Source organism: Bicyclus anynana, chromosome 1, assembly GCF_947172395.1.
Source record: "Bicyclus anynana chromosome 1, ilBicAnyn1.1, whole genome shotgun sequence".
Taxonomy (NCBI): Eukaryota; Metazoa; Arthropoda; class Insecta; order Lepidoptera; family Nymphalidae; genus Bicyclus; species Bicyclus anynana.
The window spans coordinates 10,629,973-10,774,151 of NC_069083.1; the positions used below are offsets into that span (position 1 = coordinate 10,629,973).

The 144,179-nt window shown below is 35.4% G+C and overlaps 6 protein-coding genes, 1 long non-coding RNA gene and 1 other non-coding gene across 10 annotated transcripts; 5 read left to right on the forward strand and 3 right to left on the reverse strand.

Moving 5' to 3' along the window:
• Window positions 1–288: 288 nt before the first annotated feature.
• Window positions 289–46,128, reverse strand: LOC112050915 (RING-box protein 2). The gene is made up of 2 exons (XM_052891411.1): window positions 45,880–46,128; window positions 289–589 (listed from the first exon to the last, which is right to left on the reverse strand). The coding sequence occupies exons 1-2, from the start codon at window positions 46,031–46,033 to the stop codon at window positions 408–410; spliced, it is 336 nt and encodes a 111-aa protein (XP_052747371.1). The 5' UTR covers window positions 46,034–46,128; the 3' UTR covers window positions 289–407.
• On the forward strand, window positions 6,859–7,492 carry LOC128199915 (uncharacterized). The gene is made up of 2 exons (XR_008252434.1): window positions 6,859–7,061; window positions 7,276–7,492. It is a non-coding gene; the product is annotated as an uncharacterized LOC128199915 (long non-coding RNA).
• Window positions 23,550–32,666, forward strand: LOC112056421 (facilitated trehalose transporter Tret1). Of its 3 annotated transcripts, none has more exons than XM_024096855.2 (4): window positions 23,550–24,052; window positions 29,186–29,656; window positions 30,396–30,509; window positions 30,757–32,666. In XM_024096855.2, exons 1-4 carry the CDS (start codon window positions 23,978–23,980, stop codon window positions 32,014–32,016), a joined length of 1,920 nt encoding a protein of 639 aa, XP_023952623.1. In that variant the 5' UTR covers window positions 23,550–23,977; the 3' UTR covers window positions 32,017–32,666. The 3 variants fall into 3 exon arrangements, with proteins under 3 accessions (XP_023952623.1, XP_052747359.1, XP_023952624.1); XM_052891399.1 differs by lacking the exon at window positions 23,550–24,052 and adding an exon at window positions 28,322–28,466; XM_024096856.2 differs by lacking the exon at window positions 23,550–24,052 and adding an exon at window positions 29,093–29,114.
• Window positions 36,899–43,187, forward strand: LOC112056423 (facilitated trehalose transporter Tret1-like). Its single transcript, XM_024096859.2, has 3 exons — window positions 36,899–37,105; window positions 40,724–40,843; window positions 41,445–43,187. Exons 1-3 carry the CDS (start codon window positions 37,019–37,021, stop codon window positions 42,708–42,710), a joined length of 1,473 nt encoding a protein of 490 aa, XP_023952627.1. The 5' UTR covers window positions 36,899–37,018; the 3' UTR covers window positions 42,711–43,187.
• A 636-nt stretch (window positions 46,129–46,764) lies between the features above and the next one.
• On the reverse strand, window positions 46,765–58,670 carry LOC112056422 (uncharacterized). The gene is made up of 13 exons (XM_024096858.2): window positions 58,427–58,670; window positions 55,520–55,772; window positions 54,998–55,175; window positions 54,283–54,443; window positions 53,516–53,817; window positions 53,136–53,404; window positions 52,323–52,518; window positions 51,742–52,011; window positions 50,954–51,148; window positions 50,509–50,664; window positions 49,700–49,928; window positions 48,862–49,058; window positions 46,765–48,247 (listed from the first exon to the last, which is right to left on the reverse strand). The coding sequence occupies exons 2-13, from the start codon at window positions 55,759–55,761 to the stop codon at window positions 48,114–48,116; spliced, it is 2,529 nt and encodes an 842-aa protein (XP_023952626.2). The 5' UTR covers window positions 55,762–55,772; window positions 58,427–58,670; the 3' UTR covers window positions 46,765–48,113.
• A 1,196-nt stretch (window positions 58,671–59,866) lies between these two features.
• On the reverse strand, window positions 59,867–59,948 carry Trnas-gcu (transfer RNA serine (anticodon GCU)). The gene has a single exon. It is a non-coding gene; the product is annotated as a tRNA-Ser (tRNA).
• Window positions 59,949–102,670: 42,722 nt separating this feature from the next.
• On the forward strand, window positions 102,671–107,159 carry LOC112056543 (GILT-like protein 2). The gene is made up of 5 exons (XM_024096982.2): window positions 102,671–102,808; window positions 102,881–102,966; window positions 104,007–104,159; window positions 105,440–105,619; window positions 106,904–107,159. The coding sequence occupies exons 1-5, from the start codon at window positions 102,733–102,735 to the stop codon at window positions 107,138–107,140; spliced, it is 732 nt and encodes a 243-aa protein (XP_023952750.1). The 5' UTR covers window positions 102,671–102,732; the 3' UTR covers window positions 107,141–107,159.
• A 2,028-nt stretch (window positions 107,160–109,187) lies between these two features.
• Window positions 109,188–113,731, forward strand: LOC112056542 (GILT-like protein 1). Its single transcript, XM_052881435.1, has 5 exons — window positions 109,188–109,627; window positions 109,715–109,761; window positions 110,387–110,536; window positions 111,191–111,385; window positions 113,131–113,731. The coding sequence occupies exons 1-5, from the start codon at window positions 109,546–109,548 to the stop codon at window positions 113,392–113,394; spliced, it is 738 nt and encodes a 245-aa protein (XP_052737395.1). The 5' UTR covers window positions 109,188–109,545; the 3' UTR covers window positions 113,395–113,731.
• Window positions 113,732–144,179: the final 30,448 nt, after the last annotated feature.

Genomic DNA, 144,179 nt, shown 5'->3' on the forward strand with positions numbered 1-144,179 from the left:
AAATTTTAATAAAATTCTAGTATTTTTTTAATTTTAATGATACGGGGTGCAAGAGTGGACCTAAAATGGACTCCTTCTCTCTCTCTCTTCTTCTATCTCCTTTAGAAAGTTTTCAGCGCATAAAAAAAATAAAACTAAGAATAAAAAAATATTTTGCAATGGCAATGGAGTGCTTTATCGCAAAAAATCAAGTCGCAGAGCAATTTTATGTATTACAAATTCGCATAGATTCGCAGTTTTATGTTGACACATTTATTTTTTCAGGTCAAGCTATTCCAAATAAACACCTACAAATACATACATCCTTTATTTATCAATACTTACACACGAGTACAATAACATACACAGCACGACAGATCAACGATTCTTCTAGAAGTATGTACGACCGGCAAGTGGCATTTACTTGCCTACTTGCCCATCCGTTGTATCGACCACTCTTGTTGGCACAGCGGACAACGGTTGTTCTGTTTCACCCAGAGGGACATGCAGCAGAAATGGAAGCTGTGGTTGCATTCGCCCCATACCACCACGCAGTCCTGCTTGCCGTATGAGTCCTTCTTGCTTTCACCCTGGCATCTCAGACAGGCATCTGTGAACAATGTTTTAGGTCATTATTTTTTAATACTGCGATAGGCTCTGCGATCACACATAGAGTAACAGAGTAACTGAGGGTCATCGATTATTGGATTTCTGAAAATAAGAAACCTATTTGACCATAAGCCACCAAGCTGCTCCAATGCGGGCTGTAGGCCGATAATGTCCATCTATGTTATGTCCACTATCAAAATATGATCATCAGCTGGTCTATTCACTAACTTTGATTTATTAGCCACCTTATATAATTAACATCAAGTCAATAAGTACTCGTACAACCGAAATATTTGTATTCCGTAAATTAACGTCAATTGCAATGTCACACACACACGGTTAGTAATTTTGATCTGTCAGCAATAAACAAGGTAATAGTGAATACGAAATAACGTCATCTAAGGATCACTTGCAATAGCTTGTTGGTAATTTAAAACTAGATTAGGTAGTGCGTCGTCTTATGTTTTATAACGAAAAATTATGATTTAATGAGTCGCTGATTATAGGCCTTATTAGAAGGCTCAAAGTCACTCAGCGGGCGATGGAGCGAGCTATGCTTGGAGTTTCTCTGCGTCATCGAATCAGGAATGAGGAGATCCGCAGACGAACCAAAGTCACTGACATAGCTCAGCGAGTCGCGAAGCTGAAGTGGCAATGGGCAAGCCACATAGTTCGAAGAGCCGATGGTCGTTGGGATCCCAAGGTCTGCTGGACTTGCTGGATTGAACCCACAGGATATCAAGTGGGTTGCAGGGAGCCACTGGATGCTGGCGGCTGGAGACCGTTGTGCTTGGAGGTTCATGCAAGCGGCCTATGTCCAGCAGTGGACGTCTATCGGCTGATAAGGTAAGGTAGGTAACTAGGTAAGGTAAGGAAACGAAAGATTGCCTGCCTGAAATTGTGAAGTTTCGCGTTACGTTTCACCCTTAGACCATTAAAAAGAAAGGACCTGCATCGTAATCGTAAAAAACGGCCAAAAACTTGTAGTTTAGTAAAAGATGGAGTAGCGTTTCATTTGTAAATATTTCTACCATAATTTTATCAAATTTGTCATAAAAACGATTTCTAAAAAGAATCGATACCTTTGACGGAACAGCAATAAATCGATTACGTAATCGAACATTCTATATATATATATATATATTCTGTGGATAGTCTAAGCGCTGCGTTGGTAAGTCTGTGTAAAAATTAAGCGTGTGTGTATTGCGAGTCAATTATATAGTTGTGTGTAGTGTATGGACACAGAATATACTTAATGGTGTTAAATGTTTTCGATGTGTGAGTTTACCTCGTCCCCCTCAAAAAACGACAGACTTTTTTGTTGGTGAATTTGGGTGCGAAACAGGTCCATTCTTTTTAGTGGTCTAAGCGTTTCACCATTATTATAAGTACAAAGATTTATCTAATTAATGTATTTTTTTAAGTAACGATTGCTGTTCTATAAATAGATAGCTTGCAGTGAAACACGATTGCGCTAATCAATACTCAAGTGCAATGATGTCCATAACGAAACAGATAAGTGTGGTCGATTAAAAAAATACCGTTTCCGCTGGTAGTTTCCACTTCCATAGTGAAATATTTACGTAGGTATTACGTAACTTGTAAATGTACACGTCTGATCGCATGAAAGGCATTGATATTTCTTGTTAAAGAAATGAGAATTCCATTTACTTAATAGATATGCGCATCTATTGAGGTTTACACGAGTTCTTTAGAATAAGGTGCATTTTATTAACTACAGATGTGAAATGTTTTCAGAGCAAGGAAACAAAATATTTCAATATCACTACATGGTATAAAACAAAGTCGCTTTCAGTTTCCCTATTATCCCTATATCTCTTTTTTTTTTTTGTTTCTTTACAAGTTAGCCCTTGATTACAATCTCACCTGATGGTAAGTGAAGATGCAGTCTAAGTTGGAAGCGGGCTAACTTGTTAGGAGGAGGATGAAAATCCACACCCCTTTCGGTTTCTACACGGCATCGTACCGGAACGCTAAATCGCTTGGCGGTACGTCTTTGCCGGTAGGGTGGTAACTAGCCACGGCCGAAGCCTCCCACCAGCCAGACCTGGACAAATTAAAAAAATCTCAATCTGCCCAGCCGGGGATCGAACCCAGGACCTCCGTTTTGTAAATCCACCGCGCATACCACAGCGCCACGGAGGCCGTCAAAAATTTTCTTTGTATGCTTAAATCTCTAAACTTACGCAACGGATTTTCGGTTTCTTTATTAGATAGAATGGTTGAAGAGGAAGGTTAATATGTATACTAGCGACCTACCCCGGCTTCGCACGGGTGCAATGCTGATACTAAATACACTACAGAAATACTGGTTGGATATAAAAACATAGCATCCGACTCCGGCTTCGCACGGGTATCACACTAATATTATAAAGGCGAAATTTGTGTGTGTGTGTGTATGTTTGTTCCTCCTTTACGCTGCGGCTACTGAAACGATTCGGGTGAAATTTGGAATAGAAATGGATTTTATTCTGGATTAACACATAGGCTACTTTTCATCCCGGAAAATTCATGGTTCCCGTGGGATTAGTGAAAAACAGAATTCTACGCGGGCGAAGTCGTGCGCGTCGCTAGTGAATTATATAAGAGTTTTGGTTTTTGACGACGTCATTTCTTATGCGTAGGATGTGCGTAGGTCACACAAAAGGGTGTGACAGATGTCCAATTAAAAAAATTTTGAAAATTATAATTTCACAAAATTTACTTGAAAACATACGCTGTTAAAATTTAGTGCTGCTAGCTGCTGTTCTAGTGTTAAAAAAACTTGGTTCAGTACATCCAGAGATAACCCCATACAGTATCACAAACTTTACTATAATATTAGTATGTATAAAAGTTTAGATTCACAGAGTCTAATGCTGATTGCCGAGTAGTTGTATTACCAACAAGAAAGCATTAACAAAAATTTCGACTTTCAGAGGGGGGACTTTCACCTCATTCAAAGTGATCAATAGGTACAAAATATTATCATGGTTGTATTTTTATCATGTAAGTCGGTTATATTTTTGTTTCAATAATTACAATATTAGCAAAGATAAATTCAGTCCCCGCCAAGCATTCGATTTCAATTAGTTTTCTAATACATTGTATCGTTGTATAGCGTAACTCATAGACGCAAACTGATCTGTAAACAATTGCAGATGCAAGAATGCAACAACAATTATTAAAAGACAATTAATTAGAAAATTAATACCTAGTTACTGCAAAATAATCATAAAACAATGTTCAATTATCAGTATTGAGTTTTAATTAATATTGCATAACTATTGAAACAATCTTAATTCCTAAAGCAAAATATATTAATCGTATTATGGAATCTACTAATATTTTATTCATAGATTGTACCGCGTCAAGAGGTTTGAAGACGCAGAAAGAGTCGCAAAGACGCAAATGCAAGAATGCATGTAATTATCATAACAGAATAAGAATTATAAATTACTTTAATAAATACAATATAATTAATAAACAGTAGTTACGCAAACGATAATAGAATCAATCCATTCATTTGTTTTATATAATGCTTTAAGTATGTATTTTTTTAACGTTTTCAGAAAAAAACTTTAATAGTTGAGAATTTTACTCAATAGTTGAGATTTTCTTGATGGATATAAAAACCATTACTTTAAAATGCTTATTCAGATTGTATCTAATACCGCAAGTACCTATCTAACATCAGCATGAATAATAAAAACGAAATAAACGTAATCTGGCTGGTAAATGGCTTAAAAAGTTGTTTATAAACATTATTTTTTTCATGTTTTTTTTTTTGCATTAGTGATGTGGTTTCGTAGATTACCAAAGTAACGAGAAAATTTGATAAAGATCTATCTGCAGACCTTATTTTTATACGATGTCTATAAAAATTCGACGCATTTGAAAATAATTTTTTCACCTTTCATTTGGCGCTAATGTAAGTGTTCACCTCAGATGAAGCGTAGATACAGGGTTCTTGAGTTATCATTTTTCAAAGCATATAAATGAAAAATACTTGATTGTCTACTAATAATTTTTCTTCAAAAAATTATTTTTGAAATGTGTCACAACAATGTTTATTGTAATGTCTTTTATTATGAAAGTCATCTGTAGACTCTAACGCCTTGTTTTTCTTCACTTTTAGTGAAACATAATTATTAAAAAAAAAAATACCGACTTCAGAACATTAACGTATACATATAATATTAGTATATAGAAGTATATACAGAGTCTAATGCTGATTGCTGAGCAGCGTATTACCAACAAGAAAGCATTAACACAAATTTCGCTGGTAAAACCGCGAGGCGAGGCGGCGGCTAGTCTATACTAATATTATACAGAGATAGTGAGATTGTAGGGGGTAATCTCTTGATCTACTTAACCGATTTTAAATATTCTTTTACCAATAGGAAGCCTCGTTATTTGTGAGTACAATTGCTATATTTTATCCCCATATTCCCACGGGAACGGGAACTACGCGGCTAAAACTGTGGGGCGTCTTTTAAAATATTACAAAGAGGTAAAGTTTGTGGTAGCACCGGATGACATTTGTTACATAGAATCTTAATTTCGTATATATGTCAACTAGCATACGTCAAAGATAGTGAATTAGCCTGCTACTGGCCTATTCACTGTTTTCGTGTTTATTATCAACCTATTAAAATAAACATCAAATCAATTGACAACATATACTGCGTGATATCCACCAGTAATTTCGTATAAGAACTAGCATACGTCAAAGATACTGAATAAGCCTGCTATATGCTTAACTATATTATTATTACTACCGACACTTTATACTCTTACCACGGGGTACACAATAAATACAATAGGTAATTAGAAAAAACATATCATTAGCATAGCATAATAAAATGGCAACTTATTTCACGACGTAAACAAAGACGTAATCTATATCTAAGGCACAGACATCTTGAAAAAAAGGTAGATTAGTTCTCTTGTCATAAAGAAGTTTCACGTGTATGTGACTTTCCAGGTATTTCGTCTCTGACGTTGAATAGAATGTTTGAGATGCAGAACGTTTGAGATGCTGCGTACGCGAGGCGACTGATCTAATTCAGTTATTTTTAGATTTCAGATAACTCACGTATGAAACCAATGAATGATACTGACAACAAGAATGAAGATTTTTACTTCAATCAGATAAATAAACATCAGATAGACAATAATTTTCAAAGCTGGCGTTTTCGCAAGTGTATTAGAAAGTGATAATCAACATTTAAAAAAGTAATATAAAAATGTCCTCTTACAATTAATTTATTTGTTATAATATAATGTTATTTGTCTATTTTAACTTACTCATTATCATCAACCCATATTCGGCTCACTGCTGAGCTCGACTCTCTTCTCAGAATGAGAGGGCTTAGGCCAATAGTCCACCACGCTAGCCCAATGCGGATTGGCAGACTTCACACACGCAGAGAATTAAGAAAATTTTCTGGTATGCAGGTTTCCTCACGATGTTTTTCCTTCACCGTTTGAGACACGTGATATTTAATTTCTTAAAATGCACACAACTGAAAAGTTGGAGGTGCATGCCCCGGACCGGATTCGAACCCACATCCTTCGGAATTGGAGGCAGAGGTCATATCCACTGGGCTATCAAGGCTCCCCATTAACTTACTATTAAACTAATTTTAAAATACTAAAAAAGTATTATTCTAATAAAATGGAATATTAACGCCTTAAGGTGATAATAATTAAAATCATAACATTATCGCCATATCACATTATGGTGCATTGGAGCAGCGTGGCGGGTCTATACATAACGAAGAAGGATATACAAGCTGAAAATCAGCGCTGTATGCTTATAGGGAGCGTATAGCAATATGCTGAGCTAGGACCTTTTTCTAGGGTATGCCACATATCGCAGGGATATTATTCTTAAATATTTGTGATGTGTGACAATAAAGATATGTTCTTTCTTTCTTACTTTTTGGCGTAAAAATAAAATCAGAAAGGGGGAGAAAGTTTGTATGGAAAGTGCTTCATTTTTCATGGTAAATTTGTAAATGTAAAATGATTAGTGAACTATTTATTTATTTAACTTTATATAAAGTAAGGGTTGAAAGTTTACATCGATTTTCACGGGACGAAGTCGCGGGCGTCCGCTAGTATTTTGTATAAGTATTGGAATGGCACTCACACAAACAACTTCTGTGTGTAAGTATCGAAGGCGCCTTCGCTTAATGTTTCACACCGATAAACAGAAACCTTAATGCATACACTTTTTGCCAGTGTGTGTGTTTGCATATATATATATTATAAGTAATGTAAGTGTGTGCCGGCTTCGTATTTGTGTGTGTCTGTAGGCTGACATATTCAGGTTGATCAGTGGTAGTAAACCTTACTGAAAACAAAATTTTATAATTTTAAAATGGATGGGCAAAACTGTATGGAAATATGTCGTGAAACAATATCATATGCAAGGCGAATGATTTGAATAATCAAACAAAATATAGGTAAGTACATTTCTTTTCGACAAACGATAATTTACATTAGAAAGAAAAATCGTAATTTTTTGTTAAGATTTCTATTTTATCAATCCAATTGTTTTTAAAGCATCCAATATTTTTAATAAATTACAATATGTGAATTAGTTACAAAAGTACAAATCAATTTCAACTTAAACAAAAATCATATTAAATATTACATTGTGAAAAATGTTTGTTATAGCTGGCGCACCTACGAATGGATTATACGCGCGCTTTTCTTCCAGTACTTTTCCATTAAAACCTTGGCGCATCCATAATTTGAAGCTCATAAATGTATGTTCGCTCCCTCACATTCACAAATTGATCAGTGCTTTTACGCATTTGCAACGTGATAGATGAATAAATTTGGAGCTGATGATTGAAAGAAAAATAAAAATTAAAGGGTTGGCGACCTCGTCTGTTTTGTTTATTATTTTGAAGTAAATATTTGTTGCAAAACAAACAAACAACGATAAGCGATAAGACAACCATGCCATACGTATCTTACTTTTCTGCTGTTTTTTTTTTAAATTTTCATTGTAACTTTATTTTTTTATGCAATAAAGAATTAAAATAAATAAACAACACGAACATGACGGCCGCGTGGCGCAGTGGGCAGTGACCCTGCCTTCTGCATCCACGGTCGTGGGTTCGATTCCCACAACTGGAAAATATTTGTGTGATGAGCATGGGTTTTTTCCAGTGTCTGTGTATTTATACATTATACTACATATTATAGTATTAATATGTAGTATATAAATATATATGAATATTATAATATCAACTGTCTTAGTACCCATGACACAAGCTACTCTGTTGCTTACTTTGGGGCTAGATAGTGATGTGTATTCTTTAAGTATATTTATTTATTTATAAAAAAAAAATAAAAATATATATATATATTTTCACGCATAAATGATATTTACTGAAAATACTAAGTACGTACTAAATCTTAATAATTATAATATGCTAAACGTAAGGAAAACCAGGCAAAAAATTAGATGGTTTTTGCAAGTAATACTTATTATGGAACTATTTTAAAAATAATAGTACGTCTCTACACTATACTATCGGGTGCTTCAACATTTATTTCTACTTAGTACCTAGCTATAATAAAAAATTGTAATATTAGAGACAGTTATCTGGAAAAAAATCCACGCAGAAAACATCACAATATGCGACACGCAGATATTAGTACAATGTAAGTAAATAGACCCAACCCTCACTACGTACAAATGGCACGTACGTTTAGTTAGTGTGCGCAACATAAATTCTTAATAAGCATTCTTGCCAATGGCGCCATCATGAGACCATATCGCATGATCAACGCGCTACATGATTGCACGCGAAATGTTTAAATGCTGTCAATTTACTTTTATTAATCGCCGTAAAGGCTATTCATCACGTGCATTTCGGCGAAGGTAAGCATTGCATCGCAACCAACCTTCAGGCTTCAATTATTATGTTTATTTTAAAGAGCTAAGTCATAGGTACCACAGACATTTCCATTGTATTTTCAAGTTTAGTATGTCTATTTCATCTGAATGGGTGAGAATAAGAGCCGTGATAACCCAGTGCATATGACCTCTGCCTCCGATTCCGGAGGTGTGGGTTCGAATCCGGTCCGGGGCATGCACCTCCAACTTTTCAGTTGTGTGCATTTTAAGAAATTAAATATCACGTGTCTCAATCGGTGAAGGAAAACATCGCGAGGAAACCTGCATACCAGAGAATTTTCTTAATTCTCTGCGTGTGTGAAGTCTGCCAATCCGCATTGGGCCAACGTGGTGGACTATTGGCCTAATCCCTCTCATTCTGAGAGGAGACTCGAGCTCAGCAGTGAGCGGAATATGGGTTGACGACGATGTCTATTTGTAGAAATTCCACTACGGGAACGGGTCCCGTGGGATTTGCAAAAAACTGAATTCCACGCGGACGAAGTCGCGGGCGTCCGCGTGGATTGAATAAAATGCATTCTACTTAAGCAATGAAACTCTAAAATGCGAAAAATAGCAACATACGAGTACTATCTTTTATATCATTATGTATGTTATAACTGTTGATCAGGTTGAAGGCGGTGCTAACCTAATGCTTTACGTATTCTAGGACTCTAAGGCGCTTATTGTAGAAAATCAATAACATATGACCGTAGCACAGTAATTAGTTATTGATTTTTCAACCATCTAAATTATTTACGTGGTAGAATTTTCTAGCAACCTTTGTGAGAACTTGCCACTATGGATTTTCTGCTATATGAAACAGTCAGTTATTTAGATCCCTTTCTGTAAGATCATGTTGTTGATGACAAATATAATATTATGCCCTTAACCAATATGTAAAGGCCATTTGTAGAACTTTAACCAAATAAATAATATTTACACTGATATAACCCTGAAGTTGTGTGGAAAACTTTTTAACGCATCATGTTTGGCTTAAAATTTAAGAGTCAATTCACCTTCAAACTATGTAAGATCATTGCATATAGGTTCTATGACGAGACCGTGAAGTAAATTTCAAATAGATTCAATTGACACGAACTAGCAGGCAGCGAACGGCAATAAAGCATATTATTCCTTCTGCGCTGCAAGTATCGAAAGTAAAGAAAACTTGGTTACAGTTTAACCAAGCTTTCTTCATTATCATGATTATTTTTTTACATTAGCGAGCGCTTGGCTGCAATCATGCTTAACAGTAAGCGAAATCATCATCATTAGGAGACTCTAAAAGTACACTATAATCAAAGTGATAATTATTGTAAGGTTTGTGGAACTGCCTAGATGTTATGAGCAACATAAACATTACGAGAGTTCTATAGCAAACGAAGCAGTCGCGGTTCACTAATGGGAGACGGCCATAGTGATCAACCAAAGTTTGTAGCCTTTTAGCAAGTTTTAAGCACGGTGGTAGCGAGGGATAAAAAGAGAGGGATATTAAGTGCTATCTAGACTGTCTAACACCAAAGTTGGACACATAATGCGACGAACCAGCAGTATAAAAATTCCACGTTAAAAACTGCTTGTTTTATAAATTTAAAGAACGAAAGATAAATTAAACAATGAAACTATGATTTAAATAAATATATTTTACAAAATGTGTAATTTGGCCGGTGACCTCGACCATCTTGCATGTTTGCTTTTTAGACAATTACGTTTTTGTTGGCATTATTAGGTATACCTATTAATTAGCAAGATTTTTTTGTACATAATTAAAAGGTAACAATTACTATAAGCCAACTGATCTCTGCAAGAAAGATCTATTTATTGAGGCACTTACTCATGTAAGAAATAATATTATTCAATTCTATTCAGTCGTTAGCCTATTACAGCAGAGCGAGGCAGCTAAAAATAAATAGAACTGAGAATGCACTGCAAATAGCAGCCCCTATTTGTGTCGAACAAGTACCACTGCAAGGATGCTATATTACTGGCTATGTAGGTACCATACTTATGACGACCTCTGCGGCGCAGTGGTATGCGCGGTGGATTTACAAGACAGAGGTCCTGAGTTTGATCCTCGGCTTGACCGATAGAGGTTTTCTTAATTGGTCCAGGTCTGGCTGGTTACCACCCGGCAAAGACGTACCGCCAAGCGATTTAGCGTTCCGGTACTATGTCGTGTAAAAGCCAAAACGGGTGTGGATTTTCATCCTACTCTTAACAAGTTAGCCCGCTACCATCTTAGATTACATCATCACTTACCATCAGGTGATATTTTAGCCAAGAAGTAACTTGTAGAGAATAAAAAAAAACTTTGTACACAACTGTAGACATTTTTATTTACACTATTATAAGTTAACGACCTTACCTTAGATCGGTGTTCGTTAAAACACCTCAAAAATTTCTATATGCCCTCAAATACTAGACTGGATGGCGGTCTTGGCGGTACGGACTTCCCGATACGATATAAAAATTCCATGGACCAGAACTATACAAATTTCCAGAAATAACAAAATTCGTTGCTTTATGCCTATGCCTAGTAATTAATTGAATTCACTATTATGTTGCGTAGTTACTGCAAATTGAGCTTTCAAACACGTTTGCAGCTTTTAGAATTCCAGATTTTACAGGAAATTCGGAGATCGACGAAAATAACATTATTCACCGGTTTAGCACCATGTTTATGACCAACAGCGAGCGCGTTTACGTATTCACCTCAACATTTCCTCGTCTAAATCAGCTACAAGATGTGTGAGAATTGTTCTGAGTTAGTTTAAAACTATCCTGGGTAAATCTTTACTAAATATCTTGATTTAATTTTGTTCATCAATTATGAAACAATTTGATACTAAAAAAAAAATACAACCGACTTCAAAACCTAAAAACGTACCCACTAAACTAAAAAGTGAAAAATAACATCATAATATGTTCTACCTGCTGATCAGTATGAAGGCGGTGCTAAGCCGGCGATGTATTAATTCAAGCCATGTGAGAATATCTTTTAGATTTACATTTTGCAGACGGTGTTGTTTCATGTGGTCCTGTCAGAAATGGCTTAAATTAAGACAACACCGGCTAAGCACCGCCTTCATACTGATCAGCAGGTAGAACATATTATGATGTTATTTATCACTTTTTAGTTTAGTGGGTACGTTTTTAGGTTTTGAAGTCGGTTGTATTTTTTTTATTAAAATTTTTATTATTTTTCCATTTTTAGTGTAAAATTTTATCTTAAACGAATACATCAGACCCCTAATGACAGTCACAACCCATCTTGGTACAAATATCTCAGAAATACAAATTAATCAAGCCCAAGCACAAGGTAGCTACCGTAAACCGTTAAGGGGTTCCCTTAATTGACCTTGGTCTTCATCATCAGACCCTTAATAACAGACACAACTCATCTAGGTCGAAAGTTCTCAGCAATACGAATTAATCAAGGCCAAACACAAGGTAGTTACTGTAAACTGTTAAGGAGTTCCCTTAACTGTCCTTGGTCTTCATCACCAAACCCCTAAATGACAGTCACAACCTATCTATGTGGAAAGTTCTCATTAATACAAATTAATCAAGCCCAAACACAAGGTAACTGCTGTAAATCGCCGAGGAGTTCCCTCGTCTGTTTTATGGCTCCATCATCAGATCGATTTTAAACCTTCATGAAATTATAGTGCTTAAAAGTACTAAATGGAAAAGTATACAAACACAGTATACACTCATATAATTTTCGAAAGTTCCCCTCAATTTCTCCAGGATTCCATCATCAGATCTTGACATGATGGCAATGGGACCAAATGGGGACTATACCGTTTCAAACAAAAAAATAATTTTTGAAATCGGTCTAGGCGTCTTTGAGTAATCGGTGTACATACATAAAAAAAAAAAAAATAAAAAAAAAAAAAAAAAAATACCGACCGAATTGAGAACCTCCTCCTTTTTGAAGTCGGTTAAAAATATACAATTTTTGTTGCAATTTTAGTTATCATCATCATTATCAGCCGATGGATATCTAATAATGAACATAGGCCGCCTATATCCAACTAGTTCATCCAACACAAACACCAAACTGAAATCGCTTCATCTATTTGGGAGCTATGGTGCTACAGACAGACAGACAAACACCCCTCTTCTTGCGTCGTTGGTTAAAACTGCTATGCATATACTTGCTCATTATAAATAAGAAAACACAGTTACATAGATGTTAGAAAAACAAACAAGTTAGTAGGCTCTATCATTAAAGCTCAATAAAAAGTCTAGTATATTAAAGCAAGCTTTAAGCTGTAGCTACATATAATATATCTGATTACAAGAGCAACCATCACACACATTCACAACAACAGCCTGTAGAAGCGCGGTTTTTGTTATTAACGCCGCCAACCGAGCGCCTCGCAGACAATTCCTTCTTGATTACAAAATAACGATACTCGTCGGTAACAACGTAATTATTTTTCAATTTTGCTCGGCTCTGTTACACCGTTGTCTAAGCTTTTTGCAAATGAATATAAATAATATTATCGCACAAACTTGACAATGTTAAAACCAACGCCTAGCCCCATTCGCTGAGAGCTTTTTTAACGGATGTTAAAAAAGCGTTCAAATACAACAAATGCATTCCTAAGTATATGTTCACAAGACAGCGTTTGAAATAAATATTGTTGCTGAATTGTGTTCCCAGGAAGTGTAAAAATTAGATCATCATCATCATCAACTCTTATTCAGCTCACTGCTGAGCTCGAGTCTCCTCTCAGAATGAGAGGGGTTAGGCCAATAGTCCACCACGCTGGCCCAATGCGGATTGGCAGACTTCACACACGCAGATAATTACGAAAATTCTCTAGAGTGCAGGTTTCCTCACGATGTTTTTCCTTCACCGTTTGAGACATGTGATATTTAATAACGAATAAAAATATATAATATAAGTAAACACATATTTGTGCATGCGTTCGCCCAGTGCAGTAACTGATTTTGGAGCACTTTTTTCGGTTTTATAGCTACGTAACTTAATAGTATAAAATCTTAGGGTATAGATTCTAAATATTCAGCCATTTTCGTGGAAACACGCTATGTAAAATTACAAGTCATGCTGGATTCTGTCGTCTGACCTTCGCGTTACATAATCGTGTACCTGTTGCAAGGACGGACATTGGCACTTGTATCGCTACTAACTTGCATCGGCATTGCTGTCAACTTTCTGTTAAACAATACTGAATCGCTGTTATTAAAACTAGTAGCCGCCGAATGGTCTGAATTCGGCCTTTTCGGCCACCAAAAAATCTACATTTAAATTAACGTCATTGTCAATTTTGACCATATTTTGACGATCGGACTATGGGTAATATAATCCAAAGAGAATATAATTTTTTTATTTAATAATTTAACGTTTTACTTACTGACGCATTTAAAAAAAATGCTTTATGCACTTCTTCTCTATATAAACTTTAATTGTATCTTTCACGTTCATCCCTTCGTGCCTTTTTTCGTAAATAGGGATGGAAAGCTTTCGCTTCTCATATTATGATAATTATAAAGATACAGTTTTTAGCGTACGTACTTATAAGTATTTCAATTTACATATAGGGCATATCATAATTATCAACCGATATTCGGCTCACTTCTGAACTTGAGTCTCCTCTCAGAATGGGCCAATAGTGCTGGCCCAATGCGGACTGGCAGACTTCACCCATGTAGATAATTAAGAAAACTCTTTGGTAAGCAGGTTTCACGATGTTTTTCCTTCACCGTTTGAGACACGTGATATTTAATTTCTTAAAATGCACACAACTGAAAAGGTGCATGCCCCGGTCCGGATTCGAACTCACACCCTCCGAAATCGGAGGCAGAGGTCATATCCACTGGGCTATCACGGCTCATAGGACATATGCATGCACCTAATTGCTGCCTTTATCATATATCCAAGGTATGAGCCAGCCCTTGACAGTCGTAATCACAGAGATACGAGTATTTCTTGCAATTTTTACGGCAATTAACTATAATAAAAAATAACATTGACATACTTGTGTACGTGATCATCTATCAGCGTTGTTTGAACTTTGTTTCAGTTTCACTCAGTCGTTAGTTAACTTGGTTAAACAACTTGGATGCTAGAACTAAGGCTCATAAGGCCCTTAAAGGCTTACGGCGCTGAGATGAACGACTTATTTATCATATTGTGATGTCGTACTGGAAGTATTTTAGAAATTGGCAATTCTATCAAAAGGTCAATAATATGAACATTTACCATAAGAAATATTTTGTAGTTGAACGTGATGAGTTTCCACTTGACTAATTCCATCAATGAAATGTTATTAATCAAGCAGAAACTCATCATAAACATTACTTTGAATCGTTGGAACGAAAAAAAGAGGACTTTTCGCTTCTACGAAAAGTTCTTTGCAAATAATTAAAATGTGTGCCTTCTTGGTATTACCGGTCTGCGATCTGTAAGATAAAATCTCAAATCATGCTTGGAAATGTAACAAAAAATACGAAGTCAGAAGGAAGTTTTTAATGCAGATGCAATTTAAAGTGATATTCTACATTAAATATGCGTAGCTTTATGTTATATGTCTTAAACACATACAACCGTTATGAAGGTTACAAGATTTTTGTGCTTTACGTGATTGATATAATCGTTCAATATTAATAGTAACTACCTATAGGTACATATAATAAAGTCCTCCGTCGCGTCTGTCGGTCTTGTGTGTCTGACTAAACTCAAAGAATACTGAACGGATATTCACGTGGTTTTTACCAATAGTGAAAAACCTTTTTCATCAAAAGTGTGAAAGTGGTATAGGCATGATTTGTTAAAATTTTGTGAAAAATTATTGATATGGCGATAATTGTTGGAATAATCGGAAAAATTCAAGCCGCTTGGGAGCTTTTATTTATTTTCATAGAAAAGGCTGTTTAATCCCTAAGAGGGATCCGTTTCTATGGATATACCAAAAACATGTATTGATAGAATTTTCCGCTTTTATTGATTTACAAAACGGCCTGAGAAAGTATTTAGATATATTTTATCAGGACACCTTATTATAGATACCCATTTATCTTGAAAAATGGTCACGTACAAGGAAAGATTATATTGATTTTCTATCAAACGAAGTCGCGGGCGTCCGCTAGTCATTAATAAAATAACATAACATAATACAATGCACAAATTGTCTCAGTCAAAACAATAGTAGGAAGGAAAATCATTATTCAAATGTTATTATTATACTCGTATGTATAACGGATATAACGCAATGTACCTACTTGGGTATATAATAAAAGGTTTAATGTTAAGCTCTACACTATAATGGCTCTTCAATTGTTTTTAGAAATACATATATGTACTCATCACAAGCAAATATAAAAATGTAAAAATAACAATATTTTATAGTTATAGATCCAAAACGTAGTCGAATAGAAGATAGAATAATACATATTATTATTATATTTTCTAATCGACTACTTTTTGGAGATATGTCTCCAATTTTCATAAAATTTCTTTCGATGTGAATGAATTATATAAATATGAAATATCAAATGAAAAGGGTTTGCTGTCAGGAATATGAAAAAAATAGTCACGTGTAATTTTTTCAAGTTAATTTCTAATTTTTAGTGCGTGCTAAAAGCGTGTTTTTAGTTTTTCAAACTATTAAAAATTTTTATTTAGAGTTAAATTATTATTATAAGCTTATTACAACCAAAATTTAAATTTGCACTTTTCGTTCACATACTCAATACTAGTGCAATAAATAGTTCAAGTTATTTCAATTAACAGTCAAAATAAAATAAAAACTAAAATCTGAATAAAATGCGATTTTGCAAAAGATGAACTGTGAATTTGATTCACAGTCTTAAAACTCAGGTAATCTGGTTTTGCCCTTGAACAAGTACTTTCGAACATAACCATGACTTTTCCAATAGTGCATCCGCTCAGCATAGCAGTTGTAAACTCTATGAGCGCTGTACGTAGAGTTCACAATCTTATGTCGTAACTTTTCCCTCAACCATCCAGTGGAAACTTTTAATGGAGGCAATTTATCTTTAATGTTTGATAAGATAAGACAGTGCTGTGCAAGCAAGATGCGTGAGACTTGTGCATTTGCATATTATTTATGTGATAATAAATTATCTATTACCGCCTTTTAGGAAATAAACCAAAAATGTGACAATAACGATAAAGTGAAGTTTCGAAATTTTGTATGGAAAAGAACAAAGATTTGAAACGCTGGTGGCCGGCTAGATAATGTAATAATAGATATATGATAAATAGGTATAGGTAATTATGTAGGAAAAAACCGGTTTTTGTAACCAACAAATTATACTAAGTAAAGATACGGCAGCGGTGTACTACCAAACTTACTTTCATAAATAGTTTCTGCTAGGGGTACTTTCTTATTTTTGTTTTTACAATGAACAAAACTTGAAAATGGTTACCAAAATTTTATGAATAAAAGGAATCTTTAAATTAAAGTCAAACTATTTTTATAAAGGGCCCTTTATAAAAATTAGTTGGGGGCCCAAATTGAGGGTGAATGTTTCTCACAAAAGAAAAGAAAATGCTCGCTTAAAATAAACATAACAGTGACTTAACGTATGTAGGATGTTTCTAACTTTTGGGCTCAAGCTTAATCAGGGAAAGAAAGACTGTGGTTTACCTACATTTTACTAATTTTGCATTCACACTTAAAGGGCCCCGTAACTGTGGGTCCTGTATCATTGGTACGGCTGATACTACGGTACCCACTGAAACTTAATAATTCTTCGGCGTACAAGTCGTATTGGCCTAAGAAATATTGTATAAATTTCTGATGCTGGCTTTGCAATGTGAATATTTTCCATCATTTATTTCTTATACCAAATAAGTAACAGATGAGGGTATATATTTTTTACGCCAGATCTCGTACTATCTAAAGAAAGGTCATTTGCACCTGACAGCGAACACAGGGGGCTTGTTCAATGACATAAGATGCGATCATTTATCATCTATACTAATATTATAAAGCTGAAGAGTTTGTTTGTTTGTTTGAACGCGCTAATCTCAGGAACTACTAGTCCGATTTGAAAAATTCTTTCTGTGTTAGATAGCCTATTTATCGAGGAAGGCTATAGGCTATATATTATCCCCGTATTCCTACGGGAACGGGAACCACGCGGGTAAAACCGCGCGGCGTCAGCTAGTTTATCGTACGCGGTGCAGCTTTCTTCAGCGGCGTACAGTACAGTGCATTCCACCGGCGAACGTTCGAGAACGGGGCAGTGGACACCGCTTGACAGTTGACACTAGTAATATTCCACTGGCTTTGGGACAGATGCGTGTGTGCGTTTGTGAATGTAAGTTTGTTGCTGTTGTGTCTGTGTGCTGCAGCGTGTCGACGGCAATTGTCGGTCAACCAATGACGTAAGATATCGAAATCGAACCTTTTACAGAATACAAAAGAGCCTACTGTAGTTGTATGAATGAACAAAATCATTGCAGAGAGTGAATTTAAGCTGTAATTTTAATTTTTTTTTAATGAATATATAAATATATTAGCACCACAAATTACTATCTAAGCCCAAAAGTAAACATGTGTTATGGGTAGGTACTAAATTAAAATATTTTATGATAAATTGATTAGCTAACTATTAAGCATAATAATAATAATATAATAAAGCTGGATTAAGCCATGGTTTTAGAATATAACAAGAAAACAACTAATAAATAAAAATGAATGGTTATTAAAGTCAAACGTTTATCGGATAAGATAAGCTGTTTATTTTTAATCCTCAATAGCTCAACAGTTAAAGGGTCGAATTCAAATCTGAAAGATCTTGGGAACGAGCCCAACTCCAAGGACTATTATGGTAATAATGCTAAATTTAGTAAAAATAATTACTACCTACTATCATATATGTTAATGCAAGTTACCGGGATCAACAGTTTATCATTCCAACTCCGTGTGACGAATTTTACTAAAAATTTTTTAGAAGAAAGAAATGCATAACATTGCTCTTATTACATCTCTATATTTACATGACATTTTTTTAATACAAATATATTGTCAGTAAAACATGTATGTACATTGACTACTTTTGGTGTATTAGACTATTGTAACACACACACACACACACAAAAGTGCATCATTTAATTCAGGTCAAGAATGGTGAACGTAGCGCAAGTCACGCGCTCATGTTATTTTAAGGCGCCGGGATCATCGGTGTGACGCACGAAACACGAGAGCTCGAATAGTCTGCGCCTGCACAATTGCGTTTGTCTGCGTATGCGTTAAAGGGGCGCGGCACGAGCGGTTTCGACTCGGGGGGCACGTACCGGGCACCCATCCCAAATATATGCACGTGACGATGTGCACGCAGCATTCCGACCATCGATATAGAAGTCTGCTGACGAGATTCCGACATTGTGATGCGCTTTCAACCATAGACAATTAAAACTGTTGTGATAAGAAATTCACACAAATTCTTATTATATAACCTGCGTATAAGAGTTAGAAACCTGTCTTAGGTTTTTGTACAGGTCAGCTCTAAAGAAATGGCCCGATGTTTGTTATGCAAGGTGTTCTATTACCTATAGCAAATTGTACAGTTTAGCTTAGGTTAACTTTTGTCGTAAATTATTACGAAGTACTAAGTAGGTAATGAAGAAAAACAAGTTCATATACGTTCTAATTCTAAATCAGTAAGTACAGTCAATTTAATCTATAAATTGACTTGAGAGATTTCTAGTCAATTTATAGGTTAAATTGACTGTACTTACTGATCTAGAATTCTAGAGGCGGTATTGTAGTAGAGTTCTTTCAAAGAGTCAACTACCTGCATGGTTTTTACTACCGCCAAACATCTAATTGAAGCCTTCAGTTAGCCAGTAATTGCATTTGCAATATAGGCTTAAATTGACGGATTATGATCACTGTCGATCGCTCGGCTCACTGAATTGTGTTAAATCTTGTAAAATAGTTGCTCCCCCCTTGGCATTTGGAACAACTTTTATGTGCCGTTTTATTTACTGTTTATCTGGTTGTACAAAAAATGTCCTTACAGCGGTCATTGATGTTTGAAAGTCAATATAACATGCTATTTTCGACGCGGGGGAACGTACAGCAAACATCCAATGTTATGCAGGCTAGTGACGTTTTGCACGCAGGCTTATAATTTTTGCAGTTATGATGCTCGTAATCATAAATTTTCAGAATCATCCTGTGTATGCATAAAAAAAACAGCAGATTGTGTCTATCGATCTTTGTCATTAAATATTTCTTAAGCCACCATTTCGGAAGTAAGTAGTAACTGATAAGAAGGTACTTATAATTTTATTCACGACGTTATAAGAAAAATATGATTGTTAATTTTATTATTTCCGTACTAAGCTAATATACTCCATGTATTACTCTTATCTACTCTAACGGTGTGTACTTCATAATCTTCCCTAGATTATTATTATCGGATAACTCGGATCGGAAATTACCAAAAAAAATATTCAAGTAGCTGCCACGAGTAATCTTATTTCATTTGCGTTTGTTTTTTCTATGCAGATTTCTATGAAGTTGAATTGGCCTTGAAACAAATAACACCACAATTTCCGTATTACGAGTATATTACACGTCACTTTATGATACTTGTACGTAGTTATAGTACAGCCGCATACGTCTTTGGTTTAGGAAATGCTGTTAATTACCTTGGTAGACACTGTTCTACGCTTAATTGTCTTCCTTGCAATTAGATGTCAAGTGAACTGAGATCACCTATCTGATTGTAGTGCAGACAGACAATTTTACGCCACTTATTACCCGATGAGCGGAACGAATTGCGGAGAACAATTCGTTTAATCAAGACAATGTCCATAACTCCACAATAGGGCTGCCACCGAGCCAATTTGAAATGAAGTCGAGTTTTGGAACTCACTGCATCTGGTAATATACAAGTGCTTATTACATCGAGTGAACATACACATAACATAATAACTATTTCAATGATGTAAGACGAGACGGCATGACAAGCACTTTAAAAACAATACACACCTAGATCTCATTTATAAGAGTCGCAGTGTGTGAATGTATTGACTTGCCAAATTAAAACGATCTAGAATTTTTGGCGAATAAATCACATAATAGCTCATTCTGAGCGGAGACTCGAGCACAGCAGTGAGCCGAATTGCTCGTGTCAATCAATGAGACCACTTCTGAATTATACCACTAGATAAAGAAGTAGACAACCCTAACAACAGAGGCACTCGAGGAGCGCGCGCAGATTGTGCCGGCTCACGTCACGGTGACGTGCATGACCCGCCTACATTTTTACCTACGCTATCTTTCACAATGCCTTTACACTGCGAATAGTTTGCAGAGTCTGTCTAGCATGTTGTTCATTATTATCAGCTAATTTTAATAGCCCACTAAAGTCCCAGGCTTCCTTATGTGAGAGAGGATACCTACCTATGTAGCTAGTAGACCTTTCACGCTGCTGCAATTTGACTTGGCGGGCCATTTTCTAGTGGTAATTGTTTTAGTCCACATACATTCACGACTCACTTAAAGCAGCCACAGCCACAGCCACAAAAAAAAAAAAAAGTCGGTCGGGAGCATATTATTAAAGGAGCCACAGGGCCAGACCTCCTTAAAGGACGATACCTATGTAGCTTAGACCTTCCACGCTGCTTCACTGTTAAGGGGGCTATAATTTAGTAGTATTTAGTTTTAATGAAGAATATAAGTTATATATCCTGGAGCCTTAATATGCATTATGCTTTTGTTATCTTTATATTATATATTAAATATACCTAATTCTATTTACATAGTATAATAAATACCTACATTAATTTTGTTTTATTTTAGTATGTAGGTTAACTTTTACTATTAAAATAATAATCAACCGTAGAGCCGAAACTGAAGCGATAGTGAAATTAATGATATTGTACCTAATTATTTAGTTAGCGCTGTTTTGTTAGCAATAAACGTAATTAGAACGAGGTTGCTAAATCGTGGAATCATGAGAATAAAAATAGACAGCTATAACTCCTATTTTTTATTTGAATTAAAACTTATTGTATTTTAATCCGCGATCTCATCTAATCGTAATACAATATAAGATTTTTTTTAATTCTTTATTCAATGACAAGCAAGTCCTTGACTGCAATCTCACCTGATGTTAAGTGACGATTCAGTCTAAGATGGAAGCGGGCAAACCTTGAAGAGCTACAAGTTCATTCTACCCATACCTCTGACGGTTCATACACAACATCGTACCGGAACGGTAAATCACTTGTAAGGTACGTCTTTGCCGGTAGGGTGGTGACTAGCCACGGTCGAAGCCTCCCAGCAGCCAGACTTGGATCAATTAGGAAAATCTCAATCAGCCCAGCCGGGGATAGAACCCAGGACCTCCATCTTGTAAATCCACCGCGTTCACCACTGCGCCATAGAGGTCGACGAATATATTGATTTCTACTTGGACAGTTGAGGTCTAAATACCATTGAAACCTGCTATCTTCCAAAGCTTCCATGGTTTTTATTCCATATCCATAGTTGCCTACCGAACCTACCTAAGTAGGTGAATCGCTGACTTTCAGTTTTTAGCAACTTTCAGCTTTAATGAAATAAAATTGAATATTTTGAAAAACCCCCGAAGGTCATGAAATTATTAATGGCACTCTTCAAGTCATCAATATTCTCTTTCATTGCGCTTTCATTTGAGACCCCACTCGAATATATTCTGGTGCCACTGACAGACTTTCGGACAGACAGACACGTCAAACTTGTTACACCCCTCTTTTTGCGTGGGGGGTTAATAAATTGAAGAAAGTCTGGCCATTACAGTTAATTAGGACACCGTCACAGGCATTGCCGTATTTTCACAATCATTACATCATTATGAAAATTCAGTGGGTGTGACTAAGGGTGTGTTCTAAGTATAACTAATAAGGAATAACGTTTTTCAGACATCTGTAAAATAGTTTTAAATTCTTGGGTTATTTATTTTGTTGTGTTATCATAGCGAGTCGAAAAAAAAATTATAAGTCAGTTAAAAATAACAATACTGGTTTAGTATATTGAACAATAATTACATCATTTTCAGAATCATCGATTCGAAATTTGGTGTACTGTTGCTTAAGTTATTTTGTCAAGTCATGAGAATTTCTGAGCATTTGAGCATCTAGTCTGTTCGATGCTGTAGATTCAGCATCAAACAGACGCTCAAATGCTCAGAAACTGACAGCCTAAGCATGCTAGAGCTTACGGGCATCAGAAGAGTCAAGGGGCAGGTGTTAGATATTCGTAAATGAAATAAATATATGGTCATGTGGTAACCATACTTGAACAACCAAGTAAGCACACAAAATTTAGCAGGCATGGTTATGACACCGTTCCTCGGTCCCGGACGAGTTTATTACACTCTAGAATTTTAGAGGCAGGTGTTGTTACAGTTAGTTTCATGTAGGATGGTGCGGGTGACAGTTAGTTTCACTCTTGAAAGTTTGCCGCGATTCACGATAACAGTAAAACCTCATACAGGCGACTGTCACCGTACCCATGCTATCTGAAAAACACTTTAGAGTATTTTTTGTGATATTCATATAATTTATATTTCCTAATTCTGAAACTAATACTGACGTCTGGACTGGATAATACTCCCATAATAATAAGGTAGTAATAAAAAGGTAATAATAATAGTTTAACAAAAACGAGATGTTTTCTAATTTATCTTCCTTATTTTCCAGTGCCATGTACTTAGAATTACACAGAAAAGTAATTGTATTCCAATTTTAATATACATACAATAGCGATAAAATACTTATTAAGCCGATGTACTTATTAACTTCAGTTTTAGCAAAAGCTAATAATTCAAACGGAGTCGTTCACACAAATGTAATTCAGGTAAAGACTTGGTGAAGGTTCTGTGTGCGTGTAACACACACTGAAAATCTTTCGCACACATGGAAAAGCTGTAACGCGACGAGGGGGGGGAGGTAGCGGAGTGCAAGCGAGGGGCAGGGGTGGCGGCAATCAGCGGCGAGCGCCGCAAACCTTCTATATAAAGTACTGCGCTGCCATCTGCAAGTTTCAATAGATAACTTGTGCTCTGAAGCAAACGGTACGCGTTGCCAACATTTTCGTCCGCCGAGTCGACTTAAAAAACTGAATGTTGTGCACCCCTGCTGCGGCGCGCGAAACAGAAACCTTTAGAACTGACTGCGTGAAAATTAAACATTTTCACTGTGCTGTATTGAAATATAATAAACTGTATCGTAAACTGTGAAATCGGACTTCAGTTGGCTCGTAGAGTCGCTGTCTAAGCATTCACAAATAAATGCAAAATAGACTATTTCAAGTGATGTGTGACTTTTTTAAGTGAATTTCAAATATTTGAACTTGTAGTATAAATAAAAGGAACTATAGTGGTGTTTACCAGAGACTTTTACCCTGCCCTGACTACAGAGGACAATTTTTAGTATATAAAAAGTAAACAAGTGAATTATCCAAGATGAGTTTCAACAAGAACAACCCCAACGCCGTGGGGAAGATCATGGGATATCTCAAACAGCTCTCCACAGAAATGGTAAGTTCACAAATTTAATATTTACGAATTTAAGTAAAGTTATTAGCACATTCAATAAAGTACTTGACTAGAACTAAATTTTAAATGAATAAATCTATTTATAAGATCAGAAGCTTCGGGAAATGTTTGTATCAAAATATATAGATTTGTATAAACTTTTCAAGCTTTCCAAGGAAAGCTCGGAAAGTTCTGGAAGGGAACTCTCGACGCGTCGGTGTATTCAGGGGGTTGCCTAGCAACCACACTCATAATGTATACAATCGCCACAACTTTTGAGATCGCACCAAGAGTCAATATTTATTGATTAGTATACAACGTACATAGTTACATACTACCTATTGCAACTTATCCTGTATACAATTATTGAAAATTGAAAAAACTGAAAAGATACTGTACATAGCGATTTGTCCAATTTTATTTTTGCAGTTAGAGTTAGAGCCGACAGTGCCACGCAGTTACTCTCGCGTTTAAACAATGTACATCTATAACAGGCTAAAAGAAGGTCATTATCTTTTAATAATGACCTTCCTCGTATAGTTCATGTGTCTGTATTTTACAATCAATCAAAGTTTTTATTTTACATACGAGCCAAAACAATAAGCAAGAAAAATTAACAAGGTCGCACTATCTAGTGCATAGAATCCCAAAGTGGTCCAGGTGGACCCCTAGGGGTCTAAGGAAGATTCGGCGAGGGTCTACGTTGACGTGAAATAAACATGGGGGTTCACGATACGAAAGCGGGGGTCCACGAAAATTTATCTATTTTCTAAATAAAATAATTGTGAATTGATTGTTTCCTTGTCCTGTAAGCAAGTCAAAAATTAACGTTCGCTGAAATAAGTTTTTGCCTGGACAATTTTATTAACTTTTTGTCATCCACACACAATCAATTAATTAATTACATAACTAAGTAATCAATTCTCACTATATTTTAACTGTTGTTTTGGCTGTTGATTCAGCTGCAACGAAAATTTTACATAGGTGAATTCAATCAAATTTTTTGTCGAGTTTGGAGAGAAATATAGCAGGGGGACCACTGGAACCAAAAAAGTTTGGGAACCTCTGATCTAGAGTTTGTCCGCACATGCCCGCATATTATAATAAAATCAAATCATCAAATATACCTAGTATATTTAATGTGATTTCAAAATATATTGAGAATGATTGGTGTTTGGTTTGGTGCTGACTGAAATTTGAATTTAATTAAATCAAAATCAAATAGAAATTCATTACTTCACTTCTGAAACGTCTAGTATTTTTTACTATTTGTAGATACTCTGGACTCTAACATCGGTTCGAAAGGCAGGTTCTTTTGAGAAGAGCCGATAATAAAGTGAACATCAATGTATTTGTAACCAGTGCATCTATGCATTTCAACTATAAAACAATGAGGACTATGAATATTCAAATCTTACTTGAACTTTTTGACTTGAATAAAAACTCACTTTTAAGTACCTAGACAATTAGTTAAACTGGACTATTTGAGGTAATCGGTTATACGTTAGCTTGAACAGAGGAAAAATTATAGTTTTCTCTACATTAATACTGTAATAATATGACAGTCTGTAAAAGTTATCTACTTTCGTATTAGCATTTCCTGTTTCAGTTTCATAACTTGCGATAGTAGCGCCATCGTACTGAAAACAGAAGATTTCGCTTGAAATAATGCAGTGCGTAGCTGCATACAAACAGCGCTTTCCATCAAACTGGTTAGGATCGTATTTCCCGAGTGTACCGCTAGATGGCATTGCATCATTTTCTGTCAGAATTAAATATAACCTGCGACGGCTAGATCTTCATTCTTCATGATAAATGCTGAAACTTTGTCAGAAAGTTAAAGGATTTATGTTCGGAATAGAAAAAAAACATCTATGGTGACATGTTCTTATACTATCTACACTAAAATTTTACAGAGGTAAAGTTTGTAGTATTGTAGGGGGTAGTCACTGGATCTACTGAAATGATTTTTTAAATTATATTACCACTAGAAATCCACGTTATTTGTGTGTGTCATGGGCTATATTTTTTCCCGTATTCTCACAGGAACGCGAAAGACGCGAGTGAAACCGCGGGGTTAGTTACGAATAAAATAAAAAATTAAGTTTCATATTGAGAGTCTGAACTTTGGTAGCCTGCTACTTTCCATAGCCATTATGGCCTAAACTCCATAGTTTACTAACTTGGAATTTTTTATACGTAGAAGTATGGGCATAAATTGACGAAGCCCTTGGTATCACAGCCTCATAGACGATATTATTCTGATTATGTATGTATAATAATATACTGTACAATGTAGCGGCATTTCTTCCAAGGGTTGAGATGACGAGGATGCCGCGAAATGAATGTGTTTGGTAAAAACTAACACATATATAAAGTGTAACATCAAATAATAAATAATGCTTTCATAGAGTTCCACAGTTAGAAAGCATTTAAATCTTAAACTCAAAGATTTAAAATACCTAATATCTACATCGATCTAATATGTTTGAATATAAATAAAATTTAATAATAATAAATAAATCTTTTTGAATAAAATTTAAATATTAAAAATTTCATTTATTTACCAGAATTCGACTAAAACAATTAATGTTAAACAAAACACAAAACTTACAAGATAAAATTTCTGTTTTTCATTAATTATATGTATTTATCTTATCTTTCATTAAGTTAGTTAGTATCTAAGTGGTAAAGTACCTAAGTGTCAACACACACACAATTAAGATTAGTTCCGTACAAAGAAACATTTTTTTTATTATAAAATCAACGATATTTTAAAAAAAGATGCGATATCTATTTACAATAGATTTAGTTATTATAAATGACACAAAAAATACAAAAGCAAATGCATTACTTTTCGCCCAGGTTTAATACACCAATTTTAAACCACATAAAATTCATCTACCTACACCTTTTTAATAGGAAGGATGTTAGAAAGTATATACTATAAGTAATAAAAAAAACTTTTTATGATATTTTTTCCAAATATACGATAATTCTTGATAAATAATCGAGAATACATACCTAACTGTTAGTTATTAAGGCTATAACATAGAGTGGAAGGGTTCATTATCTGACTACGGTACCCAAAAACGACTAGCAAATTAAGAACAACTAATGGGATATACGTAAATAAACGTCTTCGCTTTAAATATCAAAATCCAAAACATTATATGGTTCAATGTGGATTTGCACATCCATGATAAGCGAGTGATAGAAAGTTATCTTTGTATTGAGTTTTTAATTTTTGTTTTGGTGTCTTACAAGTTTTATCTGTAATAATTTGTCCTATGTAGTTTAATTGATATACAAAGTAGGTTTTTATTTATGTATGTACTTGTACATAAAATAAGTAAGCCGTGATAACTTATTAATATAAAGTTATATTTAAAAAAAATATATAATAGCTTTCTTTATATACTTAGGACATATAGATATCGTAGCCATCTGGTTAAATAGGCCTTTTATTCATCGTAACGTTCAACCAGATGGTTAAATTTTTGTGAAATTTACAAGGGAACATATTCGTTTAACATTCAAATATCTCAAATGAATTACAAATAACTACAATGTACAAATAATTATAAAGTACGAGTATAATTTGTGTTTTATAAAAGATGTTTAAAGTGTAAATAGTGTTATATTTTATTCAAGCCTATGTGGGTAAAGGATTTATTTATTTGTAATTTACTAATTATGCTGTTTACCTAACTCATGTATGTACTTACCTAACTACACTATTATACCGAGAAATGCACCAAGAGCCACGTGATACTATCTCGACCCATCTAAATGGTTCAATAACGTCGCAAAAACAAAGTACGTCATAATAATTTCTATTACATAAAATAAATAAATATAAATCACTAGCCTTCGTCCTGCGGTTTCGCGTAGTTCCCATTCCCATGAGAATACGAAATAAATAGCTTATGACACTCAAAAATAACGTGGCTTTTTAGTGGTAAAAGAATTTTCAAAATCGGTTCAGTAGATCTAGAGATTACCCTATCTACCCTACTGTAGCACAAACTTTACCTATTTATAACATTAGTATAGATATATAGATTAAGTTTGAGTACATACGAGCAAAGGCTTGTAAATTATGGTATTGTATAGTATTATATCGTATATAAACTATTATAAGTTTTTTAAAGGCGCCCAATCTCATCTCACACAAGGCCACAGTCCACCTTGCGCACGTATATTTTTAATCACAGATTAGTGTAGTGATATAGTATCTACATAAAATAATAATTAAAAATTATAATCATAATATATATCAATATATGACACACATCAAAACATAACAGAAAGTACTGTCAAATTTATGTCAATTACAATATAAAATTATCGTATCCCGATGAAAACTTATAATACTTTTAACGTCGATCCACAAATTCTTTGGAATGAATTCAAGGTAATTACTACAACATTATAATTATCATAGTGTGCCAATAATAATTATAAATCTTACTTAACTTTTTAAGTAGATATAATACGGAAAATAATAACGAAACAAAATGTTTTCAATAGTAAATATCAACAAGAGTTTGAAAAGGCTGTCTCATTTGTGGATGTTACGACAGTGAAAGAAGTTGTTTATGCTATATATTTTAGACAAACACCATTATGGCCACACTAAGAACTGATAACATCAACAATCGATTGGAGCAGACGTATTTCTACAATAGCAGTAGAGTCGTGAACAATGAAGAATATTATTCCAGTATCTATTGTGAAGTGTGGAATAATTTTAATACCGCCTTTGATCCCGAGTTATGTCTAAGACTAAAACGATCGTGCCAATAAGGTCAGGGTAGCTTTATCTATCACGAACATGCTATAACTTTATGCACACTTAAAGTTATACTTATAATGTTTTCTCTATATTATGTGACCCCAAGTTATCGATATAAATGTCTTACGTACATAAGATAATGAATACAATAAATGGACCTTGTTTGCGGATGTCTGCTCCAGTATCGAATGTTTAGTGAACTCCTTTGATCACTTTTTGTTGACTTGTCAATTTAATAGTGCTAATAACTTTGCTTTTTTTATTTTTGTAAGTAACATCGTAAATGAGCGTGTTAAAAACCGCGATGCAATGTTTAATGGTATCCTTTATTATTCCAGGGTGGAAACGAACAAAGCCGACGTGTCCAGCCGGACGAGGAACGGTTGTACCGTTCAACTACTCGCGGTGCCAAATACGCGAGAGTTCCTTCACGGCCATCGCTTTCAGCGTCCACGACCTGCACATCCCTAGCAACATCCTGTGGCTCCCAAGGGAACCTTGCCCCCAACTACGAAACCATCCCAGAGATTGTGTCCACCGAAAGCAGCAGTGAGGACGAACAAGACTCATTTGAGAATACCCGTCGACATTTCCAACAACTACGCCAAATCAGTCTGGGGAACGAATTCAAATACAAAATGGAGATGGAGATAAAGAGCGCCAAGGAGGAAAACATACGCAATTCTGTGCCTTTCGTCAAACAACTAAGCACGGAGAGCAGTAAAGCTAAACCTGATCCTAATTTCTCAATCAACGGAGATGCCCAACCTTACGGACCCACCACTCAGCGTCTCTTTCTGTGGACACAGGTTAGTTTGCTTATTTATTTTCATTATTAGCCAAACCACAAAGTTATATTATTATCACTTGAACGTAATTTTTATTAACAATATTAAATTTAATCCGTTTTTAACTACATATTAATACATTTTATTAAATTTACCTAATAATATTACTAATTTTGTTCGGATGAATGTTACAATATCTTTAGAATAAATATAGATACGAAAGTTCAGTTTAACTTTTGTATTTACTGCCCTTAATAAAGTTTGTGGTACACATAACTAGCCAGTAGCTTGCTCCTACAAAGTAGTTTGCTCACTACCTAATAATCTTCGTACGTTTACTTAAGGGTAAACCCACAAACATAAAAACGCTAAGCACATACAAGGTTCTAGTACATAAAAGTAAGAAATGCGCACTGCACTTCAGAATTATCTGGGTTCGGTTCGGGTAACATGGACACGTGTAGTGATTTCTTTTAATAATATTTTTATACTTTGTAGTTGTCTAAAAAGGAAAAGTTTTCGATTAAACATGTCTAAAATGTACACACATCAGGTGTATTCTTTATACATTTTGTAGTAGGTTTTTACCAAATTTGTCGATATTCGGTGATAAAAGTACCCAATAACAATAATGATCGGCATTTCGACATGTAAAATATTCCCTATTTTTTCTTAAAACAAGGAGGACTATCCCATGTTCAAATATGACAGTGGATGATAATGATTCTGAAATTAATTTTAAGTTTTATAATTGTTACAGATTTTCGCGGCCTTCGCTGTGTCAATGGGATCCATGATTGTTGGATTCACGTCAGGCTACACATCTCCTGCTCTGCTTAGCATGAATGAGACGTTATCAATTACAAAAGATGAGGTAAATTGAAATAATTTATAAAATATATTCATTATAAAATAATATAAAAATATACCATTCAGTTTGATTTCAAAAATGGTAATGTTCCTGAATCACCAAAAATGGTGTCAGACACAAGACGATTTTTCTGGTAGAATTAATTTAAAAATAATCATCGCACTTTTACATTAGATTTTATACGAGTACCTACTATTGTTTCTAAGCAAATGGAACAATGTATTTATTTGAGCCTTTTTTTCATTTACAGGGTAGCTGGATTGGAGGATTGATGCCTTTGGCCGCTTTGGTGGGCGGCATCGCTGGTGGGCCTTTAATCGAGTTCGCCGGACGAAAGCTTACCATTATGTGCATATCGATTCCATTTTTCATCGGCTGGATGCTGATTGCAAATGCAGCTAAAGTCGCAATGGTGTTCGCTGGTAGAGCTCTCTGTGGCGTTTGCGTTGGAATCGGAAGTCTCGCGTTTCCAGTATATGTTGGAGAAACAATACAACCTGAAGTACGAGGCGCCTTAGGACTTTTACCAACAGCGTTCGGTAACATTGGAATCTTGCTCGCATTCTTTGTTGGAAATTTCCTGAACTGGTCAAACTTAGCCTTTTTCGGAGCAGCGTTACCAGTTCCAGTATTTTTGTTAATGATAATCGCGCCAGAGACACCAAGATGGTATATTTCGAAAGGCCGAGCTGATGACGCCCGAAAGTCTCTGCAATGGTTACGAGGAAAGAATGTGGATACTGAGAAGGAAATGAGGGACCTGATGCGGTCGCAAGCTGAAGCGGATCTTACAAAGGGAAGCAATACATTCGCTCAGCTGTTTTCAAAGAAATATCTTCCGGCGGTACTGATCTCTCTGGGCCTTATGTTATTCCAGCAATTGAGTGGGATTAACGCCGTAATCTTTTATTCTTCTGAATTGTTTTTAATGGCTGGCAGCACGTTGGACAAAGACATGTGTAGTATCATCATTGGCGTTGTTAACTTTGTGTCGACATTCATTGCAACCGCCATCATTGACCGTTTAGGAAGAAAAATTCTACTATACGTCTCATCTGTTTCAATGATTACAACATTAACTATTCTTGGATCTTATTTATATATTAGAGATATGAAAGTCGACGTCAGCAGCTACGGATGGTTGCCATTGGCTTGTCTTATGATATATGTGTTGGGTTTCTCTATTGGATTCGGTCCCATTCCATGGCTGATGTTGGGTGAGATCTTACCGTCCAGGATTCGAGGGACAGCTGCATCACTGGCTACAGGCTTGAACTTTACATGCACTTTCATAATTACTACTTCTTTCCACAAAATTGTACAATGGATCAATATGTCTGGGGCAATGTGGTTATACTCAGCAGTTTGTATAATTGGGCTGCTATTTGTGATATTCTTCGTGCCGGAGACTAAGGGCAAGAGTTTAGAAGAAATTGAAAAGAAACTGACGGGTGGGTCACGAAGAGTACGCAGTCACAGCAGCAGTAAGCCAGTGGTTAATGGCTGTTAGTCACAATATTATCGCGTACGTTACGCGTTGTGAAATACATTCCAGAAAGCAGGGCCTGCAGGTCCTGCTTTAGAAAGGTATAAGAAATTAGCTTAAAATCATGTGAAGAAAGTATGGCATTGCAAACTTTTGCCGTACACGTTGAAGACTGATTTGGATTGTATTCATAGAATGAACCTTGTAAATATAGAAAGTCAATAGAAATAATATTTAAGTGATAAATAGTTCCTCCTTATCGTTAATACTAGCAATTATACATTTATTTTTAATATTTTTATTGTAATTAAAAATAGCGGACATTTAGATCATTGGCCCAGTACTATTGTGAGGTACATATATTAGGTGTATTAATGATGAAAATTATTATTAATAGTAATAAAATGATTTAGATAAATGGTTTATTTGTATATTATATACTTTACAATAATATACACACGTGATCTGTACAACGTAATTTTAAATTATATAATATTCATGTGTAATAAAATCTTATCATGACAAATATTTTTATAACCAAACCCTATTTTGTGATTTAGTCAATAGAATATTAGCAAAATCATTAGCATAAGAAACCACAAAAATGGCTCCGTATATTACGGACGTCATATTTATTTAATTTGTTATATTTTAATATAAAAATATCAAACTAACATGAGAATTTTTAATTTTAAAACCCTTTTTTCAGTCATTTCAAGTATGGATTGTAACATAATAAGTTTCTAAAACGTTTTAAACTATATGATTCATAACGATTATTATTATTTTTTGATAAAGATACATACTTTCCGCACTTTAGGTATGTAAATTATGTAGTTCAAAGTTTTACTAATTCAAGCTTCTCACTCTGTTGATTTGGATGAAGCTTTTTAGTTTTCATTTTTATCCAATTCAATGAAGGAAACACAAAAATGAAGAGCCTGAATTCAATTGCAACAATCTTATTAATAATTTCGTGTCTTTCTAAGTATATACAACTAGACGCCCTGTGGTATCACCCGCGTAGTTCCTGTTCCCGTGGGAATACGGGGATAAAACATAGCCTATGACAATCGCTAATAACGTGGCTTTGTTTATTGGTAAAAGAATTTTTAAAATCGGTTCAGTAGATTCAGAGATTACCCCTTACAATACCACAAACTTTATCTCTATAAACTATTAGGATAGACGTATAGAAAGATATACGAGTAGGTACATGTATACTAGCGGACCCGGTCAAGCTTCGCTTTGAATAGGGATGATGACAGTTTTTTAAATTGTATATAAATTAAGAGTATACTAATAGTAAAGCAATTTTGTAAAAGTAACAGGGTATCTGCGATCATTACTTACGGAGCTACAGGGATTTAAAGAGTCAGATTTGCGGCGCTGCCGCGGATCCCTGAAAAACGCCCCATACAAAATGGCTCGAAAAAATGACGTCATAGGCAATGTAATGATCGTTAGATTTGTATGCGCGTTCAAACAAAATTACTAATATCTTTGTTATTTGTGCGTTTATCTTTATAGTTCATATATTAAAAAATGTCACATTTAATGTAAGGAAGCTAAAACTGTATGAATTTTCATCTAATTACGATAAAAAAGTTTTAGTAGTTTTGAAATTTTATAATCTCATTTATTTTGCAAATATCCAGACAATTTTTGCTTTTTATGTATAAATTAGTTAACATTGACCCTATTTACCCGAATGTATCATAAAAATCAATATATTCAAACCTAGTCATCATCCCCATTATGTGCACTTCTTCCCTATCCCTATCCTAGGCTACTCCTACCTTACCCCTAGACTAGAATTTAGGCGATTCTCAGACCTACATTCAGTAGGTCTGAGAATAAAATTTTATAACAATCGGTCAAGCCGTTTCGGAGCAGCATGGAAACAAACATTGTGCCACAAGAATTTTATATTTAAGAAGAAGATAATAATATACGGCACTTTTCCTAAAAAAATCGAATTAAATAAATATGAAAAGTGCCTACTCTTAAATCTAAGATGAAAACATATTTAAAAACGCCATCTCTTGTATCTCTGTAGTACTTGCATTTGCCAGCATACTGTTAGCTTGGGATTGTACGAGATGGCGTTGGAATTTTCTAAGCTCTATGAAAAATGGGGTTTTATTATTATCGTTTACATTTTTAATAAAAATTTTTACGCAAAATCGACTGAACAGATTTAGGTGAAACTAGAATTAATTCACTATTAATTATCACGGCTCTAGAGGCGTGGATATGACCTCTGCCTCCGATTCCGGAGGGTGTAGGTTCGAATCCGGTCCGGGGCATGCACTTTGCAACTTTTTAGTTATATGCATTTTAAGAAATTAAAAATCATGTGTCTCAAACGGTGAAGGAAAAAAATCGTGAGGAAACCTGCATACCTGACAATTATCTTAATTCTCTGCGTGTGTGAAGTATGCCAATCCACATTGGGCCAGCGTGCTGGACTATTTGGCCCTAATTTGGCAGAATAAGTTCTGAGAGGAGACTCGAGCTCAGTAGTGACTCGAATATGGTTTGAATAATGATGATGGTGATGATGATTCATAACTGATTTAACACAATGTTCTGTTCACGCTAATTCAACCACGTTACCGATACAATTTAATGAGGTTTTATCTAATTTTCATAGAAAGACTAAATAATTTTATAGTATAGGCGCTACATGGTGTCGAGTATGCATAATACGAAAACGGCACTGTTTGTCTGCTTTCTAGTTTTATCAGACTCTTTTATTAACAACTTTATCTTTTTAATTAAAAACGGAATTAGTATGCAATTTTCAAGTTGAAATTACGTTTTTAAGCTGGTCGACTACAAATCTTTAAATAGCAAAATGCTACTTACTCGTAGCTGTTATAGTTTTCCTTGTAATTTCATTTTATATTCTACTTCTGTGAATTTTATCACGTACCCATAATTAACCATTTAACTGGAAAAGGGAAGGGGGGATTTTACAAACGGATTTCTATATATAAAATAGTGGTACAAGACTCAACATGGTATGAGATAAACGTAAATATGTAAAGTGGGGAGTTTTTTCAAGATTTACATTTTTAATGTTCATACTCAAGCTACGAATGGTCGGACGAACACACAGTCGGTCATGGCAAAACTATAAGGGTTATTTTAGGACTACGGAACCCTAAAAACCGGTTTCCGATATAATTACTTCAGTAAATAATAAATTAAATGATAGTTTGAGATTTAAAAAATGTGTACAGTAATAAAGGCTTATTACTTTTATTTCATTTCATTTCTGTAGAATGAAAGTTCACACCTTTCGCGGACATAATCACGGGCGCGCTTTTTAATTCGCATAATATAGCAATCCTTCTCTCTCCTCTATGTATCTAAACCACCAATACAAATACAACCATAATTCTACGATTAGCTCAAACCCGAACTTTGGGTTCGAACCCCACTCTTCGAATTATTGGTTGTAGGTAGCCACATAATTAAAAGTAGATAAAGCTTTAGCGCTTTCTGTATTTTGTGGTCATAATCACTCGTCGCACAACCTCTTCATCTAGGAAGGGAAATAGGGAAAATTTACCGTGTTGAAAAACTAAAAAAAAAAAGCTTCAATATTACATAACTAGCCGACGCCCGCGACTTCGTCCGCCCTTAGAACCCTTAATCTGGACCCTCGTAAAATCCGTTTAGAGCGGACGTTTACTAACTATGAGTACTACCTACTACCTACCTACATACCAATTTTGTACATCAAGCAGTATTCGAGTTATCGTGATGTTTTGTATTTAAATACTCGTATTTAGATGATAGAGTCAAGATAGAAATCTGTATTACACGATGCGAAGTCACGGGTAAAAGATGGTTATTAGTTAAAAACCAAGGTTTATTATAACACTCATTGGGGCGACAAACATACTGGCGATAAATAAATTGAATTAATTCACAATAAAATAACAATGAGCAACGCATATTCTTGTTGTTTGCAACCAGATGTGCCGGTTACTGTTTATGCTCATGGCAGAAGAATTGATTACGTCCATAAATTATGTTTATATAGAGTTCCTAGGTTCACAAACAACATGTGCATGTTATAAAGTACCTTTTAAAAAAAATTATAAAGAGATTTAAAAAGATTAATTTACTATGCATAACATAGACGAACAAAATACAAACTTGCAAATAATAAAATAGTATAAAGCAACGACTATGAATCCAAAAGTTACTGTATAATTATTACTAGCTGACGTCGCGCGGTTTCACTCGCTTGGTTACTGTTCCCGTAGGAATACGGGGATAATATAGCCTATAGCCTTCCTCGATAAATGGCCTATGTAACACTGAAAGAATTTTTCAAATTGGACCAGTAGTTCCTGAGATTAGCGCGTTCAACCGAACAAACAAACTTTTCAGCTTTATAATATTAGTAAATAGATAATAAGTCCTAAGGTTGCCTGTCTGTCTGTGTTGAGAACTTTTGTTAGACTACTGAACGGATTTACATGCGGTTTTCACAGTTTGAGTAATTCATGGGGAAGTTATAGAATTTTTAAAATTTTGTGTAAATTGGTTTAAATATGACGATAGTTGTCGGAAATGACGAAAAAGTGATGCCACCTGGGAATTTCAGAACGCTGCTCTAAAAATTTTATATATAACGCAAAAAAAAACAATTTCGTAGATAATACAAAAACTTAACAATACAATTTTCAATCAACATTATTAGAAGCTTTTGCCTGGATTTCTTGTCACCATTCCACGTATGATTTGTATACCAGGATAAATTTTTCTTAATTTTCCTATAACTTCTTGAATAATTTAAATTTGGAATAAAACAACCTCGGAGTCCAATCAGTTTTGCCAATCAATTGGTGTTCTCGTATATATCGCTAAGACTGTGGAGGGACACAATCATTTCACGAATGGTTCATGCGCGTTCCACACTGATTTCAGTTCGTGGTACTGTTTAGTGTTTTCATAGACGTTGAAATATTATTTGCTTATAAGTGCGTAGTTTTTACTAACAAAAATGAAGATTTTAATGAGAGCGGATACTCATTATAGTATAGTTGTGAGTGGTAGTGAATATGAAAAACCGAAATATACTTTTTCTCAGGTAGGTGAGAACTGAAATTCCTAAATATAAAACAGACCATTAAAATAGTTTTACGTATTATTTACCCATTATTTAGTAAAACCTTTTAATAATAAGATCTTCATTTAAATAATGATAATTAATTAATCAAGTTCTATATAAATTTATATAAATAATAGACTCATTACTTCAAAACGACTAGACGGATTTTGATGAAAAGCGTTTGAGTGGGTAAAAATATTTTCCCATTATTTAGTAAAATCTGTTAATAATTAGATTTTCATTTCAATAATGATAATTAACATCTTCTGTATAAATTTATGTAAATAATAGTAAGCTTCAAGACGGCTAGACCAATTTTGATGAAATGTGTTTGAGTGGGTATTTACATGGTTTATGGATGTATCTTAATAATTATTAGACTTGCATTGCGTATGAGATTGCATTGCGGTCGGGTTCTAAGATTATTTTTTTAATTTAGACTATTTTTCAAATTAAGTAAGACTAATTTATTTCTTAGCTCAGTGCATTTATTTAGCTTGGCTTACTACATTTATTGTCATAGTGATAGTAAACAAAACCTTATTTAAATATAAAATTAAATCCTAATCGTCAACGTCATTTTCTAATAATAATAATAATCATTTAAAATCAGACGGATTCGGGTTTGCTTTAAAAAAATAATTCGCGTGTATATCGGCGTACACTTTCAAGTTAATCGTATGAAAACATGTTTTAGCCGGCTAATAAAATTGAGTTTGATAAAACAGTAGGTAATTCTGAATGCATGAAATTAACTTTAAATCTTGAATATTCTGGAGAAATCTCGCTTCTTGTAAGAATACATGTGCGCGGCGTAAATGCTATGGATATTTTCATGCTTTATTACGTTATCAGTTAATGAAAATTGTTCAGTATACAACCGTAATTTAAGGTTGTTTTAATACATTAAATTACTACTGAAGAGCCGCTGGATGCTAGCGGCTCGAGAACGATGTACTTGGACGTCCATGCAAGAGACCTACGTCCAACAGTGGACGTCAATCGAACCGGAACCGATTTTCATGAAAATTAAATGGGACCAATCTGAAAGTATACTCTTTCAAACAAAAAAATAATTTTCAAAATTGGTTAATAAATGACGAAGTTATGAGGTAACAAACATTTAAAAAAAAACATACGCGTCGAATTGAGAAAAAAAAGGAGGTCCTTTTTTTAAAGTCGGTTAAAATAAAAAACATTTAAAGACAAAGTTATTTCTAGTCGTGCTCTTTCAGTGCTCGAAGTTAGACCAAAATAGTAGATTGTTAAAAATTGGCGGAAATCATGAAAAGCATTTTTACCAGCATTTAGTTCTACTCTTATTTACCTTCATAACATTCCATAATTATCTGAGTCATAATATGAAGCGTGAAGTATAACAAACCGAGATTACTAAATAAAATGTGCTTTAAAAGTGAAGAAAAACAAACTATTTTCCATGTACCTACTATAAACATAAACGCACAAATAACAAAGATATTTGTAATTTTGTTTGAACGCCCATACAAATCTAACGATCATTATGATCAACAACGTCATAAATTCATACCATTTTGTATGAGGCGCTTTTTCACGCCGCAAATCTGACCCTTTATATCCCTGTAGCTCCGAAAGTAATGATCGCAGATATCCTGTTACTTTTACAAAATTGCTTTACTATTAGCATACTCTTAATTTATATACAATTTTCCGAGATAAAAAGTAGCCTATGTGTTATAGTATATCTCATTACCAAATTTCAGCTAATTCGGTGCAGTAATCGAGGCGTGAAAGAGTACCAAACATTCATATCATCAAAATCATCAGTTTTCGCAAATCTCGGGAAACCATGGATTTTTTCGGGGAAAAAGTAGCCTATGTGTTAATCCAGAGTAATGTCTATTTCCATTCCAAATTTCAGCCAAATCCCTTCAGTAGTAGCGGCATTAAACAGTAACAAAGATCCAAACGTCCATACAAACTTTCGCGTTTATAATATTAGTAAGAGATTAGAGCTCGTCTAAATAATCGGTAACAATGATGAATTTCTGATAGGAGCGGTTAAAAATCGTGTTATACTAGTATTTTTGACGGCTTCCGTGGCGCAGTGGTATACGTAGTGGAATTACAAGACGGAGGTCCTGGGTTCAATCCCCGGCTGGGACGATTGAGGTTTTCTCAATTGGTCCACGTCTGGCTGGTGAGAGGATTCGGCCATGGCTAGTTACCACCCTAACTACAAAGACGTAGTTTATATTTAGCGTTCCGGTACGATGTCGTGTAGAAACCGAAATAGGTGTGGATTTTCATCCTAAGCTTCCATCTTAGATTGCATCATCGCTTACCGTCAGGTGAGATTGCAGTCAAGGGCTAACTTGTATAGAATAAAAATAAAAAGTATAAGTGAGCTTTTTATAGCATACGTACAAATGTAACAAATACGCAATGATGATATCGATTACGCGAAGTGATTTGCTGTGCACGTAAGTAAGTGGGAGCAATGATTGTCCGTGATTGCTTAAATTGTTCGTATGCTGTCCGTACTCCGTACACACCTCCCAACAATGCCGTCATATAAAGTTCATTTATAATAATTAATGTAATCAAACGGAAAGTTCATTGTACAATGCACAATTACTCTGTTAATTATCTGTATGTATAATGTGGTGCTGGCGAAGAATGCTCCGTATTCCGTGGGCAGCGCATAGAACCAATGCATCGGTGTTTTAACAACTCAACATCTCGAAAAGACTTTTTACCACCTGTCTTCAGAGGAGCCTCGAGTACTTCGGTCACATTCCCAGGAGAGAAGGAGATAATCTAGAGAAACTTGTTATCACTGGCAAAGTGGAAGGAAAGAGACCTCGGGGACGTAGCCTGATGCGTTGGTCAGATCAAATCCGCACCACTCTCGATACAAAAGTACACGAAGCTCTACAAGTCGCGAAAAGCCGAGCCGCATGGCGTGACATCGTGCGGAAAAAAATCATGAATGTGTGATAGGGGGTCACGACCCTCAGTAATGAGGAACACGACGCGGAGAGAGAGAGAGAGAGATAAACCAAAGATTTTATAATAGAGATATGTCACTAGAGCCGTGATGGCCCAGCTATTGAAGTGAAACTCTAAAAGTATATCTATTTTTATATGATTTATATTCACGAAGGTCCTAGGTTCGATCTTTCGGCTGGGTCGACTGAGGTTTTCTCAATTGGCCCAGGCCTGGCTGGTGGGAGGCTTCAGCCGTGGCTCGTTACCACCCAAACTACAACCTTTCCAAAACTGCGCTTTTTAGTGCGGGGTCGCCATTCCAGCACCTTGGGACCCCAACGTCTATCGGCTCTTCGAACTATGTGCCCCGCCCATTGCCACTTCTGCTTCGCGACTCGTTGAGCTCTATCGGTGACATTGGTTCTTCTGCGGATCTCCTCAATTCTGATTCGATACTCCGAGCATAGCTCATTCCATCGCTCGCTGTGTGACTCTGATCCATCTTATGAGGCCCATAGTTAGCGACCAATCTCGGAACCATAGGCCATCATTGGCAACACGCACTGTTCGAAGATTTTTGTCTTCACGGACTGAGATGGTATGCTTTATAAATGTTGTTCTTTACAGGTTTTAGCAGCTGTCGCCGTATCACTGGGATCGATGATTGTGGGTTATTCTTCTGCCTATACATCGCCGGCGCTGGCTACAATGCAAAATAGTACGACGATATCTGTTTCTGAAGAAGAGGTATGTTTTAATTTAGATTTATTTAATTTGATTTAGTTTGTTTGATTATCATAATGACATACCTACTTAAATTATTAAAAACGTTTTACGTTTCGTTTATTGGCCAGTAGTCATAATTTACGAGTATAGTTATAGTAAAACTGTAGGTCAAATTCTGTACATTGAAGACATTTTGCAAATTTTTGTTGGAAGGCATTATATAATCGATACCTACTGAAGCTAAAAGCTTTTTTAAATTTTTTGCCTGTTTGTCCGTATTTTTGTTGACCAGGCATCACACTGAAACTACTGAATGAATTCAAATGAACTTGGCACGATTTTAGACGATTTTAGATAATACGAAAGAAGGTTATATGAGACTTTTTGTCGCGGAAATTAAATCAGAAGGGAGTGAAACAGGTTTTCTAAGTTTGTATGGATTTTTTTTTAAAATAAATCGTTTGTTTCGAATTTTGTTAAATGATAGGTTTAATACAAGCGAAAATATAAATAGAAGGGGGTGAAATAGGTATTGAAAATTTACATCGATTTCCACGTGGCGAAGAATTTACAAATATGTACGTTTTGACGGAAAAATAACAAAATTAATTTAAATTTGCAGGCAAGCTGGGTTGGCGGTCTGATGCCATTGGCAGCGTTAGCAGGTGGGGTGCTCGGAGGGCCGTTAGTGGACTACATCGGGAGACGACGAACAATACTCTTTACAGCAGTTCCATTTTTTATTGGATGGATTTTAATAGCTACAGCCAAAATTGTCCACTTGGTACTAGCAGGGCGAGCAATATGCGGCCTCTGTGTAGGCATTGGTTCCTTGGCCTTTCCCGTATATCTAGGCGAAACAATCCAACCCGAAGTCCGTGGCACTTTAGGGTTGTTTCCTACTGCTATCGGAAATATTGGCATTCTTATTTGTTACGTGGCAGGAAAATATCTCGATTGGTCTCAACTAGCGTATCTTGGTGCCTCTCTTCCCGTCCCATTCTTACTGCTTATGTTTATGATCCCTGAAACACCGCGTTGGTATATCTCCCGGGGACGAAACGAGGAAGCTCGCAAAGCCCTGCAGTGGTTACGCGGTTCTAACACCAAAATTGACAATGAGATGCGCGAAATAGCCCTTTCAGACGCAGAAGTTGAAAATGCGTCTAGCATCAAGGAAATGTTGGATATAAAATACCTGAAATCTATTTTGATTTGCTTGGGCCTCATGGCTTTTCAACAGATGTCTGGAATCAACGCGGTCATATTTTACACTGTTAAAATATTCAAAATGTCCGGAAGTTCTGTGGATGAAAATCTATCAACAATAATTGTGGGTCTTGTTAATTTTATTTCAACATTTTTTGCTACGGCCCTCATCGACCGGGCCGGACGTAAAGTATTGCTTTACATTTCATCTGTTACAATGACTATTACACTTGTAGTTTTGGGTTCATTTTTCTACGCACGTGATGATTTAAAGTCGGATGTATCGACGTTAGGGTGGCTTCCGCTTACAAGTATTATGATTTATTTGCTCGGATTTTCCTTAGCATTTGGTCCAATACCGTGGCTTATGATGGGCGAAATATTGCCTGCTAAAATAAGAGGAGCTGCTGCATCAATATGTACTGCTTTTAACTGGCTGTGCACGTTCACAGTAACAAAAACCTTCCACAATATTTTGGTTGGTATAGGACCAGCAGGGACGTTTTGGCTATTTGGTTGCATTTGTTTTATAAGCTTATTTTTTGTAGTAATATTCGTCCCAGAAACACGAGGCAAAAGTCTTGAGCAAATTGAAAATACTATGACTGGCAGAGTAGCACCGAGAAGTCGTAGAATGAGTTCTATAGCAAATATAAAACCACTTCCTAGTGGTTGTTAGATTAAAACATATAATTGTAATCAAAGGCACATAGTTTTGTGAGTTGTCATCAAGTAGTCATATTTAAAATTCATGGTCATGTGTAATTGGAGCTGTTATAAGTACATAAGTTAAATTAGGGTATATTTGTTGTTTAATTTAACTATTTAAATCACATTGTGTATGATTTAAATAATCAAATTAAAGAATGAATCAGATACATTTATTGTTACTTAAACAGATATTTATATTCTTTTAGTATGTACCTACATGTTACAAGAATTTCTAAAGATTAATATTTTTTTGAAACACATCTGATTTTTGAAACAATTAAAATATATAAGTGTTTTTAAGTATCAAAATTATTGTACAATTTCAGAAACACAGGATTTGTTAAATTCTAATTAGTTGTAAGAATGTTTTACTTAATAAACAATTACTTATTTTTAAATATTTAACTATTTATTGTATATGTATAATTAGTATTAAAGTTATTTTAAATAAATATAATGCTTTAATATTTTTACCTATCATAATATGGAAGCAAATAGAATATCTTTTGATTTTTTTTTGTTTCATTTATTTAGCATGATGAGGCACTGCTTCCATAAGTTATAATTTAATGTCTTCAGAAATTCATTGTGGTACTAGATACTTCATAATATTTCAAAAAACATTGTTATAACAATAGATTATTTAACCATGAACCATTTTACAAAAACAAAACTTGACAAATTTATAACCCTTTATAAGCTTTTAGGGGTTGAATTACCCCACTGGTGAACCCCACTATGTAGACCGATGAAATCAAGCAGCTTACACAAAAGTCCCTAGATGCTGGCAGCTCAAGACTGTGTTTGGGAGTTCTACAAGAGGCTTATGTCCAGCAGTGGACATCTATTGATTTGCAATGATGATGATGATGTACCAATGGACACATACCAATTTTTATAACAGACTAGCAGACACGGTCAAGCTTCTGGATTACGAGTATGTGCATTTCTTCTCTATCCTTACTACCTATACTACCCTACCTTACCCTACCCCTGAATTAATTTGTTACAAAAATGTGTTAAATGAAGAACTGCTTGATCAATTTTGTGCAAACTTCACATAAACCATCTTCTAAATAGTCTGAACAAATCTAAACATTTGGTTTGGATAGGTTATAAAATTACAAAGAAAAGTGGCATTGATTTTTATATTATATAGATATAATAGATGTAAAAGATGCCAATATCATAAATGCTAAAATCTAGTATTTATAATATTGGCAAAGATTGATGGACCTAGCAGATGCCCCACCTGCGGCAAGTTTTGCTTACTAAGCAGAGCGACACTGTGCAAGGCATGCAAGGAACACATCCTATAATTTGCTGCCCAATGTCCTTCACCCTCAGGTGTAGGTATGGAACTTCATGTGCCTGTAATATACCAACAACAATGATCTCATGAATGCACACACAACACAGCAGTGCATATGTGTACTACAGTACTTGGCAGCAGAAATAATCATGGTTGCAATACTTCCTAGACAAGCTCTGTCAATGGCAATGTCAACAAAATTCTCTAATTCAAATGTAAGATGTAATAGGCTTAATTCTACTATACAGGAAGAAAATTTTTTTAGTGCGGATATTTTTATATTTTGTACATAAACAAAATTTAATGATCACGTATTTTTTCTTTTTTTTTTTAACTCAAAAATAACAAAATTATCGTTAGCTAAAGTTATTTACTTTTGAACAGAATTTTAGGGTCACCCTATTGTGCGTTTATTTTATTTTCGTTTGATACCTAAAGGACGTCACCAGATCACTTTTAAGCTGAATATATCTTGTTTAGTAATAATATGTACATTATTTTGTTATTTTAGAGACATAAATTAAAAAAAAAAATTACATAAAATGTATCGAACTGTTTGTAGATTTATATTCTATTAATGATACAGAACCACGAAAAAAAATATCCGCACTAAAGACCGAATCACCCTGTATAAAAATAAGTCGGGTTTTCCTTCCTGACGCTATAACTCCAGAATGCACAAACCGATTTCCACGGTTTTGCATTCGTTGGAAAGGTCTCAGGCTCCGTGAGGTAGGGTAGGGGTAGGGTAGGTGTAGGGTAGAGGTAGGGTAGGGGTAGGGGTAGGGTAGGGGTAGGGTAGAGGTAGGGTAGGGTAGGGTAGGGGTAGGGGTAGGGGTAGGGGTAGGGGTAGGGTAGGGTAGGGTTAGGGTAGGGTAGGTGTAGGGTAGAGTAGGGGTAGGGTGGGGGTAGGGTAGGGGTAGGGTAGGGTAGAGGTATTTGAAAGTTTACATCGAGTTTCACACGAACGAAGTCGCGGGCATCCGCTAGTAATGGAATAAAGTTTACAACAATTTTCTTGCAGAGAAAGCTGCAGTGACTGTTAGTTTTTTTATATTATACTCATTGTTCTAGTGCATAATACCAGAAGATTTTAGAAACTTTAGAAATAAGACAGGATCTTGTGATTCAAAGCCACATAATCTGACCACAGGTTCAACAAGGTAGTTTAAAATCAAAGGACAGTTTTATGGTAAGTTTGTGTTCAATGGTGCACATTAAATAATGTGTACCTTATACATACTTGTACTTGCCTAATAATGTTTCATATTATTGTTGCCAATGAAATAAGCTCTCATTATCAAAGCCTCAATAGCTCAACAGTAAAGTGGACAGACTGCCCTGTTGGACTATTGTTGTACCCAATACTAATACAATATTTCCCGACTAGTTGGAGGGGAATGGGAATATTGGTCATATTTAAATAAATATGACAAAAATTAATTAAAATATGACCAATATAAGGGAAGGAAGGAATAGGTGAGGGAGTCAGTACCTGCCTGTCTATAAAATACTGAGCGTTTATTTGCTCTTAGAAGTATTAAAGTAAAAATTCTCTGTCGAGAAGTTGGTAGTGTTACTTATAATATGTTACAGAATTGAACATTTAACCCACATTGCAGCAGCGTGGTGGGTCAAAGCTCTATGTCTTTATGGTTTATAGGGTGAATGGTCTTGCCTTATAGCTTTTAAAATAGACTGTTATTGACTGTAAGGACTGAAATTATTCAGACAGTGATATGGATATTAATCTCACAAGGAACCAGACAAGCACAAGGAGATCCACTGTATTTATTAACGCGTCCTAGTAATAAAACAAACTTACCCATGACTTGGACGCGGCAAATAGCACAAGTATCGCATTCAACATCCCAGCTCCACATCGCTACGGCGTTCCACTTTTTGAGCGTAAACATTTTGTCGGGCTTTTGCCCATCACTATCACCCTTATCAAGGGACTCGCAGTCTTCGCCAGACATTTCTTCACAATTCCAACTAACAACTTTTCTTTTTGTTTCAAAATCAAAAGTAAAATGTATACCTACTGTTTACAAATTATGGCAATTGTTTTGACTTTTGACATTAGATTAGACAATGACATTGACATACACTGTAATCTTTGACATTGACAACAGCATTTTTTTAATGTGTTCTTAACGCTGACTTCGAGTATTTTGGCGCGGGCATATCTCACAGAAAATAAATAAAGGCTAAACTGCGTAACATACTTATACCTATGATGTAACGTAGTGGTAAACTCGGTAAACGGTACTTGTACCGACCCATAAATCTATGGTAAGCTCTAACTTCTATAACTCTATTTTTTTCACATAAAGGTAATTATGTTTATTGTTTTCAATCATTTTTTGCGTTATTTTCCATGAAACACAACCTTCAAACTTCTCATCGTCGTCGTCAGTCTTCTTATTTCACTAATTCACTTATTTCTCTGTAAATAGCGGCATGCATAAAATTTATAATTAAGGTGTGCACTTTAGGTACCTATAGATTATACAAAATAGTTATCTTCTTCGCCAAAAAACTCTCACGCATAGTATGTCTCCTGAGTAGCCTGAGCAATATATTCATCTGTGAATTGCACCAATTTAAATTGATAATGAAACGATTTTAATGTGTTATCAAAAATCAATCTCTGTCTATAACTCATAAAGAAGTTAGGTACCTATATGAAAATGAAAAACTATTGTATATTTTATATTTAGAACTTTATTAAAAAAAACTATAATTTAAAAATCGTTTTCTGTGTCTATATGAAAAACAATATTTTTAGTACAGAAGCAATTGATCAATATTCTATGCTTTTAGGTAAGGTACCTACATACCGTAAAACTAATCTATACATAGGTATTAAATTAAATTAAATTAAAGTAAAGTAAACTGTCTTAATTGTCCTATAAAAGTTAACTGTTTTCGTATGCACAAAAAGGCGGAAGCTTGATAGTGCATTTACAAGTTTATCTTAAAATATAAAAAATATATTATTATCTCCTAATTTTTGCACACCGTATTGTCCTCATATTCCGTGTGCTTTCGCAATATAATAAATGTTTAGACATTTTTTAATTATAAAATACTTTGAATACTAATTTGTACTCTCCTTAAAGAGCGGCCCCGCGAGGGCATTTAGAAGTGTTTGTAAAATCGGCTGGGATAGTTGAGCGGTTAATTTTGAATCTTCAGGAATATCTTTGTATGCTTGTTGCAGGTACCTACCTAGGTAGGTACCTACTATACTTAATTTTGAAATACTCCAGACATGCGATACTAATATTTAAGGAATTTTAAGAAATTAGATTTACTTATCTACCCTGCATGATAAAGCTGTGTCCACACAACCCAAAATCATTGTACTTTGTATCATTTTTCGAACATGGTTTTACACAAGCACATATTAAACTATTAAATTAATGTGTGGACGTGCTCTACGTACTTAATTAGTATGTTATAATTAACAGCACAAGAATTAAAGAAGTATAAGGTATCTTAAAGTAATTACAAAGGGTAAAACTATTTGGTGGTTTATGGTATTGGTTACTATGACCACTGAATGTGCACTGACTGGTTTTTCATTAACCAAGTTGTTAATTTATATACGTACGATGCGTATTGTCATGATTCGTAATTTGTACTTTAGACTAGCAATACAGTACCATAATGAAATGTAAAGATGTACCGTACCGGATTTCCGCCTATGATTCACAATAATTAGTTTCGGTAAGCAAGATTGGTATTACACATTACATAATATGGTAGTTCAAGTCATTTTGCATATTTTTACTTAGTAGATTTTTTGAGTTTATTCTTGAAACTCTGAAACAGCATTCAGCGTTGGTATGAAAACCCGTGCAGCTATTTTCATGATTTTCATTGAAAATATGAATTCCAGCAGTGATTGCAACCAATATTTATTTTTATTAATAGTACCTGTATAATAATAAAGTCAGCTACTTGACTTACAAATGAAGACGGTATCTACACTAAGATAATTAAAAATACGTAAGTTTAAATAGATTAATTCGGTAGGCAGATGTGAATATTTCAAACAAAGTTGTAAATCAACGCCAGAAGTAGTAGAGTCAAGCTATACGTCACGCTACCGCTTCCACTGAAACATCCGAACTCTTCTATTTGCACTTGGTATCTAATGTTGTATGGAAATCTGCACCCGCGTTCTGTAAAATAATAGACAATAAAATAAATTCAAAGTCACTCAGCAAGCAATGGTGTGACTAAATCTTACTTGTAAATAAAGATATCCACAGAAGAACAAAAGTTATCAATATAGCTCAGAGAGGCGCAAAGTTCATGTGGCAATGGGCAGTACACATAGTTCGAAGAGCCGATGTACGTTGGGGTCCCAAGGTGCTGGAATTGCGACCCCGCACAGGAAAGCGATATGTTGGTCGATCCCCTGCCACATGGACCAAGGCCGTCAAGCAGGTAGCAAGGAGCCGTTGGATGCTCCTTGCTACTATTGTCCTGTGATGATTGGAAGTCTATACAAGAGGCCCATGTCCAGCAGCGGATGTCTATCGGTTGATATTGATGATGATGAGTCCTCATCAACTATACAGCAAGAACTAATAATACGTAAGTACGTACCTATGTAACTTGTAACTGGTAATTCTAGCGGCTCAAAACCGTGGTGTATATGTGTGAATCATCATCATAATTCACACATAGACACCACGGTTTTGAGCCGCTAGAATTACCAGTTACAAGTTACATAGGTACGTACTTACGTATTATTAGTTCTTGCAGTATCATAATAACTTCAGTATTTTACCTGTGCATGCAGAACCTAATGCAGTGTTGGTAGTGGGTATCACCGATTGCACGGATATGTGGAAGGGTTGACAATTGTTGATTGGTCTGTTCTCATCGCAGGCACCTCGCAAGTTTATCTCTACTCCTGTATTACCAACTGTCAGTGTCTGGCATTCTACGTCGCTTGTTTCTACACCAATGCTTATATTCGTTTGTCTGAAAAATTAAAGAGTCGGTAATAATAATAACAGATGTATCTATAGATATAATTAATCAGCGGTACAATTGAATTTCTTCAAAAATCTCTCTCTAGTCAGTCCCTCATGGCTTAGGATTGTATTGAGCCCATTGGCGATGTTTATTTGGATAACGCTGAAGGTTCGGACACCTTTCTCTTTAAGTCGTCCGACCATCTAGAATTGGAGATTAACTCCGTGACTGTTTGCATTTTTTACCCACCACAATCAATTTCCCTAAATTACTCGAGATGCTGTAGATAAATGGTTAAGAGTGAGAAAGAATTGATACATTTGTGAATTTAACAGTCACGTCCTTTTCTGGCGTGAATAGTGAATAGTGTCTACACCATAAGTATAGGAAGATAGAAAAATTAATGCTTGCACCAGCCTTACTTGCTTGTTTTGGTTCTATTGTGATGCTTCGGTTCTTCCAGATGTTAAACTCGTCATCGCTACTCTAGCTGTTGCTATTCTTCACTTAATTTCGGTGAACGTGCCGTCATTAGAGATCAAAGAATCCAGGTAGGTAGGTATTTACCATTCTTAATTCTCAGAGTATTGCGAGTGTTGGAAAGTTTGTGGGAGCGATCTTTAAAAGTATACTGAGATTAAACTTACCTAGGTTGAATGAAGTTTCGTGAGTGACAAACTATAATATTACCCACACCGGCGACAGATTGCGAGATACGAACTCTCCTGTTGTCATGATTTATGTGGAAATAGTTAGGGCTTACAGAGTAGTAATTGATATAGCCAGGTTCGACAAAATCAACAAAATTGCGGTTTCCGGATAATGAGTCTGGGGGGAAATTTGCTCCACAAGTGGGATTTATAATTCTTCTTCCAACTGTAAAAGATTTAAAAGCTAATTTATATACAACTCAAGCGGTGAAAGCGTGCAGATGTGCTCGACTCTATGCACTTATGCAGACTTGAAGACAGCGGTAAAGTCAATTTTATTGTAACAAATCTACATATAGTATGTCGACTGTTTGCAGATGTACATAACAAAAAAACTAAAGTTGGTTCCACAATCTATATCTATAATACTAATATATAAAGCTGAAGAGTTTGTTTGTTTGTTTAATTGAACGCGCAAATTTCGGGAACTGCGGGTCCGATTTGAAAAATTCTTTCAGTGTTAGATAGACCATTTATTGAGGAAGGCTATAGGCTATATATTATCCCCGTATTCCTACGTGAACGAGAACCACGCGGGTTAAGCCGCGCGGCGTCAACTAGTATTTGTATATGTTGTTGAATTCCTGACATCCAGATTCCATTATTCATCTCTACGGTACAAGGACTTCGTATAATGTTATTATTTTCAGCAATTAATTGCTCTGATTATTTTTATTAAACCCTGAACACAAGAACATATTACTAACCATGTGAATTACTATTGATATCTAAAAATAAATACTTACCATTTGATACTCTTCTTAACACACCCTCCATATTCGATTCCACATTAGTGCCATCTGTACTTAAATTTATTGTTACGATGTCATTATGCATATCACGTGTTAATGGCCACAGAGTGTCTAATTGATTTGTTGAAGAAGCATACAGAACTCTTAAATCTGCAAAATACAAAATAATTCTACTACCATGCATTGTAAACAGAAACACCGGCTGAGTTTTTGTGGGCTCTTTTCAGACTTAGGCGTGTGTAAAACCAGAAACTTCATACCATTAATTTTTGCAACTTTACATAATTATAATTCTTCATCATCTCTTTTATAATTATGCAAAAAACAATTTAATAATTTTACGATATATAAAGAAAGTCAATCCTCAATGAATAAATTATTTGTTTATTTTTCCTCAATGATTAATTTATTTTGTTTTTACTTTTGTAGTATTATTTACCTGGTACCGAATCATTTAAAATTCTTGCTTGATTCTGGACAATTTCTAGGTTGATTTGAACGGCCGAGTTAAGTAGAAACAGAAGAACAGTGGAGTTCCCACCAATGTAGTTGCTTGCTCTTTCGTTATCCAGTTCAGTTTGCAGCAACGTAGTGATACTTGGGAGAGCACTTTCCAGATTTACTCCACGAAGCACTAAAATGGGTTATAATGATAAATTGAAAATATCATAATATTCAATTTTAATACAGAAATAATATATTATGGGATAACTTACATTGACATTTTATGCCTCGTTGGTCCTGGTAGATAATGTGTTCAACTATCAAGATTACTAGATCCTGGATTCAAGTTCTGGGTAGGACTATAACTATAAGCTTACTTACTTTAATTCTTACTTTCAAGGGGTTTCTTAATTCCAAGAAATTCACGATCGCCAGAAGCATATCTTGGTTTTTACCAATAACATTTGACAGGATTTGTAACGAAGTTATTAACAATCTCTCTAAACAAATCTGCGTTAAAGCAGCAAGGTGGATATTAGCACTAAATCAACTCCCCTAATAGGATAAAGGAGACTTCTGCCTTGTGTTCATTAACTGACTGATGTTGATGACAAAAAGAAGCACGTTGATGAAATATATTTTTATTGACCGTCCCTCAAACCCACATTGGAGCAACTTGGTGATTCGAAACTCCATATCTCAACTCCTTTATGGGCAGAAGTCTGACTCTGTAATATACCATTAAAATAGGTTGATAATGATGAGAAAATACAGTAAACTTACTTGATAGATGTCGTGCTAATGTATATTCAGTGTGAAAATTTGCTAGAGAGAAGGTTTTATTGACAACGACACCTCCATCGAATGTTGTTAACAAAGTTACACTTGATCCGTACTTCCCAACTTCAATTTTGTCTAGTAGATACGAGATGGCCGGGTAGATGGTTGTGAATGGCCATGATGCGTCAACGGCGAGGTAGAGGTTAGTTTTAACTCTAAAATCAGTCGTGCTAGTTTCCGTGTCAGCACAGGATAAATCGTTCAAATTATTATCTGTAATGTTACAATGAAAAAATTCATACTTAGTTACTGAATCTGTGTTGTTAAGTACCTACTCGTAATAGCAATTATTCTTATTATACACCTAGTATACCTACAGTGTACCTATTCGTTTTCTTTTAATTCTCATGTACCTACCGATTGGTTTATGATAATGATAATTGATTATGCTGTTTTCGCGTATATTGATATATTATAGTTATAGTTTGGAGGACCCACAGCAAAATTATTCATTGTGCCATTCCATTCTAATGAATGCAGTGAATATTTATTCGAAAATTCAAAATCAGTCTGTGGTAACTTACTAGCATAGGTTTGGAAATTAGTTACAGCACTGTTGACTGGCTGTTCCAATCCTCCTATAATTGTACCACGCAGGGGCATGTTGGTATCCAATGCTGCCGCGAATGCTAAAGTTTCTCCTATTAAGTTGGCCGTTGGTATAGTTTGAGCGAGAGCTCTACGATTGCAAGCTCTTCGTGTTGAATCCAGTACACCATTCTGAATTAAAATTATTTGTCTATTAAGGTTAAAACTTGTTTGTAAAACTTAGACACAACACTTTTACTATCCTTAAAATATTTCGTATTTTTAACTGATGGTACAAAATACAAATTCAATGTGACGTTTTATTTGGTGAACTTAATTTGCAATGGTTCTCAGGCTTTTTCAATTGTAGTAGTAACTCTGGTTATAACATAGGGTTTATTACTATCTAATGAGTATTTTCACTGATCAAGAAGTCCTTATCGTCATATCACTAACATTGTATTCAAATATACCCAGGTATGTTAAAAATACAACATTAATTGTGTCATGTAGCGTATATATATTGAGTCTGAACTTCTGAAGTTTATCCATAAGCATATAACGCAATTGTAACACCACTTGATTATTTGTTTTAGTTTTAACCCAATGTTATGCATTTTGAAAAATCAGTAATCAGTTGAAATCGATAAAAAAAGCATCTTATTTGCCTCTCACCTCTAACATACACAGCCAAATATTATTTTTAAATACAATAAGTTACGATAACAACAAAATATAGTTTTAAACAAATAACTAAATTGGAAAATTATATACCTAGTTAAACAAGTTGGTCTAGAAATATCGCTTACCCTTGCAGTATAGTACATATCTAGTACTTGGGATAGCCTAATCGAATTGACATTTTGAATGAGTGTAGGCATGACGCTACCTAGTACAAAGCCATCGATACCACCGCGTATCTCTGGATCTGTCATCTCAATGTTATTAAGTCCGTTGGGTGCTTGTAGCATGAAGAATCTACGCGCTTGCGTCGAGTTCCAACCACCGGCTGCTCCCACAGATATAGTTTGGCTGCCTCTCTCTGTGTTTTGTATAAGTACTGCTTCAGCTAAATCACCTGTAACAGATAGTGTAACGCTAATTTTAATTTCCATAACAAGTAAAATTATAGGAATCAGAATTTTGTTTTTTAACATAATATAGTGTAAACAGTCCTGGATTAACTTACCTGATATTGTAGCCGGATATAAAGCAGTTACATGTGACTGAACATTAGGTATGTTAATAACGGAACCCTTTGCCAGATTTTCAATCGGTATTTGCTGAGGTTGAGCTCCCGCTGCTATTCCTGCCAGCACGCTACCCGCAGAAACATGGCCCCACCGAGTACTGATCACCCCGTCCAACAGTGGGCATTGACTTTGTGTCACAACTTGACGTTCAGATAAATCGTTATGGTTATAATTTCTAACGTCAATATCGTCTTTGGGATTGTATTGCATCATTTGACCGCTTCTCTTCGCTGAATTTCTATAAAAAGAAAATATTTTACTTCTACCATGTTATTGTCTGTGATAACGATGATTTTAATTTACATCTCCTATACTGCCCTGGATATACCCGTTAGCTACCATAACATAAATTGTTGTGGTATTTCTATTTACTGCTGCGAATGCAAGGATACGTCTATATTACCCCTGGCACTCTGCTAAAGATTGATGATTTTGCCTCATCATAATTTTTAACCATTGGAAGTCCACTGCAGGTCATATAATCATAATCTTGAGCCGCCAGCTTCCAGTGGCTGCTGAATTAGTTAATTTACCTACTCGTATAATGTTTAGGATTAGAACCGTAAACTTTAGTTCCAAGACACCCCATCATTTCATTCTCTAGTTCAATGAGCAATTCTTAAAACTTTAATTTACTGTAGCACATTTATTCTAAAGAAAGTTTTCACATAATTATGTGAAATAGGAAGTTCAAAATACCAACAGTTTAGCTACGTCCAACATTTCAACATCATCTTTAAGTAAATGTTTCCTCAAACTGCGCGCGGTTCTTATAGCTCGGTATTGCGATAGTTGGTTGCAGCTGTTTCCATCATCACGAGCTCGAGAATCCACTGTAGTGGACAACATGCGATGAAGTGCACACTGAAAAAAACAATCATGCCACAGGTCAGGGTGATATGAGTGCATTGTACGTAGGTACACCTGACTGCTGGGTATAGTATTTCTAGGGACGTAGTGTTGGTCTCAACATCAAATGACGAAATTGTAAATTAGAAATGGCACACTAGAGAGAAAGAAAGAAAAAAGCTTTAAGAAAACTAGAACCATTTATCCATATGTTCGCCTCTGGAAGAACTCAAACACGTATTACCGGTATTGTAATTTGTGTGAATATCAAATTAACTCCATTCAACAACCTCAAGTTTGTTGCCGACCAGACATCTAAATAAGATAAGTTCTTGCACAGGTCCTTTCAAAACACGTTAGTCTGTCATCTGTTAGCATAATAATTACATTTATATATCAAAAATATTTACTTAAACTAACTAAAAGGTAAATTTATCAGTCTACGCCTTCAACTGGATTTTAGTCCGTATGGCAACAAGTCATATAGCAACTACGACGTGATAGATTAGCTTATTATTTTTAATATCTTAACATATTTCTTATGAGGATATAATGCAAGCGAAGAATACCTTTAAAGGAGAATTAACAGTGTCGTTGGCCAACTGTTGTAAATTCACGGGGAGAATTCGGCTTAGCAGCAATTTGTTACGATAGAAGGAATGAAACGTCGGCGCAAATGGCAGCACATTAGTTGTGGCGGCGATAGTACTCTCTGGCTGATGATATTCTATACCGTCTTGTCTATACCTGTGAAAATATTTAAAAGAACATTATCAATTAGCGGCTCATTACTTTTAAAGTCTTACTTAAGAGAGAGCGCTAATATTTTAGTAGCGTAACTGGTGTGCTCGACTGATTTTCATAGTTTTTCCAGGTAGGAGGCATCCAATCCAGGTGTTATGTGCATACCACATGACTGACTAATATCAATAATTATTAAAAAGGGTCCAAAAAAGTATATATGTTTTCTGTTAAGCGATATGGTTTTTATGTTATTAAATGTATTTGCTTAATAAGACTTATCGTACTTTTACTTAGTCCTATGCTGGAACCGACGTGAAAAAAAAAGCAGAAATATTTGTTTGATTTACCTTTGCAGCACCAAACACGTTAGTTCACGTAAATTAAGAACATTGTTGACGTTGCGATTATCTTCAATTTGTTGAATAATGTCTATTAGGACTTGTATAGTGGTTGGTGGTATGTTGTTTCTGTTAGTAAAACTTGGATCAATGTAACACTCTCTCAGGTCTGGAGCTACATTTGTTTGTGCGGTCGACTGAGCTTGCACGCAGCTGGCTGCAGCTACAACCGTTATTGCCAACAGTATCATGATGGCGATTTCTGAAATTACGTTTTATTATTATAATTAAATGTTAAAGCTTAGAAGAGCTATATATAATACAGTAATTGGTAAGTACGTATTCAATAAAATACTAATTAGTTCATCTTTCTTTCAACAGAACACCGATTCGCCTTGTAGATAACTATGTATTATGTGGTTGACATTCAGTCGCACGTAACGTTTCGTATCAAAATTGCCATTTAATTTTGAATAGTCAAGGAATGAAATGATCGTCTGGCGATTTAATTGTAGTTCCTGGTCAACGCTGTATTTACACTTTTGCCGCTCCAAAGCTTCTGACTTCTAAAATTATATAAGAATACTGTTCACATTAACGTTAATTCCTTTTAAACCGACTTCAAAAAAGGAGGAGATTGCTCAGTTCGACGTTATATATTTTTTTAGGGAATAATCTAGTTTCTAGGATTGTTTTTGCAACTTTTGGGTAGGTATATTTGAAGCTATAAAAAGCAAGGCTTTGGTTTTACTGCATTTCTTATAGGTGTGGTGGGCTAAGAAACTTATGCTGTCGCTGTCATTTTATCGCCCTCAACTTCAGCTTCTGTGGTAAATCCGGCTCTGTCTCTGGTACGTATAATTTGATCACTATTTTAAGGCTGACTAAAGCATCATTAAGAAAAGCACTCTCCTCCTTCTCTAACAAAATAATGTCACACAAAAATTATAAAGGAATACTCTTTACCGGTTCGATTAAAAGTTAAAATTTGACTTGTCAATCTGTTATGAATCTGTCTAAATACCCTCATTTACATATAAAACCCTTTAAATATAAAATTAGATGGATAAGTACTGCAGTACTCACAAGGTCACAACAGAATTTAAAAGATAATGATAATATAAGTGAAATACTTACATCTTTAAATAATACCTAACTAAAGGCCGGAAATACTGATTGATCGATACTCATGCACACTTCGATGACGATAGTGCTATGGTATTTTGAGTCATCAGTCAACACTATCAGTATTCAGTTGTATAGTAGGTACTTCCTCTTTGGCCTTCTAATCTATATTATCAATGAAAAGCTTTCTTGGAAATCATAAGTACTTAAATGGTTTACTTCAGTTCTATGTTTTAGAAGCATGTATTCTAGACAGCGGGCAATGGAACAAGCTATGTTAGGAGTATCTCTGCGTCGAGATCGAATCAGAAATGAGGAGATCTGCAGAAGAACCAAAGTCACTGACATAGCTCGAGTTGCGAAGCTGAAGTGGCAATGGGCAGGGCACATAGTTTGAAAAGCCGATGGACGTTGGGGTCCCAAATGGCGACCCCACACTAGAAAGCGCAGTGTTGGTCGACCGCCCACCTGGTGGACTGACGACATCAAGCGAGTCGTAGGGATTCGCTGGATGCAGGTCGTCCATCGGCTGATACGATGATGATGATAATGATGATGATGATGATGATGATGATTCTATATTTATACCTATTGGTTGGTATTTATACCTACTAGATGTCATAACAATAGTGGAAATGGTAAATTCAACGTAACACGAATGTAAAGCTGTGGACGTAGATCGATTAATGATGATAATGATATCAGCACATTATTATAATCAACAGGCAATTTGTAAGTGACTCACGATAGTATTTTTAGAGTTCTTTGAAGACATATCGTTTTGTGTAGACACTATTATTATAGGTACACTAGCTGACGACACGCGGTTTCACCCGCGTGGTTTCCGTTCCCGTGGGAATAGGGGGCTATCGATAAATGGGCTATATTGATAATAACACTGAATGAATTTTTCAAATCAGACCAGTAGTTCCGAAGATTACCGCGTTCAAACGAACTCTTCAGCTTTATAATATTAGTATAGATATATGTACCTATTAGACCTGATATTGAATGATAGTATTAGGAGGAATTAACACAGTGAACTTAATAGACATTCTGTTTTGGTTTTGTTGTTCTTTAATTAAACATACGGAATTAGAAGCCCTTTGTCTGTAGTGACTTTGTTTTATTTAGAAATTAATCCCGGGACGTATCAATTTATAAAGTGTGGTATCGTTTGTGGCTAGTAGTAATCATCATCATTAACAACCCATATTCGGCTCACTGTTGAGCACCAGTCTCCTCTCAGGATGAGAGAGGTTAGGCCTTAGTTTACCACGCTGTCCCAATGTGGATTGGCAGACTTCATACACCTAGAGAATTAAGAAAATTCTCAGGTATGCACGATTTGAGTTCACCGTTTGAGACACGTGATATTTAATTTGATAATTTCTTAAAATGCACCCAAGCACAACTGAACAAAAGTTGAAGGTGCATTTCCCCGGATCGGATTCGAACCTACGCCCTCCGAATCGAAGGCAGATTTCATATCCACCGGGCTATCACATCTCGTAGTAGTAATACCCACCTTTAATAAAACCACTGATTAGGGTTTAATAATTAATTAAATTTTACTAATTGACTGTACCTAACATTAAACTACTTATACCTAGTAAAACGCTATTTTTTGGTTGAAAAAGAACCATTTTTGCATTAAAGAATTAAAGATATATATCAAAAGATACTCAATAGGTACCTACATCATAATATTTACACGCTGGAGTAACAACAGGTATCTACGCAAATACCTACTTGTATTTGAGAAGGTATATATAATACACGGGCACCTACCTCTAGAACCTTTGAAATCTAATCTTAAACCTCGATGTCCTTGGACAATCCAAATTAGTAGGACTCACGAAAACCAGCTTCAGTTCAATCACTTTACACAACACATAGTTTCCGTTAGCAAAAATATCACATGATCCCTGTTCCAAAATTATCAAAAATTATCAAAAATTGAGAACAATATAGCACACTTTATTCATCGGGCGCACCCAATGCATACCTCGCGAAGACTTGTAAAATAAAGGGCAGTAATGCTCGATAAGATAATAAAAGCAGGTCTAGATAAATTCGTAACGAACAACGATAGCCGTACTGGGCTGTTATCTAGGCGAGTATATCTGTTTTTCGCTGGTGATTACGACGATAACAATGATTGTGGTGAAACCTGCTACCCTGTGTATTCGTTTTCCGAATTTTAAAACATAGATACTCGTATCTTTAAGAATATTGTATCTATTATCTGAAATAATGTGGCCTACATCTACTAGTTATCTACTCACTATTTGTTCCTTATTTATCTAGATATAAGTAGATCGATCCATTAATGTATTTATCTATAAGTACCTACGTAATCAATAACTCACTTTGGCTTAGCATGAATAGCAGAGTCTGTAGAGCAATGTAGGACATTTCGCTATCGTAACCTGCATTTTAGCCTGTTGCATTGAATATGTCGTGGATTACACTAAAATGTAGGTTACATTCGACCTTCAGGGAGACATTTTATTATGTACCAATTCTGCAAATATCTGAAATGTATAAATACCCTGCCTATCTAAATCTATGACAAACATTATAGGTAAATCTCTATATCAGCTCAGTTAAAATATCTAAATCATGCAGTGATGTATGTTTAGAATAAAAATTATGAATTTAGGTTTAGCATAGGTTTATTAGGTATTTTGTACCGCCTCTAAAACAATCAGAAACGACCATAATGTATGTATAATTGGTCTAGCAGATTTTGTGGTGTAGAAGACGAATGATTTCTTTCAAGTTTTTTTATTTTTTGTCGTTTAGTTTTTAAACAGGTACAATAACATAACAGGTAGTTACTAGCAGCTTCATTTCCAATTCCATGATGTTATTTTTAAGAAGTTCTTCGCTTTGCAGGTCAACGTCAACAACGTCTAGGCTTTTAAGGAGTTTAGATCATACTTACTAGTCTAACTGGTTTTAGTTCATATTACACAGCTACCAAATATAATAGTTCCCTAAATGTTCTATTTAATTTTACGAAGTTTTCTTGTGTATAGGTAGGTAGGTATATATTCGATTTCCAAAATGCAATGCTGATGGAAATAAAATTCAACCAGCTTTGAAGTAAGTACATTTATAATATTGCGTATTACTTTAAAAAAAAAACAAGAAAACGACTATATCGTAGGCAAACGTAGGTTAGTTAAATATATAAAAAAAACAAATCATGTTAACAAAAAGTATCGACGAGGATGGGATTCGAACCCACGCGTGCAGAGCACATTGGATTAGCAGTCCAACGCCTTAACCACTCGGCCACCTCGTCGTATGTGTAAGCGGTCAAATTTAAATGTCTTATTATTCAAAGTGTACAGTCTAGTTACAAATTGTTTAAAAATGTAATTTTTAATCGTAATTTCATATATTTAAATAAATTCCTTTGTTTTACTTCATAAAAATAAAATAAAAGCGTTTACATACCTAATTTAAAAAAATCACACCTATCATTGTAAGTTTCATTTTCGATTATACCTATCACCTACCTAATAATAGATTACAAGGAAATCTTTTTATTTAGTTACTTCTTCATACCAAACATAAATAAATTATATTATTAAATAATTATTATTATGTCTAAAATTAATAAAAATAAATTAAATTAATTAGCGACATTATTTCTGCAAATTTTGATAAATATTTCTAGGTATTAGTTTTAATTTATTTTAATTTTGTAGTTGTAGTTATATTTAATTATATTTTATTTTTATAATAAGTTTAGCCAATTTAAGTATTATCTTCATTAATAAATACAAATATCATATATTAGCGACATCTATCCGCACGCTTAGTAATGTCATAACGCTGCATCAGTTTCACAGAATTCCACTAGATGGCGCTGTCAGTACTTATCAATGACCAAGGTTGCACATTATTATCCTTCCTTGTGAGCATTCTAATAAATATTTATAACTATTATATATTTACCTTATTTTGTAGCTATTATATAATTGTCTATACTTAGGTATGTCGTATATCGATAATTTGTTGTGGTTAAGTTTTTTAGGCATCAACCTTTTTGCTAAGTAGATAGATATCATAATACTTACCTATCTCCCGACTATTTGAGAAAATAATTTAAGTAGGTACTTACTTACCTCCTACTAGATGAACCTATTCTATTACCTACTCGTGCCTACCTAGTTAAACAATAACCTGTGCTTTAAATTAAAAACTAAGTTAGGAAACTAAGTTCCTAAGGATTAGGTACCTCTAATGATGGCATAGAGCGGAACCTAATTGCAATCCGGTTGATTATATTAATTAAACGGCTGTCAAAAGCTGATTCGAGTCTAGACGAGGCTTGCAAATTGCGTTGCATTATTGCATCGATTAAGACCGCCCGTCTCTAACTGTATAATGTTAGAACCACACTCACAACACAACATCTAGGTATGTAAAATAGTTAAAGTATTTCATTTATCATTGTTAACTGATTTCACAAAATAGACTACCTAAGTTCTTCACTGAATCCTCCGGGATGTTACAGTAAAATCCGTAAGTAATCGATTTTTTTGTTCCATTCTTACTAAGGTTTTTATTAAGGACGTCCGCGACTTCTTCTGCTTGAAAATAGAAGGAAGCTTTCACCTCTTTTCTCCCCCTTCTATTTATATTTATATATACAAAAACTTTACTTAACCCGTTTTTAACCCGTTAGGTGTAAAATTTTAAATGATGAATACAATTTTTAAAAATATCCTCAACGTTACAGTTTTATTATAATTAGGAAAGTATAGATACATTATATTTTCAATATCCTGGACTAGTTTTTATGAGACATCATACCTCGGTACATACCAGTAGTACCGGCAGTACGTCTTTACGGAAACTGCCTGATTGTGATGCCCTCCCTAGAATGGACCTGTACCCACCCTAGAAAGGACCTGTGCCCACCCTAGAATGGACCTGTGCCTACCCTAGAAAGGACCTGTGCCCACCCTAGAATGGACCAGTGCCCACCCTAGAATGGACTGTGCCAACCCTAGGATTGGGCTACCGATGTGGAATTCTATTATGATATTATGACTTGATGTCGGGGACCAGGCTCACTCTAGGATATAATCCTAGAGTGATAATAATACCCCAGTGAAACCACCTCTAGAAAACTCCTTTAGAGACAGCTACCACCCACCCCAAACAACTTGTGGTTAAGACTTGCAACTATACCCGCGATTCCAAAGCCGATTATATTTCTAATAACTCGAAAAACGTCCTTTACGATCCTGACGATTAGATAATAACCGACAACGCTTCCCAACACAAATATAAGCCACACAGCGTCTTCGCTGGCGGAGACGTGGTCCCCGATAACTGACGTCACCCGAACGTGAGTTTTTAACTCACTCAGGCCTAAGCACCCTACCTATTAGAAATGTCCTCTAAGCCGAGATCCAAATGTCAGTGGACACCTTAGAGAGTCGTTCCGCCCATTTGCTTCTGCCTTTGGGCTTTTAAACGATGCTTCTGCGCTCGCCCAAACCTCTACTACGATACTTACACAATCAGAAAAAAGCGTACCTAGCGTAAGTGCTTTAATATAATATGTGTGTGTGCTTTAATATAATATGTGTGGCCTAGTGGATATGACCTCTGCCTCCGATTCCGGAGGGTGTGGGTTCGAATCCGGTCCCGGGCATGCACCTCCAACTTTTCAGTTGTGTGCATTTTAAGAAATTAAATATCACGTGTCTCAATCGGTGAAGGAAAACATCGTGAGGAAACCTGCATACCAGAGAATTATCTTCATTCTCTGCGTGTGTGAAGTCTGCCAATCCGCATTGGGCCAGCGTGGTGGACTATTGGCCTAACCCCTCTCATTCTGAGAGGAGACTCGAGCTCAGCAGTGAGCCGAATATGGGTTGATGACGACGTGTGTTCGGTGGTTGATGCAATATAAACGGACTAGAGGAGATTGTTTATGCACAATTAGGTTCTTAATGACATATTGGTAATTCAGCTTTACTTAAATTATGTCGAATACTTCTTCGACTTTATATAGGTATGTACAATTAAAAATCGAATTACATAACAGTAAATATTTTATATGCTTGGCTCGAGTCTAGACAAACATTTTCATTTGGATCGTTTTGCAGCATTACATTGATTTGTGCGACGCGGCCGCCTCAACACTGCATCCACCGCCAGCCGCTACACGCGAGAACAAAGGATGAACATCCGTACCTACTGCCACTGACTACCTAGTACTATTGTACCTACTACCTGTATACTTACGTGTAAATTAGAACACAACATTATAAATCTATACTAATATTTTAGAGCTCAAGAGTTTGTTTGTTTAAACGCGCTAATCTCCGGAACTACTGGACCGATTTGAAAAATTCTTTCAGTGTTATACAACGTGTCCCAAAATTCAACGATAAGCGGGCGCCAAAAGATTGACCTGCTCATGAGCACTTAAGGAAAAATAATAAAAAAAATATACCTAAATTTTTTTTTTAGTTACAAAATAAATTTTAAAATTCTTTGAAAATTTACACCTTGTATGATATTTTGAACTACCGCAGCTACAATTTCTTAAATATGCTTAAGATTTTTTTTGTATCGGAACCTAAGTAGTACTACTATTCACCACAACTCTTAAAAACACCACAATGCCCGCAGTTTTTACACAAAAAAATATCAAAATATTTTTTTTCCCTCAAATTTTTAAAGATTTTTACTTTCAGTCTACTTTGACTCATGGTCTTGCAAAAAAAAGTATGAACACCGCTATGGCAAGTTATTTTCAAAGTTGACGCAACTAATCAAGATTTCAAAATAGTATAATACCCTAGGATAACTAGTCACAAAAAAAAATATGCGTACCATTTGTAAACAAGAACCAAATTTCTTAATTGTTCTTGTTGTTAGTAATAAATTTTACTATGTTCCAAAAATGTGTTTGTTATTTTAATTACACAACATTAAAGTAAATGTTCGAATTGTTTTCCACCGGCATTAATACAGGCACGACATCGCCTTAAAAACGACCGTTTTATTTTTCGCGCATATCTTCTAGCATTGATATGTGCCGCAGCCTGAGTGATTTTTTGCCGAAGCTCGTCCAATGTCGTAATCGGTTTTGCGTAGATCCTGTCTTTGAGACAACCCCAATAAAAGAAATCCAGGGGGTTTAGGTCGGGTGATCGGGGTGGCCATAGGATAGGACCAAGTCGCCCGATCCAACGCCCCGGATACTCGTGGTCTAGGTATTGTCTCACAGGACGAGCGTAGTGAGCTGGGCAACCATCATTTTGATACCACATATTTTGAAGGTCGCTTAGGGGGACGTCTTCTAGTAATTCTTGCAAATCATTTTGTAAAAAGTTCAAATAACTGTCCCCATCTAAGTTTCCTTGTAATTCAAAAGGCCCAATCACTTTTCCATTTAAAATGCCCGTCCATAAGTTGACCTTAAATTGATATTGGGATTTGTCTTCTCTCATCAGGTGCGGATTCTCATTGCTCCAGCTGTGTAGGTTGTGAAGATTTAAATAGCCATCTTTCTTGCAGGTTGTTTCATCCGACCATAGTACTTTATCCAAGAACTGAGGATCTTCCCGATGCTTTTGAAGCATCACTCGGCAAAATGCGATCCGCAGTGGATAGTCCCGTGATAGTAACGTTTGTACACGTCTGTAATGATATGGGTGTAGCCGATGACGTTTTAGTATTCGATGTGCTGAACTTTTTGGGATTCCCGTAGCTGCTTCTATGGCACGCACTGAGGTAGTTGAATCAATGTTTATTTCATTGAGAACTTCTTCATCGCATTCCGATCTAGGTCTTCCAGCGTTTCTTCTAGCTGACGGCAAACGACCCTCCGAAAACGCTTGATGCACATTCATAAATACCCGATAATCTGGATATCTTTGAGCGTTTGGGTACCTTTCTCGATACAATCTGCTAGCAGCGTTAGCATTGCACCGACATTCTCCATAAATGAGATGCATGTTAGCGTATTCCATCGGCGTGTATGGTTGCGGCATGATAACGCTAAACAGTCCAAAATACACCAAAAGTCCAATTCACAAAACACAGGCACAGTCCAAAATAATGCCAGGTCAGTTCAGTTTGCAGATCACTTAAGTCCAGTCCAAAATGCAAAGCCAAAAGTCGTTAGTACGAGAGCCACGTCAATTGAATACGGAAAGTTGCGCAGTAAACAAAGGAGCAGAGCGTACTGACTTGCTGGGAACAGGATTTTCTTTACCTGCATCATTGTCATTCAACAAAGAACATCTGTCTATCCCTCTCTAACGTATACTTATCGCTATCTTTCTCTCTCTCTCTCTCTCTTATTTTTAAATGTTATCGTTCGTTCCATTAAAATTCTAGGAAATTGCAACGTATGACTCACATCATTTTGTGCATAAAGTAAAAGTGATTTCTAGGAGCAAAAACATTTTAGAAATTTAGTTCTTGTTTACAAATGGTACGCATATTTTTTTTTTGCGACTAGTTATCCTAGGGTATTATACTATTTTGAAATCTTGATTAGTTGCGTCAACTTTGAAAATAACTTGCCATAGCGGTGTTCATACTTTTTTTTGCAAGACCATGAGTCAAAGTAGACTGAAAGTAAAAATCTTTAAAAATTTGAGGGAAAAAAAATATTTTGATATTTTTTTGTGTAAAAACTGCGGGCATTGTGGTGTTTTTAAGAGTTGTGGTGAATAGTAGTACTACTTAGGTTCCGATACAAAAAAAATCTTAAGCATATTTAAGAAATTGTAGCTGCGGTAGTTCAAAATATCATACAAGGTGTAAATTTTCAAAGAATTTTAAAATTTATTTTGTAACTAAAAAAAAAATTTAGGTATATTTTTTTTATTATTTTTCCTTAAGTGCTCATGAGCAGGTCAATCTTTTGGCGCCCGCTTATCGTTGAATTTTGGGACACGTTGTATAGCCCATTTATCGAGGAAGGTTATAGGCTATATATTATCCCCCTGTTCGTACGGAAACGGGAACCACGCGGCGTCAGCTAGTAATACTAAAAAGTTAATCGACATGTACTCGTAATAAGATAATGTTATCATAATATTTACTCACGTCTTCTCTGTCACTAAAAGAAAACCTAACGACATTTTAACTGACTTCCAAAAAGGAGGAGGTGGAGGTTCTATATTCAGCTGCATGTATGTTTTTTTTTATGTATAATCAGTATATTTTCCGTCATTTGTGGACCGATTAAAAAAATATTAAACCCTCATGATTTTCAGTCAAATAAACTTAACGAGGCAGTGTAGTTTTGTAAAGGAGGACACAATTAATCAACATTTATGTAGTAGAGTGTTAAGTATGAGAACTTTTCAGGGAAATACTACTGCTATGCTTAATTCTGCTGCCTTGCATTCCGTTCTATTCTGTCCATTTCGTTCTGAAGGACATGTACCTAATCAGTAATGCATAACTGAAAAGTTGGAGGTGCCTGCCCTGGATCGGATTCGAATCTACGCCCGCCGAATCGAAGGCAGAGAACATATTCACTGGGCTATGACGTCACTTATTACTACTATAAAAACCTCAATTCAATCTCATGCTCATTTCGTTACATAATCTCGGGTCAACTGTCACATGATTTTCAGAACATATATTCGGGTAAGTATTTCAAACAATTGATTTCAACTTCAAGGCATGAAAAATATCTGTGTTAGCATGAAGTCGCAAGAATGCGTACTTAACTTGCAAATGCCGGGATTGGCGCGTAAAACATCGGAAGGTCTTCAGACTCGGTAAATTTTACAGGATTAGGAAAGCAGTATCTTATTTCAGACGACTTACGGTTTCTTTAAATGACGTTTGTCCGAATTTTATGTCCATTCGAATTCAAAGTAGATATAGTCTTTTTAATTTAGAAAGACGGTTTGAATTTGGATGTAGTAGTCAGTGGCGTCATAATTTTCATAGAAGAAATTTTTCCATTTAGTATAATTTTTCGTATAGAGCATACCCTAGTTAGAAAGGTTTGTGCACGCCACTGGCTATACCACCTTCACGTAAGAAGTAATGTTATTATCTTTGCTTAGCTTTTACGTTTTTTTGACGGCGTGGCGCACTGAAATGCACGATGGGTTTACGGCGGTCCTTGGTTCGATCGATGCCTTAAATGAATATTGTTTTTCTCTAATATGTTATACATATAAATAAAAAGAATGAAAAGTTCAATATATTTTCATTTATTATTGAACTGCTTATACAATAACTAAATACGCACTCGATTCTTTATAAAATGTGTCCTCAGATAAACATAAATAAAAATAGTCACGCTCTATTTCCATCAGTCCTTTCTCCGAACATATTTAATACGTCCTCATGAAATCCTTCACGGAAAGAATTACGTTACGGGAACCACATTTCATAATATCCTTTGGAATATCGATGAGGAAGTCTGCCTAAGAGATTATCCTCTCACGAGATTGAGTCTTCAGACGTGAAATATAATCGTCTGCGAGATCGATAATATCTGTAGGCTACATACGCATACAATATCCACATTAGGTATCGTTACAGATTGTTCTTCGGCAAACGTACATTGTTGTATAAAATTGCATCATGGTTAGACTAAATTTAAATATGTATTTTGTAGAATAATAATTAAAAAATAAAAATAAAATAAAAATCGTCCAGGTTCAGCACGGCTATTCTCCAACGATGTTTTGTATAACTCGCTAGTGCTTTCGAATTCTAATAGTATCGTGTTAAACAGAGATAGATAGAGGTGAAATCGAAACTCGCACTTCCGAGTTATAAAAAAATTGTTACAAAATAGCCGAATTTTACTGCCCATATTTTTTAAAATCGATTCTTAAGGAGTAAACTCCAAAAAACCTTTTAGCTTTGTGTCACTGTGAATATTATCTATCATTTATTTCTTATCAATAATAATTAACAGATGGGGGGATATATTTCTAATGCCGGATCTTGGACTATAAACAGTCTTTAAACAGACAATTCCTTTACGTCTGTCACTGTCAGTCTATACATCCAACCACAGATATAAGACAAGCGTTAGGTTTTAGCGTTGTCTGTTCTGTGCATCCAACGAAGTAACTATGACGTAGGTTTTCCAGATGTATAATATGATGAGCTTGCAACGCAAATTAATTAGAGTGCAGACCGAACTCAATTACCGTTCACGGGCGGCTAGCAGTGGATTTATTTCCGCTTGAACTACGCGAGATCTCCCACTCTTTGCCAATTACTCACTTTGTGACCCGTTTACTCCCTTCTTCTGTAGTTTCGTGGAACTCCTGACAACTTAAGAAATCCCTTTGTAAAAGTCCGTCTAACTTTTAGTGGTTGGCAATAACAGGCGTCGGATCTTTTGTTCACAGTAGGTAGTTCCTGCTCGTCGAAGTTGGCTGCACGAACTATTACAAAGAGATGATTGAAAAACAAAATACAGGAGTTCGCGTTGCCAGATTAGTGTGGTAAAGTTGGTGTTAAGTGTTGAAATTAAATAGCCATTATTTGTCTCAGTTACAAATCGCAGCTTTTCCATTACCGCAATTTCTTCTGAGCCATTGTGCCTAGTAGGTACTCGAAGGTATCGGCCTAAAATCAATACTAGGTTAAGAATAAATACATTTTTATCTTTCATTTATTTAGAATTACATACATATTTTTTAAATAAGTATCTTTATTTGTATAACCTTTAAAAGTTACTTACGTAGTACTAGCAGACGTTGCGCAGTGTCACCCGCGTGGTTCCCGTAGGTAGATATATTTGGATAAAAATTAGCCTATAGCACTAGAGGATAGTGTAGCTTCCCAACAGTGAAAGAATTTTTCTAATCGGTTCAGTAGTTTCAGAGCCTATTCAATGCAAACAAACAATCAAATCTTTCCTCTTTTTAAAGGCGTTCATAAGATAGTTAAAAGACACAAAACGTGATATTTAATACGTTATCAACCCATATACGGCTCACTGCTGAGCTTGAGTATCCTCTCAGAATGAGAGGGGTTAGGCCAATAGTCCACCACACTGGCCCAATGCGGAATGGCAGACTTCACACTCGCAGAGAATTAAGAAATTCTCTGGTAAGGTGATATTTATTTAATAATTAGAATTACCTTAATTTTATTTCATTATTATTAGAATACCTAACTCTTATTACAAGACTTTTCCGTCGACCCTCCTAAATCTCTACAAGCCTTGAATGTGAAAATATGATTATGGTTTGAAGTTTTCTTGTTTAGTAAATCTCTTGCGGGAACTGATTAGAATTTAAAGAGGCTACGGCTTTAGGTTGTATTATGGGAAAAATTAAATTGCATCGTAGTACTTGTAGCGGAAAATGCAACGGAAAAAGATAGTCGTGCCATGTGTAGACGGCTTGACGTACTACGGTCTGTTGAGTTGCTGCCAGCTGCTTATTATTATCTGTTCTTCAAACTTCATTGAACTCTCCGATAGATATAGTGAAACAATATACATTGAAGTAATCAGTATGAATTCCGTTTGTGCATATAACTAACATAACAATTGGTTATAGCGGCTGTTTATTACTAAATAACCTGCCCACGTTTTACTATACAAAATCAAAAATCAAAATCAAAATCAAAAATTATTTATTTCAAGTAGGCTCAGTTTACAAGCACTTTTAACACGTCAGTTGACTATTTGTAAAGATTCTACCACCGGTTCGGAAGGCAGGTTCTGCTGAGAAGAAACAGGCTAGAAACTCAACAGTTGCTCTTTTTAAAAAATCATACAGTATTATAATTTACATTACAATTTCTTATAGTTTTACTTTTTGTGTGAAGGTAGAAGCTGATCCAATGGCCTCCAAGCGCTTTTAACTTTAAGGAACTCATCAATGTTGTAGTAAGCTCGACTAAGTGTTCAATGTTGTAATACGAGTTTCTTATATATGTATAAGCGGCTAAAAACTCTGTTTGTCACTGATAGCTTTTTTTGCAATTCGTTTTTTGCGTACCTGTGCGAAGCTAAATATACTAAAAGTTGTAATGTATTTTAAACGAAACAAATGAATATGTGGAAAACAATAGCCTAATAGAGTAACGTTTCCCAAAGAACAAAACACTTTCACACACAAATTGTTTCTCTGCACCCGTGAACCTGAGGTATACCAGTATGGTGCTAGGTCTTATTTGCCTCACAACCATGCACTTTTAGACCGAGACCCAAAAAGTTGTTCGATGGCAGAAAAGCATGGCGGTATTACTTCCGAGGATCAGCTGCGAAACGGAAAAGCTCTTCTACTAGGTACTAAAAACTGGCCAAGTGCGTGTCGAGCCACGCGCAGTGTATGGTTCTGTAGATTAAATGAGCGCTTCAAACCATATAACGCAATAATACTGATAGCAATATACACTATCACACACTATAGGATAAAAAATAAAGTTTAGCAACTATAACCCGACTACTTAAAAAAGTGGTCTAAAAAGGGCGAAACAAGAAAATATTTCTGTTAAAAATTGGGAAATGCATAGGTACTACAATCATCATGGTAGAGCCATATTATATACCTACCGTGTACATATTTTTAATGGAGGTTTTCCCTGCATAATCACAATAGGTATATAGTAGGTGCGTCCGTATTTTACGACTTTGTTCACGTTTTTAAAGTTTTCTTTTAATTTTTAAAGTTTCATACTCTAGCTTAATTACCAAAAAATTGGTCTCTAGTAGTAATGGTCTCTGCGCTAAGATGCGGTCGGACGGACGGAAGGACAGACAGACGGGCTTTGCGAAACTATAAGGGTTTCTTGTTGACTACGGAACCCTAAAAAGGCAGCAGAGACATTTATAAGTATGAGTGGAAAATAATAAATGTGTAAGTTGCGTGCGTCACGCATGCGGTTACCCAGCTTGTATATTTATTTAGTAAACTTTTGAAATTATTCAAGCCTAAATACTTAACCACGCTGCGTATTGTAATGTTAATAATGTAACATAAAAGTATTTATTTGAATAAAAGCGAATATTTATTATGTATTTATATCACGAAATGTATTCATACATCATTACAGTTTTCATACTCAGTTATAGTCGCAGTAACACGAAGGTGGAATAAGATATATGACGCTTTTTAACATATTAGTTTTATGTATTCTATTCATTATTAAAAGTAATTTCTGGAATGACATAATATTTACTGTAAATGAAACTAATATAATATTTTGCATGCCAATCGGGCGTGATACAGAACAGATTATATTTATTTGTTAAGACCTTGTAAACTGTATCAGCAAATAAAGGATTGTATTTTTGTATTTGTATTTGTATTTGTACATTTCATTCATAATGAACAAAGCTTTCTTTTCTCGAAGGGCAAAAAATAAAATGAACAACGCAGTCAGAAGTTATTGAAAAGAAAAAATACTTGGTAATTAGGTACTGATAAAGAACGAATCTATAAGTGATTTTATTTTTTATACCACTTCACGGAGTCACAAAGTCAAATTGTTTTTCAGCTAAGCAAAAATAATTCCTTTAATCAACCTGCAATTAAACAATGTAAGTTGAGTATTTTCATTTTTCATACTATAACTCTTTTTTATGGAACGAGTAGGCTAAAGCTACAATCATGCAAAGATGCAGTCTACGAAGAGTTTCATTTATCATTTTAGTAGAAAAAGCTATTACTCGTACCTATATAGCAAGCGATTTTATATAACAAGCGATTATCATCGGTTACCAGCTGACCAGTTCACTATTTTGGTCTGTATTAGCAACCTATTAAAATAAACATCAATTTAATTGAGTAATGTTATCTACCTATTGTACCTACTGTATGATATCCACCAGTAGGCGCCGGATGACATTTGTCAGTTGAGATTCTATGTATAGAATCTCAATTTCTTATATGTCAAGTAGCATACGTCAAAGATAGTGAATTAGACTGCTGTGCGTATAGATTTGAAGTACAGGCTACTACCGGCAACCATACATTTCAAACATGAACTCAGTGAGGGCATAAATAAGCGTAGGCCATTGACGGTCAATTATTCTCAAGTTTCTGCAGCGCAAACGGCAGCGAATACGTTTCATAAGTCGAGCCGTCATGGACGCAGTGACCAATACATGATCAGTTACGTCACGATAGTCGTGGGTGCTGCAGAAACGTGAGAATAATTGATCGTCAATGGCGTGCATAACGGTATATCTTATCCTGACGAGCTTTAATTACCTACCGGTACCGTTAATTACGTACTACGAAATATGTGATCCATGAATAAATGATCTAATTATTTCAAAACTAAACCAGCCAAAGCATTTGTGTACTCGTAACAGTTGGAAGTAAACAACAATAACGAGATTTAATTTAATATTCGTGGTAACGTGCACTGTTGTTGTAACCACGATACGTTGTGTTTACTCTTTGTAGGTATACATAGGTAGGTGCTAGCCATCGTTATTAGTCCACTAAACCGCTGGTAATGCAAATAGTGCGAGATGGCTGGTTCGCCGCACATTTCCGTCGCATACGAATTTCCTGCATTTAGGTTGAACTGCTACTATGTAGTAATTACGCCAAAATTTAATAAACACTGCATTTGTTTAATTTTGGCAAGTCTAGATAATTATTATTTACCTACTATTAAACTGTAAAATAGAGATACTATTTTGAAAAGACGGTTTGGGTTTTTTTGACGGTGTGGTTTAATGTGTATATGAAGGAGTGTTAGCAAATAAATTTTTAGTAAATGGGTTTCGATGTTAAACGCCTTCCCCTGTACCACTTTATAGGTAATTTACCATATCTATACTAATATTATAAAGCTGAAGAGTTTGTTCGAACGCGCTAATCTCAGGAACTACTGGTCCAATTTGAAAATTTCTTTCGTTGTTAGATAGCCCATTTATCGAGAAAGGCTATAGGCTATACTTTATTCCCGTATTCGTACGGGACGCGGGTGAAACCGCGCGGCGTGACTACTACTAGTGTACTACTACTAGTGACATAAAAAATGTGGACGGTACCCTAACTTGTCCTCTCTGCTCCAGGACATTCCGCGTAAAAAAGGGTACATAAGCCACATGATGACGTATGATCAAAGCCTGCGTGTGATCTGACAGAGTTTCAAGTCGCAGTTGCTGAATCGGCAAAGACGAGATGAGTTTCTGCTATGCTGTCGTTCCTTCAGTTTAGTTGCAAACTAGTAACTTTAGCTCTTTGGTCGATTAGTTAGCCTAATGCAGATACATAATTAGAAAAGCCCTCAGATACTTGAAGGGCGTACAATACATTACCATCGGCTAAATGTTTTAGGAACGCGTTAGGTCGTGAAATACAGGAGCAGCTTACAATGTATTTACTATTAAAATTACATTTCCCCACTAACAATAACAATATTTAAAACTAACTATTACAAATTTACAAATTGTATCTCGCAGACGCTTACCTATCAACATTACGGAAATATTTGCACATAAATAGTTTTGCATTGGTAAAGAATGTTTCGCTAGACAAACAAATTGTAAGGGAAATGTATTTCGTAGAGCCAAAGAAAAGCGAGGCGGGCGGGCGGTCGCGTAGCACTGCGCTTCGTAGCTCGCGGGAAGATACCGATAGTGATGACCGTTCTATAAGTATATTTTTTAGTATAGTGGTCCAAAATTGTATGGAGCCCAGGATCAGTCATTGTACCCTGGCGGAAATAAAAGAAAATATTTTTTAACTATTTTTGATTATACAAACCTACGTATTTACTTTAATTCTTTCGAAATAATATTCATTCTCTCCCAAGAAATGCAACACGATTAATGGCGGTTTGATGACGTTTCCAATGCAGTAGTCGATTTGACGTTTGCTGTCAATTGTCATGTCATAGTTCCTTTAAGGGCGCCATCTTGATATAACTCGTAAATTTGGGTTTTGTTTTATTTAATTATTTTTATTTAGTTATATTTAATCATTTATTTAGATTTTAATAAAATCCTTTTTTTTAATTTTAAAGTTACGGGGTACAAGAGTGCACCTGAAATGGACCATCTCCTTTAAGTACTACTACTCTACTATTAACTACTCAAATATAAAATCACCTAATTAAAAAAAAAACAGAAACACCCGCTGGTAGAATTCGATCAATAACCTTTACCTCACCACAACATATTATGTTGTTGAAATTACAGGGCTTAGCTTCAACGCTTTACCTGTTCTGAGGTTTAAGTCCTAGAACGTGCAGAATATCACATGCACACTTTCTGTGTTAAAGAAATCTTCCAGAAGGAAATCTGCATTATTTATAAATCACCTATTTTAAATACTTTTATTTGAATTTGTCATGTAAATACCAGTAAATAATGCAGGTAGACCATCTTACATACTTCCTTCTTTTCCAACTGAGAAAAGTAGGTACCAACCGATGCTGGCAACAATACGGTATTTAACTCAGAAACTCTCGGATATCAATTTACCATCTAATCCGATGAGATTATTATTCCCTTCCTTTGTACGATAAAAAGCGGTACCCCTTAACTCATTTTAAATTACACAACCCTAGCATTGCTACCCGCAACAGTCTGATCCGCACAATAGCGTTCCCGCTCGCTATCATCCTTTGTTACACCACCTCACATATTACTTTCCTCAACTGCAAAGAAAATTTAGTTATTGCGTTGCAGTCTACCCTCGGATACACGGACGCCATCTCCTATTAGGCTAACGTACCGAAAATAATAACGGTGATATTTTGACAGAGCTTTCACCTCTTCCAAATTATACAGTTGGGCGGGCTTAGCCCTCCCAAATATATTAATCTATAAAGAAGTAAATTAAAATGATAACAATAACAAAAAAAAAAGCCTTGTGAACCTTGCCTTGCTCTTACATAATATTTCTTTTAAGAAAATTAAACCTAACAGTTTTTGTTTTTTTTGTAAATATTAAAAAGAAAACATTTTAATGAATTTATAAATCAACCTCATACAGGTCCGTCCCTACTCTCTGTTTCAGCTGTACTATAGGTGTTTGTCACTTTTGCGTTACGTGACTATTTCTAACAGTAGTTCACTCTAACTGTAAGCCGTATAAAAGAACTTCGGTCTAACAATCTGATTGTAGACTTAAGTAAAGTCGATTGACGTGTAAATAATTAATAGGCCGACCTTTATTGATTTTTTGTGCAGAATTACTTGACTGTGCGGACGATAGCTATCAAAATTAAACCAGAAGTGAAGCATTGGATTGGTTTTATTCACAGAACAGACATCGCTAAAATTTATATCTGTGGTTTTATTTCTATCTACGTCATAATGTAAAGAGGAAAATGATTACGCGTTAGAGTCAATAGAAAAACGTTTGGCAACTTTTTCAGTTTAAGCAAATTCTATCTTTAACTAGCGGACGCCCGCAACTTCGTCCGCTCTTAGATACCTATCACAAAATCCCTTCTTAGCGAACACCTACTAACTATAAACTACTTCCCTGCCCAATTTCAATTTTCTACGTCAAGCGGTACTTTGTACCGCTGTGTTAGCATTTTTATAGTAAGATTAAAAATAGGTAATAGTCTCAAAATTCTATATTCTGGTTCTAGTGACTCAACTAGTCCTGTAGGCAGTTTCTAAATAATATAATTCAGAATGAATCTCATGAAGTTAAGAGAGTTAGTAGTTACAAAATCAAAATTTACATAATTCTGTAATAAGTTGCAGTAAATTCAGCTAATACAACACAGTGTATCTGACATTTGATATGTTAGGTAGCCTTTGTTTATTTAATTGGCTCTCCAATAAAGCCAGTCTAGAGCGATGCTCGTCAGTCAGGTGGTCGGCGTAGAACGACGAAAGGCTTCCATTTGTCCGCGGCGCAATGGAAATTGAACTCAAAATCCTAGACTATCTGCCAACTGCATAGAACGTACCTACTAGTAGATTTTTTTGCCTACAAATATTTTCTATTCATTTTAGTTGATTATTTTTGAAGTGATATCTTCTTCTGGGAGGGTAAACCGCTTCATAACGTAACGCGTTACGGCGCCACTTTGTCTGGCTTCCCTTTTTCTCACGAATACGGTAGCAGGTTTATGTAAGCTTACATAAACCGTATTCGTGAGAAAAATCGTTTTTAAAATAATGTTTTATAAAAGCTTTAACCTGATTTGTAAACCGGTTTCTTACGCGACGTAGGCGTCCGATAAGTAAAGTATTTTAGGACAAAAAAAAAAACAAAATCTGTTATATTTAATGAATTTACGTATGGTATATCCTGTTTCCAATTACTAAAAATCTAGTTAATCATCACTATGTGTTTTCGTTCGTTTCGTTCAATACTGGACAATTTCTTGTCTTGTTTATTGGTTCTTGATATACAGTGTGCTAGGGAGTATTTCCCATAACTTCAAGGTGTTGATGAGTCCACATATAGGTGCTAAACATATATTTTTTAACTAAAAAATAAAAACTTTTAATGTTTTAATGTTAAACATAGAAAGTAATTCAAATAATTTCTACTATCCATGTAACACACGCCTTGATTCTTTGGTTTTCCTTGCATTTTAAATTTATAAAGTTTGGCTACGTCATAATTTTATGGATGCGTTTATGGGACACATTTAAAGATTTATTTACAAAAGAAATATTATTTACTTCGAAAATATTAATATAATATTAGACACATGTCCTTTGAACATTTTTAATTAATTTTCGAAAGAATATAACCCCAGATCTATGGGAAATAGCCCCCTGTATATACGCATTTGAAATTTGATTATTGATTTGTTAATTTCAGCATTGACCTACTTGTTTTGGGCGCTCTTTCACGTGAGACTTAAGTTACCTCCATTACAGGTGTTACCTCTCACGCCATCCGAGTATTATTTCCTCATTGCGAGGGTTACTTAGGTTCTTGTTAAATATTCATTATTTGTCGGTCTTCCACTGTAAGGTACCTACCTAGACTTTAATAAGTTGTATTGATTTTATTGAGCTTACGTACATGGTATTGACTATGGAAGGACAAATAGGTACTAGGTAGGTTGATTGACAAAGTAACATTAAAAAACATAAAAAACCCTAGCCGCCTCGCGTATTTTGTATAACGATTTATAAATAACGTTTTTCTAATTGTAGTTTTTTTTAATATGAACATGATTTTGAATCCCCTTGATGAGCCGTCGAATTTAATACCCAAATCGCAATATACAAAAAAAAATCTCCTCGAGTCTATGACGTCTCACAGTCGTCGTGTTGTTTTTTTATAACTTCACCTATCTAAGACAATTTGGGTTATTAAAACAAATCTAACGATATCTTAATTACGAAAAACATAACTCTTCTTGCAGTCGGGTAAAAAGTCGTACACAAAGATGTGGATTTAGCCTATTTTATTTGTCATAACGGTTGACGATTGTTTGGTAAAATTAAAAAAAATACCTTGAATGTTAAACAAAGAAAAGATGACAATATAGCTACATACAGAAACCACAATAGCTTAACGGTTCAGAGGTTGAACTCAGATCCGAGAAGTTCTGTTATACGTACCTACCCCAATTAGTTTCAATTCCCATCAAAAGTTTGTGCTAGGTAAGCCTAGCTAAGCTTTTCGCTTAGTATTAACATAGAAAACATATTATGAAGAGTAGGTAAGTAAATTATGGAAATATTAGGTTTTGTAAGCACATATAATATTCCCTTCTACAGGGTACAGTATAAAATACTTAATTCATATTAAACGAAGTTTTTTACTCAAATAATAATAATTCGCTTGTATTGTGATTTTTAAATAGAAATAGGTATGTAATATACAAAAGATAGATATACAATCAGTTTAATTGAGTAAAAGTCAATCCATTATAACGTATTTTAGTCGTATCACTCATGTGATCATGACGAACCTATTCGCTTTGTTCACCCCATATTGAAGCTTCAAATAGTCATTATCTATTTCCAGATATAACGACGATAGGAGCTTTGACGCAAGCCTACCTATTGTTTCAAAATAGTAATATCAGCCTATTTTAACAGGCTAATGCAGGGCCAGGCTAACCTCGGGATTTGGCGCGTAAGCCCACCACGCTACTCCAATGCAGGTTGGCGGGTATATGGTGATATATTTTTTAAAATTCTTTACGATCACAGGGACTTACAGTAATGGCTTAACGTGCTCTCCGGGCACGGGGATATATCTAACATCAACTTCCCTACTCCAGGCGGAAATGTTTTCTGAACTTAGGAGGGAAAAAGCTCAGTGATTCACAGCTCGACCCAGCTAGGCCAATAAAAATCTATACTATAAAAATCTATACTATAAAGCTGAAGAGTTTGTTTGTTCGATTGAACGCGCTAATCTCGGGAACTACTGGTCCGATTTGCAAAATCCTTTCAGTATCAGATAGCCCATTTATCGAGAAAGGCTATCGTCTATATATTATCTCCGTAATCCTACGGGAACGGGAACCACGCGAGTGAAACCGCGCGGCCTCAGCTAGTATTTTTATAACTTGGAAGTGCGAGTTTCGAATTCAACTCTTACTCTCTTTGCTTAACACGATACTATAGAATGAGAAAGAAAACTCGCACTTACGAGTTACACAAAACATTGTTAAAGAATAGCCGTGCTGGACTTGAACCCAAGACTTCGTAATCTAGATAGGCTAACCGACGATCGACGAGGCAGTTCAAAAGCTCAATCCAAATTAACAGGTGAATATTTCTATGAAAGCGTATTGGATTTACTCGTAGATACCTACAAACCCGGTTTTGTGATTCATGCGGAATCCCCGTTTAATATTTTTATTGGATAAAAATATCGACGAATAAACCGATGAGCTGCTTTTGATAGAACGTTCCAATTTCAATACATTTTATTTTACTGACTATCACGAATTCGAATGTAGGAATACCACAGTATATCTTAGTATAGTGATATATTTCGTCGTTATCAACCCATATACGGCTCACTGCTGGGCTCGAGTCTCCTCTCAGAATGAGAGGGGTTAGGCCAATGGCCCAATGCGGATTGGCAGACTTCACACACGCAGAGAATTAAGAAATTCTCTGGTGTGCAGGTTTCCTCACGATGTTTTCCTTCACCGTTTGGGACACGTGATATTTAATTTCTTAAAATGCACACAACTGAAAAGTTGGAGGTGTATGCCCCGGACCGGATTCGAACCCACACCCTCCGGAATCGGAGGCAGAGGTCATATCCATTGGGCTATCACGGCTCAGTGATATATTTACTCGTATGTAAATATGTAGATGTACATCAACATCAACTGACGAATATATATTAATTATTAAGCAAATACTTACTAATTTAATACAAGATACATTATAAATTGTAAAAGTAGGTGCTTACCTAATTGTAATTATCTTGCATAATAAATTTATCTCGTAAGTAAAAATACACTTATACAGATCTATTATTTTAAATAAATACAACTAAATTTATTTTCAACTTTATTCATACTATATTATATATATATATATATATAAACGCAAGACGCAAGTCATTTTTCAGTGCCAGTTTCGACTTTATGGCCAAACCACCTTTATTGTAAGCAAGCTGAAAGTCTGTCTTGGTTTTACCAAAGGTGAAACCTGTCCTGCCAGCCAGCCCGCCAACCCGGATTGTAGCAGCGTGGCGGGCCTAAGCTTCTTTAGATCTTAAATGTGTGGTCTAAGCTCCTTATCCCTCTTTCTTACAAGGAGATAGGAATGGCCCTTTAGTAGGCTGTTCAAATAGGGTCATAATGATGACCTATCCTGTATCTAAGTGTATTTTCAAGTATCACGAAATTATATTTATACTTTTAATTTTTTGAATTTATAAAAAAAAATGTTTTTTTTACCATTCTTTGAAGCTTTCCCTAGCTTGCTGTGCTATTCTCCGTGATAAGTAAGTAATTAATATATCCTTTACTTTTATTGTTATAGTTTGCTATTAAAACATAGCAGTTCTTTGTGAATAGCACTACAGTTTTTTCATTAACACTAGCAAGCCCTTTGAAACCGTGGTAATTATTTCTTAAGTTCAAACCACGTCTTGTACACACCAAAGCATTTACACTCACTATATGTTATTCTAAACCTTATATGTTTAAATATAAGAACTACTTTCCAACGCAAATGCACCGGAAACGTTTCGTACGAAGTTGCAGAGCGTAAGAATTATATGCAAGTACCGCCACTACATTTTCACATTAAGAGAGATTAATCGCTTTGGCGAGATTTACCCTCGGGGTAAAAATATGCATTACGGTTAAGATTACATTTTTCAGAGTATTATAGTCAGTGAAATGTTATTGCCTCTAGAGATGCAAACGCCATTTTAGTCTGACATAAAAGTGCGCATGTCCTTGATGTTTACAAAGATGCATTCCCCAATTTTGAATTTCATACTCACGAGTATAATTCTGTAAAAGTAGGATATATATTATATCATCTCATCAGTGTTAAGGCCAAACCCAGGTTCATTGACTATTATAGTGTGTGGGGTTGGCACTGCGCTCTCTAAAAGCAATAACAACTCATAAATACAGGTTATATAACTTCTTTTGTTAGCAAAGCAATAAAGAAAAACTTATATTAAACGAATGTGGGGCCTCGTGACTATTATTTATCCTGTGGTTACTTTTTATTTATTAGCCGTTGATATTTCGAGGCGTGATAGCCCCCTGAATATTACCTCTGCCTTCGATTTTGACGGCGTAGGGTCTGAGGCATACACCTCCAAAGTCCAACTTTTCAGTTATGTGCATTTCAAGAAATTTTATATCTTTAATGTCTCGTGTGTGAAGGAAACCATCGTGAGGAAACCTACATACCCAATAATTTTCTTAATTATGTAGGTGTGTGTAGTCTGCTAATCCACATTGGTCCAGCAAGGTGGACTATTGGTCTAACACCGCTCATACTGAGAGGAGAGTCGTGCACAACGGTGAGCAATACCACACATTACATTATACAATATAATAATAATTATACAAGTTACATTTTATTACGTAATGATAGGGAGACCGATTTTATTTTTTGTTTTATTTATCATTCAAGTCATTTACCGTGTAATAGCACTTTTCGACTAGAAAGTCCCTTAATTTCTTTTTGAAAGCAATATCTTTCTCCTCATTACGTATACGGTCTGCAAGGTTATTGTAAATTTTTATTGACATTGCGTATGGGCCGGAGCTGCGTATTGCGTATGATGAGTAGATACAAAGGCGGAAGTGTCTATTTGTAACTCCTTCATGCTGCAACCAATTTGGCTTTGGAATAGAGATAGTTAATACCCTGTATTACAGACGGGGTACATTTTATCCCTGAAATATAGTAATCTGAATTAATAATTTATAGCGGTAATATTCGATTTTTCGTATGTTTGTTACGATTTAACTCAAAAACTACTAAACCGATTTAAAAAATTCTTTTATCATAAGAAAGCTATAATTCCACGGAGTAACATTGCTATATTTTATTCCCCTACTCCCACGGGAGCGGGGACTACGCCGGTGAAAACGTGAGGCGTCTGCTAGTCTAGGATATAGTTGCGAGGCGTAGCAGTCGATTACGTTGAATAAACAAAGTTAATTGAAACTAGCTGCCGGAGGGGTGACCAAAGGGCATTGAAACTTTGTGTATGGAACCTGACATACCTACGTAATAGGCGTCCATAGCTGCTATTTGGATATGTTCACCTTTTTTAGGTAGAATTGTGAGTATTTTAATTAGCTGGCTTGCTTAAACTGTGACTTACGTTGGGCATGATAGACTTGGATGATTTAACGATAAGTAGGATTTCAGAGACTATTTTTACTTTCTAGGTATTTGTGTTTTTTTTTGTGCCATTTACTTTGGTAACATCTACTTGTAAAACTTTCCTTATAGAGTTTTTTTACCTACAATTTGTGGTTGTATTAATTCCAGCCTTCATACCCGTTTTATATAAGTACTTGCTACTCTTTCGAGAACATATTACAGGTAAATTTTTTTAAAGGTTTGTTTATAAAGCTCTATTTTGAAACTCCCCGACATATGCCCGACACTCGTAAATTTTAACTTGCTTAGACTTCGGATCAGTCTTCGGATTGGGTTAGCGGATCTTCATCATATAATCTAAGAATCACCTCGATCACATCTGCTTTTAAACAAAAAAACACACCATTCGTTAAGATGCTACGATGTCAGAGATACAGACACACAAATACGTCAAAGTTTTATATTAGTGTATAGTTAGTTAATGGTGTAAGTGGGAGTCTAGTACCAGTCAGTCTCCCCAACTATCAACCTCACCTGCTCGTGGTGCACCCTGCAGATGGACCGACGAGGCTCTGGCGACCGAATGGCGCTATATCCATTTCCACAGGCTAGATTTTCAAATGCCTCAGGTCGGTGTCGGACAGTAGCAACGCCGGCGCGAGTAATCTAGCTCTGCACTGACCAACCCGCATGCCCAGCGTGGTCAGTACTGGGCAAAACTTTCTGATGGACTATAAAAACGTAACACAGCCTTTAGTCCCCGGCAGTCCCGCTTGGTTTCCTTTTCCTGGCTCTGGCAATGGTTATGATAACGGCGGGGTAAGGGGTGTTAAGAATCTCCGGCAGAGATTAAAGCGCAGTGTTGGTGGACCCCCCACCAGGTGGACTGACGATATCAAGCGAGTCGCAATGATTCGCTTGATATCGATGACGATGTATAGTTAATTAAATAATAATTAGAATAATAATTTAAATTATATGTTAAAGTAAAGAAGGCTGCAATACTAAATGTCAAATTGCTGCCTTCTGTCGTATTCTAGGACTTGCTTTTGACTTTCTTTGCCAACGCATTTGTAAAGCAAGCAAGCATACAGAAATTGTGCATACTCACTGGCCTGGAATAAATCCTATCCAATGCAACTATTCTAATATTTGAAAATTCTCATACAACAAATGCTCTTACTCATAACGACTTCATACATTTCTGCCAGACAGAAAATTGCTTGCACTTACTCATGTCGCAGGCCAAATCTGAAACTAAAGAGAATATCAATAAATAAAAGAATTTGGCCAAATCCTTTATTTTGTTTGGCAATTTTTGATTACAGAAATTGCTCGATTGCGTTTTACCAATAGAATTTCTTAGCCTCATTCGTTTACTCTAGTGGCAATATGCGGCTTCGGATCCTGAGGTTAGTTACTTAACATCTGATGGTAACCATTATCGACTCGCGCGTTGTCACCCTAAGCCTACTATTAGAGCATCGTGGATATATAGCCCCTTTTAGGCTGAAGTAGATAATGAATAGCGAGGCTGCCGGGACTAGGGGCTGTGTTGTGTTTTTATGGTCCATCACAAAGTTTTGCCCAGTACTGGCCACGGTGGGCATGCGGCCAGCGCAGAGATAGACTCGCGCCGGTGTCGCTGCTACCCGTCACCGGCCCGAAGCGTTTATTAATCTAGCCTGTGGGAACGGAAATATCGCCATTCGTCGGTCGCCAGAGCCTCGTCAGTCCATCCACGAGCAGGTGAGGTTGGCAGTTGGGTAGACTAACTGGTACTACCCTGGCCTCCCCCTTACACCCCAAGGGTCCCTAGGTGCTGGAATGATGACCCCTTACTGCAATGCGTAGCGTTGGTCGACCCACCACCAGGTAAACTGATGACATGAAGCGAGTCGCAGGGATTTGCAGGCAGGTGGCTCAGGATCGTGATGTTTGGAATTCCATACAAAAGGCCTATGTCCTGCAATGAACGTCCATCGGCTGATATGATGCTGATGATGAGATAATGAATAAGAGTCAACAAACCAATAGAAACCGTTGGGTTTTAGATAAAATAGTATCCTGCACTAGCATTAGTTACTGCAGATAATACAATGATAATATACAAGGTTCCAGTCTCGTCTCACAAGGGATATTGTTACAAGTGACTGTTCATCCAACAACAACATTTAATATCAAAACAGACAGTGATATTGTTGAGAAACTCGGGAACACAACTAAGCCTGTTAGTCGCAGCCACTTGACAGACTTATCTCAATTTAGAGCTCAATTCAGGGAAGGAAAGAAAGCGACGCATAAAACGACTGAAGCGAGTTGCCGTAATATTGTTGTCATGGATAGGTATATTTTTATGAAATGAGGTTATTGATACTATCCTACTAATATTATAAACGCGTAAGTTTTTTTGAAGCGATTTGGCTGAAATTTGAAATAGAAATAGATTTTACCCTGGATTAACACATGACTACTTTTTATCCCGAAAAAATCTATGGTTCCCGAAGGATTTGTGAAACACAAATTCCACGCAGACGTCCGCTAGTATTTCTATAAATAAAATTAATGATTTTGTATCTACATTTCTTACTTAGTTCTGTATGCGTTCCTTATTTAAATCTTATACTAGCCTTAGTTTTAAAAGGAAAAACATCTTGAACAAATTGAAACTACTGAAATTGGAAAACAATGTAAAAACAGAGTATAGTTTCATAAAGTTAGTAGAGAGTCCTGAATATGTACAATTCACTAGCTACTAGACAGAGCCTCTTGGCTGCAACCACTTTGAGACTTATCTCGACTTAAAGTTCAAGTTGTTACTTGAACTATCCGTCTTTGTTGAGACGGGAGAAATTGAGGTAAAGTGAATGGCGAAAGAGTGGCGAATCTCGTAATACGGACAGACTGCCAAGTCTCTCGCAACTCTGTATTGAGTTCTTAATTGGATCTCATCTAAGCTATTTCTTTTATATTGCTTTTTTTTATTTAATAAGATGATAATACGAGAGTAAGTGACGCGACAGCCTAGATCAGATCTAGCCAGATGACTTAGATCCGGGGCATAAGCAACTCTAACGTTTAAGTTATGTGCATTTTAAAATATTTACGGTGAAGGAAAAACATCGTGAGGAAACTTGCATTCCTGAGAAATATCTACGTGTTTGAAGTTTGCCAAACCGCAACGGGCCTGTGTGGTGGACTATTAGCCTAACCCCACGGAGAGGAGATTCTTGCTCAACAGTGAGCCGCCCATGGGTGATGATGACGTGATCTGGCTTAATATTAAGCGACATTTAGATGATATAGCATACCTACTACCTGTAATATAAAAAAACTTAAACTTACCTCATCGTGTGACAGATTTTGTCGCTACTACCGAAACACTAAATCTTTAGCAAATTTAGTGGCAAATCCCAATTTGTAATGCAACGATAGCCAAAAGGATTTTCACATGAAGTAACTGTCATTGTTATGGGAAAACTAAGTATAAAAAAATGTTCTTTTTTATTTACGCGCAAATAAAATGATATGTTCTACAAAGGCGTGCACAGGTTTTTGTTTAGGGCAAGCAATAGCCAAAATAAATGTAACACAATGATTCTAAAATCATTGTGAAACATTAAAGATGCTAGGCAATGCTTTTTCATGTACTAACATTACACCATCATCATCACCTTACCCTTATCCCACTTAAGTGGGGTCGGAAAAATATGTCAATCTTTTCCAATCGGCTCTATTACTCGTCAACTCATCATCCACTCCTTTTACACACATGTCCTCTTTCACACAATCTAACCATCTCTTCTTTGGCCTTCCTCTCTTCTTATGTCCTTCCACTTGTACATTCACAAAATTTATAAAAATGGTCTTTGAAAGGAATAAATAGATTCACAAGAACAAACACACAGGCTTTAGGGTTCAAAGGCACGTCAAAGAACAGCAATTATCTACTAAATCCGCCCTTGGTAGTAGGGTTGAATAAACGACTAACTAATACTTCAAACGTTTTTAGTTGCAAACTGCATGAATACGCCTTATTATACAGATTAACTTGCGTCCCTATTACCTTTTGGAACTACAATAACCAATATGTGCAGCTACAAATAAAAAAAACTTTTTTTTCGTTTTGTAAGTAGGTATCTATTTAACTACTAACGAATATGTATTCCAAAAGGTCTCAAAAAAGAAGAAACTATATCTATACTAATATTATAAAGCTGAAGAGTTTGTTTGTTTGTTTGTTTGAACGCGTTAATCTCAGGAGCTACTGATCCGATTTGAAAAATTCTTTCAGTGTTAGATAGCCCATTTATCGAAGAAGGCTATAGGCTATATATTATCACCGTATTTCTACGGGAACGGGAACGGGTGAAACCGCGCAGCGTCCACTAGTGTTATGATATAATCTGAGAGTCTAAGGATTCAGAACGATCATAAAGATTTATAAATTAAATCTTTTTGTTTGTGATTTGATTTTCTTTAAACGTTATAATTTTGTACTGTCGAAACAGCCTAGCAGCCTCTAGTACCTACTGTAGATTGTTACTACATAAACACAAAAGTGAATTGGTCTATCCTCCTACGTTTTAATTTATTTTCTCAGTGATCCCTTAATCGTATATTGTGCCGTCAAAGGATAAAGTCGGAAGTGCAAATCCTTTTTGCAATTAATTGAAAGTTTACTGCGCTAGTTCGGCTGGAAACTGAAACTGTGCACATAATGACTTTATTTGATGGACGCCCGGACGTTGCTTTTATTCACGTACAAAGGGAATTTCCATCTAGTAACGCTGAAGCTGAAAATCAATATTTTACGATAGCAATCTGTATTAATTAAACATATAATAAAGAGGTAAAATTTGCAATGTAGGGGGTAATCTCGGGATTCACTAAACCGATTTAGAAAATTATTTTACCACTAGAAAGTCACGTTTATTGTGATCGTCATAGACTATATTAGGTCCATGTTTTCTTACGGAAACGGGAACTATGCGGCGTCGATTGGTGTTCAAATATTCGTAAAACGCAAATTCGTGTATTAAGGCAAATAAAGTTAATTTCATTTTGTTTTCAGTTCATTTAGTTTCGTTTCGTTTCATTTCAAAACAGATGAAAAGATCTACCATCTAAATCTTTTTTTTAGTGATATATTTCTTTATTTTCATATTTATTGAATTCAATATAATGATTCTTATATTAATTATGAATGTATGGATGATAGTTTTTCAAGTAAGCCTGAACTGATTTGGATGTTGGCACAAATCAATAAATGTTATGAAAGTGGGAAAGCACTAGACAGGTTGAAGGAATCCAAAATTGATGCTAAATCTATTATCGATTAAGTGTTATACGGACCTAACGACGAAAAAGCAGTCAGTAAACAACAAAAATCAACTCCTGAATTCAGCATTCGGTAGGTAACTAACTGCATCGAGACCTAAATTCGAACTAACTCGCCTAACTATTAACTAACCTAGTCGGTTGCTCTCAATCCTACGAGCCTGAAACTTCGTTACACTTTAGGTAGCCAACTTTGTCATAACTCAAAATAGAAAAATATATCTATATTTCTACGATTATTAATTGCGCATTCATACGAGTAATATTGTGTCTAACTTTGTGTTAGTTCTCTTAGTTTTTTTTTAATTTTTTGTCTATCTGCCACTTTAACTAAACATAGAGTAGAGGTTATAGAGCAACATATAAGCTACTTTTATCCCTGAAAAAACAGTGGATACCGCGGGATTAAAAAAAAAACTGAATTTCACACTAAACTAAGGACATTTTTTTTAATTTCTGTAGTCTTTAAATTTTTAATATAATGTTTTTAGTTGAAATACTAGTACAAGCTTATTAGCAAAAACCAACGACTGCTTATTTGCAAAATTCGAGATTTTTCCAGTGTACAGATTCCGAAGCTTGTGCCTTTTTCACGATAATTATAAAAAAGGTACTCTGTAGTTTTAATAATAATGGGCCGCAGTGGCGTGCATAAGATTGTAGATCAGGGTATGCACCAGTAAGACAAGTTAACCAAACTGGGCAAATGTGCATTAGATAAGTATTAACAAAATATTTGTTAGCGTATACAGTACATTAAAGCATGTATGAAGTGCACGCCACTGATGGGCCGTGACAGACTAACAGACATAAGGATCAATTTCACTAAATAGAGTACCCTAAACATGGAACAAATATCACATTTTTCCGTATACGGAGCCATTTTTCCGCTTGAGCTGATGTATTAATAAAAAGGTTAAAAGAGTAAAGCTCGTCAGTCAGGTGGTCTGCGTGCAATGCCAAGCTTCCATTTGTCCGTAACGAAATGAAAAATTGAACTCACTTCTGCAGCACCGATTCAATTTTTTATGTAAACGTATAAATAGTAGTGTACCGTTACGGTATAGTTTACAGTTGTTTTTCAGCGTTTCAGTTGTCGATACTTTCTGAATAAAGCTGACAGCAACAGAATTGGCAATCACAACATTGGTATTAAATTATTTTGCTAGAGTATTTAAAATAAACTGTATATTGTATTGTTGAAAATAAAAATGGGGGGCGAGGTAAACTCACACATCGAAAACATTTAACACCATTAAGTATATTCTGTGTCCATACACTACACACAACTATAAATTTGACTCGCAATACACACACGCGTAATTTTTACACACACTAACAAACACATTGTGCACAGTAAAAATATATACAAGCAGTATACTCGGCCGTACTTTTGAAATAAATACTTACAGCGCGCGGTACGTAAACATGTGATAGGGCTGCCTGCCTCCAGCATTTTAATTACATTTGCCAACTTTGTATTTCCATTTAGTTTTGTGATTGTAAATATACTTTTTTATGTAAACAAATAAAATATTTTGTAAATTGTAGTAAAATAGGAAGTGATCAATAAAATGCGTGTTGTTTTTTGATTGGTAGATTTAAATAAGGCTGACACTAATCAATGACCTTGAAGGATAGGTCGTATTCATATGTTTATTTTGGTGATGCCATCTAGGTATTACCTCCACACTACGTGACCAAATATTAAAAAACCGGACAAGTGCGTGTCGGGCCACGCGCAGTGTAGGGTTCCGTAGATTATGTTAGCCCTTTAATCCTAATAATAATAATGTTTTTCTCAATTTCAAAGCCTTTATTATTCCTTACATTATTACATTAAACAAGTTTTTCAATTAATAAGAGTAACAGTTTTAATTTTTTTTCTATGTTAGTATATTGTTAGTGTATCTGTTTTAAGTTTAGTATTTTAGTGAGTTAGCCTTATTTCTAATTAATAAAATCTATATAACTAGTAAGTTGAAATTGAAATTGAGGTATAGCTCGCGTTTCGACCTCTAGTATGAAGTCAAACTACTGCTTGCATATTTACTGTGACATTGCTTAGACTATCCACAGATTAAATACATAGAATATTCGATTACTGATCGATGTTTGGCTGTTTCGTCAAAAGAATCGATTTTACGATTACATCAATGAAACATCGATTCTGTAGCAACAGTTTTTATAAACGCATTAGATAATAGATTTTTGGTTATTGCCAGAGGGGTAACGGTTAGCGAACCGCGTCCAGTTATTAATGGTCTAAGGATGGTGGTGAGTCTCTTATAAAAGCCCGCAGGCCTATTCACTAACTTTTGTTTCTTAGCCACCTAATATAATTAGCATCTATAGCAGTAAATGAATAGTGATTACGCCAGCTGGTCTTACTGTGTAAACTATTTAATTTCTACTAAAAACCATGACTCAAATTATAAATCTTTTTCATACATTTATTAATTAAAGTAGGGTAATCGAACAGTTTTATTAGATGTAGACAAAACAGAATTGGTACTATTAGTCCTGTCTATTGATAAGGGTCGTAAATAGGGCTCGAAGGAAGCTGAACACAAAGCCTTGTTTGATTTGAATCAACAAGGACCAATCGTAACTTAGATGTGCTGATTTAAATTGGAGTTTCGATCGATGTTTAACTGTTAAATTAGTTTTCACTATGTTACCTATCTATTGTAACTTGAGTACCTCAAATCAATTAAAATAGTTTTAAGAAATATTTAGTGAATAAAATATACGTTATTGCTACTTTAGTCCCAAGGTAGAATGGCAACCCCGCACCGGAAAGCGCATCAGTGTTGGTCGAGACCACTCGGTGGACTGACGACATCGATTGAGTTACAGGGAACCGCTGGATGCTGGCGGCTCGAGACCGTTGTATTTGGAAGTCCATACAATAGGCATATGTCCAGCGGTTGATAACGATGATGATGAATACAAATAGGAGTTGAAAGAAAAACAGTTGGCTCTCCTAAAATCAAATAGGGAACACCTACGATTTTAACCTTACCTACTAGTATAAAAAAATAACACCTTGCAGGATACTCGTCCTTAAATACCCTAACCTGAAACAAATTAAGGCAAAATGTAATTAAACCTGTCGGCTACTACTATGTTACATTTTTCTCTAATTCCGTTTATCACTGAAAACAGATAATAAAACACAGAAAACCGGGAAATAAAGTTATCCTGAGACTTCTTTTGTCTTCCTAGCTTTACCACGAGACTTTGTCTTCGTAAGATGAAAAATACAGGTTTATTTTAGTGATATATATCGCAAGCAACTTTACGGCTTCCTGTAAATATATAAATGAAGTGTTTATGTGAAGGTTCATGAAATATGTATTGCCTTATTCAGCGCGAGGGATCACTAGCGTTTTCCTTCAATTCACCTTATATAGCAGAGATATGGAAGGCAATATATTGTTGTGTTATCTATGAAAATACGAAGTAAGCATCCTATGTTTTGATTGAAATCTGTAATTTGTGTCTGCAATGCTTTTTAGATCTGTCAATTTCTCAAAGTATTACTAACTATTATTTTGAAGTTATAAAAATAAAAGAATATTTATTTTAATTTCTCATACTCGGAAATTAGTGTTGTTTTGATCTGATTATTGGGTGGAAAATACAGCTTCCATCCATAAAGAGGGAAAAACTCATACAAATTACTTCCCACCTAACTTTAAAAATATAACTGCTGTCAGCTGTGTGTTTTATGTAAAAAATACAGTAATAAAAAATTGTTTCTATATGAGTGAGTTTCTAAACAGCCAGTGTAAACTTAGCGCAAACTTCTTTAATCGGAATAAGTAGCTACAATTACACGGTGAGATCCATATTTAAAATTTAAAAAGTCGACACAAATCGGCGGAATACTAATTTGTTATATATCTGTGACGGAATTGTGACGGAAAAAATAGGTAATAAATCTTATAAATTAAGATTTGAATATTATTATTTATATTAGATAAAGAACTAATTTATTTTCCTCATATTCGAAATGAAAAGTAGAGTGTTTTAAATGGGCTAAAGAATCAACTCCTACCTGGACTATAGCTCGGGAATTGATTCTTTCCACCTTCGGTTAAAAGTCTACTATTATTTACTCGTACTAATTTGACGGGTTGCCTTAAATGTACCCATTACTATTAAGGGCCTACCAGTATCATGACCTTATCGAGAATTCAACTTAATAATAAAATTGGATGAGAAGTTAAAAAAAATATGTCTCTGGTTTACTACGCTCCTCGTTACCTTTGTTCCGCCGTAGCACTCGCGTGGTTGAAACTGGCGACGTGAGTTTTCCGGATGTATTTCCCGTATCGCAACGTAAATTAATAAGAGTGCAGACTGAATTCAATTACAGCTCACGGATGGGTAGATGTGGGTTTATTTCCGCTTGAACTACGGGAGATCTACAGATTTTGTGCCTTTTTCACAACCTCTACCTACCTTCGAGTATAATTATGAGCGTATACGTAGATAGGTAAATATGACTTTTTAATCATTCATCATTAACTATCACTGTCTGATAGTGATAGTTAATGATGAATGATTAAAAAGTTATATCTTTGTCATATTTACCTTTGTCACATTTTACGTATATTAACCACCCTCTACAGGGACAGGCGTTCCTCATAATAAGAGACGGGATGTGGTGTTACGATTTCCTCGAGTACGGGTTACTTTCTCGAGTACGGGTTACTTCCTCGAGTACGGGTAACTTTCTTGATTATGAAAAGGAGGTGTTTGTATAAAATGTCAATCACTGTCGTAAAGTTATAGTATGAATAAGCCCTCATTCGCACGAGATTTTTTTTAACGGTCGTTAAAAAAGCGTTCTAATATAGTAAGTTTAATTAAGGTCTATTTCCGACGGCCAAAATTGAAAATGCAACTCTGCTCGAAAAAAAGCGTCGTGTTTTAAAAACGCTGTCGTGTGAACATTTACTTGGAGATTGGAACATTTGTTGTATTTGAACCGTTTTAACGTTCGTTAAAATAGCTCTTGTGCGATTGCGGCTTACAGGCTGACTTTTATTCAGTTATTGGTTGAACAACGGTCTTACCGTCACATTGTTTTGTCGTGAGTTACTTTGTGAAACAGTGTTTCGTATTGTATTAATCATAAATTGTTTAGTGTGGGTATGGACAACATGTCGGACAGGGGATGATGAGTGTTAATGCATTTTAAAAGATTCTTTAAACCTACACCCCAGGTTACAAGTCCTGGGACCTGCTGGAGATGTTTCCTCTAACACAAAATGATGGTACATTCCTGGCTTATGCCACCCGTCGCTTTATAATATAGCTTATTCCTTTAAAATACAGACTTTGATAAATAAAATATTTATAAAAGCTTATTATACTATTATATTTTTTTTATTAAAATTGTTATTTTAATGTTATGAAAATAAATTAGTAAAATAAACCGTTTAGTTTATAATCGATTTTTTTGTTGGAAATCGTCGTTGAATATTTTATTAAAGAGTTTTTTTTTATTACATCTAACTAAGAACTATTTTTAAAATCGTATAAAGTTCTAACTCATAATGAAGTGGATGCAAGCAATTCTGAAGTTCCAAGTTTACAAATGATGAAAAAAGTTTCAAACAGTCATGCGTTATTTGATCTCAAGTTATATCTGGACTTTCTTTTATTTTAAAGTTGTAAAGTTCATAGGGAAACCAATGATTACATTATATCTCATATTAACTTACTTAGTCAGTTTACAAGCACTTATGATACGTCAGTTGACTATTTGTAAAGATTCTACTACCGGTTCGGAAGGCAGTTGTTCTTTTTAAAAAAAATCATACTGTATTATAATTTACAATTGATGTCAACATTACAATTTTTTAACTTCCTGTGTGAAGGTGGAAGCTGATCCAATGGCCTCCAAGCACCTTTATCATTAGGGACTCATCAATGGTGTATATATTTTTTGCAATCACATCGGTATGATGTGAAAGCAAAAATATTACAAAAATATCCGATGCAACAAAACGGCAAACGAACCAAAAGATAGCGAAAATAATTTGCTGTGCAATGAAAATTTAAATTACGAGGGGTTTTGTACGTTCGTTGCGGCTGCATTTAGCGGAAAATGAAATTCTGAAAGATAGTTACGCGGAGACGGCAAGAGTGTACGTTCGCGGCTTGGCGCAGTCGGCCTGATGAACGCCGGTAGAGCTGCCTCGCTACACCGCACCGGTAGGGGAGCCCATGATGATAAATAGGGATTTACTCGAGCGTCACTTAAACCTATTAGATGTAATAGATGTGTTATATAATATTTCCGCTTTCATTGGTGGGGAAAGTGTGTACTTGCTTAAAAGGGCAGACTATTTTTTTTTTGTTATTCTGGATTTTTTTTCTTCAAACTACTGCGTTTAGATTACGGACCAGTTCCAGTCTTCGCATGATTACCAATGCTCCTTGGTACATCAAAAATGAACGTGAACTAAAAATTAAAACTATAAAGACAAAAGTTGCACACTCAATGAAAACATACCAAAAGCGTATTCGGAAACATCCAAATCAACTTGCAAGGAACCTAATGATGAAGAAGCCTGGTACAACCTTCAAAAGGCTCAAGAGACGAGCATCACAAGATGTAGAAATAGACACACATTATTTGGGAAAATCACTGAACTTTGCACCTATCACGCATTAATATAAGTACTTAAAATCCAGCTGAATGTCTCACGACAGATGATTGATTGATTGCCAATGGACGTCCCCGCTGAAGGACATAGGCCTTTTATAGAGACTTCCAAACATCACGATCCTGAGCCGGCTGCATCCAGCATAACGTCAGTCCGCTCGGTGAAAGGTCAACCAACACTGCGCTTTCTAGTACGAGGTCGCCATTCGAGCACTTTGAAACCAAAACGTGCGTCAGCTCTTCGAACTATGTGGGCGTTCGAGTAAATCTCAAAAATCCCCTCTTGGGCTCCCATACTAACAGGTGTATGTTCGCAGCGCCGCACAAGCTACCTCGCTACACCGTAGACTACAGGCTTATGTTAGCACGTAGCTACATAGAGTCTCTACCAATGCTGCTCTATTCATTTAGTATGACTGAACCGGGGAAGTTTCAATTTCATCTAACAGGACATATTTAGATAACTCGGTGTAACTCCGTTTAGCTGATTTTTACAACACATACGAGTATGTACAAAAGATATTACTTAAACATCATACTGATTTTCCAAATTAGGCCAATCAGCTTGGCAACCGGCTTCCATCGTGGGCAATCATCCCAAAATACCTAAACACATTATAAAGTGCTACTAGAAAATTGAACGGATAATAATTAATTTAAAAAAATATGAATGTAATTATTTAAAAAAAATAATAAATTCATTCGATTATTAGATAGGAATAAAAAGGCTACAAATTTTCTATTTACAGGATTTTCAAAATGAATTAATTTCACCCACTCACACACGATTTCCCGAGTTAATTGAATAAGTTCTCCGAACCATAAAAACGGATTAAGGTACTTATGATACAAGGACTCCCAGCAGAATACCTATTCAATTTATTCTATTTCGAAATATAAAAGATGCAAAATGCATGACGAGTAAGTAGGAACTAGCCATTTGCAAAATGACTTCATCACAAACGGGACAAGCGGTGCATAAAATTTTAAAAAGCTACGACGCCACTTGACCTCTGTTCCCTAGGTAAAAGCTTACAGTGCAAAATATTAAAAATAGAAGCTTAAAGTGCACAAGAAATGTGGGAGCTAAATATCTTGATAGCTCAACGTTTCCCGGCGATGCATTAATAACGAGAACCGACACACTTGACCTCGACTTCATGCAAGCCTCTCTTCAGTAACACGTCATATTATATTAGTTGTTTATCAGCTTTAAATAAAAAAGGTTTACAAAATAATTAAGCTAGTAACTAGCTGACGCCGCGTGATTTCACCCGCGTGGTTCCCGTTCCCGTAGGAATACAGGGATAAAATATAGCATATAGCCTTCCTCGATAAATGGGCTATCTAACACTGAATTAATTTTTTAAATCGAACCAGTAGTTCCATAGATTAGCGCGTTCAATCAAACAAACAAACTCTTCAGCTTTATAATACTAGTATAGATATAAAATGTGTTGCAGTGTTGTAAAAAAACGAAAGTATTTCTTTGTCTAAATATAATCATTAATTAAATATTTGTTACTTATACTGTAAATACTTCTGTCACGCAAGAAGTATGTTACAGTCTTTCTACATTTGAAAGTTGTGGCTAGTTCGTCTTCCGGGAATAGAAGGACTATAGTCTATACGCGATGATTTTCAAATTAAATTATAATTCTTAAAAAAAGTCCTTTAGCCTTTAGTGTTTCAAGAAGCTATAATTAATATGGGCTTATGTAAATTGATCTTGCTAAGATAAGATTACTGCTTTTGCTTATCATGATTGCTTCTAAATACTGAAAATAAAAATAGGTATTCTACACACAAATAATAACATTAAAAATCATAGAAAGCATTTCGTCAAATTTTGTTAAGACTTCAATTTAACAATCAAATAAAGCTATATCAAATTTTAAATTATCAGAATGATGGAAGCTACAAGTAACTTATCTACATTTATTGATGTCAGGGTTGGCAAAACTGATTCAAGGAATAAATAATGCCTTGGACTTTTATTGCAGCAATATTGCAGACTTAATTATTGCCAAAAATATTTTTGTAACGAATATTTTGTATTGTTAGGTAAAGATTAATATAAAGTTTATGAAAACGCCTTTGATAATAAAAGTGTGTTAGTTTAGGACAAAATTGATTACCATGAAATAGATTATAGTGAGTTTCCCTTAATAAATAGACATGTCTCGGTCTTTTTAGTATATTATAGATATTTTGTATAGTATGGATTAGCGTACTTCTATGTGTAATTCAGTTTTTTACAAATTCTGCGGGAACCATGGATTTTACCGGGATTAGAACTAGACTATACATGTTCCTTAATAACGATCTCCTTCTTTTTTCTCTATCTATAGTAAAAGTCCTATAAATTGGTTCAGCCTTTCCAGATATAAGCCGGGACAAACTGGCAAACAGACAAAAATTAAAAATGCTTGACTGTTTTAGTATCGTGCAGGTAATATGTACTTGAAAAAACATAGTTATTTTGAAATCACAGACAGCCACTTCAATTTTATTTATCTGATGGTACCTATTGATGATTTTAGGCATGTAGATTAAAGTTATCGATTCACTTTGAAATAATTTCAACAAGTAAGTACTGGAGTTTATTACTTCCCTTTATTGTTGTAAACGGCGAGGACAGCCCTATGCCCTAGACACGAGATGAGAGTAACGCTCCAGACTGAAGAAAGGTCAGATGCAAAGGTAGTCGACCCCTGGCGATCGCAGGCGTGAATTTGTAACAATGTCTGGTGTGAACCGGGGTAACCCTTTGTGCAATTCGTTTGTATTAATTGTGTTATGTAACATACAAAAGTTTCTCTTAACTCAGATAACACATAACTCTCGGTAGCTGGTAAAAGGTAAAATAGGTTGATAATTAACCTATTTTACCTTTTCAAGTTCCATAAACTTCTAGACAGAGAATTAAAAAAAAAATCTTAGAATAAAGAAAAGCTCAGTACCTACTCGACTCGAACCCAGGTCCTCGTGATTCATAGGATAACCACTGAGACACTTGACCAACAAGGCAGTTCATCACTGAACAGTGGAAAATAAAATGTTCTTTTTAATCACCAACAAAGCGCAATATCTGAATCTGTAGAAAGTAAAAATAATTTCAACTAATATACTCGTATCTACCTAAGTATTTTTGTATTGTATAAATATAAATAACGGTCCCCCCTCCCCCTGTGTCGCCGTAGAGGTTCCACAAGGAGCTATCGGCCCTTAATCAAAATGAAAAAAAAATGACGGAACAGAGCTCCAATTATTGTCAACAAAGAATCAAGGTAACAAAATTAGTATTATCGATTGCCGAATTCCGAATTCCGAGTCGTATTAGCTAATGCAGTTACTATCGGGTATCGTGTCGGAATTGGGTCAAACACACGGTTTTGTTCAGCTTTTATCAAAAGCTTTTGTTTCGAATCTTTACATAACGGGTATCTCAATTGTTAGCTGCTCCATACAGCGCATACCTTGCAAACATAAAAATGATGCTTACCTGAATGTATTCGAAAGGATTCTGTAGAACGTTTTGTATCAAGTTTGTTCAAGAAATAAATACTACCACCCTGCTTATATCTGCGAAAAGTGACATTGATGTCCCCATATATCCCTTGGGCACGCCATCACGCGAGAACAGCTGGACCGATTTCATTAATTTTTTTTTAGAGTTTGTTATTGTCAGGAGAAGGTTTTTATGGGGTAGGTAAGGGTAGTTGAAAGTTGACATAGCGTTTCACGCGGACGAAGTCGCGGGCGTCCGCCAGTTGTGTATATTAAACCCCAGGTGTGTTTGAAAAGTTCGTAGCCTAATCAAGGAAATACAAAGCTATATTTTTTCGTTTAATTATTGTTTAATAAAGCTCAAATTTCATTGCTCAATACACTATTTTTATCGGCCTGGAAAAGCTTAATTATTTTTTCACCTAAGTCGTAAAGAAATGCATAGATGTGGACATTTTGTGACCTCATAGGTGGTTTTTCTCAGCTTGGGAAATATAAAAAGATGATAGAGATAGATCATGTGATAACATGTGACTTTTCAATAAAAACTGTCAACCTCTATATCTAAATAAAATGAATGATTTAGGAATATTATAAAGTGCTTAACCGCATTTAATTTTATTTATCGTATTTGCATGCTAGACATTTTGTCTCCATGTTAGTAAAATGAAAGCATACACGAAGTTTATCAAATAACGTATACTGCCTTATTCATTCCGAGGGATCAACAATGTATCCTGTCAATTTGCCGAGCGTAACAAAGATATGAAGGCAATAACTCAGCCCTATCTATGAAAGCTTCTGAGATTGCAATACCATCTATCTGAATTTGTTAGATTTATAAGCATATCGGGCGCATACTTTTGCGTACGGAACCTTGTTATGTTCAATTTCTAGTGTTCATAATCTATACTTATAATATCTATAATAATATTACAAAGTTTGTTTGTTTGTTTGTTTACTTGAACGGGCTAATCTCAGAAACTACTGGTCCGATTTGAAAAAAATCTTTCGGAGTTAGATAGCCCATTTATCGAGGAATTCCTACGGGTAGAGGGTACGTGGGTGAAACCGCGCGGCGTCAGCTAGTTAATATTATAAGTTCGAAGATTTCACCTTGTACGCAATGAGTTTATCAGAGTTTATTCAATAGATTTTTTATAAAATGAAATTTCGAATTTAAAACAGTTAATTAATTAAAAAAGTTAATGTAAGTAGTATAATTATTTGAAATAATTAATTAGTGTCAATCGTAAATAAGCTTGACTTGTAAATGAAATTCACAACGATTTGATTACAGTGAATTAGACACAATATCAAAATGTTCTCTACTCCTATTCCTTTGGATATTTAATTATAAAAAAAACGAAAATTTGGTTCTCTGCTCTCCACACTCCAGTAGACACAAGTGGACAGTAACTAGCAGGGCAGTTTATAAATGTATTTATTAAAATTAGGTAATTTCTTGACATGCGAGTTTTCTTATAAAGGCAGAGTCTTCATCAGTTTCGTTTAAAATTAAATTCTACGCATCTGTTTTTTTTATACAAAAGAATGCCTGCAATTATACAGATGTGGTAAGACAAAAGTAATAAAATACTTACCTTAAAAATCATTTCATTTTGTAACCTAAATTTTTGCAAAATATATTTTGTTTGTAGTAAGTAGATACGAGTACAACAATGCTATTAAAAAAAACGTATATCACAACTTTGAACCTGAGTAATTGGCGACTGTTATAACGAATCGAATATCATGCATAATACATAAACCGTGTCGACAGTCGCGGTTTTAACTTTCAGAATCGCGTTAAAACCGTACACTGCAGGCTTCAGGCTTCGTTCGAAGTGTAATAAATCGCGGATACTCCGTGTACTTTGAGTTTCGCTGGAGTACTTGAATTTTTCATGGAGCGTCAAAGGTCTGGGACGTTCCATTCATTACAGAATATAGAAGCGCCAGCAAGGGAAAATTGTCCTTTGTATTTTCACGCTAAAAGGGACGCGTCAATACGTTTTAACGTCTACCTACGAGTACATGTAGGAAAATCTAAATGTGATCACAGAAAATCTCTTTATTTATTAAAAAAAATATTTATATGTAAAAGAGTAGAAACTGGAGACTCACAAGCTAATATTAAAAATAGTGGGTTTTTATTACGACATTAGCTTAGCAGGTGGGGATCGAACCACTACCCCTTGGTGATGAGTTCGGTCGCTTTACCGTTGAGCTATTAAAGCTTATTATATGCGGTTTTTCATGGCTTATTATATGCGGTTTTTCAATTATTACCTATTAGCCATGTCTTTTTTAAGCGAGGCTAAAATTTTAATCATTCATTTTCATCATTATCAACCGGCTCACTGCTGAGCTCGAGTGTCCTCTCAGAATGAGAGGAGTTAGGCCACCACGCTGTCCCAATGCGGATTTACAGACTTCACATATGCAGAGAATTAAGAAAATTCTCTGGTATGCAGGTTTCCTCACGATGTTTTCCTTCACCGTTTGAGACACGTGATATTTTATTTCTTATTTTTTCCAATTTCCAGTGTTAATCCAGGGCATTACTTATCTACGTTTTAAATTTCAGTAGAATCGGTTTAGTATTTGCGGCGTTAAAGAGTAACAAATATCCAGACAAACATCCATACAAACTTTCGCGTTTTTAATATTTGTAGGATTATAAACAATGTTAACAGTGGGTACATCAATAGTCCCACAGGTGGAATCAAACGTTAAAGATGTTTTAGGTTATAACAAAGGCCTTGCTTTGTTGAAAACTAACATGATAAAAGTAGGAAAAACAGTCTAAGCAACGCAAAAGTCAGGGGCGTGCTAGTCGCTTTGAGACATAATGTTAGGTATGTCTGCTAAATAAAAGGCTTCATCTAGTGCAATTATATTATGCGTTCTACTGGAAATACTCTTAGTCGATTGCCAGCTCATTTCCATCCCATAAGAGATCCCATCGACCCCTGCAGTGGAACTGGGGTCATTGTACTGGAAGAGGAAATACATATTATGAGAAAATTATGCATCTACACATTACACTAAGATATTTGTTTGGTAAACACGGCCACGTTTTCTTTTTAGTTTGTCTAGTTTGATAATAATACAGAAGACGAATCCAATAGTGATTTTTTTTTATTTTTTATTTTATTGTACAAAATACAAAAGGTGTTACATAATTAGGTACATAAATAGCCATCCTCATAACTTGACGTTTTTGTGAGGACGGCGAGTTCAACATTATGTTAAATTATTATATATTATATAAAATAAACTTACCTATATACATTAAGGACACAATTAGGCACCATATGATTACCATATTATGATTTACTCGAGCACGGCAAATGAAAATTTACGGATACCTTACATGATTTTGAATACCTCTATTAAGTATGAGCTCTCAGTACATGGCAACTCATCAGATTATTAATTAAATAAGGGTTCCGTTTTTGTACTACGTACGTTCGGAACCCTAAAAACGACCATCGAATCCCTTCTCCTTTAAATAGGGAGGACTGATGGCGACGTAAGGTTTCTTCTTCTTCATTATCAATTTTAATGGCAAAATGAAGAAGAAGAAATCTTTATAACACACGAAATACAAAACTCAGAGATTATAACTAAATAATTAAAACTAAAAATTGTCATGCAAATAATCATGACGTACATACGTACCTACGGTTTAGTACAGACAGGTACAAAACACTTTTTTATTAGAGACTATTAAAAAAATTATTATTCTGAATATAACAGCAATAAATCATTAGCAGTGACTATACAACCGTAACGAGTAACTAACTCATAGAAACCGTCATTAGACAGGGCGACCGAAATAAATATTTCACAGGAATCGAGAACCCCTCGATACAAGTATGTAGAACATAGACAGTTGAATGGCGTGGGAGCTCACACCTGGTAGAAAAAATAAGTTACAAATGAAAAACCAGGCACTATTCGTGTTCCAATAAACAATTGGTATCTAGAAACCGTAACCGTAGCGATACATATGTAAAAATCTACTGTATACAAATATCGTTTTTGAATTTAACGAAAGTAACGTAAAAACCATCTGAACCTATGAGTACATTTAACAACACACGTTATATACCTACATGAATACTTCTCTAAATTCTCTAAAAAAATATTGATAACGCAAACCTCAATCACAAAATCTAACTCAAATTTTATAAAATCTCTTAGAAAGAAAAACAAAAAGTTACAGCTTTCTAGTACTAAATGTCAACTAAACCACGGAATGAAAGATTGGCAGACGGACAAAGACAAGCAGATAGATAGACAGACTGGCAAACAGGTGGACGATAGTTTGCCATCATCCTAGAGCTTCTTGTTGCTTGGCAGTCCTAACAAAGTATTTCTTTCCTTTTGAAGATATTCAAAAAATATTCAACACCAGACTAACTACTCCTACTTCCTACTAATATTATAAACGCGAAAATTTGTATGGTTGGATGTTTGTTTCTCTTTAAAGTCGCAATTACTGAACCGATTTGCCTGAAACTTAGAATGGAAATAGATTTTACTTTACATTAACACATAGGCTACTCTTTGTGTCAAAAAATCTATGGTCTCCCGAGATTTGCAAAAAAACTGATTATTTTAATGGTATAAATGTTTGTTACTCTTTCACGCCGTGACTACTGAACAAAATTACCTGAAATTTAAATTAGGGATTATAGACTGGATCAACACATACGCTACTTTTTATCCCGGAAAAATCTATGATTCCCGAGGGATTTGTGAAAAACTAAATTTCATGAGAACGAAGTCGCGGGCGTCCGCTAGTTAGGTATATAAATAAATACGATATAAAAAGTACTGAGTGCTAGAAAAAATCTTTATTTTCATTAAAAACTGTACCTACGTATTTTCCGATATTCAACAGTGATCAGACTCAGCTCAGAGATAGCTCACGTTTTAAATTGCAGATTCTGAAAGAATTTCCCGCTCACAAAAAAAAAATTCTATTTGTAGGCTTTAGATTTTTACCATTTGATATTATTATTTTGCAGTGACTCATAAAGCTTTGAAGAGCTTTTATAAATGTCGCAAGTTTTACTTTCTAAGTTTAAGTGTCGGTAATGCTAGCCACTCACCGTTCGATAAACCCACATGTCATGTGAACGATTTGAATCGTCAGTGGCTGACTTAAATAGATAAAAATATTTCGAAGCAACATTTACCAGCGAGATATTTTATTAATAAATGTTTTTCCGCAAACTGCATTTATGTTTTGAAATGCCATTCTTAATATTCCTTTAACTGCCTACTCTATAACTCGGTTCTTATTATTTGAAACGTCCAACCAATATTATAAACGCGAAAGTTTGTATGGATGTTTGTTGCTCTTTAACGCCACAACTACCGTACCGATTTGGCTGATATTTGGAATGGAAATATATTTTTCTCTGAATTCTATGAAAATCTGCCGGAAAGTATTTCACAGTACCTATACCTCCTACCTACGTACTTTCAGTACCTAATACTGTATAGTATTGAATATATTGAAGTAACACTACAGGTAAAAATAATTTAGAAAGTAGGTACGAACTCATGTCGAGTACTTCTAAATCCAAGTTATAGATTTTCCGTATCGCGTTCCTTATCCAAATCCGTTTAGTCGTTTTTATGTAATTGAGTAACAAACATCTAAACACCCAAACGTACAAACTACGAGTATTATATATAATTAAGATTATCATATACTGTACTCGTAAGTGTGATACATTTAACAGTGACGCATATAATATGAGAGTAGTAGAGACTTGAGACAGTACTGGAGCAATACTTTATACAAACGGTCGTACGATAATGTTGAATCTCAAACATTCTATACTAATTGCTCTCTTTATTTGTCTAAGTATTGTTTACACTCGATCACAAAATTGTAAATATCGTATCGAATATAAGTGAAATAATTTAATACGTGTTTTTAACTTTGTTTATTTATGGTCTGCAGATAATGGAGTATCAAACGATGCAGAGGAGAACGATATATTGCCAGTACAATTTTTAGACTCTGATACATATTTGGTAAACAATCAGGTGAGTTTTTATTTGGATATTGACAGTATTTTTTTTAATTTGTTACAAACACCTACAACATTATTATCTATATCTATACTATATTATAAAAAGGTAAATTTTGTTTGTGGTATTGTAGGGGATAATCTTTGGTCTACTGAACAGATTTTTTTTTAAATTATTTTATCACTAGGAAACCACGTTATTTGTGAGTGTCACAGGCTATATCTTATCCCCGTATTCTCACGGGAACGGGAACTACGCGAATGAAATCGCGGGGCGTCGGATAGTGTTAAGAAAAAACCGTAAGGAAGCCAAACCTGTTCATTACGAGTATAATGTACTCGTATATTTTGGAAAATCAAGCGGTATGTTTGTATGTCACAAAATACAGATGCCCCATAAAGCTATTTTTGTCTTTTTGATTGAATGATTGTTTGTATGTTGGTCTGTTTACTTGTCCATGCGTCATACTCTTGAACAAATAGAGCTCATCTCAGGGGAGCGATCGTTATTTCCATGAAATCGGACTTAAGATAAAAAGCAATTACACCAATTTAACTGTTGATTAAGGCACCACAAAAAAAATTAACTGAATAGTCTTTGATACCTACTTAACTTTTTACATTACTTTATTTATCATAATTTATCATTTGTGTTTCAATATATGTGTATGATATTATATACTTACGTTAATGATTGTCGTATTATTAATATAAATTTACTAACTTTTATTTAGGTATAAATACGTCTAATGTAAATGCTCTTTAGTCAGAGAATCAATGTAACAAAAGTTCTATTATAGTCAGATGCAACAATGATTTTTTGTTCATTCACTTTACAAAACCAAACACCTGAACTATCAAACCAAAGTCATTATGCGTATTTTAAGTATTTACTTAGTCTGGTGTGGAAAGTTAATTAACAAAGTATCTAAGACAATGAGAGACACAGGAATTCATTTGTGTGCTAACACGATGACGTACCTATTTATGTACAATTATAACTATACAGATAAGGTATTTTTGTCATTTTATTTATAACTGGTTTTCTTTTTTTAGAGTAATGCCGATAGTGACCAAGTGGAAGTGAAGCTTTACTACGAAAGTCTATGTCCAGATTGTATTAAGTTCGACAAAGAACAGTTTAGTGTTGCTGTCCAGAAGTTAAACGGTTACGTAAACTTCCATACATATCCGTATGGAAATGCAAGAGTAAGTAAAATCATCGGATTGTGAAAAGCAAAAAATATTTTCTTGCTTACAGTAATTAATCATCTTTATCTTGATCAAGTAAATAAGTTAAGGGTCATGATTTTCTACAGAATTGTGTATTGGAACAAGTTCCTTATCGCGTGTTGCGAAGGGGGGCTAGACGGAAAAAATTGAGATCAAAAAGTTGTAACGACACTTTTTACCCGAGTGCGTAAGAAGGAGGGTAATGTTTTTACTACAGTTGTAAGCCGTGACCTGAAGACAGCTGGTGAGCTCTAGGGTCCTCAAAAGGCCATCCGACCCCAAAAGGCCCCGCCTACCAAATAGCGATAACGATATCTATAGCGATGATAGCTATAGCGATAGCTATACCTATGATTGCTATAGTGAACTTCGTTCCATCCGGATGTCACTTGACACCTCTCAAGTTTTTTTTGTTTACAATAGTTTACTTTGATTTTTCATTTAAAATGTTTATTTCATTCCATGATGGCCTTGGCCCAACTCTTGCTTCTATTCGTTTACCTTTAATTTATGGGTAACCAAACAGAAACCAGAGACTCCTTACATCAAGATTATTAGCGCATATCAGTTTAACAATATTTACAAGCTTTTGCTAAACTTGCCCTGCTTCTATGTGTAAATCTATACTAATATTATAAAGCTGAAGAGTTTGTTTGTTTCTTTGTTTGGTCCGATTAAAAAAAAAATTCAGTGTTAGATATCCTAGTTATCGAGGAAGTCTATACCTAGGTTATACATCATACCCGCATTCCTACGGGAACGGGAACCACGCGGGTGAAACCGCGCGACGTCAGCTCGAATGAATTCGAATTAAGTATTTTTATTTGCGTATCTTCTATTATAATCCATAATAATGGTAACTATTGTAGAGCTGGTTGGATGGTAAAGTCAGGCGGTGGACATAGGAACTCATAAACTAAACCATATAAACCCACCCAATTTGAGCTCATTCATCTTTGCGAACACTTTGGAACTACATGCGTAGAGTATTTGAAAATTGGTTTTTACAATACCTTACCTATATAATATACCCTATATATACCTTACCTATATATAAGTACCTTATATATGTACTTTCATAGACATTTATTTTAAAATCTAAAATATTATTATAAAAACAAAAACCCGACTGCTTAATGAACTGAAAAGAGAAAAATTAGTAGGTATCACAATATCTGTATAAAGTTCTGATTAAATTCTTTGTGGTGCTGCAGGCGTAAATTTTTATTTGTATAGATATTAATTTGTTTCTATAGACGATAAAAGAAAATGGCGTGATCACATTCGAATGTCAACACGGACCACCAGAATGTTACGGGAACAAGTTACACGCGTGTGTGTTGGATAACCTGAAGAATTTCACCGAAGCAGTTACGTTTAATTCCTGTATGATGGGCGGAGAGAACCGTGGCTCCGACGATGCGGCTGCTGACAGAGTAAATAGATATTTTCTTAATACCAGTCTTTATTAGGAACACAGAACACACAACGCTAAAAGCTAACGCTTTTAGCAATAGAAATAGCAAGGGGGCGTGTCCCGCGTACACCCTGGTATGCGGAACAACGCAAGCGTGTCCGTGCATGTACTAGCAGTCTTGTTTTGTTCTGTGACAAAAGGAATAAATAATATTCAACTCTAAAGTAAAGGTGAAATTTAGTAAAAAATGAAATATGTCATATTTCATTTTTTACTAAATATTAAACAGCCATTTAGGCCATGCCCCTGGGTACGCTGGTTCAATACAAAGAATTGACACTTTATACATCTAGTTACTTCTTATATCTGTGATTCATCATCATTGTCAGCCGATGGACGTCCGCTGCTGGACATAGGCCTCTTGCATGGACTTCCAAACAAAACAGTCTCGAGCCGCCAGCATCCAGCGGCTCCCTGCAACCCGCTTGATGTCATCGGTCCACCTAGTGGGGGGTCGACCAACACTGCGCTTTCCGGTGCGGGGTCGCCATTCCAGCACCTTGGGATAAAGTATCTGTGATTAAGAAAGAAATGTCATCTACTGTATGATATCCACGAAGGGTTGCCAATAGGCATTGTATGATATTTGTTACATAGAATCTCAATTTCGTAGATATATTGTGTAGGCTAACATACGCTAAAGTTAATGAATCACCCTGCTGAACTGACGATTTAGTTTTTTAATTTCCCGATAACTACATAGTACTGATACGAGTACCTAATTCGATATTATAATATTCATTTTGTAATTTAAGATTTATTGTTGTAATTATTATTTCTTATTACTCGAGAAACGAATTGGGAAACTGTAATGTTTCTCTGGGCATATTTCGTGTATATAAATAAATAAATAATGACCAGAAAAAACGGTAAATGCATTCTAGGGGCTGTAATACCACAAATTTTACAATTTTAGGCTGTGAATTAGCACTGAAAATTTCTTGGAACAAATAAAAGCTCATTGTTTCATACTTACGGCCAGTTTCTTCATCGCAAGTAACAGTCAAAGTAACGTCATAAATCAAAAGTTCACTGAAAAATAAAGTCTTCTTTACTACTTACTACTTTTACTGTTACTTTAGCTTTGCATGAAGAAACTTACTTACTACTTACTTAGAAGACCAGAATTCGATGCCACGTGTGCTAATTACTGTACAGACGAGGCAGTTAACTTAGCTTCTTAAGTGTAGTGGTAGAGGCAATCTTTTTTTATGTTAGCAAATAATGATTTGTTTTATTTTAGTGTGCAGCTTCGTTCGGTTTTGACTCAACGCCAATAAAAGACTGCGCTAAAGGCGACAGGGGGACGGAACTATTGGAATATTATGGAGAGGAAAGTCAGAAGGCTAATTTTTCATATGTGCCATACATACTCATAAATGGCAAAGTGAACGACGGGAATAATTTTATAAAGGATATTTGCGAAGCGTTTGCCGTTTCACCGCCGCCTTGCGTAGAATACTCCGTCAAGTTAATATAGACTACTTTAAATAACAAAATGTTGTTATTATTTGAAAAATTGACAATTTGTCCACTGACTGTTACTTTACTCGCGTGAAGTAGTAATTGCTTACGAAACGTTCTTATAATTATAAAACTAACCTGCACCTGTTATGTACTTATGGACAAGGGCTTACCTACTGGGTCAGTAATGCTCATCGTTAACTACCCATATTCGACTTAGTATCGAGCACGAGTCTCCTCTCAGAATGAGAAAAATTAGACCAATAGTCCAACATGCTGGCCCAGTACGGATTGGCAGGCTTCACACACGTAGAGAATTTAGAAAAATCGCAGGTATGGTGGTTTCCTCACTATATAGTGATATTCAATTTCTTAAAATGCACATAACTGAAAAGTTGGAGGTGCATGCCCCGGACCGGATTCGAATCTACACCCTCCGAATCGAAGGAAGAGGTAATATCCACTATTATCTAGCAAAAATACAATATTCATCATCATTGTCATAGACGCTTGTAGAGCTTTGACCACAGTAAGTGTTTCTTGGGCCATCACCTATCGTGCTGTTCTAATGCAGGTTGACGGGCTGACTTATAAGGTCTTAATAACTCTGACGGCCTCCGTGGCGCAGTGGTTGTACAAGACGGAGGTTCTGGGTTCGATCCCCGGCTGGGCCGATTGAGGTTTCCTTAATTGTTCTAGGTCTGGTTGGTGGGAGGCTTCGGCCGTGGCTAGTTACCACACTACCGACAGAGACGTACAGCCAACCGAGCGTTCCGGTACGATGTCGTGTAGAAACCGATAGGCGTGAGGATTTTGATCCTCCTCCTAACAAGTTAGCCCGCTTACATCTTAGATTGCATAACCACTTACCATCAGGTGAGATTGTACTCAAGGGCTAACTTGTGAAGAATAAAAAAAACTTTTGCCTCTAAAATAATTGCTATCAAATATTAAAAACCTTCGAGGCAAGACTTCTTATTTTGCTGCTTTTGGACTGCTACTGAGATTTCCTTAAAAGGAACGAAATATTTCATGACCATAACCAGACATCGAACCCAAGATCTCATGGTCCGTAGCCGCAATATAACAACTAAACCAAATTGGCAGTTTTAACACACTAGGTAGGAATAAAATAAACAAAACTCAATCAATTGCGGGGAAAAGACCAGCTAGACTCTTTATCACGAAATGAGTGCAATGACTTCGAAAGGTATCAATATTTGTATATATGATTTAATTTAAAAGTAATGACCGCCTGCATGGGTTCCGTAGGTGTTAGGAAAATCAGTAAGGACTAGGAACACAGAACTACGAAACGCTTAATGTATATTATGGTCATAATTATCAGCCTTTTTAAACGAACCACTTCAGGGCTTTTTATACCCCTGATTATATATAAAGAAGGGTGTTATAAGTGTCCGTCTGTCTCTCAGTCTGTCTGTGGCACCATAGCTCCCAAACAGATGAAGTTATTAGACATGTTTGATGAAAATCAGTTGAGCCCTTTAAAAGTTGTGGGCGGTGAAAGTGGGGAAGAACAACCGAATGTCTGCAAATGTACCCGAATAGGGACTCAAATGAAAGCGCACTGAAAGAGAACATTAATGACTAGATCGAGAGAGTAATTAATAATTTCATGACCTTGGGGGGTTTTTCAAAATCTATAATTTTATAAGTCTATTTTAAGTCAGCCTATTTTAACTACAGGCCTTTTTGTTAGAGAGGGGGCATGGAGCTTGGGCCAAATATGCCGCTCCTAAGGGCGTTGACGGACATACTCGTAAGCCTTGACTTAAGGCGATAATGTTTGACTCTTGCCGACTCTCCGAGGCACGAGGATCTGATACCACCAACTTCCCAATTTCGTGATAAAAATAAAATGAAAGAATATAAACTGAAAATTAAGAAAAATTCAATCTTATAAGAAGAATTAAAAAAACTCAGTACAGCTTATTCCGACCCAATACAGAATTTTGTGATCTGAAGCCACCACACACAGCTAGTCTTTATCCACTTTTTACAAGATGGAGGTACTGGGTTCGATCCCCGGCAGGTCTGATTGTGGTTTTCTTAATAAGTCCAAGCCTGGCTGGTGGGAGGCTTCGTTCGTATTCGTAAACCGAAAAGGGTGTGGATTTTAACTTAGTCCTAACAATTTAGCCCGCTTCCATATTACATTGCATCATCTGGCGAGATTGTAGTAAAGGGCTAACTTGTAATAAAAAATATATACCTAGGTCTAATCAACAAAAACGGTGGTTATTGAAAATTTTTGTTTACCTCGAGAACCCAAAGTTATTTTTATAAGGAAGCATTTATGCGATTGTAAGGTCAACGTAATATGAAAATATAAACATTTCTCTTTTTAATTAATACATATTACAGTTACCTATCAACTGTCTCAGATTGTACTGTACGAGTATGTTTGACTCTCCACTTGTTTCTTTATGTTTATTTTACATTATTATTTCCTCCGCATTGAATACAAATGCATCAGTAAAAAGTGAGGTTTTACAACGCACCTGATTACACTAAAATGAAATTTTTGTTTTTATGTTCTATTTTAATAAGTCCAAATTGTGATTTTTAGGATACCCACCAGACAGGCGAAAATTGCTAGAAAGCGAAAATTTTAGTGTAAGTATTTGACGATATACTAAAATAACATCAGAATAATAGAAAAGTAGATCATAAAGGAAAGAAAAGTACAAAAAATATAACTATATAACTATATAACTATATAACTATATAACTATATAACTATATAACTATATAACTATATAACTATATAACTATATAACTATATAACTATATAACTATATAACTATATAACTATATAACTATATAACTATAAATATAATACAACTCAACTTGTACAGTTAATAGGTATATAAAAATATAAACAGTTCTTATTTTGTCTATTCATGCTAATGTAGACAAACTACATTTGTCACAAGTAGACTAAGTTTAGTATAGATTAAGATATGAGTTTCATCCATATTGGACTTAGGTCAAAAGTTATCCACAACTTACTATATTTGAGATAAGTATAGATAAAGCATGTTAAAATAACACTATCGCATATCAGTCAGGAGCTAAGTTCTTTCAACGTCATCATCATTATAAGATAACAAATTATTTATTGTGTTATATAGATTTTCTTTAGTTTTAGCTTATGCGTACCTACATCACACACTCATCATCACATCACAGCAACTGTGATTTCAATGACGAATAGTGTCGACTGCTTATATTATTTCAGATTTCCCGAAAGAATACAGTAGTTTTAAAAGTATTCTACGAATCTCTTTGCCCAGCAAGTGCAGATTTCTTCTCGGGGCAGTTACAACCCACTGTAGAGGCTTTGGGCACTCGTGTCAAAGTGATAATGAACCCTTATGGGAACGCGGAGGTATGCATTTGCATCAAGACATTCATTAAGTAATTTAAATTATATCGAAATTCTGAGAAATAGCGGTAAAATTCAAGTAATTCATAACTAATAAAAGTGCCCCATAAAACGCATTTCAACGACATTTATGTGTCAATTTAAATCACATTTTTCCTGACTTATTTGCAATAATGTTTCCTTATCTAGAAATAAAAATTGGCCATAAAATATAATAGTAATTACCATAGACATGACCTATGATTCCGAGACTTGGTCGCTAACTATGGGCCTCATAAGAAGAGTCACACAGCGAGCGATGGAACAAACAATGTTAGGAGTATCCCTGCGTGATCGAATCAGAAATGAGGAGATCCGTAGAAGAACCAAAGTCATCGACATAGCTCAACGAGTTGCGAAGCTGAAGTGGCAATGGGCGGGCCACATAGTTCGAATAGCCGACCCCCCCAGCAGGTGGACGGCCGACATCAAGCGAGTCGCAGGGATTCGCTGGATGCAGGTGGCTCAGTATCGTGATGTTTGGAAGTCCCTACAAAAGGCCTATGTCCTGCAGTCGACGTCCATCGACTGATATGATGATGATGATGATGAATTACCAAAGATAAAAAAAATAAATAGAACAGTAAAACAAGTACAAACATTTACTACGTATTTCAGACAAAACACTACCGAGGTGTCTACAAATTTTCATGTCAACATGGCCCTGAAGAATGTTACGGTAACAAGTTGCACGCCTGTGCTATTGGTATTATAAGAAACAATACAAGGGCTGTATTCTACAATTCCTGTTTGTTGAAATACTCGCGAAAAGGAGAAGACTCCAGTATCGACTTCACCACAGCCTTAAATTGGGTACATAATATTCTGCTATTCCAATTAATATACACACTAGACAACTAAAAACAGAAGTTTGAGGAAGGGATACAGATACACAGCTCATCTAGGGATATTTGCCATCAAACAAAATTTCTGCGTTTTGATTTGAAGGGTATGATTACCGATGATATTACAGGCACAAGTGGCACAACTATGGCCTATTCATCAGGCGCAGCGCATTGCAGTTATTTTTTGCTTGCCCTAGTAAGTTAAAGACGGCGTTTTCCATATAATAGTCCATCGTCTTCATCTGTCAACTATTAAGTATAGCTACGATTAGGTATATTGTAGGTACTGTATAATAAAACCGATACGCTTATCTATCGTCTCTTTCCTGACGTTAGAACTCGAAACGTCATCAGATTTTCCGTCGATAATGTTGTTTTGCAAATATTCGTCGCATTTTCAATACAGGCTATGTCCTTCAAACATGCTGAATATTTATGTTTTAAGACAAACAAAGCTAAAATTATATTGAATCAGATTTTTCTCATACATAAATCTAAGTAAAAATCTGATGTGTTTGAATCTTGTAGATAATATCAAGATAGAACCTACCAATTGAAAATTAAATTCTTGAAAATGACAACAGAGATTTTTCAACAGCCTGTGACATTTGCCTATGACCTCGTGTAACTTCGAACCGCATGAAATATCTAATTTAATTAATTCCGTAACTTCCAACAGCGAATCATTTGAAAGTTACTCAAGAGATGAATCGCTCATAAATAATGTATGACGAAAATACAGAATTGTTGCTATATCAACTTTCTGCGTCTTTATCGGCGGAACGAAACTGTATTTTCTAAACTTGTCGCTATTCTTATGATACAGCGACATTTTCTTGCGAACGATATCCGGACAGTAGACATTGACGTAAACTCTGTTGTACACAAAACTTTTCGCAAAAGGAAGCATTTCACAATGTTCTCGGTGGAAAAGCTCGTCTGTACTTGTCCTGTCAATTTATTTTAAGCTCTGCAATTTTTGTAGAGTATTTCTATTTATAAATGTATCAATTACATTGACGACATTTTTGGTAGTGCTGTGGTTGTCAACAGAGGGGTCCTGGGTTTGATTCTCAGAACGGGTAAATTTTTTTTTTTTATTTTTTAAATTGGCTCAGGTCGGCCGTGGTTAGTTATCACCTTACAGGCAAAGAACTTCCGCTAAGCGATTCAACGTTCCGGTGCGGTGCCGCGTAGAAGCAGTCAGACGTAAGAGTAGAAAAAACTTGTACCTAGACCTTACTTGAGATACGTGATAGCCCAGTGGATATGACCTCTGCCTTCAATTCGGAGGGCGTAGGTTCGAATCCGGTCTGTAACATGCACCTTCAACTTTCCAGTTGTGTTCATTTTAAGAAAATAAATATCACGTGTCTCAAACATCGTGAGGAAACCTGCATACATGAGAGTTTTCTTAATTCTCTACGTGTGTGAAGTCTGCCAATCCGCATTTGGCCAGTGTGGTGGACTGAAGCCTTACTCCTCTCAGAATGAGAGACACGTACTTAAAAGTGAGCCAAATATGGGGTTTTAATGATGATGATGATGATGATGAAACTTGTACCTCTTCCGTGTACGTCCGCTTCCATCTTAGACTGCATCATCACTTAACAATAAGCGACGATGCAATATTCGCATTGTCAATTGATGTTAAGTGTCACAGTCAAGGGTTAACTTGACAACAAAAAATTAAAAAAAAATCGTTAATTTCAGTGTGGATATAAACATGGGGTGCCGATTCGACAAGTGTGGAAATGCGCTCACAGTAGACGAGGTGCAAATCTTTTACAACGTTTTGGTCGAGAAACGCACAAGCTGAATATTAAATACGTGCCATACGTGATGCTGGGCGACTCATCAGCTATGCAGGACCAGGCGACTGGGAACTTGATTGCGGCCATATGTCAAATGTTACACTATCCACCGCCCGTCTGTGGACTTAATACAGACATACGATCTTCCAAAACTTATCCGTAGCATGAATGTTAAGCTATTTTTTACTTTGAATCAAACATGGCAACATCTACCCAATATTATATTTTTAGAGGGCGTTCTTTTTTGTAAAAATTAAGCTTAATTACCTTGAATTATAGACATACATTATTCATACAGAACAAACAAATCAACTTTCATCGTTTCAATTCGAAACCGGAACATCCCCTGTCTATACAATATTTAGTGGGATTTCTATTGGATATGGATGACGTACCTAATCAATAACTTATGTAATCGCATATTACAGTACTTTCATCATCTAAAAAATTATATAATCATGTACCTACCTATTAACAATTTTTTCAGCCAAATTCTACAATACAATTTTGAAATTATATTTTAAATATTTATATTATTTCCACATTTATTTATATACCAACATCAACAAAACAAAGAGATTTAAAGGGATTTTAAAGGGATTTAAAGGGGAAGTAAATTATAATATTTTTTACCATATCCCTTTAGAGTAAAATGAGAGACGCAATATTGCATTTTCTAAGGAGCAATAACATTTTATGATAATATAGGTATTTTGAAGAAGCTTGGCTCCATAATATCAAGGGGGAAAAGAATATCATCATGTCTAGATCATATCCCAGATATTCACAGCTTCCCCGTATCCCGCATTTTTATACTTTGGTACATTGTAACTTTTTGTAACCCAGAAAAAAAGCCGTGTGGTTATTTTACCTAAATACCTTTATTCTCATCACAGATATTAATTGCCACTATTAAAACGACAGTTGAATACTTCCAAATATGTAATAGTTAAAATACAAATCTAAAATCAATATAGTACTAAAAACACTATATTTTTAACTTGATCACAGAACACACATACCATGCACAGGTACTTGGTAGAAGGTAGCGGTGTACGTTTAAGATATCTAAACAATACTCCGATACGAAGACACAGAAATGGATACCCCACGTTTGTAAACAGAATTACTTTTCCGATAAACCGCTTTCTTGTTGTAATAATGTTCAAATCGTATACTAAAACTCGACATCGAAACAAAATGGAATCGATTCCCGAGACAAAATAACTACATTTGTATGTGTCCTGTGACTTGAAGTGCTCGAGAAACGCCGAACGCTGCTCGCAGAGAAATTGTATTAGTACGTTGGAGGAATTCTGGAGGCGCGGCACTATAGAAATTGTTTTTTTTTTTTTTACACAAAGAAGGTGAACTGAATTTTATTCTAGTCATCCTAAATGAGATTCGATGATTCTGAAATCTAGTCCTAATTAAAAATGGACACTCAATTTTACTATGGAGCTGTTAATAATTAACATCGCACACAACATCGCTTAACTCTATATCTAAGGTAAACATTAAAATCTGCTTTTAAGTTTTAATAAACATAACAATATTTACAATTTGAATTAGTATTATATTTGACAAACTCAAGGATTTATCTTAAAACAGTGCCTATTCCTACGAGAGTTCGATAAGGTGGAATTTTTTGCATAATCAGGGGTGAAATAAACAAGCAATAAAAACCACCTTAGGGAAATCTGGAAATTGCGTGGAGAATATTCCGCTGGAGATACCAACGTACCTCGTAGGTATAACTTCACGAATATGCATAATTATTTGTCTGGATAGATACATAGTATGGATGCATGGATGTAATATCTTCTGACGGCTTAGTTTCATTTTCTTCAATTTCCCATTTACTATTATTATATTTATAAATTTATTAAACCCTGTTCTATTAAATACACGGTGGACTAATACATTGTGGAACTTTATTTACTTTCATTATAAATAGTGAATATTTGAATATGGAATTTTGCTATTCTGACCGATGAATTAACAAAGTCGGTAAGCTGAAGTGGCGATGAGCGGGGCACGGTAGACGTTGGGGTCCCAAGGTGCTGGAATGTTGACCCCGCGCAGTGTTGGTCAACCCCCCACCAGGTGGACTGACGACATCAAACGAGTTGCAGGGATAGGCTGGATTCAGGCAGCTCAGCATCGTGATGTTTGGAGTCCCTACAAAAGGCCTATGTTTTGCAGTGGACATCAATCAGATGATATGATGTTAACCGACGAATCCAAGTCGGATGTAGTAACAACGTCACCCAGACTCGACAGAAAGTCCTCTACGTTTCAATTCGGAACCGGAACATCCTGTGGAAAATGTTGTCTCTACAACATTTTGTGGGATTTCTTTTGGATATGGATGACGTAGTAAATTGGATTCATCAGTTTTTGTGAAGAATAGCAAAATAAATCAATTATTCAAAACACTGCTCTTATTGTAGGTAGGTACGAGTATGTACTTTAGCTCAACTGGACCTCTACTAGACCGGCTTTAAAATCGTTATCAAATACTGCCTAACAGGTTTGTTACATCGGTATTTCGTAAAATGACTTCAAACCGACAATTCCTGTCTGAAATCCCACGTAATATCAGTAGGTACAAAATTAATTAAACTTAACAATATTCCTACCGGTTAGACTACTCTCATTTTACAAACGTCATTTGCGTGTTTTAGAATAATTGCCAGCTTACAATATGTAGGCGTCAATGGTATGTACCTACTTGGTAGGTACTTAATTAATTATCGCTCTGCATTTCATAATTTAATCATTTTATTTCATTGTGTTTTTTAATTAATAGTCTCAAAGTACTGGAATAGCAACCACCATCCTCGCACCGGAAAGCGTAGTACTGGTCGACCCACAACTAAACTGGTTAAATTGTATAAGCTATTACATATGTTTTCTTTTTTATCTGTTTGCTTTTAAATTAGGATTATACATAGTCTATTTAAATTTTTCATACACCAAATTATTATGGTAGAAAGTATCAGGGTCTTATTATATTTAAGTAATCTTTGTAAACCTGCTTTCTGATGAATAAATAAATTATTATTATTATTATTATTATAACTAGGTGGAATGAGGATATCAAGAGGGTTGCATGGGGGCTGGTGTGCCGCTGGCCGCTAAGGGTTGCATGCACGAGACTCAAAAGCCTTGTTGCTTGTAGGTCCCTAAAAGAGGCATGTTCAGCAGTATAAGTCTATGATCAGCAGTATAAGTCCATTGGCTGATAATGATGATGGTAATAACAATAATATGGAATTTTTCACAATGAAAAAAGCACTATAATACTTAAGTTAGCTTATAGGTAAAGTAAATGATGATGGTAATGCATTAAAGAAATACAATAATTCTAAAGCTGTAAAGCATACCCAAGTAGAACGGTGGCAACAATACTGATTTAGACAGCCAGGGTAATTATTTGCTCTCAAAATAAGGTAGCCGTAGGTTTTGTCTCCTTTCGAGACAATAGCCGATGTATTTCGAGCCGGAGTAAAATATTTCGGAAAAATTAAAGAATAGTTAGCTTTGAAAACAGTTGAGCGTTGAATATTCTGCCTCATGTATTGTATCTATAGTCAAGAGGTAAAATATTCGAACAAAACCGGATATAGTAATGTAAACTTTTGATCTGGATTGTTGAAATAACTGTGATAAGGGCCAATATCCAGCTGTGTATGAATCACGAGGATACCATTTAAAATATGTGGGTAGGTAGGTAAAGCTATTATTTTCTTGTGCATGACATAATAGACTGAGATTACATTAATATTTGTATCACAAACTATAGCGGATGCCCTCGAATTCGTCCACAAAACAACGACGTCGTCAACATTTTTTCACAATTCCCGCGGGAACCTTGAATAACAAGTAGCCCATATGTTGCTCAATAATCTCCTTTATCTTTCTATGAAACTCCCATTAAAATCGGTTCAGCCATTCCAAAGATAAACAGAAAGTCAGATAGCAAAATAGCCAGATAGCAGAATAGCCAGAAAACAGAAAGACAGACAGGAAAACATTTTGGAAAAGCTCGTTTGAGTTTTGGTATGTCGTGTAAACAAGCACTGTAAGCTCTTGAAAAAACATAGTTATTTATAGCTCTTGAAAAAACTACAAAAGTGCTTGTAAATTAAGCCAAATTGGAATAAATGAATTTTGAATTTTATAATTTGAATTTGAAACAGGAAAAGTCTTTTTCGATCCTCCTAATAACGGTCCCATTTCATAATTAAATTACATGAATTAACAAGTTTATAATATTCGTAGACTGCAGCTATCTACAATGTCGAGCACCCCAAGGTCCAATTATTTTAGCGGGCGCAGACAGGCGAGTGCATTGCATAATGTAGAGTAGAATAGGTACCCGTAATCGTACCTACCTGCACCTTGCGTACTTAACACAGGAGAAAGTTTGTGAGCTTAATTGTTATTCCTTCATTAATTGCTACGATCTGCTTAAGCGTTTTACTTGCGCTTAATTAAAAGTTATAAAACGTACGGCACATTTTTACGTTGATACTTTTGTGTGAAGACACATACTTCTATGTTCAGGGATTATTAATTTAGTTGAAGGATGGTTCTATATTTATTCAGATAAATCTTACAAACATAATAACATTATACCTTTAATTAAACGAAATAGCCCATATGTTAGTAGTTGGTACCTAATACGAAAGCTTTTTCTTATATTCTATCTAAATACAAGATATTTCGTGACCTTTCACTTTTATACTTAATAAAAGCGAAAGGTCACGAAATATTGAAAACTGCAAAACGTACAAAGATTATAGGCAGGGAAGAAGGTATTTTATAGTTGATATATAGTAGATATCCTCTAAGATCGGATTCAGCGACAGGGCCGGATTACAGAGGTCTATGGGCGGACGAAGTCGCGAGCGTCTACTATTTACGTATACTTAAAAAGTATTTACTGGATACTTAATTAATTATAGGATAAATACACGGAAAGTACGAGATCCTTTCCAATATGTCCGCCTTTGCATTTGACGATTTTTTTTTACGTAAACGGCATGTCATTCCTGCACTTAGTCGCGTGCGTAACTTCCCTTGAAAGTACAACCGGTATCGAATATGTTATCACATTAAAGCCTTTATAACGAGCTGCAGTGTCACTATGTTATTTCCCTGAGTGGTGCATTGTACACTTGGATATTTGATACCACCATATGCATTTCCGCAGCGTATGTTATGTCATGCGGATGCATTCACAATTTTAGTTTCGGCTTTGACGACTCTTGCGTATTAATTAAAACGATAACATGGAAAAAAGCTGTTTGTAAATATGAAACACGAATAAAAATGCAAACTTTTACGTTGCGCGAAAAAATATGGAAAATATTTTTCATTTAGCAGATTGGACCAGTGTAGTTTTGAGAAAAAATTAGAAATTTAAAAAGAAGTTTACGAACCTACTTTTGTTGATACTATTTGTCTGAATCTTGATGGTACTTTGAGAAGCTACTAAAGAGTAATTATCTGTATTTTTAATTTAAATTAAATGGCTTCCTGTACCGGGGCATGCACCTCCAACTTTTCAGTTATGTGCATTTTAAGAAATTAAATATCATGTGTCTCAATCGGTGAAGGAAAATATCGTGAGGAAACCTGCATACCAGAGAATTATCTTAATTCTCTGCGTGTGTGAAGTCTGCCAATCGGCATTGGGCCAGCGTGGTGGACTATTGGCCTAACCCCTCTCATTCTGAGAGGAGACTCGAGCTCAGCAGTGAGCCGAATGTGGGTTGATGACGACCTAATAATATCAATGGGTATTGTTCCACAAAACGATAGTATCTCATTCAGAGGCAAGTCCACAACATAATAGAATTACGTGGAAGCCTTGACAAGGTATAACAAGGTATATTAACTATAGAAATTCAACACCGCTGCCATGAATCTGACCGACTAGCATGTACCTACTGGATATTGGACTATACTAACATATAAGAGTAGAAACATAGCTCATATTGCAGATAATAATAAGATCTAATCTGGGTGGATACTCGTATTACATCTGATACGTGACGTATTGCAGTAATGATCCAGTAATGATCCAGTAATTATCTAAACAATATGAGGTAGCAATGGAAGAACTTGAATACTAGAGGTAATGACTGACTCATATTATGAGTATACCTAATTACCTATGCTCATTCACAAATGTCGACGTTAGTAATCAATAATGTATTTCAAATGAGTTGCTACATACATATATCCATTCATCTTATTCGTATTATCAGCCTTGTTAGGTAGAAAATATATTTATCATCCATAAAAACTAATTATTATTAACTACATTATTGCATGTACAAGTTTAGCAAAATACAAAAGATTGATAAAAGAGTCGATTAACTACTTCACTTAGATACCTACTGTTAAAAAAGTTATATTGAAAGTTTTTTTTTTAATCTTTACAAGTTATCCTTGGCCATCTGCACTTGCCGCACTGCTGTATTTATACTCGTAACATATCTATCTATTGATCAACATACCTTAATCAGTAGCTGATAATGTAGCTTTCCATTGGTGGGAAAATTCCAGTCCAGTAGTTTGACGCCTATTCGTAACGGAAAAGTAGATATAGGACTCATAATGAATATCTACAGAAATATCTGCTGAAACATCCAGTGTTACTTGCATATCTATATAAAGCTTAACTCAATGGAAACGAGTGACCTGTTTTTGTAGTAGGTACAATGTTATAAAACTGGAAATCCCTTAATGGATATTATTGGTTTTTCACTGCACCGTACTTCAATTCGGTATGACACATAAACAATGCATTCCTCAAAACAAGTTAATGTAGATGTTTTAAATAAAAACAGTCTCTAGAGGAACGGTAAAGAGGTACGGAGGGAGTAATGTGTCAATGTAGTCGCATTTACAATCGTCTTCGAAATGCCGACACCGTTAAGCGATTACTCCCTGGCGTATAAATAACTTTTGCGTCAATCAACTTTTTAACCACCTTCCAAAAAGGAGGATTTTTAATGTCTTTTCCCTGATAACTGGATAGATCTCCAAATTTGATTTTGAGTGATTTTTTTACTAGTTAACTAGAAGATAAGGTCATGTATAAACTATTCAATCTTCATACTGCAGTGGAAATTTGAATTTAGAAACTTTTTAAGGTGAATTAATTAGCAATTAAGGTGCAACTTATAATTGATGTGTAGATCGATCTCTTTTATCTCTAGTATCTTTGTGTTTTCACGCGAATGGGAACTATATACGGGTGAATTTGCAGGGGGTTTTCTAGTATAAATTAAACGTGGACGCTTTGATGAACGGAATTTCGCCGGAGCCTAACAGGTCATGCGTTGCAATTGGTAATTAAATTATCCTTTGTCGTGATGGAGGCCGATACCGGTGTCACAGTCAATCGAAGAGTCGAAGTAGTATCCTGAGCGATTCTGTTGACCGGAGATTTCCATTCGCCGTTCGAATCCTATTACGTAAAATGCGTATTTGTTCTTTTGGCTCTTATTTAAAAGGTTTATTTTATAAGTAAGTTTTGACGCGACTCGCATATGACTAAACTACTTCGAATTCTATTTATTACCTCTCACTGGATTTTAGTATATTATATTAGAACCAAAAGAGTTTTTGGTAGAACTTTTAATGGTTTACAATTCTATCATACCCAATGTTTGCGTAATTGTAACCGACAGCGCTCACAACGGAAGCTCAAAAGTTTTGTTTTTGCTCCTGATTTTGCCACATTTTTCACTGATGCCCCGATAATAAAATCTGTTCAGTAGATCTAGAGATTAACCCCCCCGCCCCCCCTCTACAACCCTATCTTACCAACTTTATATCTAAGATAATAAGATATAAGTAACCTTGTTATTAAGATTTGTACCAGATCACCAAACAGATCCAATCCAAAAGACTTGAAAAGTAGAAACGTTTGTTTTACTTAGTAGCTAGCTAAAATAAAAATCCATTTACACACACTCATTGTCCTTTCTTACGAATTACCTACAAATCTGCCAACTTAGCTGTTCATGGCCAATAAACGTTTACAACTATATACAACAACAGATTTATTTTTTTTTTTACAAGTTAGCCCTTGACTACAATTACACCTGATGGTAAGTGATAATGCAATCTAAGATGGAGGCGGGCTAACTTGTTAGGAGGAGGATGAAACCTTTCGTTTTCTGGTAGGGTGGTAACTATCCAGGGCCGAAGCCTCCCACAAAACCACATAATAAATAAAAATAAAAGAATAAAAGAGGCGCATTGCGCTATGACAAAATGCACACCGACGCAAGGCCAAGGCCTCTGCCCTGTTATGTATAATGAAGCCCGCGCCAACTCCAGCACGGTCAGCGCTAATCGGTCTGCTAATGTGACAACAATTCGAGGTCACACACACTGAGATACCTAGACCAAAAGTCCATGAAAAAATCCTATAGAATATGAAACATCAAGTTAAAAATTCATTATATTGTATACCTTATTACCCGCCTACAACGAAGCCAATAGGTAGGGTAATGATTTTGGCAGTCTATGTATGTATGTGCGTATGTTCCACCTTAGCGCATAAACTACTGAACTGATTTTATTGAATTTTCAAAATACGTATATATTTAAAATGCGGTAGTACAGCTCGTGCGGTCTAGTTCTTTCATTTGTAACCTGTATCTGTATAAACGGCTAAACTGGGATACTGAAAAGTATTTTAAAATGAAAAATAAAGTTTAAGAACTTTATTTTTCATTACTTTTTAACCCACTTCAAAAAAAAGGAGGAGGTTTCTCAATTCGACCGTATAGATATTTTTTTAAAATACTGCCTATTAAGTACTACTAAAAATCTACCCGTACGTAGAAATAACAATTCAACGTCATTTATAAGCAAAAGTCGACGACGCCTCGACCAATTGGGCTATGTATTTTTTTTAATTATCGTTAAGGCTCAAGGAAGATTTTTAAAAAAAAAGCCTAAAAATTTCGATTTAAACACTAATAACAATACTTTTGTATACAATTATTGAATTTCCCACAAAACAGCAGCTTCTTTATAAATGTTTTTATTTTAGTTACGACGCATATCCACAACACACACAACTCTCCAAAACTTTATGAAATTTTTTACTAATTCTTCTTTTATTGAAGATCTTCTTCTACTGTCTTCTACTGCTCCAATTCGAAAAATTCTTTCAGTGTTAGATAGCCCATTTATGGAGGACGGCTGTATGCATTATATTATTACCGTATTCCTACGGGAACGGGAACCACGCGGGTGAAACTGCGCGGCGTCAGCTAGTGTTTATATAAATTTAATTAAATCTATTTTAACGTTAAATTAAGTGCACATACACGAGTACAGGGTAAGCCATTGTTTGTAGAGTAATGGACTAATGGACTGGTTGATGCATTTTATATGTTATTCAGTTAAATTATGTTGGTACATCAGCTTATCCCGTCAACGGTTATTATGAAAATGCGTTTATTCTCGGTATCATGTAATACAATAAGATACTGCACTTAGCAGTTCGGATATTTAGTCATATCTGACGTCATCGATCATCATCCTCGTTGCCAGCTCGTTAATGTTATTAGAGTATAGACACGCCTGCTGATTAGCAATTAATTTGTGTTCTATTCCTGGAAAATATTGGTTTTCCCCGTCATTTCCTGTTTTCGTATAGCTGAGGTCTATGGTATTTATAAATCTACCTTAAATTTCACAAATGTTTATCCACCAACCGAATTTCAAAAGGAAACCTAACATATTGTTTATCAATAAAAGTAGGTAGGTACCTACATGTTTTATTACATTTTATTTTTCATCTTACACTTGTTTTTTTTTCTTCTTAATATGAGCAATATTCTCGTTCCCCTCCTAATATTCGCAAATACTGCTTTAGTGCTTACGACTATAGTGCAGCGGGGATGGAACCCACGACCACTCGGCGTAAATCCGGTCCCTTTACCGCTACATAGAGGTTTTTGTATGTTAGAACTGTAAATACTTTGAATGATTACAAGTAAAGATTTGGTAAGGCTTGGTAAGGTAAGGTAAAACAAACAGTATTTCAGTTGACAAAGAAAAATGTTATCTCTATGATTATGTAGGTAAACGAATAGACATAAACAGTAAACAAAATTACACGTAAATAATGCGAGTCAAAAACCTCCACCCTATAACGATAGGTTCTTTACCAATCTTTACGTCGCTACGACTAAAATTATCTTACTACAAGAATGCCTTAATGGTAACTATTAGAGCCATATATACACGCCAGTACCTATGCAGATCACCTATCAATTCTATGGTTCAACGAAATATTGCATCTACCTTCTTTTCGTTAAGAACAAATTTTAAGAAAATCATTTAGGTTAAAGCAAATAGGAAACTTGTTCATATTTCAATTGATAAGTGGTAAATTTATGGTAAATTAGAAGGATTTTTCTGATAAAACTAACAACTAAAACGGAAAGCTATTTGCCTCTATATGCAACATCGAAACATCTGTTCGTTAGGTACGAGTTCGTAACGACTTACGCGTAAGCAAAATTTCGTAAAATAGACTAATGAGTTAACTCTATTCCGTAAAGTACTCGTAGAAATGCCATCCTAATTAAACGCAAGAGATTCCATGTTCAAGCACAGACAAGTAAACTAAAGCGTGAAGTAAAAACTCTTACTCTCTTTAGTGCGACACGGGAGGTGGGCGATGCGGGGGGCGAGCGACCCATTCCCGGTCAGTCGATGCGACGCCATTCACCCGAGGGATTACCAACACCCGACCGCGGGGACACAAACATCGTTCCTCCTTATCTATCCCCTTATAAACGAGAAGGACAAAATGGTCGACATTGAACGAAAACAAATCAGCCGCTCGAGGATATGTAGTGGCGTTCTCGTCTCTCGTTGACTTGGCAAGCCGCCCAATGACGCGTGCCAGCCAACAACCACGTGCAGCCAGACAAATAACCAGACCGATAACCAGTCGACTGAAAGTTAAATTATTCCACGCTTCTGAAATATCGATCATCACCCTTGTCTAGCTCGCTCATTAGCGAAAATACCGCCAATTGTAGATTATTTTTTAAGTTACTTTTAATTTTTCATTTATTGAAGTGATAAGTTTTCATAAGGGAGGTTAAGCCGAAGCTGAAGTTGGTACGTTTGACACTTGCACTTGACAGAGCGAACTTCACAGTGATTTTACGATACACAGACTATTGTAAAAGTTTACATGTTGTTGCTGTCAAAATATTCTTCACACCTCTCCGACAATAGATGATTTATAATTCAATTCAATAATTGATGAGTTTCAAGTAATTAAATCAATTAGTTTATGTAGGTCTTTTTTGTTGTACAATAAATATATCATTCATTCATTTCACCCAAACATGACGTTAACACACCCATGTACCCACATCCTATATCATTCGCGGATGTACTCGATTGTACATAATTGAATTCGCAAAATGTAGTGACTCAATGAGTTCGACGTAAACCAGAATGAAATTAATGAATTCTGAATATTTGTTTTGCAGAAAGAGGGTTACGTTTTATGTTACTTTGTATGTTTAATTGAATAAAGCAGCCGCGGGGTCAAAGTTAGAACAATAGTCAAATAAATTTGATACGAGTAGGTACCTATTATAATCTTGGCGCTTATAACGTAACCGTTCTAAATAGATTGGTGAAACCCTCGAAGAGCTGAGGAAAAGCCGGTTTAATGACAAAGCAAATTAGTAATTACAGACATTTATATTTGGACTTAACTACACCAACAAAAATTTAATAGTAGTAGAGCTTTTTGTGACGGAGCTCGTCCAAGGAAGTAGGTACCCCCGCTTTCCGCCGCTTATTACACAAAATGAAAAAATCCTTCGTAATAAGTCAAGATAAGCAGTGCATTTTTGCATTTATGAAGTGCACGCCACTAAGGACAACACTTCGTATTCGTAGGGTGTGTTCCTTGCATGCCTTGCGAATTGTTGCATTCTTTAAAGGCAATGACGACCCCGCACCGGAAAGCTCAGTGTTGGTGGACTAGGTGGACCGAGGGCATCAAGCGTATTGCAGGAAGTCGCTGGATGCTGGCAGCTCGAGACCGTTATGCTTGGAGGTCCATGCATGAGGTCTATGTCCAGCTATGGACGTCCATCGGCTGATAATGATGATGATGATGAATAAAATAAAGTCACGTGAACGCCGACTGCGGTATTAGAGTCAGTTAGATCTGGATATTTATACAATTATTCTTGGTTATTATAGTGTAATGTAGGTTTCGCACAAACCTACGCATTAGTTTCAACTTTCCTAACAGAATCGACAGACAGGTTACAACTAACCTGTAAATCCTGTCTCGTCAGAATTGCAGGGAGCGAACGAGAATTATAGAGCGAAAATAGTATTAATTATTTTAAAAGCCTTCAAGAAGAACTCGTTCATTCGATAGCTGCATTTGGTGTACACGTTTTCTCGAATTACTGTTATTTAAAACGTACATCCTTTTTTGCAGTTGTCGTGCTATTAATGATAGTCGTTTTAATATTGACTAGCACTTTGTCCGTGTGGAAAATCTTTACTTACCATTCGAATTTTAGTGAGCAGATTTTTATATTGTTATTCTTTACAAATTAGCCTTTGACTACAATCTCATCTCATGGTGATGCAATTGCAATATATGATGGAAGCGGGCTAACTTGTTTAGGGGAGGATGAAAATCCCTTTCGGTTTCTACACAACATCGTTCTCTCTCTCTCTTTCCCTCGTTCACTCTCTTTTTCCCTCTCTCTCTCTCTCTCTTGACTTGTAATCAAATATTAAAAAAAATACAATTCATTTGGTAATTACATTTAGAACGAACAAACAAACTCTTATTATTATAGGCTGAGACCTCTGATATGATTAAATAGTTCCACTTTTTTCTAATGATGGAGATATAATAATGATTCCGGAGAAATCTGGCAACCTTAACCAATGCCATAATAACCAATGGTTCTTTCACAATCTGTCATTGGTCAAACTAATATAAACCATTAGCCAACTAGAACAAGATCCACTGACACCAGCGTTTTTTATGCGATCTCTGAGCCTGTCAAGATTGGTGTTGATTATTAGTCTATTACTCCATTAGTAAATTCCATCATTTAAGACGAACGTACGAACGACTTATCATTAGAAATATGTACTGCACTCAGCCAAATCATCAATTCAAATTAACGAACTGCCTCTACACTGCTAGATTATAACACTTAGAATTTTAAAATTATAAACATCCAACAAATTCGAAACATTAAGGAAAACCATGTAATTAATATCTGGGTCGGATGTAGAGAGGTCGATTCTCATTAACGCAGTTATCTTTCCTATGATTTTAATTCAAGGTTTTAGGAAATCTCACCGCAGTTCCGACCACTTACTTTACATTTCATCATTCTTAAGAAACGTGAGTATTGTATACTTTCATTAGAATCGACTTACGTGTCTTGACGTGTGTCTGTACAGAAAAAACATTGATCGACTCATAAATTTCTGTTACTACCGACAGTCATTTGCTTGTCACCTATTAAATGGGTGAATAATACATGCACATTGTTAATAAGGTGTTGGGATACTGTGTAAGGAGAGGCGGACGCGCCTTCTCGATGACGTCACATTCTGAATCACCCGTCCGTGCTTTGGGTCCGATGCGCCTGCGCATACAACACTCTCCATTGTGCCACCACAAGTCGTAAACCACGAAATTATCGCTTTTAATATGCCAAAAACGTAATCTCCATATCCTCATTCCTATATTTATTCAGCTTTAGTCTAAGCATGAACTCAATCGGCCTTCACGAGCAATAATATTGGAGTTGGCAAGTCTCACATCGGCATTACGAACAATAATATGATCAAATTATTGAAGCGATGCACGTCTGTGAAGGCGCGCGGACCGGCGGCGGTATGACTATCCGGTGCGCATATTTCACGAGTATTGTGGTTGCTAGCTCCTCGACTAAAACTTCGCCTATGCGTTTACGCATAATATTAATTCTTATTTATAATAAGAACCTACATAGTGTTTTAACAAAGACATTCAGTTGTACCAAGCTACGTATATAGCTGTACATTCACGTACATATAGATTAAGATACTCATTTAATGATACTCATGACATACGCCTACTTGTTAGATATAAGCTGTTTCATGCGGTTTCACTCAAGTTAAGTTATACCATTTAAAGCGTAATGATCCCATATACTAATACTGCACTCGTAAGTAATGACCGATCACGCAGCGCACGCAAAAAAAGCTCTCAAAAGAAATTAATTTTCCCCGTTTTTGCAACATTTTTCATTGATGTTTCGCTTTTATTAATAGGAGAGTGATGTTATTTATACATATAGCCTTCCTCGATAAATGGAGAATCTAAGAATTTTCAATTAAAAACAAAATAATTTTTAAACTTACCCTTCTAAAATTGTATTTTACTTTAGTGTTTTTAGAAAGGAGCTTTTCAATATTAGGATTACCGAAAATCGCTTACCCACACACTTGGTAGCATTACTAACCCCGACATAATTACAAAAATGGTAGGTACTTAGTTTACCCTTTTGGAGCACATAAGCGTTAAATGGCTTAGTAAGTATACAGTTACTCCTAATTCCTTGTTTTTGGCTGCAGCTGCTCGGAGCGACGTTGATGAATCACCCAGGATACTACTCTTTGTATGTGCTTAGGCAAGTTTTTATCTCGAAGCAATACAGCTACCAGAAGCGAACACAAGCGCGCAATATTTTAATATTATGGTATCTGACGCAAGACATCGGATTTTATTTATACTTCCTTGGCTGGACTATCTTATGCGATACAGAACTATTTCATTAAGTATGCACCTGATTACTGTATTGCAAATCGGTGCATGCATATTTATGTGGATTCTAATAGATTCCTCATCTACGTGTACTAAGGTGTTAATTATTAGAAATATATATACCTACCTAGTAAATACCGAATTATTTAGGATGTGTTATTGTGCGTTATTGATCCTAATTTGTTTGAGGAATGTTTATTTTTCTTAATATAAATAATTACGCAAGTAAATTATCATAGTGCCATCATTCGATGGGCGTCCCCTACTGAACTTATTCCTTTTGTAGCGTCTTAATATTAATACTCTACAAGAGGTATAAGGTAACTTTTATTAATTATTATCAATATATTTCCTCAGACCAATTATAAAAGGACCTGTATCGCACTCATAGTCACGAACAAAATTGTCTGTCATTTTCTGAAGAAAACGAGCTTAGATTTGGTTTATATCTTATACTAAATAAGAAACTTTTGCCCGTTTTTTACACCAATCAATTACACAGAAAGGTATTTTTACGGAGCTCTTTAACCAACTAACTATTTAACATCGATTATATAGAGACAGTTTTTATAATCGTATTAGATCGTTGATCATATACTTTGACAGAAAAGTCTGGTTTGGTCTGAGTATATTTCGGACGCTTATTCCGTGTACTACACGAAATAAGAATTATTTATATTAAATTTGATATGAGTCAAGACTGTTGGTGATCTTGCCGATGGGAGGATTCGGCCGTGGCTAGTTACCATCCTCAGGACAAAGACAAACCGATTTAGCGTTTTTCGATTTTCATCGTCCTCATAACAAGTTAACCCGCTTCCATCTTAGATTGCGTCATCACTTACCATCAAGTGAGATTGTAGTCGAGGGCTAACTTGTAAAAAATAAAAAAAGTATCATATCCTACTATAGGAATACGCTTTCCTGTGCTCGTCAATCTGAGGTATTATTAAGCCTATAAGTAATTATAAGTTTTGTAAATAATGGAAAGTGAAAGTGTTACATTCGAATTATTTCGGATTAAGTTGTCATTAATGTGTTTTGTATGTAAACTGGTTTCGATCCAGCTCGCTTGTTTAATTCCGAAATTACACGAGTTCGAGGAACTATTACCTACTTGTTGGCTGGTTATGAGTTATTTGTAGACTAATGGACGTAATTATGTTTTTCTTCATTAACTTTCCCTGCGTCCGATCTCAGTAAAACAATATGTTGCTCTTAATTATTATTAATCTATCTGAGAAATTTATCATCATTTTCATCTGATGGACTGTTGGACATTTTTTTTAACTCTTTACAAGTTAGCCCTTGACTACAATCTCACCTGATGGTAAGTGATGATGCAGCCTAAGATGGAAACGGGCTAACTTGTTAGGAGGAGGATGAAAATCCACACTCCTTTCGGTTTCTACACGACATCATACTGGAACGCTAAATCGCTTGGCGGTACGTCTTTGCCGGTAGGGTGGTAACTAGCCACGGCCGAAGCCTACCACCAGCTAGTCCTGGACCAATTAAGAAAATCTCAATCTACCCAGCCGGGGATTGAACCCAGGACCTCCGATTTGTAAATCCACCGCGCATACCACTGCTCCACGGAGGCCGTCAAAATACTTCCAAATACCACGCCACCTGCTTTGAAAAATTCTTTGCTACCCACTTGATGTCATTAGTCTCGTGGGGGATCGACCAACACTTTGCTTTATTGTGATTTTCTATCAGATGGCCACGCTATTTCACTCGCTTAGTTGCCGTTCCCGTAAGAATGCGGGAGTAAAATATAGCCTATAGCACCCGGGGATTGTGTAGCTTCCCAACAGTAAAAGAATTTTTCAAATCGGTTCAGTAGTTTCGGAGCCTACTCAGTGCAAACAAACAAACATTCAAATCCTTGCTCTTTATAATATTAAGTACTTTACGCTAGAGTAAAAGTGTAGAGTAAAGTAGAGACTCGTAAGACGTACATGATTTATTTAAAAAAAAAAAGAAAATCTACGTTACTAATTATGTTCATTCTCTATTCTAATTAGGTAATTATGGTATTCAGTACACAAAACGCTGATATGAAATAAAGGGTATCTATAATAGATAGAGAATATATGCAAAAGCGATACTAAATATCGTGGAAACATTAATCAAAGTATGATAAGCGCTTCAATGGTGCAAATGTTACTTACGTAAATCACTCTTTTGTTGTCATCGCGATAGTGGGCCATATATCAATCAAGGAGTTGGGTTTATGTTGCAACAATAAACAAATCATCGCAATAATTAAAGCAGTAAGTCATTTCCGACTTTTAAGGTCCGTGTCACCTTTGACCGCAATGCGGTACCACCTACGCTAGTCGCTAATTTATTTCGCACATAAAGAATATTGGTTCTCGTTCAAGGCAATCAATGACTTGTGTATTGTATTTAATTCTAACTGGAGGATGCCTGCGACTTCGCGCGGTTTTCGGTTTATTCGGAGATATAAATCGCTAAATTTGATGTCAATGAAACAAAGCCTTCGTTCATGTAGGATGGTGGAGCGACAGTTCGTTTCACTCATGAAAGGCGCTTCTTTAATAACTCCTCCTCCTCCCACTCCTCTTCTCGGACCAAGGCGCGTTTGGAACCCTCGTTACTTTAGTTTTAAGTTTTCGACTATTATTACCACCATTTGATTAAATTAAATTATGTCATAATCTTGACCTTTCAAAAGTGCTTGTAAACTAAGCCTAATTGAAATAAATGAATTTTGACTTTTTTTTTGAAAAGTTTGGCGCGATTGACGATAATGGTACGTATTATGAACGTCATACTACAGTCACCATAACCATGCTATCTGAAAAACACTTCAGAAATTAGCCAAATAGTTAAAGTTATACATTATTTCAATCTTAGCTTATTCTGACCCGCATAAGAAGTATAATTTTGTTTGCGCCTCATCTAATTCCTTTAACCCTTTTGCGTAATTGTGTAACAAACAATAAGCCCACAATCATACATACTCACATTTGATAAAATAGGAATAAAATAACACAGGCTGGAATGATTAAACTGTATTCCAAATAACTTATTACTTTCTTAAACAAATCGTTACTTTAGTAGATGGTTAATACATTAATTAAATTCAACTTAACCCCACATAACATGTCATCATGACTTTTCATAGACAACAATACCCAACCAAACCTCAGAATAAAACCATAATCATTAATAAACAGTACAGATTAAAATATTTATCTGGAAGAAGGAGTTTTTATATGTTGTCTTATGTATTTATAATTATTAATAAATAATTAAAAATCTAACACATTTATAATACAAATTGGATAACAACGCACACACACATGAGCTACAAAAGGTGAAAGGCCTATAGCTGCAAGAGCAGAATGTCATCTAACTAATTCCTTGAAAGGTCCAACACTGTAGGTCGGGTACCTAGTGTAGCGTGCTTTACTTCCCTTTAACCTCTTTTTGCTCTTTAGTCGCGTGCTTGGAATGTATATTATTTAATATTTCTATTAATATGTCTTATAAGGTCTCGTGATAGCCCAGTGGATATAACCTCTACCTTCGATTCGAAGAGCGTAGGTTCGAATCCGGTCATAGGGGCATGCACCTCCAACATTAATTCAGTTTTTTTTTTTTTAGTTATGTGAGTTTTAAGAAATTAAATAACACTTGTCTCAAACGGTGAAAGCGGAAAGGAGGAAATCTGCAAACCTGAGAATTTTTTTAATTCTCTACGTGTGTGAATTCTGCCAATCCGCAATGGGCGAGCGTTGTGAACTAAGGCCTAACCCCTCTTATTCTGAGACGAGACTCATGATCAATAGTGAGCCGAATATGGGTTGATAATGATGATTATTATCAGTATTACAGTTGCGTGATTTAGTAGGTAGATATGATATAAAAATAGTCCAAATGATTCCACGACTCGTACCGTTGACTCTAATTAATTCCAAAACTATGGGGATAACGTAAAGGAAATATGTAATGAAACTTTATTCTCCACTAGTGGACGCCTGTGACGTCATCCGCAACCTCTTTAATCCAGCCCTTACAGTAGTATGGCTGGAAAATGGAGTAACTTCTCCCGTTTTCCCAACGTTTCCCTTCACTACTCTGCTTTATTGATCGTAGCGTGATGAAAACTATACTATAACCTGCCCAGGAGTATGAAGAATAATTGTACCAAGTTTCGTTAAAATCCGTCGAGTAAGTAGTTTTTGTTTCTATAACGAACATACAGACAGACAAAAATTTTACTGATTGCATTTTTGGCATCAGTATCGATCACTTATTACCCCCTGATCGTTATTTTGGAAATATATTTTATGAACAGAATTTCTACATATTTATTATAAGTATAGATGTAAACCGTTGCGCACGGAGCTTAAACGCATAATGTGAGGATGAGTAACGCCATTGGAATTGCATTTTTGGTTATTGGAAACAATAAAGCGGTTACGGGACACCGGAGTCCGGCCACGTGTTGGATGCCGAGGCAGGGGTGAAGAAACTACAGCTCGGCCGATAAGCCGCCGCGCCGCCATGTTTACTCGATCATTATAAATCATAGACGTAAACGGTGTAGCCTTTGACCTACGATAGACTGATGCTCCTGTCTCGCTCGTACTGGCTCCATCATACCAAAATAGAACGGCATTACTCGCACGAATTTAACTGGGAAATTCAATACCAAAGTTTCACAATTGTTTAATCAGGTCAGTAGATCAGCATCACGAATAACTGAAAATGCCAGGAATAAATTATATACGAGTATGTTTCTAAATAATCTCTGCCCATTTTAGGCTTGGATCACATTTATTAGCATAGGTACATTATCTCTAATCTCTTTTTTATGTACAGTACAGAGTACGCACAGACTATGCAATCTCATATGAACTTTATGATTATACTGTAGCATCTTCATACAAAATATATAGTATTATGATAACTTATTTATAATATCAATATGAGTCGTATTGGTATTATACTTTCATAGTCAGTTACATAAGGATTCAAACACGAACAGAACAATATTCTTGCACTAGCGGACGCCCGTGTTTTCGTGCGCGTGGTAATTATTTTTTTACAAATCTCTCGGGAATGGATTTTTTCGGGATAAAAAGTAGCCTATCTGAATTAACACTAATCCAGACTATAATCTATCTCTACTTCCAATTTCAGGTGATTCGCTTCAGTAGCTGTGTTAATCATCATTTTTCACAAATTTCGGGAATCCATGGATTTTTTCGGGATAAAAAGTAGCCTATGTGTTAATCCAGAGTCCATTCCAAATTTCAGCCAAATCGGTTCAGTAGTTGCGACGTTAAAGAGTAACAAACATCCAAACCTACAAACTTTCACGTTTATAATATTAGTAGGAAGTAGGATAGGAATCAAAGACGTCATGAAATTATCTTGTCAAAAATGATATTACCATCACGTAGAAAAGGATATTCTATGAGCCTCTCATCCAGAAATAAGTATTGTTGTCATGGTTAGGTCACTTAATCACGCCTAAAACTGGTCAATCACTCATCAATATAGCGAACAAAGCCGTGCGACGGAGAAAACCTATATATACCTAAAAAACCTAGTCTATATAAATTGATGATGACCAAAGCGATTCTGGCTTTAACCGTCATTAAGATTTAAATATAGTTTTTGATTAACACAGTAAAGTAGCTACTTACTTAGGTACTTATGAAGTGGTTTGAGATCTTCATAGATGAAGGCTAAGATCTGTATTTAATTAATAGAAGTTTATAACGTCTCGCAACATGAACCAATAAACAGAAAAGAGAGAATAAATGACAATATTTTCTTTTCTATTAGGTATACTTGTCAGCGGCGAAGAGTCCAACAAGCCGATTCGCGCCGGGTTACCGTTTACAAATACATAGATATTCATTATTGTAATGAATATGTTGTATGTATGGCTATATGAAAAAATATATCACGCGGTATGAATTTCCTTTTCATTAGGTTACCTTCGACAAAATTCCAACCTTTGCCACTGGTTACCTATGTTATTAGTAAAGTACCTAATTACGGGACAAGATGAGTCTCACGTTAGTCATGAGGTTGAAGTGTGTTTTGTCCTCGCCCCATTACAATTTCTTTCAATTCAATAGATTCTGCTGGCCTATTCACTATTTTCGTTTTTATTATCAATCTATTAATATAAACATCAAATCGATTGACAAAATGTCATTTACCTATTGTGTGATCCACCAATAAGCACCGGATGACATTTTTACATATAATCTCGATTTCGTATATGTCAACTTTGACCTATGCTAACGTCAAAAATAATAAGTTAATAAGCCTGCTGTTGTATTACTCGTATAAGTTTATTTTTGTTGAACCGTAACACTGACATCATAATAAAATAATCACGTAAATTGCTGCAATGCAAACCTAAAGTTTTTTTTTTGGTAGTTGGGTACTGACTCGGAAGTGTCTAACTCGGAGTGTAAATAAGTGTGTAACTTGGAGTGTAACTAAGTGTGCAACTCGGAGTGTAAATCGGTGTGTAAATCGAGCAGCTATTAAGAATTAGAAAACTCCACAGGTTTATTGTTCAAAAAGACTTTTGTTGATAGAGTGGTTCTTATCTCGTTCAGTTTTTATTTCTACAAAAATACGAGGAAATAGATAGGCACGCTATGAATAATGAATTTGTTAGAATTTTATCAAACGTCACTGTACTGCCATTATTCGCAACAAACTCTAACAAAACAATGATTTATGGTTCAATAACAATAACAGAGTTATCACAAACTGGCTGTTAATATGTACAATAGCTGCGGGCAGTGGCTTGACCACTATTTCCTGTGATACCCGCGTTCTCGATAAACGGGGAGCCAGACTTCCGTCACACCGACCCATCTCCAACTATCGCCCGTTTACTCATCCCGACCTGACTGATGATATTTTAATTCATAAATTATCCTATAAATAGGTCATTGAACTTTAGACACTGATTTAGAAACTGTCTCTGTATTTATCGTAGAACTTTTTTTTAATTTCAATAATAGCAAGCGAGTAATTGATAGCGATCTCACCTGATATTATTGATCGTGATAGATTAAATAACCTAGCGACTAAGTTAGTCGCTGAGGTTCAAGTTAATACCCAACCCAATACCATTCCACTGACAGATTCTAGGTACCATGTTTTTGCTTGATAAATAATAGCGGAAAGTTAAATCATTTCAGAGCAGTAGGATTATAATTAGCTAAGGCCGAAGCCTACTAGCGTACAATAATGAAGCACTGAAACACAAAAGGTACAACACTAATGTACGTAAGTAGATATTTAAGAACATATATATACAATAGGTACAATGTATTAAGATGTGTGATGTGTAAGTATATAAAAAAATTTTTTTGTTGGTGGTTTGTTTTTCAATATTCATTAAACAGGCAAGACGTGCTTACAAACTTGGAAACTGAGCATAGTTTTATGAGCGCGCTATATTTATAGCATACATATTTCTAAAAGTGGGCTTCAATGGATGTTAATTTTCTCGAATAGCTTTTAAAACCAAAATGGATAACGCTTAATGTGGCGCGACAGTCGATAAGCAACATAATTTGACGTAGGTTATCAGATATTAGGGTCAATTGCCTTGTCCACTAGTTCCACCATGTTGGGTTAGTCTGTGATAACACCATTGACACAACATGCTACTGTCGCCAGAAGTAAACATACCCTAAATATAATTTCAGTAATCGAATGGAGATATCAATAAGCTATAAATAAATATGTTTAGTTTGGAGAGGCTAGAATTTAAAAATCCATAAATGTAATGCTAGGTAAAATAATTCTATTGCATATTCTACTGCATCTGTCAGTGATATTATAATCAATAGTATATGTAGGTATTATACAAGTCACTTAGAAAGAATAAAGAACAATGGAAGTCTAAAACAAGTTCGATGTGATGGCATTTACAAGTATTATATTTCTCAGCTTCACTCGACCCGATTTTATATTAACATATTGTAGTATACTCCTATGCTACAGCCAATGACACAGTTTTTTAAAGTTAATAGGAATTTTTCAAAATATCACCATGGCAACCCAAACACCACCCCCGCGCGGCCATAGGTCGCCATCTCCATTCTGTGTTTCTGTGTTCAAAGCCTAGACACGCTAATTCAAATAAAAATAATTTTAATCGTGGAAATCTTAGAATTTATAAAATTTAAATAAAATTATTTAGTTAGTCATGCCAAAAGGCAAACGTAAACGTAAAAGTAATGAAAAATATGCAGATATTAAGAAAAAATTACGGAAAATCGAGGCAAGACTCGATAGGTCAACGCGGCGTCGAACCGTATCTTCAGGGCCGATGATGTTAGAAGAAAAACATCATTATTCAGGGAGTAAGTCGTCAGGTCAGTTCAACATCTTGTATAATATAATATACCCACATTTTCTTGTAAGAAAACGATTTGCTATCATAATTTAATTTCATACGTAATATGATGACATTTAGTGATGCGGGATGCCATCTGAGCTATCTATCCCTGTCACAAAACCTTTTTTCACTTAGCCCAACTGGGGCTAGGTCCATTCTCAAAGATCATATTAATTTATGATTCTTGTTACATTTTTATAATGTAAATTAGTGATGCGGGACGCCAACTGGGCTATCCCTGTCGCAAAACCTTTTTTCACTTAGCCCAACTGGGGTTAAGTCCATTCTCAAAGATCATATTTATGATTCTTGTTACATTTTTACAATGTAAATTAGTGATGCGGGACGCCAACTGGGCTATCCCTGTCGCAAAACCTTTTTTCACTTAGCCCAACTGGGGCTAGGTCCATTCTCAAAGATCATATTAATTTATGATTCTTGTTACATTTTTATAATGTAAATTAGTGATGCGGGACGCCAACTGGGCTATCCCTGTCGCAAAACCTTTTTTCACTTAGCCCAACTGGGGCTAGGTCCATTCTCAAAGATCATATTAATTTATGATTCTTGTTACATTTTTATAATGTAAATTAGTGATGCGGGACGCCAACTGGGCTATCCCTGTCGCAAAACCTTTTTTCACTTAGCCCAACTGGGGCTAGGTCCATTCTCAAAGATCATATTAATTTATGATTCTTGTTACATTTTTATAATGTAAATTAGTGATGCGGGACGCCAACTGGGCTATCCCTGTCGCAAAACCTTTTTTCACTTAGCCCAACTGGGGCTAGGTCCATTCTCAAAGATCATATTAATTTATGATTCTTGTTACATTTTTATAATGTAAATTAGTGATGCGGGACGCCAACTGGGCTATCCCTGTCGCAAAACCTTTTTTTTCACTTAGCCCAACTGGGGCTAAGTCCATTCTCAAAGATCATATTTACGATTCTTGTTACATTTTTATAATGTAAATTAGTGCGGGACGCCATCTGGGCTAAAAAATGCTGGTCACGTAAAAAACACTTATTAGGCATTCTTATACTTCTTGTTACCACAAAAAAAAAAAACTGATAATGGTATGGCATTGATAAACATTTCGGTTTTAATCACTTATATGGCTTCACTCCTTGACCAGCCTGACGAATATAAATCAAACCCTAGCATGCAGAATATGCCTGTGGCTTCTACCACAAATCTTTCAGCGATCCCTATTTGACCACCTCGAACAGTACTCCAAGCCCAAGCTCAGCGGGTAATCAATCTTGCGCCCGGAGCCCGACACCAGCCACTGCGATCGTGCTAGTCTCAAGTGATGCACCGGCAGAGTCCCAGGAGCCAGAGGTCGATGAAGCGATGCTCGCTCTATTGGGTGATTGTATTGTAGACAACAAATTTGGGAAGGCTATCCATAAAGACCTAAAGACCATCATGATGGCTTGAAATACTTAGTAAGGGGCTACAAAAGGAGGTTAAAGATAAGATACTCCAAGAATATTGAATACCCGAAAATTGCGATTTGTTGGTCGCGCCCGTCCTTAACCCTGAGGTTAAGGCAGGCAATGGTCAAGAGGGATTCATCACTAATGACTAAACAGAAACGCCGTTGCGGCTATTAATCAAGCTATTGAATTATCACTAGCTAAGGAAAATCACACAAAAATATTGAAGATGTTTGTTTTCAGATTTCTTAAGAAGTAATAATAATCCTAATAATAATCGATTAATCTCGAAAACCCTGCCTTGGAAAACGGGGCTGAAGTCTGAAACAGAGAAGCCTCGCCGCAGCCAGGGTCATCGTGTAGCGCTGAACAGCTCTCAACAGCGGGGGATATCCGACCAGCCAGCACCGAGAACTTACAAGTACCCGAGACAGTACCTCTAAAATTATTTAGTTAGATTGCAGCGCTATATTAAATGTTGGAGTGATATTACAGATGATCCCATCATTTCATCGTGGTTACATGGATATGAAATTCCTTTTACTTCATTTCCAATTCGTATTCGGAATAATACTTCAGACTTTGTTAATCAATCTAATGTCTGTTAGATATAATTGCTATATCTATATCTATATAAATCTGTCAATCTAATGTCTGTTATATATTAATGCAAAATCTAGATGCACGCACACATTAATGGCGAATTTATTTTAAACATATTTTTAGTTCCGAAACCAAATGGCGATAAAAGATTACTTTTGCAATAGATTTGTTATCACATTTTTAAAATGGAGGATTATAGAAATATCTCCAAGCTTATTACACACAACTATTATATGGCAAAAATTGATATATGAAGCATGCCTATTGTAATTTTTTAGGTCGATGCGATAGAAATAACTATAAAGTTACCTATTAAAAAAAAAAAAAAAAAAAAAGAGATTAAAGAATCATTAATAAAATACATTAATCAGAATAAGTGTAAATACTATCAATCTTGAAATGAAAGTAGCTTGCTTTGGTCTGAAAGTTTGTGCTAAAAAGCTTAAATAGTAACGAAGTATTACTGCGAATTGATAATGTTCCTGCTATATCATACATCTGAATGAAATTGCTAGAGAGATGGCAAGATGGCAGTAGTGTGAAACAAGAAATATAACAGTGATTGCCTCGTATACTATAATAGTTTCCCTTGTATGCTAAAGATAATCTTGAAGCCTATTCTATAAGGCATAGGGACATAGGAACTTTGTGAATATGTTTCTTATGTTTCTTTTAAAAATAGTTTATATTTTCGGTAAATCAGAGATAGACCTCTTTGCTTGATGTAATGTATGTGCCACTTCTCGTTACATTTCTCGAAAAACGTTCTCAATGCATGGCTGTCAATGCCTTTACTGTTTCATGGTTTCATTTATCATTTTATGCATTCCCTCCGTTCTCCTTCATTTTGAAAATGTTACAAAAAATAATATGCGATAAAGCAGAAGGCAAAGTATTTGTGCCCTATTGGCCAACTCAAGCGTGGTAACCTATCCTTAAAAAAAAAAAAAAAAAAATACAGTAAAAGATCCTATTTATTTTGGTCCACGTATTAGTTTATTTAAAATTTCTTCTAGGGTTATCCTGGTTGCCGTGACATATTCTGGCAAGCTTTATTAAATGTTACCTAATTCAGTCGAGATTATGTGAGCTTCTTTAACTATTAACACGTATCAACGATGGGTGTTTTAAGGAATGGCTGGATTATTGTAAAAAAAAAAAAAAAACAAATTAATTATTTAGATCCTTCTATTCCATTAACATTTCAAAATTGTACCAAATATGGCACAGTTTTCAAATCAGCTTGCAAATCAGTTGGCAAATCAGCTTTATTGTTGTTCATAGGTTTTCAATCTGTTAATGACAGAATGAAACGGTTTATAAAAGGTGTTTTCAGATTAAGACCACAAAGGTCCTAGGTATAATCTGACCTGGCCCATCATCCCAGCATCGTGCTTAATTATTTATCTGATTTTTGGCCTGGCAACACTTAAAAAAAAAAAAAAAAAAAGAAGTCTTCTACTTTGCTAACCTTGGTCACCGCACTTCGAGTACAAACTTTAGCTCTTATTTAATTAACTAACATGAAAATATTTGAGAATATTGAAATAATTATAAAAATTCCAGATTTGATAAAAACTTCAAATATAAAATAATTTCAACCTTTATTAAAACTACCGTTTTTTCAATGAAAAACCTGAAATTTGTCCCGCTAAAGATATGAAATCATATACACAAAAAACTAGATTATTACACACAAAAAATTAAGACTGGTTGTTTCATAGTATCAAAAATCATCATCAGAATATTTTATCCCAAAGGCTTAGCCATTGGATAAAAGACACAATACAAAACAGTGGTGAAGATACGTCAATATTCTCTGCACATAGTAGGTACTCGACATGCGATCATTTCAGCAGCTAATAGACTTGGGGTTAATTTTGATATAATTAGGAAGACAGCGGGATGGACTCTGACATCCTCAGTCTTTGCAAAAAATTTATAATCGAGAAGTTATATCCGATCATAAACAATTTGCGTTGTCTATATTATATAACAACAATAATATGAATGGTTCATAATATTCTCTGATTGTTATACTCATGTAATCCTAACGGAAATGATTAAGAATTAAAATTCTACATATGTAGTTCACATAACTTTTATTTACTCTGAACATCCTACAATATGTTAATATAAAATCGGGTCGAGTGAAGCTGAGAAATATAATTAAGGATCAAACGAACTTACCTGGAAGTGAAGTTCGATCATAATTATATGATCAGCTTCACTCGACCCGATTTATAAATAAGCACCCTCCCATATGTAGCAAATATTTATTTACTTCCCTACCCATTATGTGAACTAGTCAATATCCCTAACTCTAAACTAAATGAAGATGGCGACCTATGGCCGCGCGGGGGTGGTGTTTGGGTTGCCATGGTGATATTTTGAAAAATTCCTATTAACTTTAAAAAACTGTGTCATTGGCTGTAGCATAGGAGTATACTACAATATGTTAATATAAAATCGGGTCGAGTGAAGCTGATCATATAATTATGATCGAACTTCACTTCCAGGTAAGTTCGTTTGATCCTTAATAAATAAGTCATCGGTCCCATAAGTTAACCTACATACGTGTATCTAAGGTTCATACCTACTCTAACGGAACCTCCGTCTAATGATGTGTAGGCAGTTAACCATAACATCGTGGCCGAGGTAAAATACACCCGTACACACTCGGTTTGTTCTTAATCACGGCGCACTTCCTGCTCGAAACTCACAAATCAAGGTGTCGGCTGCACGCAACGCAAGAAATTGGGATATGAGCCTCATTTATTGATAAATACTTTCTCTTTTTATATTACTTACCTCTATTTTTACTCCATGTATAGAAACAAAAGTTATAAAAATAAACAAAAAAAACGATGAGGAAGGCGTTAAACAGTTAGGTATCTATCATGCAATGTTCAAGCTAGCTATAAATATTTGAACGATGTTATAACTTACCTGTAAACTTACTACCTTTAATCGTCGTTATCAACCCATATACGGCTCACTGTCGAGCTCGAGTCTCCTCTCAGAATGAGAGGGATTAGGCCAATAGTCCACCACGCTGGCCCAATGCGGATTGGCAGACTTCACACACGCAGAGAATTAAGAAATTCTCTGGCATGCAGGTTTCCTCACGATGTTTTCCTTCACCGTTTGAGACACGTGAATTGAATTGAATTGAAACTACCTTTAATATAATTGCAAAATGTAACAAAACATCTTGTTTGTAACGTTTTCTTAGTTCTTGTTCTAAACTTCTAAACTAATTTAAACGTGTTAATAAGATAGACTTTGACTCTATTATATTTACTAAATGGGGCAAAACACATCTAGGTAAATTGAACTTTATTAACTGAAGTACAGCAATAATCCGGTAAAACTGTTACTCCAATACCATAATTGAGCTTACTTTAACTGTATAATTAATGCACAGCTGATGAATGTACAGAAATAGAAAGGATTGCGGGTCAATTTACCAAAGGTGTCGCGGACATGGCGCCTGTCGAGTTTCGCCTGATGTCATGGTCAGCCATTGCGTCACAGCACATCATGGTCACCGGTCACCGTCCTCTATAGTGACCACCTCACCGCAACTGTCGCTGGTACCGTAACTGTTTGACAGATGACCACTGGCCACTGCTAATGTAGGTTAATACTTGCTTTGTAACACCTTTACACTACGTATTTGATAACTTTCAAATACTCTTCAAGTGTGAGAAGTGTTTCACTCATTTGATTATCCTGTTATAATAATTTATCTCTGTGATTTCGAAAGTCCTCTAACTAGGCGAGTTAGGAAATTAGCTTTAGTTTTCTCTTTTCAGTTAAGTTTACTTATGCACCATCGTATTCTAAAAATAGTAAAGTAGTTGAATAAAGAAAATTTTGAGCTCTGAATTTATATTAATAATTCGAGAGAACGTCAGCCAGTATATCTTTACACCAAACATTTAGGACCACTTCTCTATTATAAAATCTATTTAACATAAACACGTAAAATTCCGTTCATTTTATAATTTTTTTTCGGCGACATCGATAATGACACCTATTTTCAATAAGTATTGAAGTTGGCTTTCATTTTTACATTTATGATACATACTTATATACATACTTATATGAGACATACTTACATATTTAGATTTATATTTTCAATAAGTATTGAAGTTGCCTTTCATTTTTACATTTATGTTTTGATACGATAAAGATAATAGTCGGATCCACAATCATTTATTTATTTATATTCACGTAAATCTACTAAACTTCAGTTATCACAATTCACAGTAAAAGAAAATTAAAGATTCAGTATAACATGCAGTTAGCATTTATTTTAATAGGTATAACACGTTAAAATACATATATTTGTACATACATAGCACATTCGTTAGAGATTTTCTTTTATAATTTTTTTCAACGTTTTTGTCGAACACATCCAATGGTTTGGCATCCGGTATTACGTAAAATATAATGATTGCAATAAACCTACACGTGTTTGTTTTCGATTAGATAAATCACAATGAGGCACGTATTGTTAAACTTGTGTGTGTACGCGTCAAAATTTTCGCTTTACTAAACGGCTCCACTGTGACTCTTAAGTCGAGGTTAGTGTTACTAGAAACACACTTAGAGAGTCTTCTGCCCATCTCTTCTTCTTCTGCATTTGGGCACCACCAGGCGATGCTATTATACTCTTGCCCCCCGGTGACGCATGTTACTACAGCAAGTGCTAAAGTGGCAACTACATAATTTAAAAAAAAATCCGACTTTCTTACCTTTAACGGGCTGTTGAAAGTCACTGATCCAACGATAATATAGGTCGTGTGCAGATAACAAGGATTGGAATGTGATTGCGTATCTTTGATACTTGCCGTCTTTACGCTTGGGCGCCGTTGTTCCCCTATTTAGTGCCCACTAGGCAGGAAGATTGGCGAATCTTCTCCACGTTACGCCTTTGAGACCCTGGCGTCAGTACATTAATTTAAAACATATCCTTTTAGATTCAAATTCATTATGAGACTATTAAGGATACTTCATCATCTTCATCTGTATCATGATGTGCTTGCTTGTTATACCTACATTGAGATACTGCTTCAATATTAGTTGGAGAGTTTGGAGCTATTATTTTAGTCTCGGTGACGATTATTACCATTATAATGAAAATTAACGATAATGAGTACATAATGAACGTAATAGAATGGAAGAACCTATTGTACTGTTATGGGCAAAAAGGAGAAGAATTTCGTGACAGAAGAACCAGAAAAGCGTAGTTAACTAATAAATTTGTACTTGTGTACAGTATACGTAATACGAGTGTGGTATGGTCAGGTTATTCACAAGACTCAACAAATAGCAAAATGCTCATTGCTCATTTATTATGTACTTACCTTTCATAACGATGTCATGTTCATACCAATTTAGTTACGTAAGTACAACTGGCCATCGGCCACCGACTGCACTGAGCGCGGCCTCACCACACGCGTGTTTGACGAATGGACCAATTACCACTGACTCATCGCCAAACTGGGTTAATAGATTATTTGTATGAGGCATATGATTTTGAACGAAATACATTCAAGCATACATTTGCTGATGCTGTTTTGTTTGCCAAATGAGAA

Bases quoted from the DNA above. Each gene is read 5' to 3' on its own strand.
- LOC112056543 (XM_024096982.2), top strand. From the start codon at position 102,733: ATGTTGAATCTCAAACATTCTATACTAATTGCTCTCTTTATTTGTCTA. The intron at 102,967-104,006 runs GTGAGTTTTTAT...TTCTTTTTTTAG, and splicing joins CATATTTGGTAAACAATCAG to AGTAATGCCGATAGTGACCA. The intron at 104,160-105,439 runs GTAAGTAAAATC...TTGTTTCTATAG, and splicing joins ATCCGTATGGAAATGCAAGA to ACGATAAAAGAAAATGGCGT.
- LOC112056542 (XM_052881435.1), top strand. From the start codon at position 109,546: ATGTTTGACTCTCCACTTGTTTCTTTATGTTTATTTTACATTATTATT. The intron at 109,628-109,714 runs GTGAGGTTTTAC...TGTGATTTTTAG, and splicing joins TACAAATGCATCAGTAAAAA to GATACCCACCAGACAGGCGA. The intron at 110,537-111,190 runs GTATGCATTTGC...TACGTATTTCAG, and splicing joins ACCCTTATGGGAACGCGGAG to ACAAAACACTACCGAGGTGT.
- LOC112050915 (XM_052891411.1), bottom strand. From the start codon at position 46,033: ATGTCTGGCGAAGACTGCGAGTCCCTTGATAAGGGTGATAGTGATGGG. The intron at 590-45,879 runs GTAAGTTTGTTT...CATTGTTCACAG, and splicing joins TTGCCGCGTCCAAGTCATGG to ATGCCTGTCTGAGATGCCAG.
- LOC112056422 (XM_024096858.2), bottom strand. From the start codon at position 55,761: ATGATACTGTTGGCAATAACGGTTGTAGCTGCAGCCAGCTGCGTGCAA. The intron at 49,929-50,508 runs GTAAGTATTTAT...AATCTTTTACAG, and splicing joins GTTAAGAAGAGTATCAAATG to TTGGAAGAAGAATTATAAAT. The intron at 49,059-49,699 runs GTAAGTTTAATC...TTAATTTTTCAG, and splicing joins CGAAACTTCATTCAACCTAG to ACAAACGAATATAAGCATTG.
- LOC112056421 (XM_024096855.2), top strand. From the start codon at position 23,978: ATGAGTTTCAACAAGAACAACCCCAACGCCGTGGGGAAGATCATGGGA. The intron at 29,657-30,395 runs GTTAGTTTGCTT...TAATTGTTACAG, and splicing joins GTCTCTTTCTGTGGACACAG to ATTTTCGCGGCCTTCGCTGT. The intron at 30,510-30,756 runs GTAAATTGAAAT...TTTCATTTACAG, and splicing joins TATCAATTACAAAAGATGAG to GGTAGCTGGATTGGAGGATT.
- LOC112056423 (XM_024096859.2), top strand. From the start codon at position 37,019: ATGAAGATTTTAATGAGAGCGGATACTCATTATAGTATAGTTGTGAGT. The intron at 37,106-40,723 runs GTAGGTGAGAAC...TGTTCTTTACAG, and splicing joins CGAAATATACTTTTTCTCAG to GTTTTAGCAGCTGTCGCCGT. The intron at 40,844-41,444 runs GTATGTTTTAAT...TTAAATTTGCAG, and splicing joins TATCTGTTTCTGAAGAAGAG to GCAAGCTGGGTTGGCGGTCT.